This window comes from Astyanax mexicanus, chromosome 8, assembly GCF_023375975.1.
Source record: "Astyanax mexicanus isolate ESR-SI-001 chromosome 8, AstMex3_surface, whole genome shotgun sequence".
NCBI classification, from domain to species: domain Eukaryota; kingdom Metazoa; phylum Chordata; class Actinopteri; order Characiformes; family Acestrorhamphidae; genus Astyanax; species Astyanax mexicanus.
Genome location: NC_064415.1, coordinates 5,971,107 through 6,093,002, shown reverse-complemented (window position 1 = coordinate 6,093,002; position 121,896 = coordinate 5,971,107). Strand labels below are relative to the sequence as shown.

The 121,896-nt window shown below is 42.5% G+C and overlaps 3 protein-coding genes and 1 long non-coding RNA gene across 5 annotated transcripts in view; 2 read left to right on the top strand and 2 right to left on the bottom strand.

Moving 5' to 3' along the window:
• The first annotated feature begins 6,603 nt into the window (after window positions 1–6,603).
• LOC125803935 (uncharacterized) lies at window positions 6,604–20,704 on the top strand. Its single transcript, XR_007440423.1, has 3 exons — window positions 6,604–6,952; window positions 15,045–15,239; window positions 18,750–20,704. It is a non-coding gene; the product is annotated as an uncharacterized LOC125803935 (long non-coding RNA).
• On the bottom strand, window positions 12,634–39,666 carry LOC103047026 (phospholipid phosphatase 3). Its single transcript, XM_007236430.4, has 6 exons — window positions 39,342–39,666; window positions 26,437–26,594; window positions 16,929–17,209; window positions 15,681–15,738; window positions 15,069–15,245; window positions 12,634–13,921 (listed from the first exon to the last, which is right to left on the bottom strand). Exons 1-6 carry the CDS (start codon window positions 39,475–39,477, stop codon window positions 13,802–13,804), a joined length of 930 nt encoding a protein of 309 aa, XP_007236492.1. The 5' UTR covers window positions 39,478–39,666; the 3' UTR covers window positions 12,634–13,801.
• Window positions 39,667–42,065: 2,399 nt separating this feature from the next.
• Window positions 42,066–64,974, bottom strand: si:ch211-188c16.1 (uncharacterized protein LOC562677 homolog). 2 transcript variants are annotated; one of them, XM_049482729.1, is made up of 19 exons: window positions 64,832–64,974; window positions 62,163–63,048; window positions 60,858–61,058; window positions 58,719–59,436; window positions 55,098–55,228; window positions 54,784–54,806; window positions 54,641–54,681; window positions 53,865–53,997; window positions 52,275–52,434; window positions 50,655–50,778; window positions 49,818–49,852; window positions 49,660–49,723; window positions 49,516–49,550; window positions 47,829–47,892; window positions 47,642–47,737; window positions 46,562–46,575; window positions 45,974–46,007; window positions 45,158–45,237; window positions 42,066–42,498 (listed from the first exon to the last, which is right to left on the bottom strand). In XM_049482729.1, the coding sequence occupies exons 1-18, from the start codon at window positions 64,832–64,834 to the stop codon at window positions 45,165–45,167; spliced, it is 2,835 nt and encodes a 944-aa protein (XP_049338686.1). In that variant the 5' UTR covers window positions 64,835–64,974; the 3' UTR covers window positions 42,066–42,498; window positions 45,158–45,164. The 2 variants fall into 2 exon arrangements, with proteins under 2 accessions (XP_049338686.1, XP_022522418.2); XM_022666697.2 differs by having other exon boundaries at window positions 55,098–55,213.
• Window positions 64,975–115,909: 50,935 nt separating this feature from the next.
• c8a (complement component 8, alpha polypeptide) overlaps window positions 115,910–121,896 on the top strand; it is a 13,549-nt gene continuing 7,562 nt past the window's right edge. The window contains exons 1-6 of the mRNA XM_022666690.2: window positions 115,910–116,046; window positions 117,212–117,323; window positions 117,424–117,568; window positions 118,748–118,895; window positions 120,523–120,712; window positions 121,628–121,810. Of these exons, the coding sequence (XP_022522411.2) occupies window positions 115,943–116,046; window positions 117,212–117,323; window positions 117,424–117,568; window positions 118,748–118,895; window positions 120,523–120,712; window positions 121,628–121,810 (882 nt within the window). The 5' untranslated portion in view covers window positions 115,910–115,942. The remainder of the gene's footprint in view (window positions 116,047–117,211; window positions 117,324–117,423; window positions 117,569–118,747; window positions 118,896–120,522; window positions 120,713–121,627; window positions 121,811–121,896) is intronic.

Here is a 121,896-nt window from a genome sequence, read left to right as displayed (position 1 = left end):
GGGGCCCCCAAATGCCTTAAAACGGCCCTGTCTGTGGGAAAATATAAATAAAAATATAAATATACTGCAGGATGACATACAGAACCTGTACACCTCCATACCCAACCGTCTCAATCTCAACTTATATCCAGGATAGAGGATCCAACAGGGTCCTTACAGTACAGTTTCCCCCAATAAACTCTAATATCCCTTTACTCTAATACTGTAATCACTCTAATATATCATAATCACATTCACACTGTCAACTTCTTGCTGTGTTTTTTGTCACTGAGTGTATTTCTAAAGTTAATCAGGCCAGAAGTCAAGTCAGCTTTCCCCTGGAGAGGCTCTGAGAATTTCGGCTGTATTATAAACAGGTCTGTCAGGGTGTAAGAATACACCAGGCATGTGGAGGAGCCGGTGCTGAGGGACTGCTTCACCCCTGGGTTTCAGGATTGTTTAACAACAACTGCTCAAGTTTAAGAATAATAATCTGAGCACAGTGAAGATCATTGTGTATCTACTTTGCTGAAAAATCCAGTTTTAAGACCAGTTTTGCTAATAGCTTCACTGCTGGTAGCTTGCAGCTACACTGATTCTTAGTTCAGCTAACCAAAAACAAATTAGAATTGCACTGTAAACTGTAGCAAAGTAATAAATAAATTTATTTATAAATTTATTTACATTATTTGGTTCCTTGTTAAAAGTTGATCTGACTAAATATTATGTGTGAAGTGTACAGGGGTTGGACAATGAAACTGAAACACCTGTCACTTTAGTGTGGGAGGTTTCATGGCTAAATTGGAGCAGCCTGGTGATCAATCTTCATTAATTGCACATTGCAGCAGTAAGAGCAGAGTGTGAAGATTCAATTAGCAGGATAAGAGCACAGTTCTGCTCTAACTATTGCAATAAACACAACATTATGGGTGACCTACCAGAGTTTATAAGAGGACAAATTGTTGGTGCATGTCTTGCTGGAGCATCTGTGACCAAGACAGCAAGTCTTTGTGATGCATCAAGAGCCACGGTATCCAGGGTAATGTCAGCATACCACCAAGAAGGACCAACCACATCCAACAGGATTAACTGTGGACGCTGTAAGAGGAAGCTGTCTGAAAGGGATGTTCGGGTGCTAACCCGGATTGTATCCAAAAAACATAAAACCATGGCTGATCAAATCACGCAGAATTCAATGTGCACCTCAACTCTCCTGTTTCCACCAGAGCTGTCCGTCACCACAATAAATTATTGTGCTCTAAAACCAGGTGTTTCAGTTTCATTGTCCAACCACTGTTTATAGACTGTATGACTGACAATAATACAGATAATTCAGTTGCTAACATAAATACACAAACCAAAAAAAAAAACGTGTTTCTTCCACTACATGAGTTTGATTAATGTAAATGTTTAATGTTATTTACACGTTTTTAACATTGATCCTAAAGCAGGGGTGTCCAAACTACGGCCCGCAGGCCATTTGCAGCCCGTTTTCTTTTTTGGAGCGGCCCGCGAGGTATTTTAGAAATAGAATGAAAGTTGGCCCGCTGTTAAGCAGGTTTTTATAAAGTGAGATTCAAAGTTTGAACGCTACGTGTCAGAAACGGGCCAAAGAGTCGGCCTGTTTCTAGCGCAGAAAAACGGAGCAAAAAACACTAAAAGGGGAGAGAGTGTGCATTTTTAGCGCAGAAAAACGGGGCAAAAGAGTCTAAAAGCGGAGAGAGTGCGCATTTCTAGCGCATGAAAACAGAGTCTAAAAGTTGCCGTAATTAAGGAGTTTAATATTAAGAGACATCATGAAATTAAACATCAATTTGAAAAATCTTTGTTTACACAACACTGTCAAAGATAAAGATAGTAAGTCAAGTAAAATGGTGTGTAAATGAAATAATCAGGAAAAAAGTATTATTTAAAGTGGTATATTTCATTATTTGTTTTATTACAGAGTCTGTGGCCCGGGATTTCAAATATATTTCTCCTTCTGACCCCAAACAAAAAAAGTTTGGACACCCCTGTCCTAAAGGATTGTAAGCAGGGCTTAAATTAGGCCAAATAAAAACCTAACGTTTGTGTCACGTCTGGTGCTGTAGGCTCTCCTGATCCTTCCACACTGAGCTCCAACGGAGGTTTACAGCCTAACAACTACACTACCCAGAACGCACCACACGCTGACATCACGCACACACCTCACCTGCTTCCGAAAGGAAGCCCCGAGCATTGATTACCCCAGGGTATTTAAGGACGCTTCACGAATACCCAGGTGCCGCGTATTGCCTGGTTTCTACCACTTTACAAAGCGTTACTCTACTGTGTATGTTTTTCTGTGTATGACCTTGTTTTTGTTTTTCTCGACGCCGATTTTTGGATTATCTCTGATTGTGGATTTTTTTGTGTATTACCTGGACTGTTTCACATTTTTCGATTATTCGATTATCTCTGATGTTGGATTCCTCGTGTTTGAACTCTGGACTGTTTCTCACTCATGGTATGTTTTTTTCCTACGTTGCTTCTGTTTTTCGGTGCTCTGCTTGTTTCTGTGGACTACCCGTTTCTCTGCCCAGTGTTTTAATAAACAACCCATTTTACTGTATCCGCGAGTGTATGTATTCTGTGCACACCATGACAGTTTGTCAGACTGAATATTTAAAGTTTCTATACATATGAAAAATTAATTATCTGAACTAAAGATTTCTAGGTGGATAAAATGATCAAAAATATTTTCTTAGGTATATTTTCATAAAAATGATTCAAAAGGCACCTGCCTCAGAGAATCACCCATAAACTGTATCAGTGTTGAGAAAAAAGCTGTAGAGTTTTAACTCTTAAGCATGTTTAAAACTTAAGCGGGGGTGTCCAAACTGCGGCCCGTTTCCTTTTTTGGGGCGGCCCGTGAGGTATTTTAGAAATAGAATGAAAATTGGCCCGCTGTTAAGCAGGTTTTTATAAAGTGAGATTCAAAGTTTGAACGCTAGGTGTCAGAAACGGGCCAAAGAGTCTAAAAGTGGAGAGAGTGTGCATTTCTAGCGCAGAAAAACTGGGTAAAAGGGTCTAAAAGCGGAGAGTGTGCGCATTTTTAGCGCAGAAAAACGGGGCAAAAACACTAAAAGCGGAGAGTGTGTGCATTTCTAGCGCAGAAAAACAGTCTAAAAGTTGCCGTAATTAAGGATTTTAATATTAAGAGACATCATGAAATTAAACATCAATTTGAAAAATCTTAGTTTACACAACACTGTCAAAGATAAAGATAGTCAAGTAAAATCGTGTGTAAATGAAATAATCAGGAAAATGTATTATTTAAAGTGGTATATTTCATTATTTGTTTTATTACAGAGTCTGTGGCCCGTGACTTCAAATATATTTCTCCTTCTGGCCCCCAACAAAAAAGTTTGGACACCCCTGCTCTAGATTATTTTAAAACACAGAGTCTGTACTTTTCCTGTCCTGCTGTTCAGTGTAGTCCTGCTATCTTCTCTGTAAGCATGTTCTTACAGTACATCTGGTGCTGGTGACGGATGGAGATCCACGTGGAGCTCCACGCTGGATTCAGCTGCTTAGTCTGGAAGAACGTTGAGTTTGACTGAGTCATGAGTCTAATCACTGAAACAACTCCACGTCACACAGCGGTGGGATTATTACAGACAGTGTGGTGCTGATGCTGCTGTTTATCAGTGGAGCTTCTGCTGCACCCATCCACTGTGTGCATGCCAGACCTGTGTCTTCAGAAAACACATTTTTCTAAAAGCCATAATGACTATAATGTTATATTAAAATGTTAATATTGATAAATGTGGTGTTGATATATTATACATTGCCTGCCCATAGAAAAGGTTAGCATCTTGATTTAACTAAGCAACTATGTAAGAGCCTCCCATTGGATAATATGTCTGATAAATCCTCACAAAGAACTGCAAAGGTCATTTTTCTCTCAGTTTTCTCCAATTTAACACAGCAGATTAAATTAATTCCTTTTGTACCAGCTCACTCATGAGTTAAATTGGAGTTCGATTTTTTTGTGTTATTTAGGGTTTTTTGTGTTCTTTAAGGTTTTTTAGTGTTCTTTCTGTTTATTTAGTGTTTTGAGTGTTCTTTTGTGTTTTTTTTAGTGTTAGTGTTTTTAGTGTTCTTTAGGGTTCTTTAGTGTTTTTTTAGTGTTCTTTCTGTGTTTGTGTTTTTATTGATCTTTAGGGTTTTTTTAGTGTTCTTTATTGCTCTTTAAAGTTTATTTTTTGTTTTTCTAGTGTTTTTATTGTTATTTAGTGCTTATTAGTGTTCTTTAGAGCTCTTTAGTGTTTGTAGTGTTCTTGTATTTTTAGTGTTCTTTAGTGCTCTTTATAGTTCTTTAGTGCTCTTCAGAGTTCTTTAGAATTTGTTTTAGTGTTCTTTAGGATTTCTTTTAGTGTTTTTAGTGTCTTAGGGTTTTTTAGGGTTCTTTCGTGCTCTTCAGAGTTCTTTAGTATTCTATAGAGTTCTTTGTGTTATTTTGTGTTTTTATTGATCTTTAGTGTTCTTTAGTGCTCTTCAGAGTTCTTTTGTGTTTTTTAGTGTTCTTTAGGATTTGTTTTAATGTTTTTAGTGTCATTTAGGGTTTTTTAGGATTCTTTAGTGCTCTTTAGGGTTCTTTAGTGTTTTTTTAGTGTTCTTTATATGTTTGTGTTTTTAATGATCTTTAGGGTTTTTGTGTTTTTTTTAGTGTTCTTTATTGCTCTTTAGAGTTTTTATTTGTGTTTTTCTAGTGTTTTTATTGTTATTTAGTGCTTATTAGTGTTCTTTAGAGCTCTTTAGTGTTTGTAGTGTTCTCTAGTATTTTTAGTGTTCTTTAGTGCTCTTCAGAGTTCTTTAGGATTTGTTTTAGTGTTCTTTAGGATTTCTTTTAGTGTTTTTAGTGTCTTTTAGGGTTGTTTAGGGTTATTTCGTGCTCTTCAGAGTTCTTTAGTGTTCCATAGAGTTCTTTGTGTTTTTTTGGGTTTTTATTGCTCTTTAGAGTTTTTATTTGTGTTTTTCTAGTGTTTTTATTGTTATTTAGTGCTTATTAGTGTTCTTTAGAGTTCTTTAGAGTTCTGTAGTATTTTTTTGAGTTCTTTAGAGTTTTTTTGTGTTTTTTGTGTTCTGTAGTTTTCCGGCTGTGTAAATCTGGAAGTCTGTAGATTGTACTCGCCATCGTTTCTTCATAACACACATTCCTGATCACCACAGAGGGTCAGATCTGCGAGGGGAGTCTCCTGTGTTGTGAGTGATTCATGGTGGTGGAGTTGTGGTGCGGATGGAGTGGTTGCAGTTGGCTGAGGCGGGTCTGTCCACCCTCTCCTCCGGGACCGGGGCTGGAATGCAGGGTCTTGAAGAAGTAATGAGCCGCACAATGGCACTTAGCTACAGTAAACCGTATATAACTCTATATATAACTGAAAACAATGCAGCTGAGAGCATTCAGAGTCTAACACTCAGATATATATATACTCCTACAGCTCTGTTTACAGTGAAGTGCTATTCTGGCCTACAGATGTTACTGTAATGTGTTGTTCGTCTTGTTTTGCAGTATTCAGTATTCTGTACAACATAACTGAATTCCATAAGCCTCATCTTTACACACAATTACTGCAATTATTGTCCCATGACTTATAGGGGTCTAAGGCTGGTGTTTGGTGTTTAGGTGTAATTTTCACTATTTTAGTTGGTAAATTAATAATTTACTTCCTATTAGGCACAATAATAGTCAATCTACAATTAAAGCAACGTATAACCTAAAATAATATGGTATGTCACCCATAATGTTATAGTGTGCATTGCAATATTTTGAGTAAAACTGTGCTCTTACCCTGATAACTGAACCTTCACACTCTGCTCTTACTGGTGCAATAATGTTCAATTAATGAAGATTGGCCACCAGGCTGCTCCAATTTAGCCATGAAACCTCCCACACTAAAATAATGACCGGTGTTTCAGTTTTATTGTCCAACCCCTGTATAGTATTTCACAAAGAACAAGAAAAGGTGGATTTTAGCATGTGGAGACCTTTAAAAGATGTTTCTTCAGTGAAGAAAATCGTCAGCACATATTATTATTTGTTCATACTGTATGTTTTTAGTTTATTTGTAATGTTAAATAGAGGCGTAAAAGCTTAGGGTTTTCCAGTCTTTTTGTATCTCTTAGACCAGGGGTGTCCAAACTACGGCCCGCGGGCCATTTGCGGCCCGTTTCCTTTTTTGGAGCGGCCCGCGAGGAATTTTAGAAATAGAATGAAAGTTGGCCCGCTGTTAAGCAGGTTATTATAATGTGAGATTCAAAGTTTGAACGCTAGGTGTCAGAAACGGGCCAAAGAGTCTAAAAGCGGAGAGAGTGCGCATTTCTAGCGCAGAAAAACGGGGCAAAAAACACTAAAAGCGGAGAGGGGGTGCGCATTTTAGCGCAGAAAAACGGGGCAAAAGAGTCTAAAAACAGAGAGAGTGCGCATTTCTAGCGCAGAAAAACGGGGCAAAAACACTAAAAGCGGAGAGGGTGCGCATTTCTAGCGCAGGAAAACAGTCTAAAAGTTGCCGTAATTAAGGAGTTTAATATTAAGAGACATCATGAAATTAAACATCAATTTGAAAAATCTTAGTTTACACAACACTGTCAAAGGTAAAGATAGTAAGTCAAGTAAAATGGTGTGTAAATGAAATAATCAGGAAAAAGTATTATTTAAAGTGGTATATTTCATTATTTGTTTTATTACAGAGTCTGTGGCCCGTGACTTCAAATATATTCTACTTCTGGCCCCAACAAAAAAAGTTTGGACACCCCTGACTTAGACCATAAACGAGAACAGACGTTTGTTGGCTCTTGATCTGAACTGCAGTTTGCCGTCTGCAGGCGTTTGCCAGGTGGTGGTGTGGCGAGAGGCCGATGAGGCCGTCTGATGGAGAGGTCTGTGTTTGTGTTCAGTCAGCAGTATCACTCCCGACTGCTTCCCACGAGAGCTCCTCTGGAACATGTGGAGGTAATTTGTGTGAATTCCTCAACAGTAAAAAAAAAACAGCAGAAGGAAAACAGAGAGCGAGGAGTGTTGTGTTGGGATGAAGTGTCTCTGAGAGAGAGAGAGAGAGAGAGAGAGAGAGAGTGAGAGAGTGAGAGTGTGGTGGTCGGCAGAATAGTTTCCAAAAGTTTACCGAGTTTTACTGCAGTGCTGGATGTGTGTCTGGCGTGTAGGCTTCTGGGAGATGTTGTGCAATACTTTAAATGATTTTTCCAGCAGTTTCTCTCTGAGTTTAGTGTATAATAGCTGAATGCTGAACAGAAAGTCTGTAGACTCTACAGTCATGCATAACTAGAAGGCCCATATTATATACTTGGTTAATTCTTTAGTTGATTTGTTTTCTAAAGGTCTGCTAATGAAGCTCTGAGGTCCACTAAAAAGTGTACAAAAATACTGAACACTGAAATTATTTTTGAAGGACTATCAAGATTTAATTTCTATAAACAGTGTAAAATTAACAACATAAATAAACAGGCAAAATGTACATAAAAAAATGGAGAGGAAATTGTAGAAATTGGAGTGTGTGTGTGTATATATAGAGGGGGTATATTACATTTTGCATTGAATTTGATAAGAGACCACTTCAGTTTCTGAATCAGTTTCTCTGATTAAGTAAAATTGAGTAAAATGAACAATGATGTTTTATTCTACAAAACTACAACATTTCTCCCAAATTCCAAATAAAATGTTTTATCATTTAGAGCATTTATTTACAGAAAATGAGAAATGTCTGAAATAACAAAAAAAGATGCAGAGCTTTCAGACCTCAAACAATACAAAGAAAACAAGTTCATATTCATAAAGCTTTAAGAGTTCAGAAATCAATATTTGGTGGAATCTATCTATCTATCTATCTATCTATCTATCTATCTATCTATCTATCTATCTATCTATCTATCTATCTATCTATCTATCTATCTATCTATCTATCTATCTATCTATCTATCTATCTATCTATATGAGGTAGAGTCACCTGGAATTCAGGCTTTCAGTTAACAGCTGTGCTGAACTCATCAAGAGTTAATTACTTGAATTTCTTGCCTCTTAATGTTTAGTTTGAGAGCATCAGTTAAAGTAGTGAAGAGGTAGAGTTACAGGTATATAGTGAATATTTGAGTAATGTTTCCATAATCCAGATTATGAGAAGAGTAAAGTAAAGTGAAGTAAAATTTCTGTAAGAAATTAAGGCCAAAGACTATCAAAAATGTTATGATGAAACTGGCACTCATCAAGACCACCCCAGGAAAGGAAGCACAAGAGTTAAGAGTTTATGTTGTACAGGGTAAGTTAATCAGAGTTACCAGCCTCAGAAACATTATACTGTAAGTTAACAGAGTATTTTCGTTTGTTTAATGGTTTTAAGTTACTACATGATTCCTTATGTGTTCCTTCATAGTCTGGATCAATTCAGTATTTATTTAATTGGACTGGTGCTGTATTCCGTACTCCAGGTGTAATATAGTGTTTTTGAGTCTGTTTATTCTCTCGTAATGAAAATTCAAACCTTATCCATCATGAAATTCTGTAGTGCAGGGAGACTGAAGGGCCGAATTTACAAAAATAAACGTTTCTCACAAGAGAGACAGAAGAGAGATTCATGGACGTGAAAGATAATGTGTAATGTTTCATTGCCTCTTTGATCTTTAGGAAATCTGTCTGAAGAAAACAAGCCGAGTGTGGTGAGAATGTGGCGCAGTGTGTTTTATCTGAGTCTGAGTGTGTCAGGGGGATAAATTAGCCCTGGCCAGCCTGTGAGAAAGTGAGATGCCAGTTTGCCACATGAAGGGAATTCCAGGGTATGGGTCCAGTTAAAATACCACAGCTTAAAAGCCCCTCCGAATCGGCCCGCTATTTTCCTGAGGAACCAGCTTCCTCTGAGAATTCCTGCGCCCGCGCTGCCTTATATTAAAATGGAAATTTCAACAGGGTTAAATGCACAATCATGGCGGCGTTGTTTTTGCTGTGTAGACTTTAGAGCTTTGCTTTTTGAAGGTTTTTGGAGGTTAATGACCGTTAACCCATATAGTATTTTATATTTTAGGTAAATTGCACTCTAAAAAGTGATTTTGTGTTTTAGTCAGAAGAACTAATATTTTTAAATTGAGTGAACTTACCGGTCAGTACAAACTTAATAAAATGTTTTTTTTTCTCTCATTTATTTTTTATTTTTTTAATCAAAATTTTCTACAATCTGGTAGTGTGGAATATTTTTTACATTTCAACATCTGAAACAAGTCCAATATTTAATTGTTGAATAGGGCATTGGGCAACCTGTCACTGTTTTGCATCTGTTTTTTGTTTTTTTTCAATAATTCTATCTTTAGATTTTTGGTAATTTATTTTAGTTAAATCATAAGTCATTTTTCAAATTATATTGTTTGTGACACTGGAAAGGATTGTACCTTAATTTTGTTATACTTGGTATAATGATAAATAAAGACATTTAGAGAACTACAGCCTGAAAACTTAAAAATGCTACTTAAACCAACGAAAAAATGTGATTTGAACCAACTTTTAGTTACTACATGTGTCAACGCTCTTGCATATTTGCTATTGCTGGCCATGCCCCATGTATATGTTGAGCGCTTCCCACAAGTTAACCACAAGTGTTAGCTTGTGCTAAATGGGAAAACACAAACAAGCTAGTTTATTCTTAACTGTGACAAAACTCATTATTTCAAAGTTCTTACATCTCCCTTATCTTCTGACTTATTAGGTACAGATAGTAGGTACAGATCCCTCCCTCAGACGAAGTCTGTAGGATAATCCTGTTGTGTACTGTCTGAGGTACACAGAGGCATATGATTCTGCTTGGAGGGTTAATAGTAGCAGAGGAGCCTTTAGTGCACTACTTTATTACCTTACATAAGTAGAAATGTTAGTTATCTATGCTTTACCTGAATAAAACATTTTCAGATATATTTTTACTTCTACTCCTTATAATTTCACACAAGTATCAGAACTTTCTACTCCTTACAATTTAAAAATAGCCTCATTACTTTTTTTTAGCTTGTTTTCATTCAGCTTTTCATCGTTCAAAAAAAAACCCCTATCCAGATAAATCTCTCCATCCAGATAGAGTGAATCTGATTGTGATTGGATGTAGAGAATTATAAATATATACCATTCCGACTCCCTACTGGTTTATACTGTGATCCATCACACCTGCACTATAGGACTAAGCTTTTGTTCTTAATGGCTTTATTTTTTCTCCTTACATTACTTTTACTTTTATACTTTAAGTTGTTTTGAATCAATAAATTCAGATACTCTACAATCCAACCAAAACACCATAGGTCAGATGTACAGAAACAAAAATCACTAAATTAAAAAGAAATTTGACAAATACACAATTGTTAAAATGCACCTTTATTCATCAAGTGGTATCAGAGTACAGTTTTAAGATCCACAGTCTTTTGTTTTTCTCATTACACAAAAATATACTTCAAATACATTGTAGGTTCCCAGCCCTGAAATACTCACGTTTCAACTGAGACACATTTATAGTGGTCTCTCATATACATATACAATTTTATCATCCAGATTTCTCTCTCTCTCACACACACACACCATTTACACTGTCACACACTTTCACATTCAAAATCGAACTAGCTCAAGCCAAACTATAACCAGAGTTGTGTTTGTTTGTTGTGTCGGGACTCATCTTAAACCAGCAGATAGAGGTCCCTCTGCGTTCATACTGTGTTCACATCTCAGAGACCTTAATAAAAACTTAACTTAACAATCTAACATCTTAACTAACCCAAAATACCAGCACTGCTACTGAGAGCCAGCGGGCATGAAGCTTATGAAGATATAATAATAATAATTATATCTGCCAGTCCATTACTGTTAGCATTTTTTAAAAATTGGTATTTATTTTATAATAATCTGTGTGTAAATATGAATACTGGCCTGTATTACCCTTAATTACAACTAGGTGTGTTTTTATATTTTCAGCATTTTTGAATTTGTCATGTAGCTAAACGGCTAAAGCATGAAAAATGGTATTTATTAGCTTAATTTCACTGTTAGCCCTGTTAGCATTTATGGGTTTATCCCATAAATATATAAAAATATAAAAATATATAAAACTGGCAGTCTTAATAACAGTTAATATTTTTGGGTTTGGCTTTAATAATAACAAATAGCCACCAAATATAGAATTATTTCTATGCAAGATATGAAATCTGCCCTTTAGCAGCTCTGTTTACATTTAGCCGTGTTAGCATTTTTTAAAATGGTATTTATTATTTATGTTATAATAATGTATGTGTGAAATATGAAAACTAGCCTGTATTATCCTTAAATACAGGTAGATATGTTTTTTATTCAGCATTTTAGAGTTTGTCCTGTAGCTAAATGGCTAAAGTATGAAAAATGGTCTTTATTAGCTTTATTATTATTATTAGCCTTGTTAGCATTTTGTTAGCAAGGGTTTGTCCTTCATTTAAAAAAAGCAAGAGATTTAAGGTTTAATAACTGTTTATATTTTTGGGTTTGGCTTTAAAATGAACAAATAGCAACCAAATATAGAATTATTTCTGCAAAACATATAAAATCTGTCCCCTACCAGCTCTATTTACAGTTAGCCATGTTAGCATTTTTGGATTGTTCTTTAGCTAACAAGCTAAAGATATGAAAACTTGTCTTTACAAGCCTTTGTAGCTATATTTTTAGCCAAGTTTTATATCTAAACAAATATATATATATAAAAAATATATATAAAGACTGGCTTTTACATTTTGATTCAAGGTTAGCCATGTTGTATGTCTATTAGATAAAAAGCTAAATATTTGAAAACTGGTCTCTGTTAGCATCACTTAGCCATGTTTTTCAACACCATTTTGAGTTTGTTTAAAGCTAAATAGGTAAAGTTATAAAGAACTGGTCTTAACTTGTTGTTTAATGTTTAGGCAAGTTAGCATTTTTGGGTTTATTCTTTAGCTAAAGAGCTAAAGATATGAAAAATTGTCTCTACTAGCCTTTTTTATTGTTAGCCATGTTAGCATTTTTGGAATAGTTTTATAGCTGAACAGCTACAGATGTGAAAATATTAAGACTGGTTTTTACATTTTTATTTAAGGTTAGCTATGATGTAGGTCCATTAGATAAATATTTGAAAACTTGTCTTTCTTAGCCTTGTTTTTACACACATTTTGGATTTGTTTTTCAGCTAAAGAGCTGGAGATGTGGAAATATTAAGCTGCATTAGTAATTTTAAGTGTGTGTCCATTTAAGAAAAAGCTAAATATTTGAAACCTGGTCCATACTGGCCTGTTATTGTTAGCTATGCAGCTTGAGATGTAAAAAAATATATAAATATTAAGACTGGCTTTTACATTTTTATTTAAGGTTAGCCATGTTGTATGTCTATTAGATAAAAAGCTAAATATTTGAAAACTGGTCTCTGTTAGCCTCACTTAGCCATGTTTTTGAACACCATTTTGAGTTTGTTCTTGAGCTAAATAGCTCAAGCAGTTATAAAAACTGATCTTTACTTGTCTTTTTAATTATAAGCCATGTTAGCATTGTTGGATTTGTTTTTTAGCTAAACAGCTAAACAGATGTGACAATATTAAGACATTTATTTTTCGATAAGATAGTATTTGTGGGTTTGTCTTTAACTAAACAGCTGAAGATGTAAAAAAAAAAAAGTAAGACTGGCTTTTACAGTTATATTCAAGGTTAGCTATGTTGTAGGTCCATTAGATAAGAAGCTAAATATTTGAAAACTGGTCTCTGCTAACCTTACGTAGCTGTATTTTTACATATAATTTCTGGTTTGGTCTTGAGCTAAATAGCTAAAGTTCTTTAATTGAATACAGGTCTTTACTTGAAGTTTCATGTTTAGACATGTTAGCATTTTTGTGTTTGTTATTAAGCTAAAGACTTGACTCTACTAGCCTTATGTTTTGTTAGCCATGTTAGAACTGTCGGTTTTGTCTTTTAGCTACAAGAGCTAGAGATGTGAAAATATTAAGCTACATTGGTAAATTTAAGTATGTCCATTGGATAAAAAGCTATATATATATATATATATATATATATATATATATATATATATATATATATAAACTGGTCCATACTGGCCTGTCATTGTTAGCTAGCAGTCTTAGCATTTGCTGAGGTTGTCGTTTTCCATTATAAAAACTGTTCTCTATGTCCTTTAGCTGCGTTTTAACCTTTTCATAGTTAGCTGTCTTAGCATTTCTGGGTTTTTCCTTTATAACAATTATAAATGATTATAAATGATCACCCTATTTAAAACAAAGGGCATTGTACAAGTCTATACATTTATACCACTAATATATCATATTCTCAAGTTGTGTAAATCGTAAATTGTGCTATATCATCAAAAATAATCAGAATCTAACGTTTAAAATCCTTCCTCTGGTCTAGGAATTTGTAGTCTTTCATAAGAGAAAGTTACAGACGTATGATATACAGTATATCCACCACTTCCAAGAGCTCATCTGCTCTCTCAGTTAACAGGAATAGCTCTGCTGTCCATTTGAGGTGGTGGATTCAGGATTCAGGATTGTGTGGAAAAGATGCAGTCTGGGGGAAAATGCTTCTCCATCTGGTAGAGCTGGAACTCTTCACTGGTCTCTCGGGTTAAAATAAAAGTTCTTTCTGCAGGCCTGAAATCTCAGACGGCCCAGGTTTGGCACATTAAGCCCTGCATGTGGTTTATATTTGTCCAGTATAGGCTAGTCTGCTAGTCCTTAGCTAGCCCACTGACTGTTAAGCTGCCCAAGTCCACGTCAGCTGGACCCCTCATATTAGGCGAGGCTCCAGTTAGCATTAGCATCATGCTAGAGTGAGGTGGTTGTTCCGGTCTACAGTCGGTAGAAGCTCTTTCTTTAAGGGAGTCGATGTGATCGTAGAACCTCTGTCTTTTGACTTGAAGAGATCGGAGACATAGAAAACCTGGGGGATGAAAACTGAATGTTATTTACAGTCAATATAATCCACTGCAAAAAGTGTATTTTTCGCACTATAAAACGCACCAGATTATAAAACACAAACAGTAAATATCTATTTTCATACACAAGGCACACCAAATTATTAGCCGCATTGTGAAACTAGTAAGGAATAGAGGTGTCGCCATGTTTTCCTTATAATTCAGCCTGTAAAGCTGAGCTAAGTGAAGTATACAAAACCGTGATTCTTAATTTTTTTTTTTTTAAAGGTTATGAGCGCTGAATGTTAATATACACAAATTTCTCTCCTGAGAACTGTTTGTTAGGGTTTGTAAAGCGATTCTTCAGTTTATGTACAGTAAGATTAGATTTCCAGATTTCCAATAATATATCCCAGGTGAACCTCGATTGAAGGTATAACTGAAGAACCAGAGACAGGAGAGAAAACAATCAATAAAACCTGATTAGCTATCCGTTATATACAATAAGATAACATAGGTGCATAGCTGTGTTGTATGTCCATTAGATAGAAAGCTGTTTGTGTTTAAATAACTGCAAAGAATAATAAAGTGAATAGAGCATTTGATATATTTGATATATTTTTTTATGTTTTGAATTTAAAACATACACTTTTTAATATACACAAATTTCTCTCCTGAGAACTGTTTGTTAGGGTTTGTAAAGCGATTCTTCAGTTTATGTACAGTAAGATTAGATTTCGAGATTTCCAATAAGGCTGGGTGCAGCAGCATTAGCATAAGCAGCTAACCACAAGCGCAAGCCTTTACACACATACACTTTTTCCAATTTATTCTGACATTTTTGATTGATTTTTTTTGTGTAAAACCTTTGGCAGAAAATTAACTCCATAGATTTATAAATATTCTGGCCCCTTGATGGCTTCTAAAGCCATCCACTGCGGTAAAGTGTTTTATGAAACTCCTGTTTTTGAGACTGGTATTCTTTAAGGGGTTAAATAATTCTTTCAATAAGGAAATCACAAAAAGGAAATTTGTTGGTATATTAGAAAAAAATATTGTTGTAATTTTTTAAGTTGCATTTGTCTGTTATACAAGTTCTTATTTGATCTAATTGCGAACAAGATAACGTCTTGTTATAATTGTGAACAGGTGAACATCGGAACGTGCACTTACGATGCAGTATGCCACCAGGGCTCCCTGTGCAAACCCTGCCAGTACGTCAGTGGGGTGGTGCTTGTGGTCGGAGACACGGGATAGGCCGGTGTAGAAGGCCATCATCAGTAGAGTGAACTGAACCAGCGGCCGCAGGAGCCGCGCCCCCTCCCAGGTGAACCTCGATTGAAGGTATAACTGAAGAACCAGAGACAGGAGAGAAAACAATCAATAAAACCTGATTAGCTATCCGTTATATACAATAAGATAACATAGGTGCATAGCCGTGTTGTATGTCCATTAGATAGAAAGCTGATTGTGTTTAAATAATTGCAAAGAATAATAAAGTGAAAAGAACATACACTTTTTTCATTCAATTCTCACATTTTTGATGATAGATTTGGCACAAAATTAAGATTTTACACATTTTAAAGTTCCATTAAAGTGTTTGAACATGGGGAGACTAGTAAAATAATACTTGGTCCCTCTATGAATAGCAGCAGCAGTAGCTCCTTCATACTGAATTTACTTTTTACCATGAACTGTTTAATATGAACATACATGTGAAAGAAGCCTAATCCTAAAAGTGGGCATGGCAGAATAAGGTGGATAAACTGTAATGTGGATACTTACAGCCAGATAGAGCATGGTGTACATGGAGAAAGAGGCGTGGCCTGAGAAAAAGGACTTCCTGTAAAGAGAGACAAAGCAGATTTAATTATATATTCAGTCAAACACTAATATTTTTTTATCATAATTTGGTCAGTAAAATGTTTTTCTGCTTTTTTTAAAAGGACAGAGATGGTGCTACTGTATATACCACTGTGTGTGATGATCAGATCTGATCACAGCTTATGGTAATGAATGGAGACTGCAGATATAATCCTCACAGGTGCAGCGATGCACATCCATCAGTTTCCTCACGAGCATTAACCTACATAACACAGCCTCGCCCTAATATCCTTACATAACCACACCTGCAGCTCTGCCTGTACTAAACACACTGCTGTCAGTGGGTTGATTAGGCTGCCAACTTTAATTTATAACATTCAATATTCATAACATTCATGTTGATATTTTTGATTGTTTATTTTGTAAGTTTATTTTTACAGTAAGCAGTTTATTTTGTATTTATTTTGTTTTTAACTGTGAAGCTTTAAGGGTATTTTTGGTAAAATTGTTCAAATTTTTTTTTTTTTTGTGCAGGCACTTTAGTATTGTGACTATTTTTTGTTATTATTTATTTTGTCTTGGTAAGTTGCAGATATATTTATACTAAATAAAACCATATAACACTTTCTCATTCTATTTTTCTTTTTTTGTTTGTTTTCCTACATTGTAAATTAACACTAAAGTCATCCAGAATATGAAGAAACAAATAAAGAATCATGTAATAAATTTGTGTTAAACAAACCAAAATAAATCTTATTTTATCTGTAAACCTGCATTTTTTGAGGCTGGAAAACTCTTGCTCCTCCTTTCTTGGGACGGTCCTGATCAGAGCCAGTTTCATCATCATAAAATGTTTGATGGTCTTTGCTGTAATTGCACTTGAGCATACTTTCAAAGTTCTTGAAATTCCAGGTGACTCTACGTCATAAAGCTGACTGAGAAAATCTAAAGCCAAGATGTGCAAAACTGTCTAATCTAAGCAATAAGAGCAACTTTGAAGAATCTGAAATATAAAATGCATTCTGGCTTTACTAAATAATTCAATATATATTTTTCTGTATGTATAGTCTGCATGAGTTTAGTATTAATCTACAATGCGGAACATTTTGAATAATGAAATAACATTGAATATAAGGTGTGTCTTTAAACTGGAATATTATGATTATTAAGTTTAGGCCATATTGGCGTGTAACAGTGTTCAGGTCATACCGAGCCTCCTGCACCCTGCTGTCGTCTCCTGTGCACATGTAGTCGGTGATGTAGCCCAGCGAGCAGTTGATGGTGGAGAAGTCCGGCCTGCAGACGTCCAGGAAGTGAGGTCGCAGACGGCCCACCGAGACTTTGGCGATGTCGGTGAAGGACTGGCTGACTGCGCAGCCGAAGATGAACACGCCCACCTGCTTGTAGAGAGCGGACAGGTACGGGTTCCTCACGAACGCGTTGGAGCCCTCGTGCAGGTAGTGGATCCTGTAGCTCTCGCCTATCGTGATCTGTGGGGAAGAAGAGAAGAACGAGAGAGAACCAGAGTTAAACTGTAGTTTGGAATAAACTACAAATGGAAAAATGGGTCAATTGTACATATCTTCACTGTCCGATGAAAAAAACAGCAACTTTACAGGGGAGAGAAAAAACCTTGTAAACTTTTAATGGAAGTCAATGTAAAAAGAGTTTATTTCAGGTCATTTTGAAGAGTTTCTATTGGTCTGTTCATCAAGAAATTTTGGCACAGTGTAAGGGACAGTTTGCCTGTTCAAATTATGTCGTAAACTAAAAATCGACAAAAATGAAGATAGGTGTTTAAAGTGTCTAAAAACCCATGCTATCTGATTACTAATAGCTTAATGCATTTATTTATATATTTTTTTCCAAATTTGCACTGACCTAAGAATCAAATCCAATCAGATACATTTTTATTTTTAGTTGGGGGCGAGTGAGGCCAACTCCATCACGTCCTAATCAGCCTGAGTGACAGATCTGCACCATATGGTACTAAAAGCTGTTCTAAGGACAGCTTAGCAATATTTTTGTCAACGTCACAAGCCATTCAATGTACAGTATAGCTGCATCATCAGCACTTTGTGTAAAATATGTTGTAAAATTAGAAAACAGGACAGTCTTTAATGTTATGTAACTATAAAAGTTAATATCTATTTACTTTATAAAATGTAAGTACAGTACCAGTCTCTAAATTTTCCAGTGGCGCCAAGACATTTTAGATAATTTCACGCTCTTCACTTTGTGGGAACAGTTTGTTGACAGCCCCTATCTGTTCACACGTGACACATGATTACTGCAAAACAGTGCACAAAGCAAGGTTCATAAATAGGGATGTCCCCAATCCAATTGCGTGAACGGAAATCAGGGCCGCTCATGGATATCAGTGTCTGTCTTTACAAATGAGCTTCTGGGAAAATGGTCAAAACTGCCATAAACACACTCCTAAACCTTGTGGAAAGCCTTCCCAAAAGCAGGAAGAGCTGAAGCTGTTATAGTTAGAAAGGTTGGGCCGACAATATATTAAAAGTTATGGATTAGGAATGGTAATAGTTTTACCAAATTGAAAACCTCTGGAATATAATCAAGAGGAAGGTGGATGATCACAAACCATCAAACCAAACTGAACTGCTTGAATTTTTGCACCAGGAGTAAAGCAGCATAAAGTTATCCAAAAGCAGTGTGTAAGACTGGTGGAGAAGAAGAACATGATGCCAAGATGCATGAAAACTGTGATTAAAAACCAGGGTTATTCCACCAAATATTGATTTCTGAACTTGAATATGAATATGAATTTGTTTTCTTTGCATTATTTGAGGTCTGAAAGCTCTGCATCTTTTTGTTGTTTCAGACATTTCTCATTTTCTGCAAATAAATGCTGTAAATGACAATATTTTTATTTGGAATTTGGGAGAAATGTTGTCTGTAGTTTATAGAATAAAACAACAATGTTCATTTTACTCATTAATACACCTATAAATAGCAAAATCAGAGCAACTGATTCAGAAACTGAAGGGCTCTCTTTATTTTTTCCAGAGTGCGCCACGTTCCTGACTGACGTCTCCTCCTGCTGTTATTGTCCTCTGTCTGTTTGAGTGGCGTTTCTCTTCATCGCTAAACACACAGTCCTCAGCCTGGTCCTCCTCTCCACATCTGGACGTCACCTCTGGAATTTTAGCAGCTCAGATCTCAGAGCAGCTCAGAGCGGCGTGATGGAGGGCAGCGTTAATTCATCCCATGTGTTCAACCTCCACCTCCCCCCATCCTACACCCTCCTTACACTCCTCCCCCAGAAATGTGCGTGCAAGAGCTGTGGGGGGGTGGGGGATCTGAGGGGCAGAGGGGCTCATGGCTGGTACCAATAAAGAGAAGTGCTGAGCCAGCCGTCGGGGCTCATGCTGCTCGGCTGCTGTTTGGTTTAGAGCCTCAGGTTTGAAGTCTGGAGCTTCGCTGAGAGCTGAGGAGGTTGTGTATTACCCTCTGATCAAAGCTGCTGTGTGGATATAAGGGGGGTCTGATCCTGGATTCGGGGGGATTTTTAGTAAAGTGGACTTTTTCAGCCAGCTGGACAACTTTATTATCAATCTTCATTGAGTGTTCAATCTGTCAAGTTCTCTGGATGTTCTCAGAACATTGTATACAGCTCTGGGGAAAATATATAAGACCATTATTTGCTATTTAAATGTTTATGTTTGAGTAAAATGAACATGTTGTTTAATTCTATAAACTACGGACAACATTTCTTCCCAATTATAAATGAAAATATTGTTATTTAGAGCATTTATTTGCAGAAAATGAAAAATGTCTGAAACAACAAAATAATGCTCAAATAATGCAAAGAAAACAAGTTCATATTCATAAAGTTTTAAGAGTTCAGAAATCAATATTTGGTGGAATAAACCTGGTTTTTAATCACTGTTTTCATGCATCTTGGCCTTTTCTCCTCCACCAGTCTTACACACTGCTTTTGGATAACTTTATGCTGCTTTACTCCTGGTGCAAAAATTTAAGTAGTTCAGTTTGGTGGTTTGATGGCTTGTGATCATCCATCGTCCTCTTGATTATATTCCAGAGGTTTTCAATTTGATAAAATCAAAGAAACTCATAGAAGATGTATAGCTACCATCTTTTCTATAATACAGTTTTAGTGTTTAAGTATTTAGTATTGTAGTTTACTTGACTCAAGTGTCTACAATGCTGAGAAGCACCTTAGGGAGCGTAGAAAAATATTGAACAAAATGAATAATGTATAACAAATCTATTTAACTTTACCAAAATGTGACCTAGTAACATGTTCTAATGTTTAAACGATGATAAACAACAAACTATAGCTACTGTTATTTTTAGTATTTAAGCAATAGTATTTTAGTTTGACTAAAATTCACATTTATATGGTTTTATATAGCGTTACCAGCGCTGAGTGACATTTTACTATGGTCCCTAAAGTAAGGGACAAAATGAGTAATGAATAAATCTGTTTAACTTTACCAAAATGTGACTGAGTAACATATTCAAATGTTCAAACATTGATAAACAACAAACTATTGAAAACAGACTTTTTGATCTTTGCTAATATTTTAGTATTTAAGTATTAAAATATTCCACATTTATGTGATTTTATAAAGGTGTTTCCAGCACTGAGTACTGATACTTTAGGGACCGTAGAAAAATATGGAACAAAATGAATAATGAATAAATCAATTTAGGTTTCTCCAAATGTGACCTCTTGACGTGAAACTTGGTTTGAAATCACAAGGTCCCATTTTTATTCATTAAACTTTTTGTCTGGTATTTTTCTACAGCCCCTAAAGTGCTGCTCGATGCAGGGAAGAAACATAAGCATGGCAGAGGTGTTGAGTAATGAAGTACAAATACTTTGTCATCTTACTTAAGTAGAAATGTTGTTACTGGAGTAATTATTTTACATTTTGACACAATTATCTGAACTTTCTACTCCTTACATTTTAATAAAAATAGCCTTGTTACTCCTATTTCATTTCAGCTTGTTTTCATCTCGGCTTCTCATCGTTCAATAAAACCCCTATCCAGATAAATCTCTCCATCCCCCCCCCCCCCCCCCCCACTTAACTTCTTTAATATGTTTTCATTCTACTAGAGCTGGGCGATGGCCCAAAAAAAAAAATCTTAATTTTTTTTTTAAATCCGATTTTCGATTTAAATCGATTTTTTCGCCTACTAAAATCTCCTAAAAGACGCTAAATTATGTCATCGCCTACTTTGTATAATACATGTTTTTGAAGCTGTAAAGGATTAACATTGTGTGAGAGAAAAAAGTGAGTAAAAAACACCCTAAATATGTTAGAAATGTTACAAATGAACATCTGTTGCTTTTTAAATAGGCAGTCACGTCTCAAAAAACTTTATTTTTTACGTAAATTACATGAATCAGTTTTTTGTCGTATTGTTAAATGTTATTATAAGAGCAATTTTTTAAATTTTTTTTTTTTTTTTTTAGCTTTCTTAAGTTTTCTTTATTTTCAAACCTATTATAGACAAATTGTTGAATAGCTTTTTACAAAGAGGGAGACACTGTGGAGAAGGTGAGTGACAGGCTACGTGGTGAATGAGGTGACTGGCTGACTGCGCGGGAGAGAGGGGCGGGGCTAAGCTCAGGGGCGCATCTGTGGTGAAAATTAAAACTCAGAGAAAATCGATCGTCCTTAACTGTAAATTCGAATTAATCGATAAAATCAATTAATCGCCCAGCTCTACATTCTACTAAAATACATTAATTTACAATCAGCATATATTCAACAGTACAGTTTCTAACTCTTCCTTTTCCTCTGGGTATCTTCTGCTGAAATCCTGTCTGTGTGTTTTTGGTTTGTACGGGTTTCTGCCAGCAAAATCCTCCACCAGTAAACTCACCACCATCCAGCACACTCTCCCCCACCCCCCTATTCCCCCCCACTCCCCCCAGTTAAAGGAAATGAGAACGTCTGGTTTGGAAAAAAACAACTCTCTGAGAAAGAGTCCCAGATGAGACAGTGTTTATGACTCAGGGTCAATCCAACTCAACTACCAAAAGAAACATTAGAGAGAAACTAAAACATCTCTGCATTCCTCAGAGTTCTAATAGTGAAGACCAGATCTACAGAGCCATCTAAAAAAAAAATATCTCTGAAAAGTTACTTTGATTCAGTAATTTCAGTTCAAAATGTGAAACTCATATATTAAACACACAGAGTGATCTATTTTAAGCGTTTATTTATTTTATTGTTGATGATTATGAAGCTTGCAGCCAATAAAAACCCAAAAATCAGTGTCTCAGAAAATTAGAATATTATATAAGACCAAATGGTTCTTTTAGCAGTGTGGGCAGTGTGCCAAATCCTGCTGGAAAATGAAATCCACATCTCTATAAAAGTTATCAGTAGCAGAGGGAAGCATGAAGCGCTGTAAGATTTTGTGGGAAAACAAAACTGTACTGACTTTAGACTTGATAATAAAACACAGTGGATCAACACCAGCAGATGACAGACATGACTCACCACACTGTCAAAAGTACCAATTGCTTTTATATAATATTCAAATTTTCTGAGATACTGATTTTTGTTTTTTTTGGCTGTAAGCCATAATCTTTAACAATAAAATAAATAAACACTTAAAATAGATCACTCTGTGTGTTTAATACATCTATATAATATATGAGATTCACATTATGAACTGAATTACTGAAATAAAATAACTTTTCAAGGTTCTAACTTTTTGAGATGGCCCTGTAGTTTTATGATATTGTACCTAGCGATGGGACGATACACTTTTTTTTCAGCCCTGATTCCGATATAAAACTGATATAAAACTGCCCATACTGATACAAATACCGATATTTTTAGTACTATGATTATGGTTACATAATGAGGCTGAAACAGACCACACAGCCCTTTGAAGAGTATACACACCAGTGCATTTAATGTAAATGCATTTAAAAGTCATTTTTTTTCACACACTTTATATACAAACACACAATAGTTCCCTTTCAAATTAAATATTTTTATTTTTATTAAATTTTAAAAATACGTTAAATATTAAATACAGGGCTTTAGACTTTGTTTTGTGCACTGGTTGTGCAGGAGACTTTTATTTTGACAGGTAGCGTAGTGGATTAGCTGCAATGGCTAACGGCTAACTGGCGATGCTAACTGTATTTCCGAACTAAATTAATCGATGTTTTTTTAAAACAGATGGGTGTGTTTGTGCTGGTTAGTGTTTGTAGATCCTGTGGGTTTATAGAAAATGTGGATTATGACTATAGTTTACTATTATTTTATTATTTTAACTCCTAACCAAGGTCACAATACTCACTATTTATACCATAAAGAGCTTAAAATACTCTATAAATGCAGTCTTCAGCACCTTTAAAGCCTCTACAGAGCTCCTTATTCAGCATTCTGAGCATTTCAGATTAACTGTGTGTTTAATTGTGTGTTTGTGAGTAAACAGTAATTAAGCATTTCCTGCTGTCTGGTAAAGTGTGGGGCTACATGCTAACGAGCTTCACACCAGCAGCCGTTAGCATGTACTGAATAAAAACAGTGGAGAACAGAGGATTCAGCTACAACACTGAGGATTTACCTGCTGTTTTCACCTCTACTGAGACCCTTTTGGCTGCTTCTCCAACAAATGGCTAAAATGAGAAATGGCTGAAATAACAAGACCTCAAATAATGCAAAGAAAAAACAAGTTCATATTCATAAAGTTTTAAGAGTTCAGAAATCAATATTTGGTGGAATAACCCTGGTTGGTTTTTAATCACAGTTTTTTTTCATGCATCTTGGCATCATGTTCTCCTCCACCAGTCTTACACACTGCTTTTGGATAACTTTATGCTGCTTTACTCCTGGTGCAAAAAAATTCAAGCAGTTCAGTTTGGTTTCTATGGCTTGTGATCGTCCATCTTCCTCTTGATTATATTCCAGAGATTTTTAATTTGTTAAAATCACAGAAACTCATAATTTGTAAGTAATTGAACGTAATTCAGGTCAGAAAAAGTTAAGGGATTAACTGTGTGAATACAGTAGGGTCTATGTATTTATTGAAGTGTGGGCCTGTCTCGATAACTACTGTAGTTTGACTGATATATTGCTGCAGAAAAAATGAGGATAAACTATATTATTGTGATATTAAGACCATATTGTGCCTCTGAAAGAACAATATAGAAGAATAATAATGCAATAAATGGACCCGTCACATTTGCTATTTCTGTTTAGACAATATTTTGCTGCTGAAATAATTGTGATAAATGATATTATTTTAATAATAAGACCATATTATGAGTAAGATAAGATACAACAATTATAATAATATGTAAGCACAGCATAATAATGCAATTACTGGGCCTGTCACAATGCCTATTTTTGTTTGGACGATGCAATCTCTCAGAAATAACTGCGATAAATGATATTACTGTCATATTTAAGACTTAAAATTGTATACAATTAATAATAATAATAAAACAACAGTATAATAATGCCATTTTAAGCAACATTAAGATTCATTACTACTGAACCGTACAGTACACATCATTGTTTACTGTATGAACAATATAATTATATTCCATATCCCAGCATGCCCCTGCCCCAGAACTCCCGGACATTCCTGATGATCACGTGACACTTCGGCGTTATGGCTCACCGAGCTTCTTGATTGCTCACACCTGCTCTCACCTGTATATATACCCCCTGTCTTCTGTTATTCCTTGCCTGGTGTTTAATGTAGTTTCCTAGCTTTTCTACCTTCCTACGTTTCTTTTGTGTTTTGCTTCTTTGTTACCGACCCATTTTGTTGTTATTATTATTATTATTATTATTATTATTATTTTTGGATATCTTGCGTATGAACCCTTTTGTGCGCTTACAATCTGGTATGTTGCTATCCTTTTGACAAGCTGTCTTTAATCTTTCGTCTTTTATTTATAGTTTTTGTTTTTTTCTCTTCTTGTATTGTTTTTAGTTATTGCTTATCGTTATTATTATTTTACTGTTTTATAATCTTAGTTTTTATTTATTTATGTTGTTGTGTTCTTATATTTTTTGTTACCTTTGATTTCATACCCATGATTTTATGATTCCTTCAAATTCTTATTTTATCACATTTGTTTTATGTCTTATTTTAAAATATCTTGTATATATTATTAAAATGCTGAGTCTTTTTATTTACTTATACTTTCATTGACAATCCCTTTCCTGTGTATTGGCTTGGACAAATTTTAAATGTGGGCCACCCTTAATGTACTATGAGTTTAAATAAAGGTTGATTGATTGACTAAAGCAGGGGTGTCCAAACTACGTCCGGCGGGCCATTTGCGGCCCGTTTCCTTTTTTGGAGCGGCCCGTGAGGTATTTTAGAAATAGAATGAAAGTTGGCCCGGAGTTAAGCAGGTTTTTATAATGTGAGATTCAAAGTTTGAACGCTAGGTGTCAGAAACGGGCCAAAGAGTCTAAAAGCGGAGAGAGTGCGCATTTCTAGAGCAGAAAAACGGGGCAAAAGAGTCTAAAAGCGGAGAGAGTGTGCATTTCTAGCGCAGAAAACCGGGCCAAAGAGTCTAAAAGCGGAGAGAGTGTGCATTTCTAGCGCAGAAAAACGGGCCAAAGAGTCTAAAAGTGGAGAGAGTGAGCATTTCTAGCGCAGAAAAACGGGGCAAAAGAGTCTAAAAGCGGAGAGAGTGTGCATTTCTAGCGCAGAAAAACGGGCCAAAGAGTCTAAAAGTGGAGAGGGTGCGCAATTCTAGCGCAGAAAAACGGGCCAAAGAGTCTAAAAGAGGAGAGAGTGCGCATTTCTAGCGCAGAAAAACAGGCCAAAGAGTCTAAAAGTGGAGAGGGTGCGCAATTCTAGCGCAGAAAAACGAGCCAAAGAGTCTAAAAGTGGAGAGGGTGCGCATTTCTAGCACAGAAAAACGAGCCAAAGAGTCTAAAAGCGGAGAGGGTGCGCATTTCTAGAGCAGAAAAACGGGCCAAAGAGTCTAAAAGAGGAGAGAGTGAGCATTTCTAGCGCAGAAAAACGGGCCAAAGAGTCTAAAAGTGGAGAGGGTGCGCATTTCTAGCGCAGAAAAGCGAGCCAAAGAGTCTAAAAGTGGAGAGGGTGCGCATTTCTAGCGCAGAAAAACGAGCCAACGAGTCTAAAAGCGGAGAGGGTGCGCATTTCTAGCGCAGAAAAACGGGCCAAAGAGTCTAAAAGCGGAGAGAGTGCGCATTACTAGCGCAGAAAAACTGAGTCTAAAAGTTGCCGTAGTTAAGGAGTTTAATATTAGGAGACATCATGAAATGAAACATAAATTTGAAAAATCTTAGTTTACACAACACTGTCAAAGATAAAGATAGTAAGTCAAGTAAAATGGTGTGTAAATGAAATAATCAGGAAAATGTATTATTTAAAGTGGTATATTTCATTATTTGTTTTATTACAGAGTCTGTGGCCCGTGACTTCAAATATATTTCTCCTTCTGGCCCCCAACAAAAAAAAGTTTGGACACCCCTGGAATAAAGGACCAATGAACAGAACTTATGACATTAATATACATAATAAAATAGTTAAGTAATAATGAAGTCTCAACTTAATATTAATATAGGCACTAGTTAAGGCATTGTAAAGTTGTAAATACTGTTATTTAATAAATAGTTAAAATGTCGGTGTATACCATAACGTTTTGCATCTCATTGCATATTATTTCTATTTTTAGCATTAATATAAAGAATGAACTTACAGAGAGGACGACGATGAGAGTCCCTGCGGCAGACAGAACCCCGTCGCTGATGGTCTCTCTGTTTTTAGCCGGGTATTTTATGGACTCGTCGCTGCAGTAAAAGCCTCGGCGGTACGGCCGGACCGCGCTCGACTCGATGATCAGGAACGGAAGACCGGCTGCAGGACGGAGAGACAGGACACAGCTTCAGTATGAGTCTGAACCATGAATTCAGTAGATCATCTGTGTGCAATTACAGCTGACAGACTCAAATATAATCACAACAGATTATCACTGAGCTATTATAAATATTTACTCAATAATTAAAGCATTTTTATCATACTTATCTTAATGTGCATATTATTCATATGATCATTATTACAGATTACAATTTACTATAGAAAACATAGGGACAGTATGGCGACTATTACAGGCTATAGCAGTACAAAGCAGTACTTACCTAATTACTTTAATAACATTTTAAAACAATAACATTTGAGTGATTGCCAAGTTCAGACTAAGACTTATAGTAGACAAATACTTGCATTAACACAAGTGATATAAAGGACTACAAAACAAACAAAAAAAAACACCAAGATGAGTTATTGGGTCGTATCAGAAAAAATAGAATAAGTTAGACTCAAAATTAGACAGATAAACTACTGTATACATGGAACAGGTGTGTTACTTCCATTTTAAACAACTTTTCAGCACAGACATTTTACATATTTTGCTTATTTTTATAGTTTTTATCAAAAATACCTCCCACAGCTGACAAGCAATAAAATCCCATCATTTATTTTCACCTTATTCTCTCACCTGAACCTAAACATGATCCTTACTTTGGCTTTAACTGAATGTAATACACCAGTACCGGTCGCTTCAAATTAAAAGCCGTTTGCAGAATTTTATACATGCACTTTTATGGCATTTCATAAAATTGTAAAGCAGCACAATCAATAGCTTTTTTTGGCGGTGGGTAAAAACACTTTGTCTTTGTTTTTAACTAAAAGCTTAAAGCATCATTATACAAAACAAGTACAAGTGTAATTGTGCTTTGAACCGCACTTAAACATGCTGAAAACATGCATTTCTGGACAAGCTGAGAGATGCAGGACAAAACACTACTCAAAACTCATTATGGATTTTTCAGGGAATCTGCTCACACTGACCAAAAAAAATCCCATAATTTATTTTCACCTTATTCTCTCACCTGAACCTAAACATGATCCTTACTTTGGCTTTAACTGAATGTAATAAGCCAACCCATGTCGCTTCAAATTAAAAGCATTTTGCAGAATTGTATACAGGCACTTTTATGGCATTTCATAGAATTGTAAAGCAGCACAAACAATAGATTTTTTTAGCGGTTGGTAAAAACACTGTCTTTGTTTTTAACTAAAAACTTAAAGCATCATTATACAAAACAAGTACTAATACAAGTGTAATTGTGCTTTGAACCGCACTTACACATGCTGTACACATGCATTTCTGGACAAGCTGAGAGATGCAGAACAAAACACTAGGATGAAGGAATGGGTCATATCAGAAGAAACTGATTAATTAGACATTTTTATCAGAAATAGCCCCCACAGCTGTATGCTCCATTAGTTGGTCTAATTTAAATAGCTAAAAGAGGAAAGCTACCCAAAAATCAGTATGGATTATTCAGGGAATCTACTCACACTGAGCAAAAAAATCCCATCATTTATTTTCACCTTATTTTCTTACCTGAACTTGAACCTGATCTTTACTTTGGCTTTAATTGAATGTAATACACCAGTACCAGTCGTATCAAATTAAAAGCCTTTTGCAGAATTTTATATTTTTTTATATTTTATATACATTTCATAACATTGTAAAGCAGCACAAACCATAGATTTCTTTTAACGGTGGGTAAAAACACTTTGTCTTTGTTTTTAACTAAAGGCTTAAAGCTGCATTATACAAAACAAGTACAAATACAAGTGTAATTGTGCTTTGAATCGCACTTAAACATATATGCTACTTTAATTTTAATGCTGTACACATGCATTTCTGGACAAGCTGAAAGATACAAAAGCAGCATCTAAAAGTGAGAGAATCATGTGGACTGAGGTGGTAGAGTAATATTACAGGATTTTACACTAATATAACTCACAGGATGTACAGTTTCACCAAAGTTACATAGTGCAGTTACCAGCATATCGAGCTGGGGATGTACAGATATTAGGATATTTTTTTTTCTTTCTTTGTAAAGCTGCTTTGTGAGAACTTCAGTTGTAAAAAGCGCTATACAAATAGAATTTAATTTTAAAAAATTGAATTGAAATGTGGACTGATGTTAACATACAATATATTTAATGTATTTATTTGTCAATATCCATATGAACAATTTAGGGTTATGAATACAGTACAGTGAAAAAATATAGATATTTTAGTGTAGAAGTATTACCTAATCATGAAAGTACATATACTTCTTTTAATATTCTCCACTGTTAATTTTATTTTTCTGTTTGTTCCATGTGAGCAAACACAGGGTTATAAATAATCTCAGAGTGTTTACTGTACTGAGTTCTTGTAGGGTTTTTACTGAAACACTCTGAATATCAGTAATCTGTTCTGACTGGAGATAAAGAGCAGATCTTAAATAAACAGACTCTGAACGCTAAACTCTGTCCAGGATGATGGGAGATAACAGGATAAAGTTCCAGAGCAGAGAAACAGAACACTGACTCTCCCCGGGATGAGTTACTGTCTTTAGATAAATAAAAAAATACAGCTTTAAAGATGATTTCAGTCCCATTTATCACCTAAAACTCAGGATGTTTACAGGAACTGTAAACTGGAACATTGTGCAAGCGTCCTGTAACCTATTATATATTTACAAGAAAGATCATAGAAACGGAGCTTTGAACTTTAAATAATAAAAAAAAAAACAAGATAAAAGTTTCCTCATGATTAAAGTAAACAGTGTGATTATTTTCCTGAATCAAAGCAAAACTTGGTAATTTCCAACCAATTCACCAAGAGGCATGATGTACTGGAAAGACATGATATACAGGAAAATCCATCTAAAAGTAAAAGTGAAACTGTTTAGATTTAATTAATGCAACCATTCAAAGTCTAAAAACAGTTCTCTTTATTTATTTAGTCATTTATTTTAAGCCAAAGTTTTATTTTAACCCTCTTTTTTTGTTACGGGTGAAACTTAGCCGTTTTAAACTGTGATCTAGGAAAGATCTAGGAAAAATATTTAAAAGTATGTTTTAGTATGAAACTTCTTCTGTTTGCCTTAATTAGTTTAACCAACAATAATATAAAAACTAAAGCTAAAACAAAATTGCAATGTTATTATTCAATGTTATATAAAACTATTGTGCTTTATATGTTGGCCTGAACATGTCATTTTTTAATGATAAACGAGTGAATTATCCTAATTGATGCATTACCTGTTAATGAGGTAAGGAACGACATTGCACTACATATTGATAGAATAATTAGTAATGGAGTTTGTCATGGAAAGATGAAAGCAGTTAAAAATGGTTGTTCTAAAAATTAAAGATAGTTATGATAAAGAAATGATGGTTACTTTGAAAGTATCCTCAAGTGCAGTCACTGCAAAGACCCTCAAAAATGTGAAGGATGAAACTGGCACTCATCAGGGCCTTACCAGGAAAAGAAAGAGCAAGAGTTCCCTCTGTTGTACAGGATAAGTTAATTAGAGTTACCAGCCTCAGACACCGTAAAATGTGTAGTGATGTATTTACTGCATAATTGAAGAAAACAAAATTAAATTAAATTAAATTAAATTAGTTTTACATTTTTAGGGCGCCGAGTGGTCCAGCGGTCTAAAGCGCTGCCACTATGAGCAGGAGGTCGCAGGTTCGAACCCTTGCTTATGCAGCTTTGCCATCAAGCTGCCGGCGCTCAGAGGGAGCAAAATTGGCCCTGATCCCTCCGGGTGGGTACAGTAGATGGCGCTCTCTCCCCACATCACTCCTATGGTGATGTCTGCAGCACAGGGCATCTGTGAGCTGATGTATCAGAACCGAGTCGCTGCGCTTTCCTCCGAGCGTTAGCGCTGTGATGCTGATCGGCAATGCTGCATCAGCAGCAGCTCGAAAAGAAGTGGTGGCTGACTTCACATGTATCAGAGGAAGCGTGTGTTAGTCTTCACCCTCCTGGTGTGTTGGGGCATCACTAGTGATAGGGGGAGTCCTAATGAGTGGGTTGGATAATTGGCCGTGTAAATAATAATAATAATAAAAAAAAAAAATTTCAGTCAGTTCTTTTTTTTTTTTTTTTTTTTACTAATTTTGCAATAAACCAATAAACAACCTCAAAGCAGGCCCTCAGTTCTCTTTAATCCAGATTTTCACTACAGTCTGCTTTCTGGCTTTTCTCCCACCTCCCGGTATTACAGCCCTGCCTCTGGATTTAGCTTAGAAACATGCTGTGAATAAACACATATCGAACTTTGGACTCAAATCTCAGCTGTTCAGTCAGAAAGACTCAGAACCTGCTGAAACACGTTTTTATCAAAAGTTAAGAACACTTCAGTGCAGCGTTTCAGAAAAATGACAAATAAAAGCTTCTACTAAAACACTGTATAGCTCCTGCGATTTCGGCAAAAATGAACAAAGTAGTGAAAAGTATCTCTATTCATTACTCTGTAAGTAAAAGTATATTTTAGATACTAGTGTTTAATAAAATACTTCTGTAGAAGTTGTAGAAGAATCAACTAAAGCTTTTTACTGTTTAAGTAAAAGTGTTTTAAAAAAGTACTGCTTTCAAAACTTCTTAAAATATAAAAACACATTTTTCTAAAAGCCATGAATATAATGTTAAAAAATTAAAATGTTAATGTTGATAATATAATTTAGGATGCACTAGGCTGTTTCCTAGTGTTTCAGCTGCATATATGCTCATTGTAAATAGGCCTGTCACGATAACAAATGTTTTCAGAACGATATTTTGTCCCAGAAATGATTGCGATAAACGATATTGGTGACATTTTTAGACCACTAATTTGGCACTAATAAAATGATAACATAATAACATAACAAAGGAATTAACCCTTTTAAAGACAACAAACTTTCCATTTCTGTTTAGGCACCTAATTTTTTTTTTTTTACGAACCCCGGTCTGCCCAAGCTGGCCTGCGTTGAACCGGCATAAAGGCCTTCAATTGAGAGATACGCTGATGGTGAATAGAAGGCTGAGGCAACATGAACCTAAGACACTAAAGTTAAGCAACTAGAGCCACACTGGGCCGTTACTATGTTTGTATGGGTGTTGATTGAGGACATTTTTCCTAATAAAGGTAGGTTTTGGGTTAATTTACTACCTGTGTCTGTGTCTCTTAGTGCTTTCGCAGTGTGTGCAGGTGTGGATGGATCACAGTATAAACCAATAGGGAGTCAGATTGGTATGTGTTTATACTTCTCTACATCCAATCACAATCAGATTCACTCTATCTGGATGGAGAGATTTATCTGGATAGGGGTTTTATTGAACGATGAGAAGCTGGAATAAAAAAACGAGCTGAAATGAAATAGGAGTAACGAGGCTGTTTTTAAAAACCTCTGAGAATGAAACCGAAACTTTACGTGAAGCGTGAGAATGTCAGATATGGGTTAAGTTAAAGAGATAGTGTGAACAGACTATAATAAACATCAGATTTATTCAGAAGGTCAGGTTTGGGGCGTCGTTTCCTCTCCACCCGGGACTCAGAGGCTGCTGTTATACAGGTTGCTGGTCAGTAATTGACACACACAGATTTTCCAGTCCCCCTCGGCGGGAGGGATAAGTGTGTGTACATGTGTTGAGGGCTGTGTGTGCAGGACGAGGTGGTCTGGACGCTGCGGTCTGGGCTGAGCTTGTGTTCCTTCTGTCTAGACTGAAAATGGTCTGTAATGAAAGCTGTGTATCTCGGTTACTCTAAATAAAAAGCTGTAATTTAACACCTCGCTCTTCAGCCCCGGATCAGGATGTGATGGTTCTGTAAAGCCGGTCCGGACCCCCAGATGTTTAAGACCACCGATTCTCAGCCCTGCTGATGGAGAACTCCTGCCCTGCATATTTAGGAATTTCCTCTGCATAACACAGCTGGAACTGGGCGCGGTGGAACTGGGAAAACACTACAGCATGGAGAGAGCAGTGGTACTGTATGTACTGCAGCACCAGCACTGAGAATTCAGGGTTCTCCTTACTGGAGATCCATCTGCCTTCCTACAGGATTCACATCCAGACTAAACCATTAGAATTAACATGTTCTGAAAGCAGTAACTAAACAAACAGATGGGCTTAATCAAGGCTTGAGATAATAAAGCTTGCTTTAGGCCCAATCCACATGTATCTGGATAAAGTTTTTATCTGTGTTTTGGCCTCTCATCCACGTTAAATGGACTTTTGTTGTAGTAAAACATGATAAAAAGTTCTTACCTTTGATGAATAGCACACCTCTGTTCTCCCACAGCGTTCAGAGATACAGACATTTTAACAATTTGTCCCAAACACCCTTCAGACTGGGCGATACATTAGGTATAATTTACCCTGATAAATCACTTTTCCACCGTTATCCAGGTTCAAAGTAGTCTATGTAGACTACTACATAGTAATGCCAGCGCTCAGAGCTGAATGTAGCATTATAGGATGTAAACAGTGTTTTTTAATAAGCTTCTTGTGCACTTTTTAAGTTATTAATGCCTCGTTTTAAATGTCAGAGCTCTCCGGATTCTAGCAAGGAGGTGTGGAGCTACTTTGAGCTGGATAACGGTGGAAAAATCGATTTATCAGGGCAAATTATGCCACTTATCACCCAGTCCGAAGGGTGTTTAGACGAAGTTTTAAAATTTCTGGATCTCTGAACGCTGTGGGAGAACGGAGGTGTGCTGTTCATCAAACATAAGAACTTTTTATCATGTTTTACTACAACAAAAGAATATTTAACACCAGAGTTCTCCTTTAAGTTTCACTTTATCATGCTGTTAGTAGGCCTGTCACAAAACCATATCATCAGAGAGAAAACAGCATTCTCAGCTCTGTTTAACCACTGTAGATAATTCAGTCTGAAAGGGTTCATCTGTTTTAGAATGGTCAAATTATTGGCATTCATCAATAATGTCAATAATGAGATCCATATCTCAGTTTTAACAGTTACAGTTGAATTATCGCTGGCTACAGTTGGCTACAGAAGCTGTGGTTGGGTGGTATCTTCATCTCTACACTGTGTTTCACACTGATGAGCAGTTACAGTAGTGTAGAGTGGGCAGAGCAGCTCCGGTAATCTGCTGCAGAATAAGCAGTACTGCAGCAAGTGTGGCTACTAAGCTGATTATCAGCATTTAGACCTGCAGAGGTTTTAATTTTAAACACACCCCTCAGTAAACAGCTTCCAATTACACTATCAACACTTCTCTAATCAATACAGACTATATATATAAAACACTGCTGTCTAATTACTTTTACTGCAATTAACTGTGTCTGATGCTGGTAACTCTGAAAATTCTAATTCTGTGCAACACAGGGCACTTCTGCTCTTCTTTCCTGCTGTGGTCCTGATGAGGGCCAGTTCCATCATAATGTTTTGATGGTCTTTGCAAATACTGCACTTGAAGATTCTTTCAAATATTCACTGACTTTCATTACTTGACCAAGTCATTTTATTTTATCTAAGCGAAGAAGTGCTACTTTGAAAAACTGTATATAAAATATAAAACATGTATCATCTGGTTTGTTTAACACTTTTTTCGCTTATAAAATAACTCCTAAACTACTAAAATTAATATGATTCACTTCGTAGTTTGGATGACTTTAATCTACAATGCAGAACATTTAAAAACGGAGCTGCTCTACAGACAGACTCAGGAGATCCTTTGTCCCGAGGGCCATCAGACTCCCAGACTTCCTCTCTCTTCCCAGTGGAGCCGGAAGAGGGAGGAGGACATATCTATCTATCTGTGTTTCTGTCTGTCTATCAATCAACAGATAAATGGCTCCACAGAAGACCCCACACAAATGTCCCAAAGGTCAGTGCAGTGTTTTTTAGCTTTCACTGGATGTGGCAAAAGTCATGGGACATGACTATCAGTATTTTAGTCTATCAGTATTTTTAACATGTTTTCTCTGCACTGACCTCCCAGATTCCTTACTGTCCTTCTAATGATCAGGTTGTCTAATTAACCCTGGTGGGCGGCGGCCTGTTATTACTCTGAGACGCTGTGGGTGGTGAGATTATAACTCAGGCTCAGGATTATAGAAGGTGATAATTAAGTTGGTCTGGTCTTTTTAAAAATCTCTTTTTCCTAAAGCAGCTGCAGTGATTTTAATATTAAGTGTATTATATAACGCAGAGAAGATGAGTTATTTGAGTTATTTTCTTGTTTATAGTGTATGGTGTGTTCGTGGGCTAACCCTGCCCTGGCCGCAGTGTGTTTTAACCGGCCGCAGTGATCGCTCGGCTGCAGGCGGGCAGTGTGAGGCCGGCCGCTGATGTGGTGAGATGGGAGTGACCGCACGGCGGAAGTGGAGGAAGGACGGGAGTAATTACAGCCCTCCATCAGCCGAGCGTTTATACACAATCATTTCTACTCCGCTTCTCTTCTCCACGACAGCAGGGAACAGACTGAGCTGAGAATATTAAAGAAATATAAAATTCAGCTCTGGAAAAAAAACTAAGAAAACACTTAAAATTATGAGTTTCTTAGATTTTACTGAATTAAAAACCTCTGGAATATAATCAAGAGGATGATGGATGATCACAAGCCATCAAACCACCAAACTGAACTGCTTGATTTTTTGCACCAGGAGTAAAGCAGCATAAAGTTATCCAAAAGCAGTGTGTAAGACTGGTGGAGGAGAACATGATGCCAAGATGCATGAAAACTGTGATTAAAAACCACCAGGATTATTCCACCAAATGTTGATTTCTGAACTCTCCATAAAAAAGCCCTCCAATATTCAAATGGTCAAATTTGGTGTTAAGAAATTTTAATTTTAATTTAGTGTTCAAATAGTTGTGGTTAGTGTTTAAAAGCTGAACCCACTGTTTAAATGGTTGAATTCACCGTTGACATTTTTTCTTTAGTGTTTGAAGGTTTTATTAAAGTGTTTAAAAGATGAATTCACTGTTCAAAACTTTAAAAATGTAGTTTTAAACATTTTGATTCACAGTTTAGGCCGTGAAATCATCATGTAAAAGTTAAAATTTACAGCTCAAAAACTGGATTCACTTTTTAAATGTTTGGATGCAGTTTTTTCTTTATGAATATGAACTTGTTGTTGTTCTTTGCATCTTTTTTTTTGTTATTTCAGCCATTTCTCATTTTCTGCAAATAAATGCTCTAAATGACAATATTTTTATTTGGAATTTGGGAGAAATGTTCACTTTACTCAAATATACACCTATAAATAGCAAAAATTAGAAAAACTGATTCAGAAACTTGAGTGATCTCTTATTTTTTTCCAGACCTGTATATCATTTTAGGCTTTTTTTTTACTCAACCAATTAAATAAACCAAAGCCTAAAATAATATTAAGGAAAGCCTTTAAAAGTTTAGTATAAAATACTACTCAGGACATTAAAATGAATCTGCAATTGTCAAAATATGATGATAAAGTGACATAATTTAGATTTTATTGACTTTTTATCAAGTGAAGGGTTTGTGTCATTTTACTGCGGTTCATGTTATGTATTATCTACACTTACGACATTTTTAATGGGTTAAATATGATTAAAAACAATACAATCATTCAAGTGACACAATGTGTGCTAATGCTTCATTGGCATGGTCAGATATGTTTATGATTGATGTTATGTTCATATTATTAGATATTAGAATAAGCTCTTTGATTATTAAGTAAAAAAAAAAAAAAAAAAAAAAAAACAATTTTATATAAAAAAATTATTTTAAGAAAAAAGAAGTATCTGCTACAAATCAGTATGTCTGAAAGCACAAATCAATATTATTGTACAAACCCAGTATAACTAGTGTGCTTGAATACACAATGTATTATACCCAGCACTATTCAAAACATGCGTATTATATGAAAAAAAGCCTTTTTTGGACGCTTTTCTTCTCCTTTAAACAATAAAGTCAGCTGAGTTTCTGGTTGCGTCAGAGCGGGATCGGGAATGCAGCAAAATCCACTAAATCTCTCCTGGAACTCAGAACTGCACCCGAGTTTCAGATTAAACCGCCAGAAATACACAAATTACACCATCTGACGTGCTGCTGTTTATCCTCATAATCATAATTAATAACCTCTGTTCTCCTGCTGACCTCAGTACAGCAGGCCGTGCTAAGCCGCTATGCTAGCAGCGGTAAATCATCCTGCAGGCTGATTGGCTGATTGGATGTTTGTGTTGAAGGAATGCACTCATGCTTCCCGGGCTGAACCGGAGACGACAGACGTGACAAACAGAAATCAGGAATCAAGATTACAATTTGAGTAATTTGCCAGTTTTACAGTTTTGCTCATCAAAAAACATTAATTCATTGAACTGAATCTGATGATACTTCATAATAAATAACACATATTTTAACTTCAGCTGCTTTGTGCACTTACACTAGAAAAAGGCCTAAAGTACACTAGTGCTGTACAATAGGGCCATTTTATATCACAATATATATTATTTGACCATCGTAGAAGATATGATATGAAAATCTAAAAAAAAAACACAGAAATGCACAAAACTGCCAAGGATGCTACAAAGAATGACTGATGGATTTTATCATTTAAGTAATTTTGGAGTATTTCTATTGGCCCATTTATCATAGAAATCTGATACAATGTAAAGATATGCATTATGTCAAAAAGTGAAAAATGTCAAAAGTGGAGGGAGATACTAGGTTTTTGCAAGACAGTTAAATATGACATGACCCATGTTCTGCACAGCACAAAATAAACCACCTAAAAAAATCATTTTAAACTCAAGCTGCATTTCAACTGAACTCAATTGGATTTAGAATGTTTTAGCATAGAAAAGCAGAACAATTCAGTAGGAATGCACCCAAAAGTTGGGAGAGCCTCAAACCCAAAGAACCCACATAGTGTACCTGGGTATGAGCTTCCAGGACTGGTCCTGCAGCTCCTTCTCTACAGATACACCTAGTTATGTAATCCGTATGATTAGCTGTCACTCGCCATCATCTAATTCCTCTTATGACGAGGCTGAACGATAGCCAATAGGAAAGATGACCTCAGGAGAACTCCTGGACCCATGTGTTCAAAATCTAATCAGAACAAATATATCGGTCTGAATCTATTCGTATAAAAAATACAGCAACTACAAAGCTTTATATGATAGAAGGAAAAAAACTTCTACATTTTCAGTGGAAGTCAATGTAAAAGGATTTATTCCAAGTAATTTTGCAGAATTTCTATTGGCCCATTCATCATGGAAGTAGATCTCAAAAAGTGAAAAACTAAGATAAGATAAGATAACAAAAATAAGTTTTTTTTTTTTTGGTAAGATAATATGACCCATGGTCTAAAAAGACTAAAGGTAATGATTTTAAAAACAGTGAGGAAGCTCTGAATGAACACCATCAGTTCAGATAAAGGGAAGAGCTCCCGGCTCTTCAGGCTCCTTTTATATGCAAATTAAGAAGACAGAGCTTAATTCTCCTGTAGATTTACTGTGGATCTCCTCACAAAGGAGAAAATAATCTCTGAGAACTGAGAGGAGAGGTGTGAGCAACAGAACTGAGGAGCTAAACCAACACAAACAAATAAAAAATATAGAAAAATCTACTATATTTAATTTAAATACATTTAATTTCTAAATAAATATGAATTAATCCCTTTCCATGATTCACTTTCCAATCCTAAACCTTGAAGAAGAGGGGCAATCGCACTGACTATATAACACTAATAATCAAATAAAATACACATAATCAATCAGGAATTAAGAACAAAATAGCAATTGGAGAAATTTTCCAAAAAACAATATTAATTAATTAAACTGAATCTGATGATACTTCATAATAAATAAATATTTTAAATAATTCTGCTTTGTTCACTTACAAGAAAAAGCCTAATGTACACTAGGGCTGTACAATAGGACCATTTTATATCACATTATACTTTTGTCTATTTCAGAAGAAATTATATGACACTATAAAAATCAACAAAAATCCACAAAACTGCCAAGAACGCTTAAAAATGATGAGTTTCTTTGATTTTACAAAATAAAAAAAAAACTCTAGAATATAATCAAGAGGAAGATGGATGACCACAAGCCATCAAACCACCAAACTGAACTGCTTGAATTTTTGCACCAGGAGTAAAGCAGCATAAAGTTATCCAAAAGCAGTGTGTAAGACTGGTGGAGGAGAACATGATGCCAAGATGCACGAAAAAAACTGTGATTAATAACCAGGGTTATTCCTCCAATTTTTTTTTTATTTCAGCCATTTCTCATTTTCTGAAAATAAATGCTCTAAATGACAATATTTTTATTAGGAATTTGGGAGAAATGTTGTCTGTAGTTTATAGAATAAAACAACAATGTTCATTTTACTCAAACACAAACCTATAAATAGCAAAATCAGAGAAACTGATTAAGAAATTTAAGTGGTCTAATTTTTTCCCCAGAGCTTTATATATATATATATATACAGGTAACACACACACACCACCTTTAAAGTATATAAACGTTACGTAATGAAAGCTAATTTGCTGGACTCGATTAATCGTCAGGATTACTCGAGTATTATTAGCATAATAGACAGTAAAACAATCTTAGTTAATTGATTTCCATTTGAAAACCGCCATAAAAAATAATTATAGGGAATTGCACAAAAAAATGATTTTACTTTTGTTAAAATGCTTTAAAACTTTCTAAAAAAACGAATAAAAATCGAATAAAAGTTGATGAACAGCAGCCACGCAATTTTTGCATTTAATAAAGAGCAGAATAAGGACACAGAGAGACTCACCGAGGAAGAGGCAGAAGAGATCCAGGAAGATGAGCACCTTCCTCTGGCTGTTGTCTTTTCCCTCTGTGGGGGTGAGGGCTGAGCCTCCGTTCCTGGTGTCCACCGCCATCACCTTCTCCCCCAGTAAGCGCTGCATTTACCCGGCTGAGCTCCTGAAGCTGGAGGACCTGGGTAAGATCTGATTAGAGTAAATTCTGCAGTAAATCAGTGGAGGATCAGGGGATCAGATCTCCAAAACCCAACAGATCTCTTCAACAAAGACTCTACAACTCAACTAACTCAACTCTACTGCAGTCTGCAGCTGGTAGACCCCCAAACTCTGCTCTCCCCCACCAGAACCACCTCTACAGCACATTAAACCACGCCCCCATTCAGCCCTACACCTTAAACCACGCCCCCAGCCAGCCCCACACTTTAAACCATGCCCCCACCCGACCACATACCGTAAACCACGCCCCCAACACGGGTCCTAAACTTTAAGTCACGCCCCCGCCCACAGTCCTAAACCTTAAACCACACCCCCAACCCCACCAACTCATTCTCCAGCTGGAGTCCAGCAGTATCCTAGTCCAGCACTGCTGAGTTCTTTAGGTCTCAACACTAAACTTTAATTTCAAGGATTCAAGGAGACTTTATGGAGTCCAAATTGGGTTAAATGTTTAAAGAACCAAAAGAATATATATATAAAAAAAATAATAATAAATCGAGAGGACTATTATTGATACCAAGAATTTTAAAAATCATGTTTGTAAACTGAATATTTAATACTGAAAAGAGAGTTTAATATTCTGTTTTGTGTTTTACCTTCATGAAAAAATATGTTTTCGCTTTCAGTTTTTTTTTCCAGTTACGCTTCTTTCGGTCTCGCTTTCAGTTTTACCGGAACGAATATATGAGAGACTTAGACTGGAAGAGGATTTTGGATCTTACCTAATACATTTCTAGTGAATAATAAAGAAAGATAAATTACATTTAAAATATTACATAGATGCCGCCCAAACAAACCATGATTTAACCAAATTCAAAACAGATCTTAATTCAGATTGATTGTTCTGTGCTGTACACCCAGAAACCCTGTTACATCTGTTTTGGCATTGTGAGTTTATTAAAGTGTTGTGGAAAAACTTGATAAGCATTGTTTATGATCATATTGACACTGATTCTTCTTTGTACTTGAAACATGTTTTAGTTGGTTTGAATAATGTTAAACATAATAATAGATAATTATTATATCATTAATCTAATGATAATTTTAGCAAAATTCTATATTCATACATGTAAAGTTTAAAAGAGCATCCCACTGTTGATGATTTTTAAAATAGAAATCAAAATGTATATTGAAAAATTGTAAAAAATTGTTTTGCTCTTGATTGAATTGTTCATGTGAATTATTAGTTCAATAAAAAAAGCCTGTTTTTAAAGGTGGAAGGAAACTACTTGGTCATTGGCTGCTGGAAATAAACCCCGCCCATTAAGGTCATTTCACTCACTCACATAAACAAAATCCCACAACTTATTTCAGTAATTCATTCAAAATGTAAAACTCATATTATATAGATGTATTACACATAGAGTGATCTATTTTAAGCATTTATTTCTTTTATTGTTAATGATTATGGCTTACAGCAATAAAAACCTGAAAACCAGTATCTCAGAAAATTAGAATATTATATAAGCCTGATTGGAACTTTTGGTATCAGTGTGGGCAGTGTGCCAAATCCTGCTGGAAAATGAAATCCGGATCTTCATAAAAGTTGTCAGTAGCAGAGGGAAGCTTTAAGATATGAAGGGCTGTAAGATTTTGTGGGAAAACAAAACTGCACTGACTTTAGACTTGATAATAAAACACAGTGGATCAACAGCAGCAGATGACAGACATGTCTCTCTAAACCATCACTGATCATCAGTAAATTTCACATTTCATTTAAAGTAAATCAAGGGATCAGAGTCTGGAGGAAGAGTGGAGAGACAAACAGTCCAAACTGCTCGAGGTCTAGTGTGAAGTTTCCACCAATCAGTGATGGTTTGGAGAGACATGTCATCTGCTGGTGTTGATCCACTGTGTTTTATTATCAAGTCTTAAGTCAGTGCAGTGTTTTCCAGCTGAAAGGAACGGTACATTTTTTTGTAAGCTATTGATTACTGTAATTATTTGTTTACTTCCCTGTTACCCAAGACATTACGGCCAGTGCTTAGCGTTCAATAAGCGAGGCATCAACCGTGCAGCTTAATATAGGGCATATCAGTGGGTCTTTGCTATCCTAACGACAGGAAAAGTATGCCTTGCATTTTTGTGACCCAATAAAAACAAATGGGCTGTGTTTGCAACTAATTTTTTTTCACAACATATGAATTAGCGATGAAAAAATAAATTTTAAACTAATGTTCTTGTATTTAAACGTATTTCAGCCAGGCTGTTTAGGGAAGAAAATGTAAAAGTATTGGATTTTAAACATTTCCCCATGAGCCAAAAACCATCACAAAAACAAATGTACCTTTCTGAACCAGAGCTTTACTATTTTATTTTTAAATCATAAGACAAAACTACTGTGCATTATGTGGCAAAAGTTCCGTCTATTCTCCGGGTGCCCCAGAATTTAAGCAAATTATAAAGAATTGCAATTATAAGGGTAAAAACCTGAAGGATGGGCCTATATGTGGATAAATGTGGATGAGTTAAATACAGCACCCTCTAGTGGCCACAAAACTGAACTGCAAACAGCAGATTTTTATCTCTGTATATATTTATTTGTATGCATCCATTCACAGAAAACAGTGTTTTAATACAAACATAAAGCAAACAAAACAAAAGAAACTGAAGCTGCGTAACAGAAAAAAGTCAAATAAAGAGAAAATGATTCAGAAAAAGACAAAACTCAGAATGAAGGCTGATTGATGACGGTGAAAAGGACAAAAAACACACCATAATACCCCCATACCTCCCAACATTCACCAACATTTGTCTCTTTTTTTTTTTTTTTACTTAAGTCTTTATATTTTTTATAATGAAAATCATGTCATATTCAGTTCTGATAAAACATCAGTTCTCCTGTAGATCCTGTTGTTTCAGTAGAGCTCAGATTACACTTCTTCAGACTGCGTGTGCTCCTCATCACCTCAGCTTCAGCATCTCCATCCCAGCATTTAAAAGGTTCACCTGTAACAAAGAAAGAAAGATTCACCTGGATTCATGCAGTAACACCTGTGTGTTACAAATGCAATGAATTCAATTGTGAAAAACTGGTTATCTAACAATAAATCTAACCAGGAGTCAGGTCAGACAGTTTGTACCTGCAGCCCATATGAACTACAGCAGATTGTTTTGCTGTGACTCTTATACAAAATACAAAAAGGTAGAAATTGCTGTGATATTATAGCATTAAACTGCATGATTATGAGCTAGAAACACAGCTATGGGTATCAGCTAGTTTACTATCAGGAGAAATTATAAGTAAGCAATGAGTACTGTGTATTATTTATATTTCGGGAAAATTACATTAAATATATCAAAACAATTATATATATTTTTCCAACTGATGGGAGCGATCTGGGAAGCCCCAGTCCATGGATGTAATGCATTGTCATGCGTAATCAGCAGTGATGGTAAAGTTACTTTGAAAAAGTAATCCGATTACTGATTACTCCTTTAAAAAGTAACTTAGTAACTTTATGGATTACTTGATTTTAAAAGTAACTAAGTTACTTTACAAGTTACTTTATTAGTTACTTTCAGCAGCTGCAGACACCACCTCCCGCCGCCTTAACATAAACATTATAACCAGTTTTGCCAATACTCCTTTTACTGGAAAATGCATTTTTAACATCAACAATTTATCTCTATTAAGTTGAACTATTTCCTAAAATATATATATATTTTTAATAAAAATAAAAAAATTAACTTAAAATATTAAAATATATATATATGGTCTTTCTTGATTTTACTAAACATAAATACTTGTTTTTATAAAAAATATATAAAATATTGAAAGTCTTTCTTGACCTGACATATTTAACACTGTAAAACTGAACATTGAACCTGTTGTTCTCTGCAGGGCAGCAAGGAGTGGTTTTATAAAACAGAACCGTGTATATGGTCTAGACCAGGGATCACATATTTGCAGACTGGGGTCCGGGTCCGGACCCAGACGTTGTCCAATACGGACCCATACCGGACCCAACTACTGAGAAGGATTTAATTCTGACAGTGTTCATTTAAAGCACCGGAAATTTGTGGCAGACCGCTGCCCTGGCTAGTGAATTGGGACGCGGCCGCAAAAAAAAAAACGCCTTTATAAAGAGATACTGGCGAAACCCGAGAACTGGCGAAAAACGAAAACGGGCGGAAACTAAAGACACGCCGAGCGCGAGAGAGAGAGACAGGGGAGAAAGCACAAGAACATGTATCCTGGTAAAGTAGATTTACATGTAATTATTATTCGAGTATAATTGTTAATGCATAGACAGAAAAGTCAGACTTTTCCTGTAGCTCTCGAGATTGGAATACTTTACTTCTGACCATCTACAACATTTTTCCTGTAATACTTTTGTCTATTTTCTTACTTTTTGTCTGATTCATCTACTGGCGTGTCAATGATTTTCTTCAGTAAATTTTATTCTAAACTGGATATCCTGACTTCTGTTTTTTCTTGTCCGTCTGGCTCACATACATTTTTGCTGTGGTAAATTACCCTACACAACCTACCTGGCCTACTTAATATTTAAATGGTAGTATTTATTAATAGAAGTTTAAATTAATTTAGGTGTGCATTTACCTTTTCAAAACAACAATAACACCAACAACAACAACCAGGCAATAAAACAAGGTTTGAAATCGCTGTCAGTAACTATTAAAGTAAGAAATAAAGTAACTAACGTACTTTTTAAGAAGTAATCAGTAATCCTTTTTTTAAAGTAACTATGCCATCACTGATTATTAAATGATTCCACAATTTGTGTCTTTTTCATCCTTAAATGTGATATATATATTAAACAGTTTCTTTAAAGGTCACCTTCCGTCGTTTTTTCTTTCATTTTAAAATGTCTAGTTGTGGTCTCTAGTATGAATGAATGACATGTGAGCCGTTTTTGTAAAAAAAAAGTGCTCAGGTGTCTCTGTATAGCTCTTTTTTAATGGACTGTTTTAGGGGCGTGTCCAAAATGACCGGATTCCAGCTTTGCTCATGAATATTCATACATGCAAACACCATGCAAATATCTCTCCTCTGATTGGCTAGGAGCACTGCGACGCCCTTCCACCGCTCTGCCGCTCACTGCCTCCCACCTCCTAACTGATGAGCGGTGATGTTGCGTCGCTTCAGCTCCGCCTCTGGGAGTTTCTCGAGCCAAGGTGGGCTGGTCTGTGAGTTTCTGCCTACGTAGGCAGAAAGATAATTCAAAATTCACCCGTTTTTCGGAGGGGGGGAGGGGGGATTTCTTTGCTTAGCTCCTGCAGACAATGGGGGCTGCAAAACAGTTTAATGTGCAGGTGTACACATTCAACTCGGAGAGACCTACTGTATTCCACAAAAAACAAGAAAAATCGGATTTTCACGGAAGGTGAGCTTTAAGTTTTTTTTTTACTTTTACCTTAAAATTCTTTAAGTAATTTTGTTGTACACTGTGCAATGACAATAAATGTATCTTATCTTATCTGCAATATTTTTCAAATCAGGCTAAAGGCCTCAGAACACTTTTGTGCAGAGACGACATTCACATGGCTTCAGTGAACAAAGTGAGGTAATTACAGGGGGAAAAAAAACAGCCACAGACGTCGTGCAGAGAGGGTAGTTTTCAGTTCAGAATGTGGAAAAACTAACCTGGGTTTTAGACAGAATCAGCGTAGAGGTCAGGAGGAGGCAGCAGCTCCATGTCTGCAAAACTGCACTGTTCCTCCTCGCTGAGAAACCGGTGAAAAACAGCATCAGCATCATCAATCAGATACAGTTCCTGCTGCTATTAATTCATCATCCATTTTCTTATAAGCTTTTTGTAATGCGACCAACAGCACAGTTTACAATCTCACCACATGATCACCACTTAATAATATGATTAGGATTTCTTTGCTTAACCTGGCAACCTTAACCTTCTAGGACAACACTACATTTTGCTCTATAAGGGCCTGGTGTCCTCATATGAGGCCATTATACTGCCACCTACTGGTTTAACAGTTTCGATTTTGTTCAGAAGTCTACAGTTTAAATGAACAGTAAATACAGTAAAATTCTATGTTTTTTACTTTGTTTTTTATGTCTTCGTGCATCAAACGAGGCATTCAAATTCAAATATTGCTCAAAAGGGGCACAATTGTCGTTTCTACTTTTGTTTTGCACTCAGAAAAAAAATGCTGCTGTGTTCAGACACAAAATAAAAGTTTTGCACATCATTACTAAATAATAATTAAATAAAAAAATAAAAAAATTGCAACTTCATTGTGTTTTATCACAATATAAAACTAACGTCCTCATATGTGGACGTAATTTTTCTCAGAAACTACATCATGTAAAAATATAATTCTCTGTTTTTACACTAATCAGGTGCAAATTAGCCCAAACAGCAAAGAGAAATATAAAGAGTTCAGGTTTTAGGAGGTTAAATAAACACCTCATACCCAGTATTTATCCTTTAACACTCACCCATACTGAGGTTCCTCCACAGCGCTCAGCAGACCTGCCAGTAACAGACAGTAACATTAGTGTGGGCGGAGCTACAAGGCTTCAGCAGTGGACTAACAGGATGAGGAGGACAGTTGTGAACATATGGTGTCGACACTTTCACCCTCTAAACAGTGGTGATCCAGCACCTCAGGGCTGAGGAGCGTCACCGGTGGTGTCGGACTGGAGGAGATAAAGAGCTGCTGCAGCATGAAGCTCACGCCCAACCCTGCTAAACCTGAACCTGCTGCACCATTTCTAACACCAGCTGAGCATTGAGGGGTATGAAGACCCCAGTACTGAGCTGTAGAGCGGTGGAGGAACTGTGTTCTCTGGAATGATGGATGGAGCTCAAAACATCCTGATATCACGAATGCTCTTATCATTACTGAATACGACCCAAAATCAAGTAGCAATCCTTCACTGCACAGTAGAGACAGTTACTCCAACAAAAGCAGAATAAAGTATTTTTAATACCCTTGATTTCAGAAGATACAATACTTTTGTCCACATAGTGTATAAAATACAAACCAAAAACCCCAAGCAGAGAACAATAGAGAAGGGACTTACCTGGAGCGATGAAGCTGAAAAACAGAACGAACAATAACAACATTTAATTTACATATTATTTGGAGCATGTTTAAGGTCATGGGACAGCAATGTACTGTACCAGTCACTTAAATTCAGTATTTATTCATTTAGCAAAATCACTTGTTTTAATCCCGTTACTGTCCACTCCCGACCAAAAATAGCTCGTTTTTATCCCGTTACCGCCCGCTCCCGCAAAAAATGGCTCCTTTTAATCCCATTACCGCCCGCTCCCGCCAAAAATAGCTCGTTTTAATCCCGATACCACCTACTGTTTTAGTCCTGTTACTGCCGGCTCCTGCCAAAAATCACTTATTTTAATTCCGCTACCACTCGCTCCTGACAAAAATCCCTTGTTTTAGTTCCGTTACCGCCCGCTCCCGCCAAAAATGGCTCGTTTTAATCCTATTACCGCCCGCTCCCGCTAAAAATCACTTGTTTTAATCCCGTGAACGCCTTTTCTCGCCAAAAATCGCTTGTTTTATTCCAGTTACTGCCCGCTCCCGCCAAAAAACGCTTGTTTTAGTCCGGTTACTGCCGGCTCCTGCCAAAAATCACTTATTTTAATCCCGCTACCGCTCGCTCCTGCCAAAAATCGCTTGTTTTGATCTCGTTACCGCCCGCTCTCGCCAAAAATCGCTTGTTTTAGTTCCGTTACCAACGCTCTCGCCAAAAATTGCTTGTTTTAATCCCGTTATCGCCTGCTCTCGCCAAAAATCGTTCATTTTAATCCCATTATAGCCCGCACCCACTGAAAATCGCATGTTTTAGTCCCGTTATCGCCCGCTTCAGCTCCGCCCGCCACATACACATTACTGCCACTCATAACATTCACATAACATTCAGCTCATAACATGCAGAAGAACCCACACACATATCCCACAAATGCAGCATTCTTTAGTTTCAATGAAACATGACAAAATTCATGATGCACAATACTATTTGGTGTCAAATTACTTTTAGCAGGTTAGGGTATACTTGAAATTAAACCATACGTTACCACTTATTTAAACTGTCCGATTCTTAAACCCATGAAAAAACGAGTTAACTGGGGTACTGTACTTGGATTCGGAGTCGGTGCACTGGGTTACAGTGCGGAGATCTTCTCTGGAGTTCTGGAAGAAAACTGCAAGCTTCTGAAGAGCCACATGAGTTACTCTGGGGAACAAAAGCAGATGAACACTTTTATACTTCATTTCTCACGTATTTGTATTGATTTATATACAGTGTGTTTGTGTGATTAGCTTACTGAGATGGGATGTCCTCCATACTGCCAGCACTCAGCACATGTTCAGCACTGCCGTTACCACCAACTACAACAACAGCAAAACTGTTTAGAGCTTATTTTAACATAAATACTGTATTTTAGACAAAAAATGCAATACAAAATTGTAAACGATTTACCACAAAATGTCCAAAATCAGGGACGCCATTATAAAACAGTATCTTCCCAGAAATAATTGCCATCAGCAGGTATTTTTGTCATTTAAGACCATTTTGTGTCACTTATTATCTTCGCTGTCCAATGAAAAACACTGCTCTCCAAAACAGCAACTTTACAGGAGAGAGAGAAAACCTTGTAAACGTTCAATGGAAGTCAAAATCATTTGTTTCAGGTCATTTTGAAGAGTTTCTATTGGTCTGTTCATCAAGAAATTTTGACAGTGTAGGGGACAATCGACAAAAATGGAGATACGTGTTTTTCATTGGACAGCAACGCTATGCTAGTATTTTTGTGTTATTGTATCCTTTAAAAAAAAAAAAAAAAAAAAAAAACACAACAATAGACTAGTTAACCATTAATAATATTTTGAAAATCTAACTGAAATATATTAAAAAAATTAATAACGTGAATAAAAACATTTTAAGGGAAGTTTACATAATGGCTTATTTATATTAATAGTAAATGCAATGAGTAATACAGAGAAGAGCAACTATTTATGCAGCTACTGTATCTATTTACTCTAGATCAGGGGTGTCCAAACTACGGCCCGCGGGCCATTTGCGGCACGTTTCCTTTTTTGGAGCGGCCCGCGAGGTATTTTAGAAATAGAATGAAAGTTGGCCCGCTGTTAAGCAGGTTTTTATAATGTGAGATTCAAAGTTTGAACTCTAGGTGTCAGAAACGGGCAGTTGTAGCGCAGAAAAACGGGGCAAAAGAGTCTAAAAGCGGAGAGAGTGCGTATTTCGAGCGCAGAAAAACGGGCCAAAGAGTCTAAAAGCGGAGAGAGTGCGCAGTTGTAGCACAGAAAAACGGGGCAAAAGAGTCTAAAAGTGGAGAGAGTGCGCATTTCGAGCGCAGAAAAACGGGCCAAAGAGTCTAAAAGCGGAGAGAGTGCGCAGTTGTAGCACAGAAAAACGGGGCAAAAGAGTCTAAAAGTGGAGAGAGTGCGCATTTCGAGCGCAGAAAATCGGGCCAAAGAGTCTAAAAGCGGAGAGAGTGCGCATTTCTAGCGCAGAAAAACAGTCTAAAAGTTGCCGTAATTAAGGAGACATCATGAAATTAAACATCAATTTGAAAAATCTTAGTTTACACAACACTGTCAAAGATAAAGTCAGTCAAGTAAAATGGTGTGTAAATGAAATAATCAGGAAAAATTTATTTTTTTAAATGGTATAATTCATTATTTGTTTTATTATAGAGTGTGGCCCGTGACTTCAAATATATTTCTCCTTCTGGCCCCCAACAAATAAAGTTTGGACACCCCTGCTCTAGAGAATAACCAGATTAAGTAATTAATATTTACCAATGTTGTCAGATTTATTTTATTACTGCCTATCAGACATTTACATGGAATTATTCAGCTCCTTCCCCTCTAATATCTATATATTTAATTTCTAGTCTCACACGATTTAAACCCCACACAGATTTATTGAAAGACAAAATGTATAATAATCAGTTAGCATCAATAACAAAACAGCAGCTACACACTTACAGACGTCCGGCATGGAGACGGCCCTGTGAGGACCCCTGAGTGAACAGGAAACGGAAGCACAAATAAAACTATAATTTCAGAAATACTGTTTTTTAATCTATAAAAGCATATTTATTCATCCAACAGAACTCCTACATAACTCACATGTTTTCTGCTAAAGCGGACAGAGTCTCATCCTCCCCGCTCCACTCCTCACTGTCATCAGTGACTGAAACACAACATACAAACAGCAGTTTAACACATTTCCAATAATACACTGATCTCACACACCCACCCACCCACACACACACGGAGACACTTACAGCTGCTGGTCATAACCGGGTTGTGATGTGAAGACCTGCAAAAAGGTACAATCTCAGTCAGAGAGGCAATAATTCAGTTTTAACCAGTAGAAACATCTGTCTAAATTCTTTTCTTTTTCTATTTTTCTCCAAATTTAGCTAGACCCATTGTCCCACAAATTCAGCTGTATTTCCCCTATCACTAGTGATGCCTCAACACAACTAGGGGGTAGACTAGCACACGATACTTGTGAAGTCAGACTCCGCCTCTTTTTGAACTGATTGCAGAGTAGCATCACAGTGCTAACACTCGGAGGAAAGCGCAGCGACTCGGTTCTGATACATCAGCTCAAAGACGCAGCCTTGTGCTGGTCCACATCACCCCTAGTGATGAGTGATGAGGGGAAAGAAAGAGCGCCATCTACTGTACCCACCCAGAGAGAGCAAGTCCAATTGTGCTCTCTCAGGGCTCCGGCAACTGATGGCAAGCTGCATGACTAGGACTCAAACCAGTAATCTTCTGGTCATAGTCCTTATCTGTCTACGTTTTAGGGGTTTCATTTTTAAATTATATTTTAAAGGTTTTTTTTTTAATGATATCCTTTTAAACCATAATTACTGTCAATATTATATACAATATTGTCATACAAGTATATTGTTACTAATAATACAAATTCTATAAAAGTACAAGACTGAAAACACCACTTTACAGTACCTTTTAATGTTAATTTGTAAATATAATAAACAATTCCTTTTGAATAAAGGGGGACAAACAAAGTGAGCAAGCAGGAGTGAAATAATAATTGGGGAGAAACTTGTAAAATGTAATAATAATAATAAAAAAAAAAAACTGAGCACCTGCTGCTGAGGCTGAGTGTGTCCAGCTCTCCCGGTCCTCGTCCAGCAGCCTGCGACGCTCTCTTCCCCAACTCCAGCATCTCCTTCATATTCAGCTCCACATTCATCACCGAAATATAACCATCTGCACACAACAGCAGCATCACGCCAATCTCAACATTTAAATTCCATTACTTTAAGCAGGTTATTGTGTTTTTGGAAATGATGGCAGTGTGTAAATAGAGTAGCCACTCCCATTGCATTTGACAACTGAAATCAATATACCATTAGAACTGCATGTGTATTTCCATATTTGTCTCACACACTGATTTTAGTCCTGAATAACCAGATACCATATTTTTCGCACTATAAGGCTCACCGGATTATAAGACGCATTTTAACAGTTTGTCCAAACACCCTTCAGACTGGGTGACACAGGGTATAATTTGCCCCAATAAATCACTTTTTTCACCGTTATCCAGCTCAAAGCAGAATATGTAGACTCCGCATAGCATAGTAGCCGGCGGCAAGAGTAATGGTGGCGCTCAGAGATGAAGCTAGTGTTATAGGATTAAGCTTCTTCTGCACTTTTTAAGTTATTAATGCCTCGTTTTAAATGTCCGAGCTCTCCGGATTCTAGTAAGGAGGTGTGGAGCTACTTTGAGCTGGATAACGGTGTAAAAAACTATTTATCAGGGTAAATTATGCCCCGTGTCTCCCAGTCTGAAGGGTGTTTGGACAAACTGTTAAAATGTCTGGATCTCAGAACGCTGTGGGAGAACGGAGATGTGCTGTTCATCAAAGGTAAGAACTTTTTATTATGTTTTACTACAACAAAAATCCATTTTACACCAGAGTTCTCCTTTAAATTTTACGTTATCGTGTTGTTAGTAGGCCTGTCACAAACCATATCATCCCAGAAATTACTGTGATCAAAAAAGGCCAAAAAAAAAAAAAAAGGTCACTACCAGGATTTAACTAAGCAATTATATAAGAGCCTCCCATTCAATAATTACTCTAAGGGTGATTACTCTATTTTTTTGCACCATAAGGCGCACCGGAGTATAAGGCGCATTTTAAGCGACACTAGTAAGGAACAGGGGTGTCTCCATGTTTTCCTTCTAATTCAGCAGGAGGTGGGGGTAGCTACCTAAGTTAAAGGTAAGTGAGTAAGTGAGTAAAGCACTTCCGTTTATTTACAGTAAGCTTAGATTCCAAATTGTCACTAAGGCTGGGTGCAGCAGCATTAGCGTTAGTGGCTAACCACTAAGGCTAGCCCGGTAAATGCCGCCCGACAGCACTAGACTGAGGAACCCCGAGTGTTCCGGCAATATTAGGTAGCGGTTCGTCCCATGGAGCTCGTTTTAACGCTGTAAACTTGCGGGCAACAGTCCGATATACTCACCTCTGAACCACGGTTAGCGGCTAATGCTAATGCTGGTAGAGAAGTAACTGAAACTCCATGTATAACTCTGCACTAGTAAAACTCCTACATAAGCCATACTGATGATTTTTGGGAAAATAAAGAATTTTAAGTGCACCTTATAGTGTTTAAAATACCGTACTAATTTGACTATCATGTGATTAAAGTCTATTTAGGATACAGTACAGTGAGCTCGGGGTTTAGTGCACGCTGCTTACACTTGTGTTGGGCGTCTCTGGCCAGCCATTTGCCCTTGGGGCAGTTGGTGGTGCGGATGATGCTGACCGTGTCTCCGCTCGTCACCTGCAGGTCGTGTTTGCGGAGCTTGCTGGTCACCAGAACCCGGGCGTGGTACATCGGCTCCTCCTGTCCGGTGATCTACTGGGACAGAGGGGGGAGAAAGATCCAGATCACACAGTGGAAAAACACAGGTTATCTACATAAACTAAAGGACCAGGCTTTATACAGTCAAACTTATATTGGACTGGGGATCAATTCATTAATCAATGAATAAATGACGCATCTGAAATTATGGGAGCAGGTGTGAGTTCTGATAGTGGATTCTATTTCTGAAGTTGTACAGTGTTTATTTAAAGGTTAACTGAACCCCCTGATTTTAACTGACTCCTAGTTTAGAATGTTTAGAACTGGGTGATGTATGGGTTTAGGGGCGGGGCAGCAGGGAGAGCTGATTAGACTGAGCACAGGGAGGGTATTATTGATTGATTTAGGACGTTTTCACACCTGTAGTTTGTTTCTCTGGTCCATATCAGTCGATGAGTTTGTTTACTTGGAGCGTTTTCTCCCTCTGTTTAGTCTGGTTTCACATAGGCATAAATGTAAACGCACCAAAATGCGCATCAATAAACCACGCGAGCAGGCTGTGTCCTGTGATTGGTCAGTGCGTGGTCTGGCGTGGAAGTAAATATACATATACAAAAAAAGTAAATACAGCGAGAAGATTCTGTGTTCCAGCGCATATATGTGTTTTTACACTGAACGCTGAAACGCTGCGCTTTTAAACACAGTGTTTCTGCATGCAGCGCAGATTTATACATAATAAACAGAGTCACGCGGCTGTGAGCAGTGAGTGATTGCAGCGCAGACGGCGCGTGCATGGACACAGTGTTTGTTCACAGCTGTGGTAATTAGCGTTATCTGGCTAATATATCAGTTTAAACTGTGCTTGCTTTATCAGCAGTTTAGCTCAAATAAATGGCTTATATTTAATAGCTGGATCCGATCGAGACCGGATCACGTTCTCACCAAAGTGAACAGCTCCAGAGTTCGTTTGGTACCGGACCGAGACCACCTCCTCTAGCTGGTCTCGGTCCGGTTCTTTTGATCCGCACCCGAGTGTGATTACTGTTTTCACACCTGCTCAATCAAACCGCACTGAAGTTACAAACGGACCAGAGTTCGTTTTAACCGGACCAAACAGTGCTGGTGTGAAAACGCCCCTAAATTGTGTGCCAAAGTACAAAGAAAACTTTGAGGGCGCTGCAGAGGAGGAAAAATCACAATAAAAGCGTTTTCTTTTTTTGGACAGAATCAGATATAGTTTAGTTTGTGTTGTGTCTGGGATCATCATTGCCATTTTAGTTCTAGCCAACACCTAGATAAGCATAGTTTTTGTTGTTTGTGAATATAAATAAACCCCTAATAAACCACAAATGAATTACAAGCAGATTCTCATACTCTTATAAAACTGCATGTTTCATAATGAGTTTTCATTGCCTTCACTGTTTGCAAGTGAACAAAAAACATTTTAAATTAACTAAACTACAAAACTCTAACAGGAGACTCACTTTAAACTTCTTTTTCATCAGGTTTTCCTTTTTCTCCCTCTCCTTCTGTTCTTTCTTCTCTCGCTCCAGACGCTGTTTCTCTCTCTTCCGCTGCTCTTTCTCATCCTGGTGTTCCGGACTCAAGCGCTCCTTCCTGACGGACTCAGATATACAGTTACGTATACAGACAGAAGAATACAACACTTGTATTCTGGCAAAGCAACAATATTCCCTTCTTTCTGTTACATCACAATCATAATAAAGGGGCACAATACTGTATGTAAAAGCCTCTTGGTGGATAATTATTACTACAAGTGATTTATATGTCAGCTGCAACAAGTTATTTAACCCTAACTGATGCAGGGAGTAGCTTCTCACTTGTTAAACAACCATGTGGAAAGACTCCACTCCTGTGGTCGTGGAAAAGCTGTTGATCTGTTTCAGAAGGGTGAAATTATTTACATGCATCAACAATGCAAAGGAAACATCTAAAGATATTTCTGAAACTACTAAAATCAGGTTAAGATGGAGGAAGAAGGCTCGCTGTGGCAACCGCTGCAAAAGGAAAAGCCGAAAAAAAAAGAAGAAGACGACTAAAATTGGGTTAAGAACTGTCCAACCCATTACTAAATAATTGTGAGGAACTTGTGGAAAGTTCTATTTAGATGTTTCAACAGTATTCTCAATAAAAGAGTAAAAAAAGCCTAAAGTTCTAGTAAAGACACTTCAGACTATAATCAGAACAAGAAAGAGAGAGAGAGCATTAGCACCCTTCATCTAAAGCAGGTCCTACGTACCATTGTGAGACGTGCCGTATGCTTTTGTAGGTTTCCTCTCTCTAAACAAGACAAAAGATGAAAAACATATATATTCATTTCCACCACCTCTGATTAGATTTTTATGTCTGAAAAGGATTTATCATTAAATCAGCTTTACTCACCGCTGGAGACTCAGCATAGGGATCTAAAAACACAAACCCAGTAAAAGAGTTAAAGTTTATTAGCCACATTTTTACACACTGGCTGTTTATGTGGAAAAAGTTTAAATGCTTCAAATAGTAAGATTTTTCCAGTTCTTTCTATTTAACTGTAGAAGATAACTTTTTGTGTTTGAAATAATACAAAAATAAACAAACAAAACTCCAAGTTTCTCATTATGAAATTTATGCAAGACGAATTTATCTTGTTATTAAATGTATAGTTTAAGTGTTTATAGAGGGGCTTTATTACTGAACAGTTGGTAAAGTAAACTCACTCTTGGGAGGATCTTTGCGTTTGCGGGAGTTTTCTCTGATCTGCAGTTTGGTGATGGTCTCCACCTCTTCATACACGTTATCACACACTTCATACTGATCCCCCTGCTGACTGAGACTGAAACAACAACCTCTTCATTCACACAATAAACGTTAATTAACGTTGCAAAGGCCTGTAACTGACATCATCAGGTAGACCTCAACTATAAGAGACAAAATTTAAAATAACATTCTGATTTTTAAAGAATTTGTTTAATCTTTTATTTCTGATTTTTCCCCATTTTCTCCCAATTTGGATATCCAATTGTCCCACCCCTTTGTGCGTCCCCATCACCGGTGACGCCCGTGACCCTTGGAGGATGCGCACGAGCACACGCCTCCTCCGACACGTGTGAAGTCAATCACCCCTTTTTTTGAGCTGCTGCGGATGAATCATTGCCTGAGCGGTTAGCGCGCTCGGAGGAAAGCACAGCGGCTAGGTTCCGATTCATCCGCTCACAGACGCCTCGTGCCGCCCAGCGCCACCTCAAGTGTGATGGGGAGAGAGCGCCATCTACCCACCCCAGAGGGAGCAGAGCCAATTTTGCTCCCTCTGAGCGCCGGCAGCTGATGAGTGGGGGTTCGAACCTGCGACCTCCCGCTCATAGTGGCAGCGCTTTAGACCGCTAGACCACTCGGCACCCCCTGATTTCTTAAGAATTTATTTGAAAATAATGGTGGAAAATAAGTATTTGGTCACCTATAAACAAGCAAGATTTCTGTCTGTCACAGACCTTTTTAACGTCTTTAAGAGGCTCCTCTGTCCTCCACTCTTTACCTCTATTAATAGCACCTGTTTGACCTCGTTATCTGTATAACAGACACCTGCCCACAACCTCAAACTGTCACACTCCAAACTCCACTATGGTAAAACCCAAAGAGCTGTGGAAGGACACCAGAAACAAAATTGTAGACCTGTTGCACCAGGCTGGGAAGAGACTGAATCTGCAATAGGCAGCAGCTTGGTGTGAAGATCTATTGTGGAAGCAATAATCAGAAAATTGAAGACCTACAAGACCACTGCTAATCTTCCTCCATCAGGGGCTCCACGCATGATTTCAGCACGTGGAGTCAAAATGATCACAAGAACCGTGAGCAAAAATCCCAGAACCACACGGGGGACCTAGTGAATGACCTGCAGAAAGCTGGGACCACTGTTACAAAGGCTACGGTCAGAAACACACTACGCCACCAGGGACTCTCGCAGATCTCCCAGTGCCAGACGCGTCCCCCTGCTTAAGCCAGTACATTTCCGGGCGCGTCTGAAGTTTGCTAGAGCATTTGGATGTTCTGACAGAGTATTGGGAGAACGTCATATGGTCAGATAAAACCAAAGTAGAACTGTTTACTACTAGAGTGAAAGCTGCTGAGTTGCATCCAAAGAACACCATACCAACTGTGAAGCATGGGGGTGGCAGCATCATGCCTTCAATCAATGTTTCTCTGCAAAGGGACCAGCACGACTGGTCCGTGTACATGAAAGAATGAATGGGGCGGTGTATTGTGAGATTTTGAGTGCAAACCTCCTTCCATCAGCAAGGGCTTTGAAGATGAAATGTGGCTGGGTCTTTCAGCATGACAATGATCCCAAGCATGCTGCTATGACTTCAAGGTCCTGGAGAGGCCTAACCAGTCTCCAGATGTCAACCTCATAGAAAACCTTTGGAAGGAGTTCAAAGTCTGTGTTGCCTCCCGACAGCCCCAAAGCATCACTGATCTAGAGGAGATCTGCATGGAGGAATGGGCCAACACATAGACTGTATATAGCTGGACAGAGCATCGTCTCTTAAAAGTGAAGCCACCACAGGTCGGGCGCCCCCTGCTGTTCGGCTGCAGAAAGCTGTGTAACTCCACCCATCCCCATAGGTTTCAATGGCAAAACAGACAACTTTCAATCACGTTTTTTTCTAATATACTGTAATTCTACCTCCATTATTTAAATGCAACAGCTAGTGTAACCTCTGTTTATATTGTCAAATTTTTATATCCCCACAGAATTCGGTTTTTAAAACGTTATTCGGCTCTATTCAAAAAAGGTGTGGTTATGGTAAAAGGGCTGCTTATGGGCGGGACCAATAACAGACCGTCAGCTCCGCTCCGCCCCGCTCTGCAGTCTGTGACCGCGAGGCAGCCCTCAGGGGCGGGGTTATTCAAATGAGTAGGCGGTCTCTCCACAGTCTTTCTCCCTCCTCTGGTCTCTACTGCGCAGACTCTGGTCTCTGAATCGCCAAAATGGCGGAAGATTTTGGCTTCATTTTCATTGAATGAATGGGAACGGCGACACGGCGTCCATCTTTATATACAGTCTATGGGCCAACATACCAGCAATGGTGTGTGCCAACCCTGTAAAGACCTGACCTCTGTCATTGCCAACAAAGGATATATAACAAAGTGTTGAGATCAGAGACTGTAAAAAAAGATGGACGCCGTGTCTCTGTTCCCATTCATTCAATGAAAATGAAGCCAAAATCTTCCGCCATGTTGGCGATCCTGATACCCGAGTCTGTAGAGCGCAGTAGAGTCCAGAGGAGGGACAAAGACTGTGGAGAGCTCCTACTCATTTAAATAACCCCGCCCCTGAGGGCTGCCTCGAGGTCACAGGCTGCAGAGCGGAGCGGAGCTGACGGTCTGTTATTGGTCCCGGCCATAACCAGCCCTTTTACCACAACCACACCTTTTTTGAATAGAGCTGAATAACATGTTTAAAAACGAATTCTGTGGGGATATAAAAATTTGACAATTTAATCAGAGGTTACACTAGCTGTTGCATTTACATAATGGAAGTAGAATTACAGTTTATTAAAAAAACGCGATTGAAAGTTGTTCTGTTTTGCCGTTGAAACCTATGGGGATGGGTGGGGTTACACAGCTTTCTGCAACCGAACAGCAGGGGGCGCCCGACCTGTGGTGGCTTCACTTTTGAGAGACGATGCTCTGTCCAGCTATATACAGTCCATGGTTGATATGAACTTTTGTTATTGACCAAATACTTATTTCCCACCATTATTTGCAAATAAATTCTGTAAAAATCAGACGAATGCGATTTTCTGATTTTCATTTTGTCTTTCATAGTTGAGGTCTACCTATGATGTCAATTAAAGGCCTCTATCATCTTTTTAAGTGGGAGAACTTGCAAAATTAGTGACTGACTAAATATTTGTTTCCCCACTGTAGCTCTATTTGAGTAATGTTCTAATCCATATTATGAAAAAAAAACTAATCAACTAAGTAAAGAAAAAATACTTTAAGAAATGAAGGTCAATAAGAAAGATTCCATGAACTTTAAAAGCATCCTCAAGTGCAGTCAACGCAAAGACCATCAAAAACATTATGAAGATGAAAGTGGCTCTCATCAGGACCGCCCCAGGAAATGAAGAACAAGAGTTAACAGCTCCCCAGATAGAAGTATTTTGTTTTTTTTCAACACTTAAGTTACTACATGATTCCTTATGTGTTCCTTCATAGTCTAGATCACTTCACTATTCATTTACTATGTAGGAAAAAATAAGAAGAATTGAATTGGCTGGTACTGTAATTCTATTCATATAAATATATATATATTTAACTAACAATTCTTATTTTACCTTGGCTCTGAAGGAAGTTCACAGTTAATCAGGTCAGGTGGTACATTATGATGAGCTCCATTCAGGATGATCTCAGACGTGGCTTCAGGGTTGGGTATCTCTACAGTCGCCTCAGGCTGAAGCGCTACATCAGGCCAGGAGTCGGCCCACTGCTCTGGAGTGCTATAGCACTGCTGAGGAGCGTTATAGCTCTGCTCTGGAGCGTTATAGCTCTGCTCTGGAGCGTTATAGCTCTGCTCTGGAGCGTTATAGCTCTGCTGAGGAGCGTTATAGCTCTGCTCTGGAGCGTTATAGCTCTGCTGAGGAGCGTTATAGCTCTGCTCTGGAGCATTATAGCTCTGCTGAGGAGCGTTATAGCTCTGCTGAGGAGCGCTATAGCTCTGCTGAGGAGCGCTATAGCTCTGCTCTGGACCAGTGAGATCCACTGCAGGGTATATAGAGGGATTCAGGACCACCTCAGCACCTCTCTCAGGGTCCTGCAGGTGGGCCCCAGGCTCCTGCTCTGGTCTGGGTGGGGGCAGCGGGACTCTGAACTCGGTGGATTCCAGATCCAGAGCCGCCAGGTTTATCAGACTATCGTTTAGAGCTTCCAGCACAGACGCCTCAAAATCCGGGAACTCAGGAGCTTCAAACTCAGGAGGAGGAGGAGGAGGAGGAACTGCTGAACTCTCAGCATCCAGAACATCTACTGATACGGATTCAGGAATATCGGCCAGATCTGAAACATAAGAGAAACATTCAAAGTTTCCTCCCCACAAATATCAAACACAATATACTGTACTGTAAAGCCTGTCCCAATAATTACATTATTAATGTATCTTATGAACCTGAATGATCCAGCACTTTTTTATATATATATAAAACGAGAGAAACGAGGCAAAAGAGTCTAAAAGCGGAGAGAGTGCGCATTTCTAGCGCAGAAAAACGGGCCAAAGAGTCTAAAAGCGGAGAGAGTGCGCATTTCTAGCGCAGAAAAACGGGCCAAAGAGTCTAAAAGCAGAGAGAGTGCGCATTTCTAGCGCAGAAAAACGGGCCAAAGAGTCTAAAAGTTGCCGTAATTAAGGAGTTTAATATTAAGAGAAATCATGAAATTAAACATCAATTTGAAAAATCTTAGTTTACACAACACTGTCAAAGATAAAGATAGTAAGTCAAGTAAAATGGTGTGTAAATGAAAGTAATCAGGAAAAAAGTATTATTTAAAGTGGTATTTTTCATTATTTGTTTTATTACAGAGTCTGTGGCCCGTGACTTCAAATATATTTCTCCTTCTGGCCCCCAACAAAAAAAGTTTGGACACCCCTGATTTAGAGCATGTCAGTGTGTCTTTGCTATCGTAACAACAAGAAAAGTACAGCTTGCCCTCCTCAAAACACTCATAAGGCTTGTACTAATTTTCTTTATTAATCATGGGTGTGGTTAATTTTGGGCATAATGGGAAACAAACCAATAAATCAGAGTGTCTCTTGCTCATCATTCCCTTCAAGAGCCAGGTGAGCTCTGACTTTGGCGGCTTGCTATTTTATCGGTGCAGCTACCTGGACGTGTCCAACAAACGCTTCTCAGCAGAGGAAACTGACCTGCTTGTTCACACTGTGAAGGAGCTCCAGCAGCTCATTTACGGGAACAGCAATGTTATTTTATTCTTAATTCTGTTTATTGTTGATGTGAAAGTTGGGCCAGTGCACTGCAAGTGTGCTCTCTCGAGGCTCCGGCAGCTGATGGCAAGCTGCATGACCGGGATTCAAACCAGCAATCTCCCGATCATAGTGGCAGCGTTTTAGACCGCTGGACCACTTGGTGCCCCGCTGCCAGGAATATTGGAATACTGTCAGGGTTTTAATCAGTCACTGGTGCACCCGTGTTATCTGTTGCCAAGATAGCAATACTCCAGAAACTTACCTCAACAGAGTCTACTTCCAGATCACCACATCCATTGGTGTAGATATATTTACAATATGGCTTATTTTTTACCGCATACATTTTTTTTTTCATTGTAGCAATTGACAATACTTTGCTCTAGCAGATTTTGGTAAAAAGTCAGAATTGTATAGGATTTCAGACGATTACATTTGACTTTGGCTTCTGGTAATAAACCTTATATGAATGTAGAATTCACTAAAACAGCAGTTTACTCACTTAAAGAACACACGTCGTTCCTGGTTTCAGGAGACAGCCCGCAGGTGTATGAGCTGAGGTCTACCTGTGGAGGTCTGTGTGGTTTTACAGGTAAAGCTCCCAGAGATCCCAGGTCAGGAAGTGGTCTTCGGGCTGGAGGAGGACCAGCGCTGTGTACTCTTGACCTCACATCTCCATTTAGATTCAAAACGGCTCTGGTCACTAAAAAAAAAACAAATAAACGCTTTTAAACAGTAAGAATTAATCAAATCTTACATTAACAGTATTTTTGGAATTGGTTTCTACATTCATTGTCCATTTTACCAACTGATCCTACAGGACTCTTTATAGTTCTATAGTAATTATTATACTATATTAGGGCTGCACAATATTGGCAAAAATTGACATTGCAAATGTTCTTTTTTGGACGATATATATCGCAATATTAAACAATGCAGGGCCCATAAGGCCACCAGCCCCGCCCCCACCCGTGCGCTGTCTCGCGTCCGGACCAATCAAAAGCTGAGTCAGCGCCGAGCTCTCAAAACCCGAGGAAAAGAGCAAAACAACAGTAATCGGCCCTTTAATCAAGCATTTAAATCAGGATTTTTAAAAGGTAAATAAGAGCGTTTGTTTTTCTGGGATTAAAAGCGTGAAATATCTGCGCTGCAAAAACTGTGCTGGACTGAGGTGCACAGCTTTCCACACGTGCTCACATTTACAAGCACGTGCCCAACCATGTGAATGGAGGCCATGCGGTAACCTTGTGTTTACTCCTCCCCCTCCCCCTTGCGCTTCTCAGGCAGCAGCAGCCTGTCACTCACACAGACACAGAGACAGCGCTGTGCATCTACAAAACATTCCAACCTGACGTATTTGATTTAATTCCCTTAAGTGACATTGCACGTCTGGCCATTTGACAATTGCACATGCGCACATCGCAATGGCGATGCTTAAACGATATATCATGCAGCCCTAGGTAGAAGTATAGATATTAGAGTTTAAAATACTTCTGTAGAAGTTGAAGTATCAACTCAAGCTTTTTACTCTTTAAGTAAAAGTGTTTAAAAAAAAGTACTGGTTTCAAAATGGCTTATGGTATAAAAGCAAAAATAAAGTAAGGGGTGATGTGCAGGTGTGATGGATCACAGTTTAAACCAATAGGGAGTCAGAATGGTATATGTTTACACTTCTCTACATCCAAGCACAGTTAATTAATTCTGAAGACATACAATAAAGCCCTATGGTTTGCTAGTTAACCAGCAGCAGTTAGGTTGCTGAACTTTATCTATATCAGGTTTTTGAAGGGTTGGGATTGGATCTTACTGTGGGTAAATGCACTGGTCTGCAGTACAGGCAGGGAGGTGTAGGTGGCTGAAGCAGTGGAAACCCAAGAGTTCGCCTCACGGTGAACATTCTCGTAATCTCCAGAAGGCGGTGAACTCTGACCTTTACTGGCGTAGAAACTCTTGGGTCGGGCATAAACCAGCAGATTCTTTGGCGAGAACTTCTTTTTGGCTTTCTCTAGAGTGCTCAGGACATGGCCCACTGAGGAGGAGCTTTCTGTCGACGGTTTTGGGGGTGTACCTGGTTGTTCTGGGCTAGATCCAGAGCTTGACCCCTGACTGTGGTGGTTGTGGTGATGATGGTGGCTGAATCCGTTGGGTACACTTTCCCCCGTTGGGGTGGACTCTACAGAGTGTGGTTTGTGGCCATTTTCAGCACGTTCTCCAGCAGCTTCCAGAATATCCTTGATGCATTTGGAAAACTTGGTGGGCTTGAAGGGGGCGGGCATGGCTTTCTTCCCGCATTTGATTGGTGACGTTACCAGTTTAGCAGACGGAGTGACCTGGTCGTGCTTTGACTCGTGATTGGACGAGAGCTGGGCTGGAAGAACCAACGGAAACTGGCGATCCTTCATGGAAAGCCTTCCAACACCGGTTCCACCGTCGTTCCCATGGTGGAAGAAGCTGGTAGGGACTGAAACAGGGCGTTTCACTGTTCCCGCCCTCCGCTCGTCTCTGAGAACAACTTGAGGCGTGATGTGGTTCCTGTCTGCTGTAGAAGAAGGGGTGCTGTAGACTGCAGAGGTGGCGCCCCCTGGTGGAAGTGGTGGTAAGCGCTTGGGTCGGTGAGGAACCGCCGGCCTCTCCTTCGACTGGAACTCCTCCTGAAACTTGGCGCGAAGAGATTTGAAGTCAATGGCGGTATCCTACAGTCAGAGAACAATGATAAAAAGCAGTTAGAACAGTTCATATAATACGGTTTTATTATTTTAACAATGTGGAGAACATGGACTGAATAACAGAACTGAGGAATAAAAGCAAACTTTATATATCAACACAAATAAAAATTCATAGTAATCTGCATTTCAAAAATTTAGTTATTTTTAGTATTTGTATATATTAGGTTTCAGAATATTTTTAGTATTACATATATTAAGGGTGTGCCATATTGTATCATATGTAATAATACCGCCAACACATCAAGGTACTACTATTTTTATTTATTTTTTAGCAAAAGAAAATTCACACTGTTCTCATTTCCCATTATATATCTACTAGAGACAGATTATATCTGTCCAGTATCATTTATTTTACTTTAATTCTGGATATATGGAGATATTTGGAGTGCATTATTAGTATAATAAGTATCATGATATTCTGGATCATTGACTTCTGTTACAAATCTGATAAAATTCTTGTATTTTTTTGTATATTGTATTTTTTAATCTCTCAGTTAGGGGTGTACCATATCATATTGTATGCAATAATAAAAAATAATTTTCATTTTGTTGCACTTGTAATGATGTCTAAAAATGTACTGCATATTGTTTTTTTTTTCTTTTAATAATATTTAGTGTATATCACCACAAGGATTTCCTCACCCATCCAAATCACTAAACACAGGTGTTCCAATCAATACCATGTCCACATGTGTATAAAAGCAGCAGTTAGTCATTGCAGATGATCAATTTAAAGAATAAATGAAATCAAGCAGGAAACTGCAGGTAAATGCTGAAATATTATGTTTGCATCAATCTAAGAAAGCCTTTAGAATGTAAAATATAAAACATTATAGTTTGTTTAACACTCTTCTGTTTACTAAATAATTTCATTTATTTTTTTCTTGATGGGGTGGATGACTTAAGTATTAACCTACAATTCAGAAAATAATTTAAAAACGTTGACAAACACTGAATTTATGGTGTGCAATTTGTGTTTTATTGTTTATTTAGTTATTATCTATTTGCAATGTTAGTAACAATAATAAGATCACTATCTACAATAAAAAAGTGTGCTAAATATGAAACATCAACTGGAAAAACAATAATGGAAAGCTATGAAGAAAGTATAAAATAATTAATATATAAAAAATAAAATAAATTATATATTTAACAAAAAAAAGGTTGTGAAGATAGATAAATCAGTGGTATGGGTGAATGGGAGAAAATGAGTAAAAAAAAAACAAAAAAACAAAAGGTGGATAGATATTAAATGGATTCAAATTAATTGATTTATTGATTGATTGGTGGGAATTAAAGGCTGCAAAGTATTGATATATATATATATATATATATATATATATATATATATATATATATATAATATTAAAAAAAAATACTACTGCAACAATATAAACTTGAATGTAATTAAATATAATAAAGAGAATCATACATAACAAAACGTTTTAAAAGTTGTGTTAGCATCTCATAAACAGTAACTTTCTGTAAAATAAAAAAATACAACAAACATCTACCACAAACCTAAAGTATAGCATTTTAGTGCATGCACTAAAATATTTAACATACATAAATTTAACCTTAACCAACAAGACATAAGAACAGCTAAATGAAATGGAGAACAAACTTCCACTGATCTTCTCTTAGCTCACCTAGCTCCACCATCTATCCCTCCTTCTCAGCTCTCCTCACCTGAGCTTTTCCTCTCTTTAGCTCTCCTCACCTGAGCTCAGGTGTGTTAATGAACTCTTACCATGCTGGGCTCGAGTCCTCATCAGTGAGCGAGGCTCATCTCCGCGAGGAAAGGAATTAGAATAATCCGGTTTAAGTAAATCAGTGTGAACGCTCTGGAACTCTCCGCCTCCAAACTAAACAAACCGCACGAGCCGCGGGAGCGCGCCTTTTTCATCGCTATTTGCGCGCGTTCTGCGCAGGAACCGGGAGCGCGCACGTGTTTGTGCGCAGGCGCGTTCCAATCAGAGGAGTAGTTCCCTAAGAAATGTGCACTACACAGTACATTCAGACACTTCCGCACTCCAAACTACTTTAACCAGTCAATAGTTTGGAAGTTTGGAAACACCTCTCCACAGTTAATGTGTTTCTTTCTTTTTATGATTTTTTTTTACATTGTAAATTTAATATGTAGACTATATTAAAGCTATACAGGAACACATGCTGAATTATTCTGTAAATAAAAAGTGTTAAACAAATTAGAATATTAAAATAAATGCATCACATTATTATTATTAATAATAATAACAATAATAACAACAACAACAACAACAACAACTAGATTGCAGTTCCTGCAGAAACTGCGAGTGTGATTGCAGCGCTGGCTGGTATCTGCTAAGGTGTTGCTAGGTGGTTGCTAAGGTGTTGCTAGGTGGTTGCTAAGGTGTTGCTATGGTATCCGGGGTGGTTGCTAAGATGTTGCTAGGTGGTTGCTAGGTGGTTGCTAAGGTATTGCTAGGCGGTTGCTAAGGTGTTGCTATGGTATCCGGGATGGTTGCTAAGGTGTTGCTAGGTGGTTGCTAGGGTGTTGCTAGGCAGTTGCTATGGTATCCAGGGTGGTTGCTAAGGTGTTGCTAGGTGGTTGCTAGGCGGTTGCTAAGGTGTTGCTATGGTATCCGGGGTGGTTGCTAAGGTGTTGCTAAGTGGTTGCTAAGGTGTTGCTAGGCGGTTGCTAAGGTGTTGCTATGGTATCCAGGGTGGTTGCTAAGGTGTTGCTAGGTGGTTGCTAGGCAGTTGCTAAGGTGTTGCTATGGTATCCGGGGTGGTTGCTAAGGTGTTGCTAGGTGGTTGCTAGGTGGTTGCTAGGGTGTTGCTAGGCGGTTGCTAAGGTGTTGCTATGGTATCCGGGGTGGTTGCTAAGGTGTTGCTAGGTGGTTGCTAGGTGGTTGCTAGAGTGTTGCTAGGCGGTTGCTAAGGTGTTGCTATGGTATCCGGGGTGGTTGCTAAGGTGTTGCTAGGTGGTTGCTAGGGTGTTGCTAGGCGGTTGCTAAGGTGTTGCTATGGTATCCGGGGTGGTTGCTAAGGTGTTGCTAGGTGGTTGCTAGGTTGTTGCTAGGGTGTTGCTAGGCGGTTGCTAAGGTGTTGCTATGGTATCCGGGGTGGTTGCTAAGGTGTTGCTAGGTGGTTGCTAGGTGGTTGCTAAGGTGTTGCTAGGCGGTTGCTAAGGTGTTGCTATGGTATCCGGGGTGGTTGCTAAGGTGTTGCTAGGTGGTTGCTAGGTGGTTGCTAGGGTGTTGCTAGGCGGTTGCTAAGGTGTTGCTATGGTATCCGGGGTGGTTGCTAAGGTGTTGCTAGGTGGTTGCTAAGGTGTTGCTAGGCGGTTGCTAAGGTGTTGCTATGGTATCCGGGGTGGTTGCTAAGGTGTTGCTAGGTGGTTGCTAGGCGGTTGCTAGGGTGTTGCTAGGCGGTTGCTAAGGTGTTGCTATGGTATCCGGGGTGGTTGCTAAGGTGTTGCTAGGTGGTTGCTAGGCGGTTGCTAAGGTGTTGCTAGGCGGTTGCTAAGGTGTTGCTATGGTATCCGGGGAGGTTGCTAAGGTGTTGCTAGGTGGTTGCTAGGTGGTTGCTACGGTGTTGCTAGGCGGTTGCTAAGGTGTTGCTATGGTATCTGTGGTGGTTGCTATAGTGTTTCTAGGTGGTTGCTAGGTGATTTATATGCATAAATTAGATTAAATGGTGTTTGCACGTTGCTACGCAACGTGCAAATACACCAATCAGCTATGCACGCTAGGTTGCTCTGGCCGTTCGGGGGTGTCCAAACTTTTGACCCGTGGCTCCATTACACACAGTACTGGGGGGCCGGGGTGTCCAAACTTTTGACCCATGGCTCCATTACACACAGTACTGGGGGGGGGGCCGGGGTGTCCAAACTTTTGACCTAACGCTGTTTTATCCCATAGCTGCTCCATACACTCACAGTACTGGAGTTCTAGCTACCTGTCCTTCGATCTAGCTGCCGTCCTCCGATTGGCCCCATTCATTCCAATGGGGCCACTTCGTACGACATTCGTACGAAATCCGTACGTCGTAACTTTTCGTAACGCATATTTTCGGAAAGAGCTCAATAAGTTCTACAGGTCCTCAATTGGTTTCATCTTAGTATTTCAAAAATTGCGACGTCCACGGGCGTGCAAAGTTCTGCCCATTCATTTTCAATGGGCAAAAAAACGCGTACTTACGAAGTTTTTACGAAAAACGTAAGTCCGATCGGAAAGCTGTATACAAGCCCACCATTCCCGATATGGACGCACGTTTTCTCTTTTGAACGAAGTCGATATTTCGAAAACTGCGGCACTAGTTAACCGGACAAAAAACAGGTGGAATAATAATAATAACTAGATTGCAGTTCCTACAGAAACTGCGAGTGTGATTGCAGTGCTGGCTGGTATCTGCTATGGTGTTGCTAAGGTGTTGCTAAGTGGTTGCTAGGTGGTTGCTAAGGTGTTGCTAGGTGGTTGCTAAGCTGTTGCAATGGTATCCGGGGTGGTTGCTAAGGTGTTGCTAGTTGGTTGCTAGGCGGTTGCTAAGGTGTTGCTATGGTATCCGGGGTGGTTGCTAAGGTGTTGCTAGGTGGTTTCTAAGGTGTTGCTATGGTATCCGGGGTGGTTGCTAAGGTGTTGCTAGTTGGTTGCTAGGCGGTTGCTAAGGTGTTGCTATGGTATCCGGGGTGGTTGCTAAGGTGTTGCTAGGTGGTTGCTAGGGTGTTGCTAGGCGGTTGCTAAGGTGTTGCTATGGTATCCGGGGTGGTTGCTAAGGTGTTGCTAGGTGGTTGCTAGGGTGTTGCTATGGTATCCGGGGTGGTTGCTAAGGTGTTGCTAGGTGGTTGCTAAGGTGTTGCTAGGCGGTTGCTAAGGTGTTGCTATGGTATCCGGGGTGGTTGCTAAGGTGTTGCTAGGTGGTTGCTAGGTGGTTGCTAGGGTGTTGCTAGGCGGTTGCTAAGGTGTTGCTATGGTATCCAGGGTGGTTGCTAAGGTGTTGCTAGGTGGTTGCTAGGTGGTTGCTAAGGTGTTGCTAGGCGGTTGCTAAGGTGTTGCTATGGTATCCGGGGTGGTTGCTAAGGTGTTGCTAGGTGGTTGCTAGGTGGTTGCTAAGGTGTTGCTAGGCGGTTGCTAAGGTGTTGCTAGGCAGTTGCTAAGGTGTTGCTATGGTATTTGGGGTGGTTGCTAAGGTGTTGCTAGGTGGTTGCTAAGGTGTTGCTAGGCGGTTGCTAAGGTGTTGCTATGGTATCCAGGGTGGTTGTTAAGGTGCTGGTAGGTGGTTGCTAGGTGGTTGCTAGGGTGTTGCTAGGTGGTTGCTAAGGTGTTGCTATGGTATCTTGGGTGGTTGCTAAGGTGTTGCTAGGTGGTTGCTAGGGTGTTGCTAGGCGGTTGCTAAGGTGTTGCTATGGTATCCGGGGTGGTTGCTAAGGTGTTGCTAGGTGGTTGCTAGGTGGTTGCTAGGGTGTTGCTAGGCGGTTGCTAAGGTGTTGCTATGGTATCCGGGGTGGTTGCTAAGGTGTTGCTAGGTGGTTGCTAGGTGGTTGCTAGGGTGTTGCTAGGCGGTTGCTAAGGTGTTGCTATGGTATCCGGGGTGGTTGCTAAGGTGTTGCTAGGTGGTTGCTAGGTGGTTGCTAGGGTGTTGCTAGGCGGTTGCTAAGGTGTTGCTATGGTATCCGGGGTGGTTGCTAAGGTGTTGCTAGGTGGTTGCTAGGTGGTTGCTAAGGTGTTGCTAGGCGGTTGCTAAGGTGTTGCTATGGTATCCGGGATGGTTGCTAAGGTGTTGCTAGGTGTTTGCTAGGTGGTTGCTAAGGTGTTGCTAGGCGGTTGCTACGGTGTTGCTATGGTATCCGGGGTGGTTGCTAAGGTGTTGCTAGGTGGTTGCTAGGTGGTTGCTAAGGTGTTGCTAGGCGGTTGCTAAGGTGTTGCTATGGTATCCGGGATGGTTGCTAAGGTGTTGCTAGGTGGTTGCTAGGTGGTTGCTAAGGTGTTGCTAGGCGGTTGCTAAGGTGTTGCTATGGTATCCGGGGTTGTTGCTAAGGTGTTGCTAGGTGTTTGCTAGGTGGTTGCTAAGGTGTTGCTAGGCGGTTGCTAAGGTGTTGCTATGGTATCCGGGGTGGTTGCTAAGGTGTTGCTAGGTGGTTGCTAGGTGGTTGCTAAGGTGTTGCTAGGTGGTTGCTAGGTGATGTGTATGCATAAATTTGATTAAATGGTGTTTGCACGTTGCTACGCAACGTGCAAATACATCAATCAGCTATGCACGCTAGGTTGCTCTGGCCGTTCGGGGGTGTCCAAACTTTTGACCTGTGGCTCCATTACACACAGTACTGGGGGGCCGGGGTGTCCAAACTTTTGACCCATGGCTCCATTACACACAGTACTGGGGGGGGGCCGGGGTGTCCAAACTTTTGACCTAATGCTCTTTTATCCCATAGCTGCTCCATTACACACAGTACGTTCTAGCTACCTGTCCTTCGATCTAGCTGCCGTCCTCCGATTGGCCCCATTCATTCCAATGGGGCCACTTCGTACGACAATCGTACGAAATCCGTACGACGTAACTTTTCGTAACGCATATTTTCGGAAAGAGCTCAATAAGTTCTACAGGTCCTCAATTGGTTTCATCTTCGTATTTCAAAAATTGCGACGTCCACGGGCGTGCAAAGTTCTGCCCATTCATTTTCAATGGTCAAAAAAACGCGTACTTACGAAGTTTTTACGAAAAACGTAAGTCCGATCGGAAAGCTGTATACAAGCCCACCATTCCCGATATGGACGCACGTTTTCTCTTTTGAACGAAGTCGATATTTCGAAAACTGCGGCACTAGTTAACCGGACAAAAAACAGGTGGAATAATAATAATAACTAGATTGCAGTTCCTACAGAAACTGCGAGTGTGATTGCAGTGCTGGCTGGTATCTGCTATGGTGTTGCTAGGTGGTTGCTAAGGTGTTGCTAGGTGGTTGCTAAGGTGTTGCTATGGTATCCGGAGTGGTTGCTAAGGTGTTGCTAGGTGGTTGCTAGGCGGTTGCTAAGGTGTTGCTATGGTATCTGGGGTGGTTGCTAAGGTGTTGCTAGGTGGTTGCTAGGTGGTTGCTAAGGTGTTGCTAGGCGGTTGCTAAGGTGTTGCTAGGCGGTTGCTAAGGTGTTGCTATGGTATTTGGGGTGGTTGCTAAGGTGTTGTTAGGTGGTTGCTAGGTGGTTGCTAAGGTGTTGCTAGGCGGTTGCTAAGGTGTTGCTATGGTATCCGGGGTGGTTGCTAAGGTGTTGCTATGGTATCCGGGGTGGTTGCTAAGGTGTTGCTAGGTGGTTGCTAGGGTGTTGCTAGGCGGTTGCTAAGGTGTTGCTATGGTATCTTGGGTGGTTGCTAAGGTGTTGCTAGGTGGTTGCTAGGTGGTTGCTAGGGTGTTGCTAGGCGGTTGCTAAGGTGTTGCTATGGTATCTGTGGTGGTTGCTAAGGTGTTGCTAGGTGGTTGCTAGGTGGTTGCTAGGGTGTTGCTAGGCGGTTGCTAAGGTGTTGCTATGGTATCCGGGATGGTTGCTAAGGTGTTGCTAGGTGGTTGCTAGGTGGTTGCTAGGGTGTTGCTAGGTGGTTGCTAGGTGGTTGCTAAGGTGTTGCTAGGCGGTTGCTAAGGTGTTGCTATGGTATCCGGGGTGGTTGCTAAGGTGTTGCTATGGTATCCGGGGTGGTTGCTAAGGTGTTGCTAGGTGGTTGCTAGGTGGTTGCTAGAGTGTTGCTAGGCGGTTGCTAAGGTGTTGCTATGGTATCCGGGGTGGTTGCTAAGGTGTTGCTAGGTGGTTGCTAGGTGGTTGCTAGGGTGTTGCTAGGCGGTTGCTAAGGTGTTGCTATGGTATCCAGGGTGGTTGCTAAGGTGTTGCTAGGTGGTTGCTAGGGTGTTGCTAGGCGGTTGCTAAGGTGTTGCTATGGTATCCGGGGTGGTTGCTAAGGTGTTGCTAGGTGGTTGCTAGGCGGTTGCTAAGGTGTTGCTATGGTATCCGGGGTGGTTGCTAAGGTGTTGCTAGGTGGTTGCTAGGCGGTTGCTATGGTATCCGGGGTGGTTGCTAAGGTGTTGCTAGGTGGTTGCTAGGTGGTTGCTAGGGTGTTGCTAGGCGGTTGCTAAGGTGTTGCTATGGTATCCGGGGTGGTTGCTAAGGTGTTGCTAGGTGGTTGCTAAGGTGTTGCTAGGCGGTTGCTAAGGTGTTGCTATGGTATCCGGGGTGGTTGCTAAGGTGTTGCTAGGTGGTTGCTAAGGTGTTGCTAGGCGGTTGCTAAGGTGTTGCTATGGTATCCGGGGTGGTTGCTAAGGTGTTGCTAGGTGGTTGCTAGGGTGTTGCTAGGCGGTTGCTAAGGTGTTGCTATGGTATCCGGGGTGGTTGCTAAGGTGTTGCTAGGTGGTTGCTAGGGTGTTGCTAGGCGGTTGCTAAGGTGTTGCTATGGTATCCGGGGTGGTTGCTAAGGTGTTGCTAGGTGGTTGCTAGGTGGTTGCTAGGGTGTTGCTAGGCGGTTGCTAAGGTGTTGCTATGGTATCCGTGGTGGTTGCTAAGGTGTTGCTAGGTGGTTGCTAGGTGGTTGCTAGGGTGTTGCTAGGCGGTTGCTAAGGTGTTGCTATGGTATCCGGGGTGGTTGCTAAGGTGTTGCTAGGTGGTTGCTAGGTGGTTGCTAGGGTGTTGCTAGGCGGTTGCTAAGGTGTTGCTATGGTATCCGGGGTGGTTGCTAAGGTGTTGCTAGGTGGTTGCTAGGTGGTTGCTAGGGTGTTGCTAGGCGGTTGCTAAGGTGTTGCTATGGTATCCGGGGTGTTTGCTAAGGTGTTGCTAGGTGGTTGCTAGGTGGTTGCTAGGGTGTTGCTAGGCGGTTGCTAAGGTGTTGCTATGGTATCCGGGGTGGTTGCTAAGGTGTTGCTAGGTGGTTGCTAGGTGGTTGCTAGGGTGTTGCTAGGCGGTTGCTAAGGTGTTGCTATGGTATCTGGGGTGGTTGCTAAGGTGTTGCTAGATGGTTGCTAGGTGGTTGCTATGGTGTTGCTAGGCGGTTGCTAAGGTGTTGCTATGGTATCCGGGGTGGTTGCTAAGGTGTTGCTAGGTGGTTGCTAGGTGGTTGCTAGGGTGTTGCTATGGGGTTGCTAAGGTGTTGCTATGGTATCCGGGGTGGTTGCTAAGGTGTTGCTAGGTGGTTGCTAGGTGGTTGCTAGGGTGTTGCTAGGCGGTTGCTAAGGTGTTGCTATGGTATCCGGGGTGGTTGCTAAGGTGTTGCTAGGTGGTTGCTAGGTGGTTGCTAGGGTGTTGCTAGGCGGTTGCTAAGGTGTTGCTATGGTATCCGTGGTGGTTGCTAAGGTGTTGCTAAGTGGTTGCTAGGTGGTTGCTAAGGTGTTGCTAGGCGGTTGCTAAGGTGTTGCTATGGTATCCGGGGTGGTTGCTAAGGTGTTGCTAGGTGGTTGCTAGGTGGTTGCTAGAGTGTTGCTAGGCGGTTGCTAAGGTGTTGCTATGGTATCCAGGGTGGTTGCTAGGTGGTTGCTAGGTGGTTGCTAGGTGGTTGCTAGGGTGTTGCTAGGCGGTTGCTAAGGTGTTGCTACGGTATCCGGGGTGGTTGCTAAGGTGTTGCTAGGTGGTTGCTAGGTGGTTGCTAGGGTGTTGCTAGGCGGTTGCTAAGGTGTTGCTATGGTATCCAGGGTGGTTGCTAAGGTGTTGCTATGGTATCCGGGGTGGTTGCTAAGGTGTTGCTAGGTGGTTGCTAGGTGGTTGCTAAGGTGTTGCTAGGCGGTTGCTAAGGTGTTGCTATGGTATCCGGGGTGGTTGCTAAGGTGTTGCTAGGTGGTTGCTAGGTGGTTGCTAGGTGGTTGCTAGGCGGTTGCTAAGGTGTTGCTATGGTATCCGGGGTGGTTGCTAAGGTGTTGCTAAGTGGTTGCTATGCGGTTGCTAAGGTGTTGCTAGGCGGTTGCTAAGGTGTTGCTATGGTATCCGGGGAGGTTGCTAAGGTGTTGCTAGGTGGTTGCTAGGTGGTTGCTAAGGTGTTGCTAGGCGGTTGCTAAGGTGTTGCTATGGTATCTGTGGGTGTTGCTAAGTGGTTGGTAGGTCACTCCTAAGCAGTTGCTAGGTGGTTGCTAAGGTGTTGCTATGGTATCCGGGGTGGTTGCTATGGTGTTTCTAGGTGGTTGCTAGGTGATGTATATGCATAAATTTGATTAAATGGTGTTTGCACGTTGCTACGCAACGTGCAAATACATCAATCAGCTATGCACGCTAGGTTGCTCTGGCCGTTCGGGGGTGTCCAAACTTTTGACCCGTGGCTCCATTGCACACAGTACTGGGGGGCCGGGGTGTCCAAACTTTTGACCCATGGCTCCATTACACACAGTACTGGGGGGGGCCGGGGTGTCCAAACTTTTGACCTAACGCTGATTTATCCCATAGCTGCTCCATACACTCACAGTACTGGAGTTCTAGCTACCTGTCCTTCGATCTAGCTGCCGTCCTCCGATTGGCCCCATTCATTCCAATGGGGCCACTTCGTACGACATTCGTACGAAATCCGTACGTCGTAACTTTTCGTAACGCATATTTTCGGAAAGAGCTCAATAAGTTCTACAGGTCCTCAATTGGTTTCATCTTAGTATTTAAAAAATTGCGACGTCCACGGGCGTGCAAAGTTCTGCCCATTCATTTTCAATGGGCAAAAAAACGCGTACTTACGAAGTTTTTACGAAAAACGTAAGTCCGATCGGAAAGCTGTATACAAGCCCACCATTCCCGATATGGACGAACGTTTTCTCTTTTGAACGAAGTCGATATTTCGAAAACTGCGGCACTAGTTAACCGGACAAAAAACAGGTGGAATAATAAGAAGAAGAAGAAGAAGAAGAAGAAGAAGAAGAAGAAGAATAAGACTTAAGAAGAACAATACTGTGATTGCATTACTGCAATCACACTAATAACTAGATTGCAGTTCCTACAGAAACTGCGAGTGTGATTGCAGTGCTGGCTGGTATCTGCTATGGTGTTGCTAAGGTGTTGCTATGGTATCCGGGGTGGTTGCTAAGGTGTTGCTAGGTGGTTGCTAAGGTGTTGCTAGGCGGTTGCTAAGGTGTTGCTATGGTATCCGGGGTGGTTGCTAAGGTGTTGCTAGGTGGTTGCTAGGGTGTTGCTAGGCGGTTGCTAAGGTGTTGCTATGGTATCCGGGGTGGTTGCTAAGGTGTTGCTAGGTGGTTGCTAGGGTGTTGCTAGGCGGCTGCTAAGGTGTTGCTATTGTATCTTGGGTGGTTGCTAAGGTGTTGCTAGGTGGTTGCTAGGGTGTTGCTAGGCGGTTGCTAAGGTGTTGCTATGGTATCCGGGGTGGTTGCTAAGGTGTTGCTAGGTGGTTGCTAGGTGGTTGCTAAGGTGTTGCTAGGTGGTTGCTAAGGCGTTGCTAGGCGGTTGCTAAGGTGTTGCTATGGTATCCGGGGTGGTTGCTAAGGTGTTGCTAGGTGGTTGCTAGGCGGTTGCTAAGGTGTTGCTATGGTATCCGGGGTGGTTGCTAAGGTGTTGCCAGGTGGTTGCTAGGTGGTTGCTAGGCGGTTGCTAAGGTGTTGCTATGGTATCCGGGGTGGTTGCTAGGGTGTTGCTAGGGTGTTGCTAGGCGTTTGCTAAGGTGTTGCTATGGTATCCGGGGTGGTTGCTAAGGTGTTGCTAGGTGGTTGCTAGGTGGTTGCTAGGGTGTTGCTAGGCGGTTGCTAAGGTGTTGCTATGGTATCCAGGGTGGTTGCTAAGGTGTTGCTAGGTGGTTGCTAGGTGGTTGCTAGGGTGTTGCTAGGCGGTTGCTAAGGTGTTGCTATGGTATCCGGGGTGGTTGCTAAGGTGTTGCTAGGTGGTTGCTAAGGTGTTGCTAGGCGGTTGCTAAGGTGTTGCTATGGTATCCGGGGTGGTTGCTAAGGTGTTGCTAGGTGGTTGCTAGGCGGTTGCTAAGGTGTTGCTATGGTATCCGGGGTGGTTGCTAAGGTGTTGCTAAGTGGTTGCTATGCGGTTGCTAAGGTGTTGCTAGGCGGTTGCTAAGGTGTTGCTATGGTATCCGGGGAGGTTGCTAAGGTGTTGCTAGGTGGTTGCTAGGTGGTTGCTAAGGTGTTGCTAGGTGGTTGCTAGGGTGTTGCTAGGCGGTTGCTATGGTATCCGGGGTGGTTGCTAAGGTGTTGCTAAGTGGTTGGTAGGTGGTTGCTAAGGTGTTGCTAGGCGGTTGCTAAGGTGTTGCTATGGTTTCCGGGGTGGTTGCTAAGGTGTTGCTAGGTGGTTGCTAGGTGGTTGCTAAGGTGTTGCCAGGCGGTTGCTTAGGTGTTGCTATGGTATCCGGGGTGGTTGCTAAGGTGTTGCTAGGTGGTTGCTAGGGTGTTGCTAGGGTGTTGCTAGGCGGTTGCTAAGGTGTTGCTATGGTATCCAGGGTGGTTGCTATGGTGTTTCTAGGTGGTTGCTAGGTGATGTATATGCATAAATTTGTTTAAATGGTGTTTGCACGTTGCTACGCAACGTGCAAATACATCAATCAGCTATGCACGCTAGGTTGCTCTGGCCGTTCGGGGGTGTCCAAACTTTTGACCCGTGGCTCCATTACACACAGTACTGGGGGGCCGGGGTGTCCAAACTTTTGACCCATGGCTCCATTACACACAGTACTGGGGGGGGCCGGGGTGTCCAAACTTTTGACCTAACGCTGATTTATCCCATAGCTGCTCCATTACACACAGTACTGGAGTTCTAGCTACCTGTCCTTCGATCTAGCTGCCGTCCTCCGATTGGCCCCATTCATTCCAATGGGGCCACTTCGTACGACATTCGTACGAAATCCGTACGTCGTAACTTTTCGTAACGCATATTTTCGGAAAGAGCTCAATAAGTTCTACAGGTCCTCAATTGGTTTCATCTTCGTATTTCAAAAATTGCGACGTCCACGGGCGTGCAAAGTTCTGCCCATTCATTTTCAATGGTCAAAAAAACGCGTACTTACGAAGTTTTTACGAAAAACGTAAGTCCGATCGGAAAGCTGTATACAAGCCCACCATTCCCGATATGGACGCACGTTTTCTCTTTTGAACGAAGTCGATATTTCGAAAACTGCGGCACTAGTTAACCGGACAAAAAACAGGTGGAATAATAATAATAATAACTAGATTGCAGTTCCTACAGAAACTGCGAGTGTGATTGCAGTGCTGGCTGGTATCTGCTATGTTGTTGCTAAGGTGTTGCTAGGTGGTTGCTAAGGTGTTGCTAGGTGGTTGCTAAGGTGTTGCTATGGTATCCGGGATGGTTGCTAAGATGTTGCTAGGTGGTTGCTAGGTGGTTGCTAAGGTATTGCTAGGCGGTTGCTAAGGTGTTGCTATGGTATCTGGGGTGGTTGCTAAGGTGTTGCTAAGGTGTTGCTAGGTGGTTGCTAGGTGGTTGCTAGGCGGTTGCTAAGGTGTTGCTAAGGTATCCGGGGTGGTTGCTAAGGTGTTGCTAGGTGGTTGCTAGGTGGTTGCTAGGCGGTTGCTAAGGTGTTGCTATGGTATCCGGGGTGGTTGCTAAGGTGTTGCTAAGTGGTTGCTAGGTGGTTGCTAAGGTGTTGCTAGGCGGTTGCTAAGGTGTTGCTATGGTATCCAGGGTGGTTGCTAAGGTGTTGCTAGGTGGTTGCTAGGGTGTTGCTAGGCGGTTGCTAATGTGTTGCTATGGTATCCGGGGTGGTTGCTAAGGTGTTGCTAGGTGGTTGCTAGGGTGTTGCTAGGCAGTTGCTAAGGTGTTGCTATGGTGTCCGGGGTGGTTGCTAAGGTGTTGCTAGGTGGTTGCTAGGTGGTTGCTAGGGTGTTGCTAGGCGGTTGCTAAGGTGTTGCTATGGTATCCGGGGTGGTTGCTAAGGTGTTGCTAGGTGGTTGCTAAGGTGTTGCTAGGCGGTCGCTAAGGTGTTGCTATGGTATCCGGGGTGGTTGCTAAGGTGTTGCTAGGTGGTTGCTAGGTTGTTGCTAGGGTGTTGCTAGGCGGTTGCTAAGGTGTTGCTATGGTATCCGGGGAGGTTGCTAAGGTGTTGCTAGGTGGTTGCTAAGGTGTTGCTAGGCGGTTGCTAAGGTGTTGCTATGGTATCCAGGGTGGTTGCTAAGGTGTTGCTAGGTGGTTGCTAGGTGGTTGCTAAGGTGTTGCTAGGCGGTTGCTAAGGTGTTGCTATGGTATCCGGGGTGGTTGCTAAGGTGTTGCTAGGTGGTTGCTAGGTGGTTGCTAAGGTGTTGCTAGGCGGTTGCTAAGGTGTTGCTATGGTATCCGGGGTGGTTGCTAAGGTGTTGCTAGGTGGTTGCTAGGGTGTTGCTATGGTATCCGGGGTGGTTGCTAAGGTGTTGCTAGGTGGTTGCTAGGTGGTTGCTAGGGTGTTGCTAGGCGTTTGCTAAGGTGTTGCTATGGTATCCGGGGTGGTTGCTAAGGTGTTGCTAGGTGGTTGCTAAGGTGTTGCTAGGCGGTTGCTAAGGTGTTGCTATGGTATCCGGGGTGGTTGCTAAGGTGTTGCTAGGTGGTTGCTAAGGTGTTGCTAGGCGGTTGCTAAGGTGTTGCTATGGTATCTGGGGTGGTTGCTAAGGTGTTGCTAGGTGGTTGCTAGGGTGTTGCTAGGCGGTTGCTAAGGTGTTGCTATGGTATCCGGGGTGGTTGCTAAGGTGTTGCTAGGTGGTTGCTAGGGTGTTGCTAGGCGGTTGCTAAGGTGTTGCTATGGTATCCGGGGTGGTTGCTAAGGTGTTGCTAGGTGGTTGCTAAGGTATTGCTAGGCAGTTGCTAAGGTGTTGCTATGGTATCCAGGATGGTTGCTAAGGTGTTGCTAGGTGGTTGCTAGGGTGTTGCTAGGCGGTTGCTAAGGTGTTGCTATGGTATCCGGGGTGGTTGCTAAGGTGTTGCTAGGTGGTTGCTAGGGTGTTGCTAGGCGGTTGCTAAGGTGTTGCTATGGTATCCGGGTGGTTGCTAAGGTGTTGCTAGGTGGTTGCTAGGGTGTTGCTAGGCGGTTGCTAAGGTGTTGCTATGGTATCCGGGGTGGTTGCTAAGGTGTTGCTATGGTATCCGGGGTGGTTGCTAAGGTGTTGCTAGGTGGTTGCTAAGGTGTTGCTAGGCGGTTGCTAAGGTGTTGCTATGGTATCTGGGGTGGTTGCTAAGGTGTTGCTAGGTGGTTGCTAGGTGGTTGCTAGGGTGTTGCTAGGCGGTTGCTAAGGTGTTGCTATGGTATCCGGGGTGGTTGCTAAGGTGTTGCTAGGTGGTTGCTAGGTGGTTGCTAGGGTGTTGCTAGGCGGTTACTAAGGTGTTGCTATGGTATCCGGGGTGGTTGCTAAGGTGTTGCTAGGTGGTTGCTAGGTGGTTGCTAGGGTGTTGCTAGGCGGTTGTTAGGTGGTTGCTAAGGTGTTGCTATGGTATCCGGGGTGGTTGCTAAGGTGTTGCTAGGTGGTTGCTAGGTGGTTGCTAGGGTGTTGCTAGGCGGTTGCTAAGGTGTTGCTATGGTATCCGGGGTGGTTGCTAAGGTGTTGCTAAGTGGTTGGTAGGTGGTTGCTAAGGTGTTGCTAGGCGGTTGCTAAGGTGTTGCTATGGTATCCGGGGTGGTTGCTAAGGTGTTGCTAGGTGGTTGCTAGGGTGTTGCTAGGCGGTTGCTAAGGTGTTGCTATGGTATCTGGGGTGGTTGCTAAGGTGTTGCTATGGTATCCGGGGTGGTTGCTAAGGTGTTGCTAGGTGGTTGCTAGGTGGTTGCTAAGGTGTTGCCAGGCGGTTGCTAAGGTGTTGCTATGGTATCTGGGGTGGTTGCTAAGGTGTTGCTAGGTGGTTGCTAGGTGGTTGCTAGGGTGTTGCTAGGCGGTTGCTAAGGTGTTGCTATGGTATCCGGGATGGTTGCCAAGGTGTTGCTAGGTGGTTGCTAGGTGGTTGCTAGGGTGTTGCTAGGCGGTTGCTAAGGTGTTGCTATGGTATCCGGGGTGGTTGCTATGGTGTTTCTAGGTGGTTGCTAGGTGATGTATATGCATCAATTAGATTAAATGGTGTTTGCACGTTGCTACGCAACGTGCAAATACATCAATCAGCTATGCACGCTAGGTTGCTCTGGCCGTTCGGGGGTGTCCAAACTTTTGACCCGTGGCTCCATTACACACAGTACTGGGGGGCCGGGGTGTCCAAACTTTTGACCCATGGCTCCATTACACACAGTACTGGGGGGGGGGCCGGGGTGTCCAAACTTTTGACCTAACGCTGATTTATCCCATAGCTGCTCCATACACTCACAGTACTGGAGTTCTAGCTACCTGTCCTTCGATCTAGCTGCCGTCCTCCGATTGGCCCCATTCATTCCAATGGGGCCACTTCGTACGACATTCGTACGAAATCCGTACGTCGTAACTTTTCGTAACGCATATTTTCGGAAAGAGCTCAATAAGTTCTACAGGTCCTCAATTGGTTTCATCTTCGTATTTCAAAAATTGCGACGTCCACGGGCGTGCAAAGTTCTGCCCATTCATTTTCAATGGTCAAAAAAACGCGTACTTACGAAGTTTTTACGAAAAACGTAAGTCCGATCGGAAAGCTGTATACAAGCCCACCATTCCCGATATGGACGCACGTTTTCTCTTTTGAACGAAGTCGATATTTCGAAAACTGCGGCACTAGTTAACCGGACAAAAAACAGGTGGAATAATAATAATAATAATAATAATAATAATAACTAGATTGCAGTTCCTACAGAAACTGCGAGTGTGATTGCAGTGCTGGCTGGTATCTGCTATGGTGTTGCTAAGGTGTTGCTATGGTATCCGGGGTGGTTGCTAAGGTGTTGCTAGGTGGTTGCTAGGGTGTTGCTAGGCGGTTGCTAAGGTGTTGCTATGGTATCCGGGGTGGTTGCTAAGGTGTTGCTAGGTGGTTGCTAGGTGGTTGCTAAGGTGTTGCTAGGCGGTTGCTAAGGTGTTGCTATGGTATCCGGGGTGGTTGCTAAGGTGTTGCTAGGTGGTTGCTAGGTGGTTGCTAGGGTGTTGCTAGGCGGTTGCTAAGGTGTTGCTAGGTGGTTGCTAGGTGGTTGCTAGGGTGTTGCTAGGTGGTTGCTAAGGTGTTGCTATGGTATCCGGGGTGGTTGCTAAGCTGTTGCTAGGTGGTTGCTAGGTGGTTGCTAGGGTGTTGCTAGGCGGTTGCTAAGGTGTTGCTATGGTATCCGGGGTGGTTGCTAAGGTGTTGCTAGGTGGTTGCTAGGTGGTTGCTAAGGTGTTGCTAGCCGGTTGCTAAGGTGTTGCTATGGTATCCGGGGTGGTTGCTAAGGTGTTGCTAGGTGGTTGCTAGGGTGTTGCTAGGCGGTTGCTAAGGTGTTGCTATGGTATCTGGGGTGGTTGCTAAGGTGTTGCTAGGTGGTTGCTAGGTGGTTGCTAGGGTGTTGCTAGGCGGTTGCTAAGGTGTTGCTATGGTATCCGGGGTGGTTGCTAAGGTGTTGCTAGGTGGTTGCTAGGTGGTTGCTAGGGTGTTGCTAGGCGGTTGCTAAGGTGTTGCTATGGTATCCGTGGTGGTTGCTAAGGTGTTGCTAAGTGGTTGCTAGGTGGTTGCTAAGGTGTTGCTAGGCGGTTGCTAAGGTGTTGCTATGGTATCCGGGGTGGTTGCTAAGGTGTTGCTAGGTGGTTGCTAGGTGGTTGCTAGAGTGTTGCTAGGCGGTTGCTAAGGTGTTGCTATGGTATCCGGGGTGGTTGCTAAGGTGTTGCTAGGTGGTTGCTAGGTGGTTGCTAGGGTGTTGCTAGGCGGTTGCTAAGGTGTTGCTATGGTATCCGGGGTGGTTGCTAAGGTGTTGCTAGGTGGTTGCTAGGTGGTTGCTAGGTGGTTGCTAGGCGGTTGCTAAGGTGTTGCTATGGTATCCGGGGTGGTTGCTAAGGTGTTGCTAAGTGGTTGCTATGCGGTTGCTAAGGTGTTGCTAGGCGGTTGCTAAGGTGTTGCTATGGTATCCGGGGAGGTTGCTAAGGTGTTGCTAGGTGGTTGCTAGGTGGTTGCTAAGGTGTTGCTAGGCGGTTGCTAAGGTGTTGCTATGGTATCTGTGGTGGTTGCTATGGTGTTTCTAGGTGGTTGCTAGGTGATTTATATGCATAAATTAGATTAAATGGTGTTTGCACGTTGCTACGCAACGTGCAAATACATCAATTAGCTATGCACGCTAGGTTGCTCTGGCCGTTCGGGGGTGTCCAAACTTTTGACCCGTGGCTCCATTACACACAGTACTGGGGGGCCGGGGTGTCCAAACTTTTGACCCATGGCTCCATTACACACAGTACTGGGGGGCCGGGGTGTCCAAACTTTTGACCTAATGCTGTTTTATCCCATAGCTGCTCCATACACTCACAGTACTGGAGTTCTAGCTACCTGTCCTTCGATCTAGCTGCCGTCCTCCGATTGGCCCCATTCATTCCAATGGGGCCACTTCGTACGACATTCGTACGAAATCCGTACGTCGTAACTTTTCGTAACGCATATTTTCGGAAAGAGCTCAATAAGTTCTACAGGTCCTCAATTGGTTTCATCTTCGTATTTCAAAAATTGCGACGTCCACGGGCGTGCAAAGTTCTGCCCATTCATTTTCAATGGGCAAAAAAACGCGTACTTACGAAGTTTTTACGAAAAACGTAAGTCCGATCGGAAAGCTGTATACAAGCCCACCATTCCCGATATGGACGCACGTTTTCTCTTTTGAACGAAGTCGATATTTCGAAAACTGCGGCACTAGTTAACCGGACAAAAAACAGGTGGAATAATAATAATAATAATAATAACTAGATTGCAGTTCCTACAGAAACTGCGAGTGTGATTGCAGTGCTGGCTGGTATCTGCTATGGTGTTGCTAAGGTGTTGCTATGGTATCCGGGGTGGTTGCTAAGGTGTTGCTAGGTGGTTGCTAGGGTGTTGCTAGGCGGTTGCTAAGGTGTTGCTATGGTATCAGGGGTGGTTGCTAAGGTGTTGCTAGGTGGTTGCTAGGTGGTTGCTAAGGTGTTGCTAGGCGGTTGCTAAGGTGTTGCTATGGTATCCGGGGTGGTTGCTAAGGTGTTGCTAGGTGGTTGCTAGGTGGTTGCTAGGGTGTTGCTAGGCGGTTGCTAAGGTGTTGCTAGGTGGTTGCTAGGTGGTTGCTAGGGTGTTGCTAGGCGGTTGCTAAGGTGTTGCTATGGTATCCGGGGTAGTTGCTAAGCTGTTGCTAGGTGGTTGCTAGGTGGTTGCTAGGGTGTTGCTAGGCGGTTGCTAAGGTGTTGCTATGGTATCCGGGGTGGTTGCTAAGGTGTTGCTAGGTGGTTGCTAGGTGGTTGCTAAGGTGTTGCTAGCCGGTTGCTAAGGTGTTGCTATGGTATCCGGGGTGGTTGCTAAGGTGTTGCTAGGTGGTTGCTAGGGTGTTGCTAGGCAGTTGCTAAGGTGTTGCTATGGTATCTGGGGTGGTTGCTAAGGTGTTGCTAGGTGGTTGCTAGGTGGTTGCTAGGGTGTTGCTAGGCGGTTGCTAAGGTGTTGCTATGGTATCCGGGGTGGTTGCTAAGGTGTTGCTAGGTGGTTGCTAGGGTGTTGCTAGGCGGTTGCTAAGGTGTTGCTATGGTATCAGGGGTGGTTGCTAAGGTGTTGCTAGGTGGTTGCTAGGTGGTTGCTAAGGTGTTGCTAGGCGGTTGCTAAGGTGTTGCTATGGTATCCGGGGTGGTTGCTAAGGTGTTGCTAGGTGGTTGCTAGGTGGTTGCTAGGGTGTTGCTAGGCGGTTGCTAAGGTGTTGCTAGGTGGTTGCTAGGGTGTTGCTAGGCGGTTGCTAAGGTGTTGCTATGGTATCCGGGGTAGTTGCTAAGCTGTTGCTAGGTGGTTGCTAGGTGGTTGCTAGGGTGTTGCTAGGCGGTTGCTAAGGTGTTGCTATGGTATCCGGGGTGGTTGCTAAGGTGTTGCTAGGTGGTTGCTAGGTGGTTGCTAAGGTGTTGCTAGCCGGTTGCTAAGGTGTTGCTATGGTATCCGGGGTGGTTGCTAAGGTGTTGCTAGGTGGTTGCTAGGGTGTTGCTAGGCAGTTGCTAAGGTGTTGGTATGGTATCTGGGGTGGTTGCTAAGGTGTTGTTAGGTGGTTGCTAGGTGGTTGCTAGGGTGTTGCTAGGCGGTTGCTAAGGTGTTGCTATGGTATCCGGGGTGGTTGCTAAGGTGTTGCTAGGTGGTTGCTAGGTGGTTGCTAGGGTGTTGCTAGGCGGTTGCTAAGGTGTTGCTATGGTATCCGTGGTGGTTGCTAAGGTGTTGCTAAGTGGTTGCTAGGTGGTTGCTAAGGTGTTGCTAGGCGGTTGCTAAGGTGTTGCTATGGTATCCGGGGTGGTTGCTAAGGTGTTGCTAGGTGGTTGCTAGGTGGTTGCTAGAGTGTTGCTAGGCGGTTGCTAAGGTGTTGCTATGGTATCCAGGGTGGTTGCTAGGTGGTTGCTAGGTGGTTGCTAGGTGGTTGCTAGGGTGTTGCTAGGCGGTTGCTAAGGTGTTGCTACGGTATCCGGGGTGGTTGCTAAGGTGTTGCTAGGTGGTTGCTAGGTGGTTGCTAGGGTGTTGCTAGGCGGTTGCTAAGGTGTTGCTATGGTATCCAGGGTGGTTGCTAAGGTGTTGCTAGGTGGTTGCTAGGTTGTTGCTAGGGTGTTGCTAGGCGGTTGCTAAGGTGTTGCTATGGTATCCGGGGTGGTTGCTAAGGTGTTGCTAGGTGGTTGCTAGGTGGTTGCTAGGGTGTTGCTAGGCGGTTGCTAAGGTGTTGCTATGGTATCCGGGGTGGTTGCTAAGGTGTTGCTAGGTGGTTGCTAGGTGGTTGCTAGGGTGTTGCTAGGCGGTTGCTAAGGTGTTGCTATGGTATCTGGGGTGGTTGCTAAGGTGTTGCTAGATGGTTGCTAGGTGGTTGCTATGGTGTTGCTAGGCGGTTGCTAAGGTGTTGCTATGGTATCCAGGGTGGTTGCTATGGTGTTTCTAGGTGGTTGCTAGGTGATGTATATGCATAAATTTGATTAAATGGTGTTTGCACGTTGCTACGCAACGTGCAAATACATCAATCAGCTATGCACGCTAGGTTGCTCTGGCCGTTCGGGGGTGTCCAAACTTTTGACCCGTGGCTCCATTACACACAGTACTGGGGGGCCGGGGTGTCCAAACTTTTGACCCGTGGCTCCATTACACACAGTACTGGGGGGCCGGGGTGTCCAAACTTTTGACCTAATGCTGTTTTATCCCATAGCTGCTCCATACACTCACAGTACTGGAGTTCTAGCTACCTGTCCTTCGATCTAGCTGCCGTCCTCCGATTGGCCCCATTCATTCCAATGGGGCCACTTCGTACGACAATCGTACGAAATCCGTACGACGTAACTTTTCGTAACGCATATTTTCGGAAAGAGCTCAATAAGTTCTACAGGTCCTCAATTGGTTTCATCTTCGTATTTCAAAAATTGAGACGTCCACGGGCGTGCAAAGTTCTGCCCATTCATTTTCAATGGTCAAAAAAACGCGTACTTACGAAGTTTTTACGAAAAACGTAAGTCCGATCGGAAAGCTGTATACAAGCCCACCATTCCCGATATGGACGCACGTTTTCTCTTTTGAACGAAGTCGATATTTCGAAAACTGCGGCACTAGTTAACCGGACAAAAAACAGGTGGAATAATAATAATAACTAGATTGCAGTTCCTACAGAAACTGCGAGTGTGATTGCAGTGCTGGCTGGTATCTGCTATGGTGTTGCTAAGGTGTTGCTATGGTATCCGGGGTGGTTGCTAAGGTGTTGCTAGGTGGTTGCTAGGGTGTTGCTAGGCGGTTGCTAAGGTGTTGCTATGGTATCCGGGGTGGTTGCTAAGGTGTTGCTAGGTGGTTGCTAGGTGGTTGCTAAGGTGTTGCTAGGCGGTTGCTAAGGTGTTGCTATGGTATCCGGGGTGGTTGCTAAGGTGTTGCTAGGTGGTTGCTAGGTGGTTGCTAGGGTGTTGCTAGGCGGTTGCTAAGGTGTTGCTAGGTGGTTGCTAGGTGGTTGCTAGGGTGTTGCTAGGTGGTTGCTAAGGTGTTGCTATGGTATCCGGGGTGGTTGCTAAGCTGTTGCTAGGTGGTTGCTAGGTGGTTGCTAGGGTGTTGCTAGGCGGTTGCTAAGGTGTTGCTATGGTATCCGGGGTGGTTGCTAAGGTGTTGCTAGGTGGTTGCTAGGTGGTTGCTAAGGTGTTGCTAGCCGGTTGCTAAGGTGTTGCTATGGTATCCGGGGTGGTTGCTAAGGTGTTGCTAGGTGGTTGCTAGGGTGTTGCTAGGCGGTTGCTAAGGTGTTGCTATGGTATCTGGGGTGGTTGCTAAGGTGTTGCTAGGTGGTTGCTAGGTGGTTGCTAGGGTGTTGCTAGGCGGTTGCTAAGGTGTTGCTATGGTATCCGGGGTGGTTGCTAAGGTGTTGCTAGGTGGTTGCTAGGTGGTTGCTAGGGTGTTGCTAGGCGGTTGCTAAGGTGTTGCTATGGTATCCGTGGTGGTTGCTAAGGTGTTGCTAAGTGGTTGCTAGGTGGTTGCTAAGGTGTTGCTAGGCGGTTGCTAAGGTGTTGCTATGGTATCCGGGGTGGTTGCTAAGGTGTTGCTAGGTGGTTGCTAGGTGGTTGCTAGAGTGTTGCTAGGCGGTTGCTAAGGTGTTGCTATGGTATCCGGGGTGGTTGCTAAGGTGTTGCTAGGTGGTTGCTAGGTGGTTGCTAGGGTGTTGCTAGGCGGTTGCTAAGGTGTTGCTATGGTATCCGGGGTGGTTGCTAAGGTGTTGCTAGGTGGTTGCTAGGTGGTTGCTAGGTGGTTGCTAGGCGGTTGCTAAGGTGTTGCTATGGTATCCGGGGTGGTTGCTAAGGTGTTGCTAAGTGGTTGCTATGCGGTTGCTAAGGTGTTGCTAGGCGGTTGCTAAGGTGTTGCTATGGTATCCGGGGAGGTTGCTAAGGTGTTGCTAGGTGGTTGCTAGGTGGTTGCTAAGGTGTTGCTAGGCGGTTGCTAAGGTGTTGCTATGGTATCTGTGGTGGTTGCTATGGTGTTTCTAGGTGGTTGCTAGGTGATTTATATGCATAAATTAGATTAAATGGTGTTTGCACGTTGCTACGCAACGTGCAAATACATCAATTAGCTATGCACGCTAGGTTGCTCTGGCCGTTCGGGGGTGTCCAAACTTTTGACCCGTGGCTCCATTACACACAGTACTGGGGGGCCGGGGTGTCCAAACTTTTGACCCATGGCTCCATTACACACAGTACTGGGGGGCCGGGGTGTCCAAACTTTTGACCTAATGCTGTTTTATCCCATAGCTGCTCCATACACTCACAGTACTGGAGTTCTAGCTACCTGTCCTTCGATCTAGCTGCCGTCCTCCGATTGGCCCCATTCATTCCAATGGGGCCACTTCGTACGACATTCGTACGAAATCCGTACGTCGTAACTTTTCGTAACGCATATTTTCGGAAAGAGCTCAATAAGTTCTACAGGTCCTCAATTGGTTTCATCTTCGTATTTCAAAAATTGCGACGTCCACGGGCGTGCAAAGTTCTGCCCATTCATTTTCAATGGGCAAAAAAACGCGTACTTACGAAGTTTTTACGAAAAACGTAAGTCCGATCGGAAAGCTGTATACAAGCCCACCATTCCCGATATGGACGCACGTTTTCTCTTTTGAACGAAGTCGATATTTCGAAAACTGCGGCACTAGTTAACCGGACAAAAAACAGGTGGAATAATAATAATAATAATAATAACTAGATTGCAGTTCCTACAGAAACTGCGAGTGTGATTGCAGTGCTGGCTGGTATCTGCTATGGTGTTGCTAAGGTGTTGCTATGGTATCCGGGGTGGTTGCTAAGGTGTTGCTAGGTGGTTGCTAGGGTGTTGCTAGGCGGTTGCTAAGGTGTTGCTATGGTATCAGGGGTGGTTGCTAAGGTGTTGCTAGGTGGTTGCTAGGTGGTTGCTAAGGTGTTGCTAGGCGGTTGCTAAGGTGTTGCTATGGTATCCGGGGTGGTTGCTAAGGTGTTGCTAGGTGGTTGCTAGGTGGTTGCTAGGGTGTTGCTAGGCGGTTGCTAAGGTGTTGCTAGGTGGTTGCTAGGTGGTTGCTAGGGTGTTGCTAGGCGGTTGCTAAGGTGTTGCTATGGTATCCGGGGTAGTTGCTAAGCTGTTGCTAGGTGGTTGCTAGGTGGTTGCTAGGGTGTTGCTAGGCGGTTGCTAAGGTGTTGCTATGGTATCCGGGGTGGTTGCTAAGGTGTTGCTAGGTGGTTGCTAGGTGGTTGCTAAGGTGTTGCTAGCCGGTTGCTAAGGTGTTGCTATGGTATCCGGGGTGGTTGCTAAGGTGTTGCTAGGTGGTTGCTAGGGTGTTGCTAGGCAGTTGCTAAGGTGTTGCTATGGTATCTGGGGTGGTTGCTAAGGTGTTGCTAGGTGGTTGCTAGGTGGTTGCTAGGGTGTTGCTAGGCGGTTGCTAAGGTGTTGCTATGGTATCCGGGGTGGTTGCTAAGGTGTTGCTAGGTGGTTGCTAGGGTGTTGCTAGGCGGTTGCTAAGGTGTTGCTATGGTATCAGGGGTGGTTGCTAAGGTGTTGCTAGGTGGTTGCTAGGTGGTTGCTAAGGTGTTGCTAGGCGGTTGCTAAGGTGTTGCTATGGTATCCGGGGTGGTTGCTAAGGTGTTGCTAGGTGGTTGCTAGGTGGTTGCTAGGGTGTTGCTAGGCGGTTGCTAAGGTGTTGCTAGGTGGTTGCTAGGGTGTTGCTAGGCGGTTGCTAAGGTGTTGCTATGGTATCCGGGGTAGTTGCTAAGCTGTTGCTAGGTGGTTGCTAGGTGGTTGCTAGGGTGTTGCTAGGCGGTTGCTAAGGTGTTGCTATGGTATCCGGGGTGGTTGCTAAGGTGTTGCTAGGTGGTTGCTAGGTGGTTGCTAAGGTGTTGCTAGCCGGTTGCTAAGGTGTTGCTATGGTATCCGGGGTGGTTGCTAAGGTGTTGCTAGGTGGTTGCTAGGGTGTTGCTAGGCAGTTGCTAAGGTGTTGGTATGGTATCTGGGGTGGTTGCTAAGGTGTTGTTAGGTGGTTGCTAGGTGGTTGCTAGGGTGTTGCTAGGCGGTTGCTAAGGTGTTGCTATGGTATCCGGGGTGGTTGCTAAGGTGTTGCTAGGTGGTTGCTAGGTGGTTGCTAGGGTGTTGCTAGGCGGTTGCTAAGGTGTTGCTATGGTATCCGTGGTGGTTGCTAAGGTGTTGCTAAGTGGTTGCTAGGTGGTTGCTAAGGTGTTGCTAGGCGGTTGCTAAGGTGTTGCTATGGTATCCGGGGTGGTTGCTAAGGTGTTGCTAGGTGGTTGCTAGGTGGTTGCTAGAGTGTTGCTAGGCGGTTGCTAAGGTGTTGCTATGGTATCCAGGGTGGTTGCTAGGTGGTTGCTAGGTGGTTGCTAGGTGGTTGCTAGGGTGTTGCTAGGCGGTTGCTAAGGTGTTGCTACGGTATCCGGGGTGGTTGCTAAGGTGTTGCTAGGTGGTTGCTAGGTGGTTGCTAGGGTGTTGCTAGGCGGTTGCTAAGGTGTTGCTATGGTATCCAGGGTGGTTGCTAAGGTGTTGCTAGGTGGTTGCTAGGTTGTTGCTAGGGTGTTGCTAGGCGGTTGCTAAGGTGTTGCTATGGTATCCGGGGTGGTTGCTAAGGTGTTGCTAGGTGGTTGCTAGGTGGTTGCTAGGGTGTTGCTAGGCGGTTGCTAAGGTGTTGCTATGGTATCCGGGGTGGTTGCTAAGGTGTTGCTAGGTGGTTGCTAGGTGGTTGCTAGGGTGTTGCTAGGCGGTTGCTAAGGTGTTGCTATGGTATCTGGGGTGGTTGCTAAGGTGTTGCTAGATGGTTGCTAGGTGGTTGCTATGGTGTTGCTAGGCGGTTGCTAAGGTGTTGCTATGGTATCCAGGGTGGTTGCTATGGTGTTTCTAGGTGGTTGCTAGGTGATGTATATGCATAAATTTGATTAAATGGTGTTTGCACGTTGCTACGCAACGTGCAAATACATCAATCAGCTATGCACGCTAGGTTGCTCTGGCCGTTCGGGGGTGTCCAAACTTTTGACCCGTGGCTCCATTACACACAGTACTGGGGGGCCGGGGTGTCCAAACTTTTGACCCGTGGCTCCATTACACACAGTACTGGGGGGCCGGGGTGTCCAAACTTTTGACCTAATGCTGTTTTATCCCATAGCTGCTCCATACACTCACAGTACTGGAGTTCTAGCTACCTGTCCTTCGATCTAGCTGCCGTCCTCCGATTGGCCCCATTCATTCCAATGGGGCCACTTCGTACGACAATCGTACGAAATCCGTACGACGTAACTTTTCGTAACGCATATTTTCGGAAAGAGCTCAATAAGTTCTACAGGTCCTCAATTGGTTTCATCTTCGTATTTCAAAAATTGAGACGTCCACGGGCGTGCAAAGTTCTGCCCATTCATTTTCAATGGTCAAAAAAACGCGTACTTACGAAGTTTTTACGAAAAACGTAAGTCCGATCGGAAAGCTGTATACAAGCCCACCATTCCCGATATGGACGCACGTTTTCTCTTTTGAACGAAGTCGATATTTCGAAAACTGCGGCACTAGTTAACCGGACAAAAAACAGGTGGAATAATAATAATAATAATAATAATAATAATAAGAAGAATAAGACTTAAGAAGAACAATACTGTGATTGCATTACTGCAATCACACTAATAATAATAATAATAATAAGAAGAATAAGACTTAAGAAGAACAATACTGTGATTGCATTACTGCAATCACACTAATAATAACTAGATTGCAGTTCCTACAGAAACTGCGAGTGTGATTGCAGTGCTGGCTGGTATCTGCTATGGTGTTGCTAAGGTGTTGCTATGGTATCCGGGGTGGTTGCTAAGGTGTTGCTAGGTGGTTGCTAAGGTGTTGCTAGGCGGTTGCTAAGGTGTTGCTATGGTATCCGGGGTGGTTGCTAAGGTGTTGCTAGGTGGTTGCTAGGTGGTTGCTATGGTGTTGCTAGGCGGTTGCTAAGGTGTTGCTATGGTATCCGGGGTGGTTGCTAAGGTGTTGCTAGGTGGTTGCTAGGTGGTTGCTAGGGTGTTGCTAGGCGGTTGCTAAGGTGTTGCTATGGTATCTGGGGTGGTTGCTAAGGTGTTGCTAGGTGGTTGCTAAGGTGTTGCTAGGCGGTTGCTAAGGTGTTGCTATGGTATCCAGGGTGGTTGCTAAGGTGTTGCTAGGTGGTTGCTAGGTGGTTGCTAAGGTGTTGCTAGGCGGTTGCTAAGGTGTTGCTATGGTATCCGGGGTGGTTGCTAAGGTGTTGCTAGGTGGTTGCTAGGTGGTTGCTAAGGTGTTGCTAGGCGGTTGCTAAGGTGTTGCTATGGTATCCGGGGTGGTTGCTAAGGTGTTGCTAGGTGGTTGCTAGGGTGTTGCTATGGTATCCGGGGTGGTTGCTAAGGTGTTGCTAGGTGGTTGCTAGGTGGTTGCTAGGGTGTTGCTAGGCGGTTGCTAAGGTGTTGCTATGGTATCCGGGGTGGTTGCTAAGGTGTTGCTAGGCGGTTGCTAAGGTGTTGCTATGGTATCCGGGGTGGTTGCTAAGGTGTTGCTAGGTGGTTGCTAAGGTGTTGCTAGGCGGTTGCTAAGGTGTTGCTATGGTATCCGGGGTGGTTGCTAAGGTGTTGCTAGGTGGTTGCTAGGGTGTTGCTAGGCGGTTGCTAAGGTGTTGCTATGGTATCCGGGGTGGTTGCTAAGGTGTTGCTAGGTGGTTGCTAGGGTGTTGCTAGGTGGTTGCTAAGGTGTTGCTATGGTATCCGGGGTGGTTGCTAAGGTGTTGCTAGGTGGTTGCTAGGTGGTTGCTAGGGTGTTGCTAGGCGGTTGCTAAGGTGTTGCTATGGTATCCGGGGTGGTTGCTAAGGTGTTGCTAGGTGGTTGCTAGGTGGTTGCTAGGGTGTTGCTAGGCGGTTGCTAAGGTGTTGCTATGGTATCCGGGGTGTTTGCTAAGGTGTTGCTAGGTGGTTGCTAGGGTGTTGCTAGGGGGTTGCTAAGGTGTTGCTATGGTATCTGGGGTGGTTGCTAAGGTGTTGCTAGATGGTTGCTAGGTGGTTGCTATGGTGTTGCTAGGCGGTTGCTAAGGTGTTGCTATGGTATCCGGGGTGGTTGCTATGGTGTTTCTAGGTGGTTGCTAGGTGGTTGCTAAGGTGTTGCTAGGTGGTTGCTAGGTGGTTGCTAAGGTGTTGCTAGGTGGTTGCTAAGGTGTTGCTATGGTATCTGTGGTGGTTGCTATGGTGTTTCTAGGTGGTTGCTAGGTGATTTATATGCATAAATTAGATTAAATGGTGTTTGCACGTTGCTACGCAACGTGCAAATACATCAATCAGCTATGCACGCTAGGTTGCTCTGGCCGTTCGGGGGTGTCCAAACTTTTGACCCGTGGCTCCATTACACACAGTACTGGGGGGCCGGGGTGTCCAAACTTTTGACCCATGGCTCCATTACACACAGTACTGGGGGGGGGCCGGGGTGTCCAAACTTTTGACCTAATGCTGTTTTATCCCATAGCTGCTCCATTACACACAGTACTGGAGTTCTAGCTACCTGTCCTTCGATCTAGCTGCCGTCCTCCGATTGGCCCCATTCATTCCAATGGGGCCATTTCGTACGACATTCTTACGAAATCCGTACGACGTAACTTTTCGTAACGCATATTTTCGGAAAGAGCTCAATAAGTTCTACAGGTCCTCAATTGGTTTCATCTTCGTATTTCAAAAATTGCGACGTCCACGGGCGTGCAAAGTTCTGCCCATTCATTTTCAATGGTCAAAAAAACGCGTACTTACGAAGTTTTTACGAAAAACGTAAGTCCGATCGGAAAGCTGTATACAAGCCCACCATTCCCGATATGGACGCACGTTTTCTCTTTTGAACGAAGTTGATATTTCGAAAACTGCGGCACTAGTTAACCGGACAAAAAACAGGTGGAATAATAATAATAACTAGATTGCAGTTCCTACAGAAACTGCGAGTGTGATTGCAGAGCTGACCGGGGTACCCAAACTTTTGACCAGTTGCTCCATTACACACAGTACTGGGGCTCTGGGGTGTCCAAACTTTTGACCCGTGGCTCCATTACACACAGTACTGGGGCTCTGGGGTGTCCAAACTTTTGACCCGTGGCTCCATTACACACAGTGCTGGGGCTCTGGGGTGTCCAAACTTTTGACCCGTGGCTCCATTACACACAGTACTGGGGCTCTGGGGTGTCCAAACTTTTGACCCGTGGCTCCATTACACACAGTACTGGGGCTCTGGGGTGTCCAAACTTTTGACCCGTGGCTCCATTACACACAGTGCTGGGGCTCTGGGGTGTCCAAACTTTTGACCCGTGGCTCCATTACACACAGTACTGGGGCTCTGGGGTGTCCAAACTTTTGACCCGTGGCTCCATTACACACAGTACTGGGGCTCTGGGGTGTCCAAACTTTTGACCCGTGGCTCCATTACACACAGTACTGGGGCTCTGGGGTGTCCAAACTTTTGACCTAATGCTGTTTTATCCCATAGCTGCTCCATACACTCACAGTACTGGAGTTCTAGCTACCTGTCCTTCGATCTAGCTGCCGTCCTCCGATTGGCCCCATTCATTCCAATGGGGCCACTTCGTACGACATTCGTACGAAATCCGTACGTCGTAACTTTTCGTAACGCATATTTTCGGAAAGAGCTCAATAAGTTCTACAGGTCCTCAATTGGTTTCATCTTAGTATTTAAAAAATTGCGACGTCCACGGGCGTGCAAAGTTCTGCCCATTCATTTTCAATGGGCAAAAAAACGCGTACTTACGAAGTTTTTACGAAAAACGTAAGTCCGATCGGAAAGCTGTATACAAGCCCACCATTCCCGATATGGACGAACGTTTTCTCTTTTGAACGAAGTCGATATTTCGAAAACTGCGGCACTAGTTAACCGGACAAAAAACAGGTGGAATAATAAGAAGAAGAAGAAGAAGAAGAAGAAGAAGAAGAAGAAGAATAAGACTTAAGAAGAACAATACTGTGATTGCATTACTGCAATCACACTAATAATAATAAGAATAAGACTTAAGAAGATCAATACTGTGATTGCATTACTGCAATCACACTAATAACTAGATTGCAGTTCCTACAGAAACTGCGAGTGTGATTGCAGTGCTGGCTGGTATCTGCTATGGTGTTGCTAAGGTGTTGCTATGGTATCCGGGGTGGTTGCTAAGGTGTTGCTAGGTGGTTGCTAAGGTGTTGCTAGGCGGTTGCTAAGGTGTTGCTATGGTATCCGGGGTGGTTGCTAAGGTGTTGCTAGGTGGTTGCTAGGGTGTTGCTAGGCGGTTGCTAAGGTGTTGCTATGGTATCCGGGGTGGTTGCTAAGGTGTTGCTAGGTGGTTGCTAGGGTGTTGCTAGGCGGCTGCTAAGGTGTTGCTATTGTATCTTGGGTGGTTGCTAAGGTGTTGCTAGGTGGTTGCTAGGGTGTTGCTAGGCGGTTGCTAAGGTGTTGCTATGGTATCCGGGGTGGTTGCTAAGGTGTTGCTAGGTGGTTGCTAGGTGGTTGCTAAGGTGTTGCTAGGTGGTTGCTAAGGCGTTGCTAGGCGGTTGCTAAGGTGTTGCTATGGTATCCGGGGTGGTTGCTAAGGTGTTGCTAGGTGGTTGCTAGGCGGTTGCTAAGGTGTTGCTATGGTATCCGGGGTGGTTGCTAAGGTGTTGCCAGGTGGTTGCTAGGTGGTTGCTAGGCGGTTGCTAAGGTGTTGCTATGGTATCCGGGGTGGTTGCTAGGGTGTTGCTAGGGTGTTGCTAGGCGTTTGCTAAGGTGTTGCTATGGTATCCGGGGTGGTTGCTAAGGTGTTGCTAGGTGGTTGCTAGGTGGTTGCTAGGGTGTTGCTAGGCGGTTGCTAAGGTGTTGCTATGGTATCCAGGGTGGTTGCTAAGGTGTTGCTAGGTGGTTGCTAGGTGGTTGCTAGGGTGTTGCTAGGCGGTTGCTAAGGTGTTGCTATGGTATCCGGGGTGGTTGCTAAGGTGTTGCTAGGTGGTTGCTAAGGTGTTGCTAGGCGGTTGCTAAGGTGTTGCTATGGTATCCGGGGTGGTTGCTAAGGTGTTGCTAGGTGGTTGCTAGGCGGTTGCTAAGGTGTTGCTATGGTATCCGGGGTGGTTGCTAAGGTGTTGCTAAGTGGTTGCTATGCGGTTGCTAAGGTGTTGCTAGGCGGTTGCTAAGGTGTTGCTATGGTATCCGGGGAGGTTGCTAAGGTGTTGCTAGGTGGTTGCTAGGTGGTTGCTAAGGTGTTGCTAGGTGGTTGCTAGGGTGTTGCTAGGCGGTTGCTATGGTATCCGGGGTGGTTGCTAAGGTGTTGCTAAGTGGTTGGTAGGTGGTTGCTAAGGTGTTGCTAGGCGGTTGCTAAGGTGTTGCTATGGTTTCCGGGGTGGTTGCTAAGGTGTTGCTAGGTGGTTGCTAGGTGGTTGCTAAGGTGTTGCCAGGCGGTTGCTTAGGTGTTGCTATGGTATCCGGGGTGGTTGCTAAGGTGTTGCTAGGTGGTTGCTAGGGTGTTGCTAGGGTGTTGCTAGGCGGTTGCTAAGGTGTTGCTATGGTATCCAGGGTGGTTGCTATGGTGTTTCTAGGTGGTTGCTAGGTGATGTATATGCATAAATTTGTTTAAATGGTGTTTGCACGTTGCTACGCAACGTGCAAATACATCAATCAGCTATGCACGCTAGGTTGCTCTGGCCGTTCGGGGGTGTCCAAACTTTTGACCCGTGGCTCCATTACACACAGTACTGGGGGGCCGGGGTGTCCAAACTTTTGACCCATGGCTCCATTACACACAGTACTGGGGGGGGCCGGGGTGTCCAAACTTTTGACCTAACGCTGATTTATCCCATAGCTGCTCCATTACACACAGTACTGGAGTTCTAGCTACCTGTCCTTCGATCTAGCTGCCGTCCTCCGATTGGCCCCATTCATTCCAATGGGGCCACTTCGTACGACATTCGTACGAAATCCGTACGTCGTAACTTTTCGTAACGCATATTTTCGGAAAGAGCTCAATAAGTTCTACAGGTCCTCAATTGGTTTCATCTTCGTATTTCAAAAATTGCGACGTCCACGGGCGTGCAAAGTTCTGCCCATTCATTTTCAATGGTCAAAAAAACGCGTACTTACGAAGTTTTTACGAAAAACGTAAGTCCGATCGGAAAGCTGTATACAAGCCCACCATTCCCGATATGGACGCACGTTTTCTCTTTTGAACGAAGTCGATATTTCGAAAACTGCGGCACTAGTTAACCGGACAAAAAACAGGTGGAATAATAATAATAATAACTAGATTGCAGTTCCTACAGAAACTGCGAGTGTGATTGCAGTGCTGGCTGGTATCTGCTATGTTGTTGCTAAGGTGTTGCTAGGTGGTTGCTAAGGTGTTGCTAGGTGGTTGCTAAGGTGTTGCTATGGTATCCGGGATGGTTGCTAAGATGTTGCTAGGTGGTTGCTAGGTGGTTGCTAAGGTATTGCTAGGCGGTTGCTAAGGTGTTGCTATGGTATCTGGGGTGGTTGCTAAGGTGTTGCTAAGGTGTTGCTAGGTGGTTGCTAGGTGGTTGCTAGGCGGTTGCTAAGGTGTTGCTAAGGTATCCGGGGTGGTTGCTAAGGTGTTGCTAGGTGGTTGCTAGGTGGTTGCTAGGCGGTTGCTAAGGTGTTGCTATGGTATCCGGGGTGGTTGCTAAGGTGTTGCTAAGTGGTTGCTAGGTGGTTGCTAAGGTGTTGCTAGGCGGTTGCTAAGGTGTTGCTATGGTATCCAGGGTGGTTGCTAAGGTGTTGCTAGGTGGTTGCTAGGGTGTTGCTAGGCGGTTGCTAATGTGTTGCTATGGTATCCGGGGTGGTTGCTAAGGTGTTGCTAGGTGGTTGCTAGGGTGTTGCTAGGCAGTTGCTAAGGTGTTGCTATGGTGTCCGGGGTGGTTGCTAAGGTGTTGCTAGGTGGTTGCTAGGTGGTTGCTAGGGTGTTGCTAGGCGGTTGCTAAGGTGTTGCTATGGTATCCGGGGTGGTTGCTAAGGTGTTGCTAGGTGGTTGCTAAGGTGTTGCTAGGCGGTCGCTAAGGTGTTGCTATGGTATCCGGGGTGGTTGCTAAGGTGTTGCTAGGTGGTTGCTAGGTTGTTGCTAGGGTGTTGCTAGGCGGTTGCTAAGGTGTTGCTATGGTATCCGGGGAGGTTGCTAAGGTGTTGCTAGGTGGTTGCTAAGGTGTTGCTAGGCGGTTGCTAAGGTGTTGCTATGGTATCCAGGGTGGTTGCTAAGGTGTTGCTAGGTGGTTGCTAGGTGGTTGCTAAGGTGTTGCTAGGCGGTTGCTAAGGTGTTGCTATGGTATCCGGGGTGGTTGCTAAGGTGTTGCTAGGTGGTTGCTAGGTGGTTGCTAAGGTGTTGCTAGGCGGTTGCTAAGGTGTTGCTATGGTATCCGGGGTGGTTGCTAAGGTGTTGCTAGGTGGTTGCTAGGGTGTTGCTATGGTATCCGGGGTGGTTGCTAAGGTGTTGCTAGGTGGTTGCTAGGTGGTTGCTAGGGTGTTGCTAGGCGTTTGCTAAGGTGTTGCTATGGTATCCGGGGTGGTTGCTAAGGTGTTGCTAGGTGGTTGCTAAGGTGTTGCTAGGCGGTTGCTAAGGTGTTGCTATGGTATCCGGGGTGGTTGCTAAGGTGTTGCTAGGTGGTTGCTAAGGTGTTGCTAGGCGGTTGCTAAGGTGTTGCTATGGTATCTGGGGTGGTTGCTAAGGTGTTGCTAGGTGGTTGCTAGGGTGTTGCTAGGCGGTTGCTAAGGTGTTGCTATGGTATCCGGGGTGGTTGCTAAGGTGTTGCTAGGTGGTTGCTAGGGTGTTGCTAGGCGGTTGCTAAGGTGTTGCTATGGTATCCGGGGTGGTTGCTAAGGTGTTGCTAGGTGGTTGCTAAGGTATTGCTAGGCAGTTGCTAAGGTGTTGCTATGGTATCCAGGATGGTTGCTAAGGTGTTGCTAGGTGGTTGCTAGGGTGTTGCTAGGCGGTTGCTAAGGTGTTGCTATGGTATCCGGGGTGGTTGCTAAGGTGTTGCTAGGTGGTTGCTAGGGTGTTGCTAGGCGGTTGCTAAGGTGTTGCTATGGTATCCGGGTGGTTGCTAAGGTGTTGCTAGGTGGTTGCTAGGGTGTTGCTAGGCGGTTGCTAAGGTGTTGCTATGGTATCCGGGGTGGTTGCTAAGGTGTTGCTATGGTATCCGGGGTGGTTGCTAAGGTGTTGCTAGGTGGTTGCTAAGGTGTTGCTAGGCGGTTGCTAAGGTGTTGCTATGGTATCTGGGGTGGTTGCTAAGGTGTTGCTAGGTGGTTGCTAGGTGGTTGCTAGGGTGTTGCTAGGCGGTTGCTAAGGTGTTGCTATGGTATCCGGGGTGGTTGCTAAGGTGTTGCTAGGTGGTTGCTAGGTGGTTGCTAGGGTGTTGCTAGGCGGTTACTAAGGTGTTGCTATGGTATCCGGGGTGGTTGCTAAGGTGTTGCTAGGTGGTTGCTAGGTGGTTGCTAGGGTGTTGCTAGGCGGTTGTTAGGTGGTTGCTAAGGTGTTGCTATGGTATCCGGGGTGGTTGCTAAGGTGTTGCTAGGTGGTTGCTAGGTGGTTGCTAGGGTGTTGCTAGGCGGTTGCTAAGGTGTTGCTATGGTATCCGGGGTGGTTGCTAAGGTGTTGCTAAGTGGTTGGTAGGTGGTTGCTAAGGTGTTGCTAGGCGGTTGCTAAGGTGTTGCTATGGTATCCGGGGTGGTTGCTAAGGTGTTGCTAGGTGGTTGCTAGGGTGTTGCTAGGCGGTTGCTAAGGTGTTGCTATGGTATCTGGGGTGGTTGCTAAGGTGTTGCTATGGTATCCGGGGTGGTTGCTAAGGTGTTGCTAGGTGGTTGCTAGGTGGTTGCTAAGGTGTTGCCAGGCGGTTGCTAAGGTGTTGCTATGGTATCTGGGGTGGTTGCTAAGGTGTTGCTAGGTGGTTGCTAGGTGGTTGCTAGGGTGTTGCTAGGCGGTTGCTAAGGTGTTGCTATGGTATCCGGGATGGTTGCCAAGGTGTTGCTAGGTGGTTGCTAGGTGGTTGCTAGGGTGTTGCTAGGCGGTTGCTAAGGTGTTGCTATGGTATCCGGGGTGGTTGCTATGGTGTTTCTAGGTGGTTGCTAGGTGATGTATATGCATCAATTAGATTAAATGGTGTTTGCACGTTGCTACGCAACGTGCAAATACATCAATCAGCTATGCACGCTAGGTTGCTCTGGCCGTTCGGGGGTGTCCAAACTTTTGACCCGTGGCTCCATTACACACAGTACTGGGGGGCCGGGGTGTCCAAACTTTTGACCCATGGCTCCATTACACACAGTACTGGGGGGGGGGCCGGGGTGTCCAAACTTTTGACCTAACGCTGATTTATCCCATAGCTGCTCCATACACTCACAGTACTGGAGTTCTAGCTACCTGTCCTTCGATCTAGCTGCCGTCCTCCGATTGGCCCCATTCATTCCAATGGGGCCACTTCGTACGACATTCGTACGAAATCCGTACGTCGTAACTTTTCGTAACGCATATTTTCGGAAAGAGCTCAATAAGTTCTACAGGTCCTCAATTGGTTTCATCTTCGTATTTCAAAAATTGCGACGTCCACGGGCGTGCAAAGTTCTGCCCATTCATTTTCAATGGTCAAAAAAACGCGTACTTACGAAGTTTTTACGAAAAACGTAAGTCCGATCGGAAAGCTGTATACAAGCCCACCATTCCCGATATGGACGCACGTTTTCTCTTTTGAACGAAGTCGATATTTCGAAAACTGCGGCACTAGTTAACCGGACAAAAAACAGGTGGAATAATAATAATAATAATAATAATAATAATAACTAGATTGCAGTTCCTACAGAAACTGCGAGTGTGATTGCAGTGCTGGCTGGTATCTGCTATGGTGTTGCTAAGGTGTTGCTATGGTATCCGGGGTGGTTGCTAAGGTGTTGCTAGGTGGTTGCTAGGGTGTTGCTAGGCGGTTGCTAAGGTGTTGCTATGGTATCCGGGGTGGTTGCTAAGGTGTTGCTAGGTGGTTGCTAGGTGGTTGCTAAGGTGTTGCTAGGCGGTTGCTAAGGTGTTGCTATGGTATCCGGGGTGGTTGCTAAGGTGTTGCTAGGTGGTTGCTAGGTGGTTGCTAGGGTGTTGCTAGGCGGTTGCTAAGGTGTTGCTAGGTGGTTGCTAGGTGGTTGCTAGGGTGTTGCTAGGTGGTTGCTAAGGTGTTGCTATGGTATCCGGGGTGGTTGCTAAGCTGTTGCTAGGTGGTTGCTAGGTGGTTGCTAGGGTGTTGCTAGGCGGTTGCTAAGGTGTTGCTATGGTATCCGGGGTGGTTGCTAAGGTGTTGCTAGGTGGTTGCTAGGTGGTTGCTAAGGTGTTGCTAGCCGGTTGCTAAGGTGTTGCTATGGTATCCGGGGTGGTTGCTAAGGTGTTGCTAGGTGGTTGCTAGGGTGTTGCTAGGCGGTTGCTAAGGTGTTGCTATGGTATCTGGGGTGGTTGCTAAGGTGTTGCTAGGTGGTTGCTAGGTGGTTGCTAGGGTGTTGCTAGGCGGTTGCTAAGGTGTTGCTATGGTATCCGGGGTGGTTGCTAAGGTGTTGCTAGGTGGTTGCTAGGTGGTTGCTAGGGTGTTGCTAGGCGGTTGCTAAGGTGTTGCTATGGTATCCGTGGTGGTTGCTAAGGTGTTGCTAAGTGGTTGCTAGGTGGTTGCTAAGGTGTTGCTAGGCGGTTGCTAAGGTGTTGCTATGGTATCCGGGGTGGTTGCTAAGGTGTTGCTAGGTGGTTGCTAGGTGGTTGCTAGAGTGTTGCTAGGCGGTTGCTAAGGTGTTGCTATGGTATCCGGGGTGGTTGCTAAGGTGTTGCTAGGTGGTTGCTAGGTGGTTGCTAGGGTGTTGCTAGGCGGTTGCTAAGGTGTTGCTATGGTATCCGGGGTGGTTGCTAAGGTGTTGCTAGGTGGTTGCTAGGTGGTTGCTAGGTGGTTGCTAGGCGGTTGCTAAGGTGTTGCTATGGTATCCGGGGTGGTTGCTAAGGTGTTGCTAAGTGGTTGCTATGCGGTTGCTAAGGTGTTGCTAGGCGGTTGCTAAGGTGTTGCTATGGTATCCGGGGAGGTTGCTAAGGTGTTGCTAGGTGGTTGCTAGGTGGTTGCTAAGGTGTTGCTAGGCGGTTGCTAAGGTGTTGCTATGGTATCTGTGGTGGTTGCTATGGTGTTTCTAGGTGGTTGCTAGGTGATTTATATGCATAAATTAGATTAAATGGTGTTTGCACGTTGCTACGCAACGTGCAAATACATCAATTAGCTATGCACGCTAGGTTGCTCTGGCCGTTCGGGGGTGTCCAAACTTTTGACCCGTGGCTCCATTACACACAGTACTGGGGGGCCGGGGTGTCCAAACTTTTGACCCATGGCTCCATTACACACAGTACTGGGGGGCCGGGGTGTCCAAACTTTTGACCTAATGCTGTTTTATCCCATAGCTGCTCCATACACTCACAGTACTGGAGTTCTAGCTACCTGTCCTTCGATCTAGCTGCCGTCCTCCGATTGGCCCCATTCATTCCAATGGGGCCACTTCGTACGACATTCGTACGAAATCCGTACGTCGTAACTTTTCGTAACGCATATTTTCGGAAAGAGCTCAATAAGTTCTACAGGTCCTCAATTGGTTTCATCTTCGTATTTCAAAAATTGCGACGTCCACGGGCGTGCAAAGTTCTGCCCATTCATTTTCAATGGGCAAAAAAACGCGTACTTACGAAGTTTTTACGAAAAACGTAAGTCCGATCGGAAAGCTGTATACAAGCCCACCATTCCCGATATGGACGCACGTTTTCTCTTTTGAACGAAGTCGATATTTCGAAAACTGCGGCACTAGTTAACCGGACAAAAAACAGGTGGAATAATAATAATAATAATAATAACTAGATTGCAGTTCCTACAGAAACTGCGAGTGTGATTGCAGTGCTGGCTGGTATCTGCTATGGTGTTGCTAAGGTGTTGCTATGGTATCCGGGGTGGTTGCTAAGGTGTTGCTAGGTGGTTGCTAGGGTGTTGCTAGGCGGTTGCTAAGGTGTTGCTATGGTATCAGGGGTGGTTGCTAAGGTGTTGCTAGGTGGTTGCTAGGTGGTTGCTAAGGTGTTGCTAGGCGGTTGCTAAGGTGTTGCTATGGTATCCGGGGTGGTTGCTAAGGTGTTGCTAGGTGGTTGCTAGGTGGTTGCTAGGGTGTTGCTAGGCGGTTGCTAAGGTGTTGCTAGGTGGTTGCTAGGTGGTTGCTAGGGTGTTGCTAGGCGGTTGCTAAGGTGTTGCTATGGTATCCGGGGTAGTTGCTAAGCTGTTGCTAGGTGGTTGCTAGGTGGTTGCTAGGGTGTTGCTAGGCGGTTGCTAAGGTGTTGCTATGGTATCCGGGGTGGTTGCTAAGGTGTTGCTAGGTGGTTGCTAGGTGGTTGCTAAGGTGTTGCTAGCCGGTTGCTAAGGTGTTGCTATGGTATCCGGGGTGGTTGCTAAGGTGTTGCTAGGTGGTTGCTAGGGTGTTGCTAGGCAGTTGCTAAGGTGTTGCTATGGTATCTGGGGTGGTTGCTAAGGTGTTGCTAGGTGGTTGCTAGGTGGTTGCTAGGGTGTTGCTAGGCGGTTGCTAAGGTGTTGCTATGGTATCCGGGGTGGTTGCTAAGGTGTTGCTAGGTGGTTGCTAGGGTGTTGCTAGGCGGTTGCTAAGGTGTTGCTATGGTATCAGGGGTGGTTGCTAAGGTGTTGCTAGGTGGTTGCTAGGTGGTTGCTAAGGTGTTGCTAGGCGGTTGCTAAGGTGTTGCTATGGTATCCGGGGTGGTTGCTAAGGTGTTGCTAGGTGGTTGCTAGGTGGTTGCTAGGGTGTTGCTAGGCGGTTGCTAAGGTGTTGCTAGGTGGTTGCTAGGGTGTTGCTAGGCGGTTGCTAAGGTGTTGCTATGGTATCCGGGGTAGTTGCTAAGCTGTTGCTAGGTGGTTGCTAGGTGGTTGCTAGGGTGTTGCTAGGCGGTTGCTAAGGTGTTGCTATGGTATCCGGGGTGGTTGCTAAGGTGTTGCTAGGTGGTTGCTAGGTGGTTGCTAAGGTGTTGCTAGCCGGTTGCTAAGGTGTTGCTATGGTATCCGGGGTGGTTGCTAAGGTGTTGCTAGGTGGTTGCTAGGGTGTTGCTAGGCAGTTGCTAAGGTGTTGGTATGGTATCTGGGGTGGTTGCTAAGGTGTTGTTAGGTGGTTGCTAGGTGGTTGCTAGGGTGTTGCTAGGCGGTTGCTAAGGTGTTGCTATGGTATCCGGGGTGGTTGCTAAGGTGTTGCTAGGTGGTTGCTAGGTGGTTGCTAGGGTGTTGCTAGGCGGTTGCTAAGGTGTTGCTATGGTATCCGTGGTGGTTGCTAAGGTGTTGCTAAGTGGTTGCTAGGTGGTTGCTAAGGTGTTGCTAGGCGGTTGCTAAGGTGTTGCTATGGTATCCGGGGTGGTTGCTAAGGTGTTGCTAGGTGGTTGCTAGGTGGTTGCTAGAGTGTTGCTAGGCGGTTGCTAAGGTGTTGCTATGGTATCCAGGGTGGTTGCTAGGTGGTTGCTAGGTGGTTGCTAGGTGGTTGCTAGGGTGTTGCTAGGCGGTTGCTAAGGTGTTGCTACGGTATCCGGGGTGGTTGCTAAGGTGTTGCTAGGTGGTTGCTAGGTGGTTGCTAGGGTGTTGCTAGGCGGTTGCTAAGGTGTTGCTATGGTATCCAGGGTGGTTGCTAAGGTGTTGCTAGGTGGTTGCTAGGTTGTTGCTAGGGTGTTGCTAGGCGGTTGCTAAGGTGTTGCTATGGTATCCGGGGTGGTTGCTAAGGTGTTGCTAGGTGGTTGCTAGGTGGTTGCTAGGGTGTTGCTAGGCGGTTGCTAAGGTGTTGCTATGGTATCCGGGGTGGTTGCTAAGGTGTTGCTAGGTGGTTGCTAGGTGGTTGCTAGGGTGTTGCTAGGCGGTTGCTAAGGTGTTGCTATGGTATCTGGGGTGGTTGCTAAGGTGTTGCTAGATGGTTGCTAGGTGGTTGCTATGGTGTTGCTAGGCGGTTGCTAAGGTGTTGCTATGGTATCCAGGGTGGTTGCTATGGTGTTTCTAGGTGGTTGCTAGGTGATGTATATGCATAAATTTGATTAAATGGTGTTTGCACGTTGCTACGCAACGTGCAAATACATCAATCAGCTATGCACGCTAGGTTGCTCTGGCCGTTCGGGGGTGTCCAAACTTTTGACCCGTGGCTCCATTACACACAGTACTGGGGGGCCGGGGTGTCCAAACTTTTGACCCGTGGCTCCATTACACACAGTACTGGGGGGCCGGGGTGTCCAAACTTTTGACCTAATGCTGTTTTATCCCATAGCTGCTCCATACACTCACAGTACTGGAGTTCTAGCTACCTGTCCTTCGATCTAGCTGCCGTCCTCCGATTGGCCCCATTCATTCCAATGGGGCCACTTCGTACGACAATCGTACGAAATCCGTACGACGTAACTTTTCGTAACGCATATTTTCGGAAAGAGCTCAATAAGTTCTACAGGTCCTCAATTGGTTTCATCTTCGTATTTCAAAAATTGAGACGTCCACGGGCGTGCAAAGTTCTGCCCATTCATTTTCAATGGTCAAAAAAACGCGTACTTACGAAGTTTTTACGAAAAACGTAAGTCCGATCGGAAAGCTGTATACAAGCCCACCATTCCCGATATGGACGCACGTTTTCTCTTTTGAACGAAGTCGATATTTCGAAAACTGCGGCACTAGTTAACCGGACAAAAAACAGGTGGAATAATAATAATAACTAGATTGCAGTTCCTACAGAAACTGCGAGTGTGATTGCAGTGCTGGCTGGTATCTGCTATGGTGTTGCTAAGGTGTTGCTATGGTATCCGGGGTGGTTGCTAAGGTGTTGCTAGGTGGTTGCTAGGGTGTTGCTAGGCGGTTGCTAAGGTGTTGCTATGGTATCCGGGGTGGTTGCTAAGGTGTTGCTAGGTGGTTGCTAGGTGGTTGCTAAGGTGTTGCTAGGCGGTTGCTAAGGTGTTGCTATGGTATCCGGGGTGGTTGCTAAGGTGTTGCTAGGTGGTTGCTAGGTGGTTGCTAGGGTGTTGCTAGGCGGTTGCTAAGGTGTTGCTAGGTGGTTGCTAGGTGGTTGCTAGGGTGTTGCTAGGTGGTTGCTAAGGTGTTGCTATGGTATCCGGGGTGGTTGCTAAGCTGTTGCTAGGTGGTTGCTAGGTGGTTGCTAGGGTGTTGCTAGGCGGTTGCTAAGGTGTTGCTATGGTATCCGGGGTGGTTGCTAAGGTGTTGCTAGGTGGTTGCTAGGTGGTTGCTAAGGTGTTGCTAGCCGGTTGCTAAGGTGTTGCTATGGTATCCGGGGTGGTTGCTAAGGTGTTGCTAGGTGGTTGCTAGGGTGTTGCTAGGCGGTTGCTAAGGTGTTGCTATGGTATCTGGGGTGGTTGCTAAGGTGTTGCTAGGTGGTTGCTAGGTGGTTGCTAGGGTGTTGCTAGGCGGTTGCTAAGGTGTTGCTATGGTATCCGGGGTGGTTGCTAAGGTGTTGCTAGGTGGTTGCTAGGTGGTTGCTAGGGTGTTGCTAGGCGGTTGCTAAGGTGTTGCTATGGTATCCGTGGTGGTTGCTAAGGTGTTGCTAAGTGGTTGCTAGGTGGTTGCTAAGGTGTTGCTAGGCGGTTGCTAAGGTGTTGCTATGGTATCCGGGGTGGTTGCTAAGGTGTTGCTAGGTGGTTGCTAGGTGGTTGCTAGAGTGTTGCTAGGCGGTTGCTAAGGTGTTGCTATGGTATCCGGGGTGGTTGCTAAGGTGTTGCTAGGTGGTTGCTAGGTGGTTGCTAGGGTGTTGCTAGGCGGTTGCTAAGGTGTTGCTATGGTATCCGGGGTGGTTGCTAAGGTGTTGCTAGGTGGTTGCTAGGTGGTTGCTAGGTGGTTGCTAGGCGGTTGCTAAGGTGTTGCTATGGTATCCGGGGTGGTTGCTAAGGTGTTGCTAAGTGGTTGCTATGCGGTTGCTAAGGTGTTGCTAGGCGGTTGCTAAGGTGTTGCTATGGTATCCGGGGAGGTTGCTAAGGTGTTGCTAGGTGGTTGCTAGGTGGTTGCTAAGGTGTTGCTAGGCGGTTGCTAAGGTGTTGCTATGGTATCTGTGGTGGTTGCTATGGTGTTTCTAGGTGGTTGCTAGGTGATTTATATGCATAAATTAGATTAAATGGTGTTTGCACGTTGCTACGCAACGTGCAAATACATCAATTAGCTATGCACGCTAGGTTGCTCTGGCCGTTCGGGGGTGTCCAAACTTTTGACCCGTGGCTCCATTACACACAGTACTGGGGGGCCGGGGTGTCCAAACTTTTGACCCATGGCTCCATTACACACAGTACTGGGGGGCCGGGGTGTCCAAACTTTTGACCTAATGCTGTTTTATCCCATAGCTGCTCCATACACTCACAGTACTGGAGTTCTAGCTACCTGTCCTTCGATCTAGCTGCCGTCCTCCGATTGGCCCCATTCATTCCAATGGGGCCACTTCGTACGACATTCGTACGAAATCCGTACGTCGTAACTTTTCGTAACGCATATTTTCGGAAAGAGCTCAATAAGTTCTACAGGTCCTCAATTGGTTTCATCTTCGTATTTCAAAAATTGCGACGTCCACGGGCGTGCAAAGTTCTGCCCATTCATTTTCAATGGGCAAAAAAACGCGTACTTACGAAGTTTTTACGAAAAACGTAAGTCCGATCGGAAAGCTGTATACAAGCCCACCATTCCCGATATGGACGCACGTTTTCTCTTTTGAACGAAGTCGATATTTCGAAAACTGCGGCACTAGTTAACCGGACAAAAAACAGGTGGAATAATAATAATAATAATAATAACTAGATTGCAGTTCCTACAGAAACTGCGAGTGTGATTGCAGTGCTGGCTGGTATCTGCTATGGTGTTGCTAAGGTGTTGCTATGGTATCCGGGGTGGTTGCTAAGGTGTTGCTAGGTGGTTGCTAGGGTGTTGCTAGGCGGTTGCTAAGGTGTTGCTATGGTATCAGGGGTGGTTGCTAAGGTGTTGCTAGGTGGTTGCTAGGTGGTTGCTAAGGTGTTGCTAGGCGGTTGCTAAGGTGTTGCTATGGTATCCGGGGTGGTTGCTAAGGTGTTGCTAGGTGGTTGCTAGGTGGTTGCTAGGGTGTTGCTAGGCGGTTGCTAAGGTGTTGCTAGGTGGTTGCTAGGTGGTTGCTAGGGTGTTGCTAGGCGGTTGCTAAGGTGTTGCTATGGTATCCGGGGTAGTTGCTAAGCTGTTGCTAGGTGGTTGCTAGGTGGTTGCTAGGGTGTTGCTAGGCGGTTGCTAAGGTGTTGCTATGGTATCCGGGGTGGTTGCTAAGGTGTTGCTAGGTGGTTGCTAGGTGGTTGCTAAGGTGTTGCTAGCCGGTTGCTAAGGTGTTGCTATGGTATCCGGGGTGGTTGCTAAGGTGTTGCTAGGTGGTTGCTAGGGTGTTGCTAGGCAGTTGCTAAGGTGTTGCTATGGTATCTGGGGTGGTTGCTAAGGTGTTGCTAGGTGGTTGCTAGGTGGTTGCTAGGGTGTTGCTAGGCGGTTGCTAAGGTGTTGCTATGGTATCCGGGGTGGTTGCTAAGGTGTTGCTAGGTGGTTGCTAGGGTGTTGCTAGGCGGTTGCTAAGGTGTTGCTATGGTATCAGGGGTGGTTGCTAAGGTGTTGCTAGGTGGTTGCTAGGTGGTTGCTAAGGTGTTGCTAGGCGGTTGCTAAGGTGTTGCTATGGTATCCGGGGTGGTTGCTAAGGTGTTGCTAGGTGGTTGCTAGGTGGTTGCTAGGGTGTTGCTAGGCGGTTGCTAAGGTGTTGCTAGGTGGTTGCTAGGGTGTTGCTAGGCGGTTGCTAAGGTGTTGCTATGGTATCCGGGGTAGTTGCTAAGCTGTTGCTAGGTGGTTGCTAGGTGGTTGCTAGGGTGTTGCTAGGCGGTTGCTAAGGTGTTGCTATGGTATCCGGGGTGGTTGCTAAGGTGTTGCTAGGTGGTTGCTAGGTGGTTGCTAAGGTGTTGCTAGCCGGTTGCTAAGGTGTTGCTATGGTATCCGGGGTGGTTGCTAAGGTGTTGCTAGGTGGTTGCTAGGGTGTTGCTAGGCAGTTGCTAAGGTGTTGGTATGGTATCTGGGGTGGTTGCTAAGGTGTTGTTAGGTGGTTGCTAGGTGGTTGCTAGGGTGTTGCTAGGCGGTTGCTAAGGTGTTGCTATGGTATCCGGGGTGGTTGCTAAGGTGTTGCTAGGTGGTTGCTAGGTGGTTGCTAGGGTGTTGCTAGGCGGTTGCTAAGGTGTTGCTATGGTATCCGTGGTGGTTGCTAAGGTGTTGCTAAGTGGTTGCTAGGTGGTTGCTAAGGTGTTGCTAGGCGGTTGCTAAGGTGTTGCTATGGTATCCGGGGTGGTTGCTAAGGTGTTGCTAGGTGGTTGCTAGGTGGTTGCTAGAGTGTTGCTAGGCGGTTGCTAAGGTGTTGCTATGGTATCCAGGGTGGTTGCTAGGTGGTTGCTAGGTGGTTGCTAGGTGGTTGCTAGGGTGTTGCTAGGCGGTTGCTAAGGTGTTGCTACGGTATCCGGGGTGGTTGCTAAGGTGTTGCTAGGTGGTTGCTAGGTGGTTGCTAGGGTGTTGCTAGGCGGTTGCTAAGGTGTTGCTATGGTATCCAGGGTGGTTGCTAAGGTGTTGCTAGGTGGTTGCTAGGTTGTTGCTAGGGTGTTGCTAGGCGGTTGCTAAGGTGTTGCTATGGTATCCGGGGTGGTTGCTAAGGTGTTGCTAGGTGGTTGCTAGGTGGTTGCTAGGGTGTTGCTAGGCGGTTGCTAAGGTGTTGCTATGGTATCCGGGGTGGTTGCTAAGGTGTTGCTAGGTGGTTGCTAGGTGGTTGCTAGGGTGTTGCTAGGCGGTTGCTAAGGTGTTGCTATGGTATCTGGGGTGGTTGCTAAGGTGTTGCTAGATGGTTGCTAGGTGGTTGCTATGGTGTTGCTAGGCGGTTGCTAAGGTGTTGCTATGGTATCCAGGGTGGTTGCTATGGTGTTTCTAGGTGGTTGCTAGGTGATGTATATGCATAAATTTGATTAAATGGTGTTTGCACGTTGCTACGCAACGTGCAAATACATCAATCAGCTATGCACGCTAGGTTGCTCTGGCCGTTCGGGGGTGTCCAAACTTTTGACCCGTGGCTCCATTACACACAGTACTGGGGGGCCGGGGTGTCCAAACTTTTGACCCGTGGCTCCATTACACACAGTACTGGGGGGCCGGGGTGTCCAAACTTTTGACCTAATGCTGTTTTATCCCATAGCTGCTCCATACACTCACAGTACTGGAGTTCTAGCTACCTGTCCTTCGATCTAGCTGCCGTCCTCCGATTGGCCCCATTCATTCCAATGGGGCCACTTCGTACGACAATCGTACGAAATCCGTACGACGTAACTTTTCGTAACGCATATTTTCGGAAAGAGCTCAATAAGTTCTACAGGTCCTCAATTGGTTTCATCTTCGTATTTCAAAAATTGAGACGTCCACGGGCGTGCAAAGTTCTGCCCATTCATTTTCAATGGTCAAAAAAACGCGTACTTACGAAGTTTTTACGAAAAACGTAAGTCCGATCGGAAAGCTGTATACAAGCCCACCATTCCCGATATGGACGCACGTTTTCTCTTTTGAACGAAGTCGATATTTCGAAAACTGCGGCACTAGTTAACCGGACAAAAAACAGGTGGAATAATAATAATAATAATAATAATAATAATAAGAAGAATAAGACTTAAGAAGAACAATACTGTGATTGCATTACTGCAATCACACTAATAATAATAATAATAATAAGAAGAATAAGACTTAAGAAGAACAATACTGTGATTGCATTACTGCAATCACACTAATAATAACTAGATTGCAGTTCCTACAGAAACTGCGAGTGTGATTGCAGTGCTGGCTGGTATCTGCTATGGTGTTGCTAAGGTGTTGCTATGGTATCCGGGGTGGTTGCTAAGGTGTTGCTAGGTGGTTGCTAAGGTGTTGCTAGGCGGTTGCTAAGGTGTTGCTATGGTATCCGGGGTGGTTGCTAAGGTGTTGCTAGGTGGTTGCTAGGTGGTTGCTATGGTGTTGCTAGGCGGTTGCTAAGGTGTTGCTATGGTATCCGGGGTGGTTGCTAAGGTGTTGCTAGGTGGTTGCTAGGTGGTTGCTAGGGTGTTGCTAGGCGGTTGCTAAGGTGTTGCTATGGTATCTGGGGTGGTTGCTAAGGTGTTGCTAGGTGGTTGCTAAGGTGTTGCTAGGCGGTTGCTAAGGTGTTGCTATGGTATCCAGGGTGGTTGCTAAGGTGTTGCTAGGTGGTTGCTAGGTGGTTGCTAAGGTGTTGCTAGGCGGTTGCTAAGGTGTTGCTATGGTATCCGGGGTGGTTGCTAAGGTGTTGCTAGGTGGTTGCTAGGTGGTTGCTAAGGTGTTGCTAGGCGGTTGCTAAGGTGTTGCTATGGTATCCGGGGTGGTTGCTAAGGTGTTGCTAGGTGGTTGCTAGGGTGTTGCTATGGTATCCGGGGTGGTTGCTAAGGTGTTGCTAGGTGGTTGCTAGGTGGTTGCTAGGGTGTTGCTAGGCGGTTGCTAAGGTGTTGCTATGGTATCCGGGGTGGTTGCTAAGGTGTTGCTAGGCGGTTGCTAAGGTGTTGCTATGGTATCCGGGGTGGTTGCTAAGGTGTTGCTAGGTGGTTGCTAAGGTGTTGCTAGGCGGTTGCTAAGGTGTTGCTATGGTATCCGGGGTGGTTGCTAAGGTGTTGCTAGGTGGTTGCTAGGGTGTTGCTAGGCGGTTGCTAAGGTGTTGCTATGGTATCCGGGGTGGTTGCTAAGGTGTTGCTAGGTGGTTGCTAGGGTGTTGCTAGGTGGTTGCTAAGGTGTTGCTATGGTATCCGGGGTGGTTGCTAAGGTGTTGCTAGGTGGTTGCTAGGTGGTTGCTAGGGTGTTGCTAGGCGGTTGCTAAGGTGTTGCTATGGTATCCGGGGTGGTTGCTAAGGTGTTGCTAGGTGGTTGCTAGGTGGTTGCTAGGGTGTTGCTAGGCGGTTGCTAAGGTGTTGCTATGGTATCCGGGGTGTTTGCTAAGGTGTTGCTAGGTGGTTGCTAGGGTGTTGCTAGGGGGTTGCTAAGGTGTTGCTATGGTATCTGGGGTGGTTGCTAAGGTGTTGCTAGATGGTTGCTAGGTGGTTGCTATGGTGTTGCTAGGCGGTTGCTAAGGTGTTGCTATGGTATCCGGGGTGGTTGCTATGGTGTTTCTAGGTGGTTGCTAGGTGGTTGCTAAGGTGTTGCTAGGTGGTTGCTAGGTGGTTGCTAAGGTGTTGCTAGGTGGTTGCTAAGGTGTTGCTATGGTATCTGTGGTGGTTGCTATGGTGTTTCTAGGTGGTTGCTAGGTGATTTATATGCATAAATTAGATTAAATGGTGTTTGCACGTTGCTACGCAACGTGCAAATACATCAATCAGCTATGCACGCTAGGTTGCTCTGGCCGTTCGGGGGTGTCCAAACTTTTGACCCGTGGCTCCATTACACACAGTACTGGGGGGCCGGGGTGTCCAAACTTTTGACCCATGGCTCCATTACACACAGTACTGGGGGGGGGCCGGGGTGTCCAAACTTTTGACCTAATGCTGTTTTATCCCATAGCTGCTCCATTACACACAGTACTGGAGTTCTAGCTACCTGTCCTTCGATCTAGCTGCCGTCCTCCGATTGGCCCCATTCATTCCAATGGGGCCATTTCGTACGACATTCTTACGAAATCCGTACGACGTAACTTTTCGTAACGCATATTTTCGGAAAGAGCTCAATAAGTTCTACAGGTCCTCAATTGGTTTCATCTTCGTATTTCAAAAATTGCGACGTCCACGGGCGTGCAAAGTTCTGCCCATTCATTTTCAATGGTCAAAAAAACGCGTACTTACGAAGTTTTTACGAAAAACGTAAGTCCGATCGGAAAGCTGTATACAAGCCCACCATTCCCGATATGGACGCACGTTTTCTCTTTTGAACGAAGTTGATATTTCGAAAACTGCGGCACTAGTTAACCGGACAAAAAACAGGTGGAATAATAATAATAACTAGATTGCAGTTCCTACAGAAACTGCGAGTGTGATTGCAGAGCTGACCGGGGTACCCAAACTTTTGACCAGTTGCTCCATTACACACAGTACTGGGGCTCTGGGGTGTCCAAACTTTTGACCCGTGGCTCCATTACACACAGTACTGGGGCTCTGGGGTGTCCAAACTTTTGACCCGTGGCTCCATTACACACAGTGCTGGGGCTCTGGGGTGTCCAAACTTTTGACCCGTGGCTCCATTACACACAGTACTGGGGCTCTGGGGTGTCCAAACTTTTGACCCGTGGCTCCATTACACACAGTACTGGGGCTCTGGGGTGTCCAAACTTTTGACCCGTGGCTCCATTACACACAGTGCTGGGGCTCTGGGGTGTCCAAACTTTTGACCCGTGGCTCCATTACACACAGTACTGGGGCTCTGGGGTGTCCAAACTTTTGACCCGTGGCTCCATTACACACAGTACTGGGGCTCTGGGGTGTCCAAACTTTTGACCCGTGGCTCCATTACACACAGTACTGGGGCTCTGGGGTGTCCAAACTTTTGACCTAATGCTGTTTTATCCCATAGCTGCTCCATACACTCACAGTACTGGAGTTCTAGCTACCTGTCCTTCGATCTAGCTGCCGTCCTCCGATTGGCCCCATTCATTCCAATGGGGCCACTTCGTACGACAATCGTACGAAATCCGTACGTCGTAACTTTTCGTAACGCATATTTTCGGAAAGAGCTCAATAAGTTCTACAGGTCCTCAATTGGTTTCATCTTCGTATTTCAAAAATTGCGACGTCCACGGGCGTGCAAAGTTCTGCCCATTCATTTTCAATGGGCAAAAAAACGCGTACTTACGAAGTTTTTACGAAAAACGTAAGTCCGATCTGAAAGCTGTATACAAGCCCACCATTCCCGATATGGACGCACGTTTTCTCTTTTGAACGAAGTCGATATTTCGAAAACTGCGGCACTAGTTAACCGGACAAAAAACAGGTGGAATAATAATAATAACTAGATTGCAGTTCCTACAGAAACTGCGAGTGTGATTGCAGTGCTGGCTGGTATCTGCTGTGGTGTTGCTAAGGTGTTGCTAAGTGGTTGCTAAGGTGTGGCTATGGTATCCGGGGTGGTTGCTAAGGTGTTGCTAAGTGGTTGCTAGGTGGTTGCTAAGGTGTTGCTAGGCGGTTGCTAAGGTGTTGCTATGGTATCCGGGGTGGTTGCTAAGGTGTTGCTAGGTGGTTGCTAGGTGGTTGCTAAGGTGTTGCTAGGCGGTTGCTAAGGTGTTGCTATGGTATCCGGGGTGGTTGCTAAGGTGTTGCTAGGTGGTTGCTAAGGTGTTGCTAGGCGGTTGCTAAGGTGTTGCTATGGTATCCGGGGTGGTTGCTAAGGTGTTGCTAGGTGGTTGCTAAGGTGTTGCTAGGCGGTTGCTAAGGTGTTGCTATGGTATCCGGGGTGGTTGCTAAGGTGTTGCTAGGTGGTTGCTAGGGTGTTGCTAGGCGGTTGCTAAGGTGTTGCTATGGTATCTGGGGTGGTTGCTAAGGTGTTGCTAGGTGGTTGCTAGGTGGTTGCTAAGGTGTTGCTAGGCGGTTGCTAAGGTGTTGCTAGGTGGTTGCTAAGGTGTTGCTATGGTATTTGGGGTGGTTGCTAAGGTGTTGCTAGGTGGTTGCTAGGTGTTTGCTAAGGTGTTGCTAGGCAGTTGCTAAGGTGTTGCTATGGTATCCGGGGTGGTTGCTAAGGTGTTGCTAGGTGGTTGCTAGGTGGTTGCTAGGGTGTTGCTAGGCGGTTGCTAAGGTGTTGCTATGGTATCTTGGGTGGTTGCTAAGGTGTTGCTAGGTGGTTGCTAGGTGGTTGCTAGGGTGTTGCTAGGCGGTTGCTAAGGTGTTACTATGGTATCCGGGGTGGTTGCTAAGGTGTTGCTAGGTGGTTGCTAGGTGGTTGCTAGGGTGTTCCTAGGCGGTTGCTAAGGTGTTGCTATGGTATCCGGGGTGGTTGCTAAGGTGTTGCTAGGTGGTTGCTAGGTGGTTGCTAAGGTGTTGCTAGGCGGTTGCTAAGGTGTTGCTATGGTATCCGGGGTGGTTGCTAAGTTGTTGCTAGGTGGTTGCTAGGTGGTTGCTAGGGTGTTGCTAGGCGGTTGCTAAGGTGTTGCTATGGTATCCGGGGTGGTTGCTAAGGTGTTGCTAGGTGGTTGCTAGGTGGTTGCTAAGGTGTTGCTAGGCGGTTGCTAAGGTGTTGCTATGGTATCCGGGGTGGTTGCTAAGGTGTTGCTAGGTGGTTGCTAGGTGGTTGCTAAGGTGTTGCCAGGCGGTTGCTAAGGTGTTGCTATGGTATCCGGGGTGGTTGCTAAGGTGTTGCTAGGTGGTTGCTAGGTGGTTGCTAGGGTGTTGCTAGGCGGTTGCTAAGGTGTTGCTATGGTATCCGGGATGGTTGCTAAGGTGTTGCTAGGTGGTTGCTAGGTGGTTGCTAGGGTGTTGCTAGGCGGTTGCTAAGGTGTTGCTATGGTATCTGTGGTGGTTGCTATGGTGTTTTTAGGTGGTTGCTAGGTGATTTATATGCATAAATTAGATTAAATGGTGTTTGCACGTTGCTACGCAACGTGCAAATACATCAATCAGCTATGCACGCTAGGTTGCTCTGGCCGTTCGGGGGTGTCCAAACTTTTGACCCGTGGCTCCATTACACACAGTACTGGGGGGCCGGGGTGTCCAAACTTTTGACCCGTGGCTCCATTACACACAGTACTGGGGGGCCGGGGTGTCCAAACTTTTGACCTAATGCTGTTTTATCCCATAGCTGCTCCATACACTCACAGTACTGGAGTTCTAGCTACCTGTCCTTCGATCTAGCTGCCGTCCTCCGATTGGCCCCATTCATTCCAATGGGGCCACTTCGTACGACAATCGTACGAAATCCGTACGTCGTAACTTTTCGTAACGCATATTTTCGGAAAGAGCTCAATAAGTTCTACAGGTCCTCAATTGGTTTCATCTTCGTATTTCAAAAATTGCGACGTCCACGGGCGTGCAAAGTTCTGGCCATTCATTTTCAATGGGCAAAAAAACGCGTACTTACGAAGTTTTTACGAAAAACGTAAGTCCGATCGGAAAGCTGTATACAAGCCCACCATTCCCGATATGGACGCACGTTTTCTCTTTTGAACGAAGTCGATATTTCGAAAACTGCGGCACTAGTTAACCGGACAAAAAACAGGTGGAATAATAATAATAATAATAAGAATAAGACTTAAGAAGAACAATACTGTGATTGCATTACTGCAATCACACTAATAATAAGAATAAGACTTAAGAAGAACAATACTGTGATTGCATTACTGCAATCACACTAATAATAAGAAGAAGAAGAAGAATAAGACTTAAGAAGAACAATACTGTGATTGCATTACTGCAATCACACTAATAATAAGAATAAGACTTAAGAAGAACAATACTGTGATTGCATTACTGCAATCACACTAATAATAAGAATAAGACTTAAGAAGAACAATACTGTGATTGCATTACTGCAATCACACTAATAAGAATAAGACTTAAGAATAACAATACTGTGATTGCATTACTGCAATCACACTAATAATAACAACAACAACAACAACAACAACAACAACAATAATAATAATAATAATAATAATAATAATAATAATAATAATAATAATAATAATAACACTATGTACAACACGAACTAAGAAACCAAGCTCTTACTAATATATAATCATAAAAATATAATATATAATAATACTTATAATAATAAAAAAACACTAATGGAAGACTATGTACAACACGAACTAAGAAACCAAGCTCTTACTAATATATAATCATAAAAATCTAATATATAATAATACTTATAATAATAAAAAAACACTAATGGAAGACTATGTACAATGCACTTTAATTAAAAGAAGCATTTGATTCACAGGCTAAATTAAAAGAATTTGGGCATATGTACATTTTTAGCTAATTTTAAAGACTAGACTATGGTAAATTGATGGGTTAATGGGGAAAATTGGTAAAAAAAAATAAAAATAACAGATATATATTGGATAAATATAAAAAAAAATGAGAATTATTATTTGCATCCATTTATTTATTTACTTATTCATTCATTCATTCAGTTAGTAACTTAGTTAGTTAGTTATTATAAGTTAGTTAGTTGTTTATATATTTATTTATTTAGTTAGTTATTATAAATTAGTTTTTTATTTATTTATTCATTTAGTTAGTTAGTACGTTGTTTATTTAGTTATTTTTAGTCAGTTATTTTTAGTTAGTTATTATAAGTTAGTTGTTTATTTATTTATTCATTTATTTAGTTATTATTCATTTAGTTAGTTAGTTAGTTAGTTAATTAGTTAGATAATTAGTTAATTAGTTAGTTAGTTAGTTAGTTAGTTAGTTCGTTTTTAGTAAGTTAGTTAGTTGTTTATATATTTATTTATTTAGTTATTTTTAGTTAGTTTTTATAAGTTAGTTTTTTATTTATTTATTCATTTAGTTAGTTAGTAAGTTATTTGTTTATTTATTTATTTAGTTAGTTTTTGTTATAATAATTATTTCTAACATTAACTTACAACATGGAAAAAATATTTAAACCAATAATAATGTGTGTTGCTGTATGTAATTTCTAATTGATTTTGATATTCAGTATCAGGTGTAATTGATCAGTGTGTGTTTGTGTATTTCTCCACACTGATGTCTAAGCTGGTAGTTTTAAAGCAGTGGGTCAGATCTGTGGGTTTGGGGGAGGAGTTTTACAGGAAAGTGATCTGACCCCCTGCACCTAAAATCCCACACAGACACCAGTGTTTACCTGCTGTCAATCATTTACCCTCAGACTGATAGCAGCAGCTCATCAGGCTTCAGGCTCATCTTCCCATCAGCTGCTGCAGCTATGAGCGGGTCTACAGCGTCTCTCAGACTCTCTCTTATTCTGTCTGTTTATTATCTCAGCTCTTTATCTCAGTCTGGAGCTGCCTGGAGCTTCCAGCAGAACAGGTAAACAATAATGTTCTAAATTTATTTATTTTATTTTGGCAATTCTCTTTAGTTTTGAACAATATTTAAGATTACTAAACTAATCAGAGTATAGTTTTCTGTGCTGGCTCACTGTCCAGTCTGTCAATCATGCTTAAATCTTATATTAACTATATGAACATTTATTAGAAAAAAAAACTATTGTACTGTATTTCAATCCAACTCAATTAAAAGAGCAGAAACTGTACTATAGGGAAATTAAGGCATAGTATTCCAATCTAACCCAATTACAATAACAGAAACTGTACTTTACTGAAAATATGGGGGCTGTGTCAATATATTACTCAATTATAAGAGCTGAAACTATACTATAGTGAAAGTATCTTTACTGCATCACAATATAACTCAATTAAAAGGGCAGAAACTATTCTACAGGGAAAGTTTGGACACTATATTACACTCTAACTGAATTACAAGAGGAGAAATAAAGTGTAAATAAGTATACTGTATCAATATGTAACTCAACTAAAAGATCAGTAACTATATTATTGTGATATCATAGGTACTGTATTACAATATAGCTCAATTAAAAAAGTGGGAACTGTGCTATAGTGTAATTATAAGCATGGCATCCCAATTTAAATCCATAAAAAGGTAGAAAATGGTGTGTGTGCAATTTTTTTTTTTTTTTTGTGGGTGGTGGTAGGGTAACCTCCCTGAAATCAACTTTTGCAACTTGGGATGTCTGTAATAGAAATATTGGTACTGTATCAATATTTAACTCAACTAAAAGAGCAGGAACTGTTCTATAGTAAAAGTATCTGTACTGCATCACAATGTAACTCAATTAAAAGAGCAGGAATTGTGCTACAGTGTAATTATAAGCATGGTATCCCAATTGAACTCAATTGAAAAGGTAAAAACTGTACTATAGTGATTATATGGTACCGTTTTTTAAATCCAACTCAATTAAAAGAGCTGGAACTGTACTTTATTGAAAATATGGATACTGCAGCTCAACTAAAAGAGCTAAAACTATAGTACAGTGAAAGTACTTATTATAAGTGTAATTATAAGCAATGATATCCCAATCTAACTCAAATGCAAAGGTAGAACATGTACTATATTAAAAGTATGGGCAATATATTTCATTATAACTCAATTAAAAGAGAGTTTTTCTCTGAAGGACTCATGGTTTGCTCAGGAAGTCTCGTCAGGCTGAATCGCTGACTCCTATAGACTGTAAGCTGAAGAGCTGGACAGCCTGGACTCCCTGTAACTCCTGTACTGAGAAATCGGTAAGAAGTCGGTTTGTGATCACATATAATAATACATAATATATTTCCTAATAATGTGTGATCATGTGATTAATGCATTAATGCTGCTGTACTTCTGCAGCTGCGCTTCCAGTACCTGGAGCGTCCCTCCCAGTACGGTGGTACTGAGTGTGTGCACAGTCAGTGGGATGAGAAACTGTGTCCCCTGGCGGGCGAGTGTGAGCTACCGGACGACTGTGGAGATATGTACACCTGTCCTGAATCAGGCATGTTGTGATGCTCATTGCTATCTTATACCCCGTCAACAGTCTATTTTCATGCTTCGTGCCTGTGCTGTTAAAATAGTATCAGAGTTATAAGTTATGGGAATAAATCTACACTGATGGTTTGGCGTGGTGTTCTGGAAGTGAGGTGTGTTCAGCTAAATTTCTGCAATGTTTCTATATATTTTGGTGGTGGAAAACACAGGAGCTCCACTGACTGATTAAAACCCTGACAACAGTCAATCATCAGAGTTCATTCCTATAATAGCTCCCTATAGGAAACACACACACGATCGCACTGCAGAGCACAAACCCGACTTTTAACTCAACAATCAAACTGAATAAAGAATACAATAACATTACTATTCCCTTAAATGAGCTGCTGGTGTATCTTCACAGTGTGAGCATGGAGGTTAGTATGCTCTGCTGAGACGCACAAATATGCCACACTGTTAAGATACGAACGCTGCAATTGACCAGCGCATTATAGATTGCTATAACAGTGCCCTAACTCTCTAATGGATACTTTTGGGATGAGTTAGAATAATGAATCTCCATTGGACACTTTTGGGAAGAGTTAGAGAGGTTTATCTCGGTTGGGATTATTTATCTTAGGATCGGGTGAGTTCTGTTGTGCTATGTTTTAGTTTGGGTGGATGGATTTATAAAGCTTCATTTAATTTTTTTTAAAGTGTTCTGAATTTATGGTTGTCTTTTATATAATTGCAGAATGAGTTGGAGCAATGAAGTTTCCTTGAACAATTTTGGGATGAGTTGGAATTGGGAATACTTTTGGGATACTTTGGAAACCTCTGGGATGAAGCTTTTGTGTGAAGAGTTTGTGTGTTTGTTGAGAGAATTTGGAGACATTATTCTCATTGGATATTTTTGGGAAACATTAAAAATGTTTTGTTAGGGTTAAATTTGTGTTATTAAGCTCTTGTGGGCAATTTTGGAATAGTTGGAGTGATGAAGTTCCAATATACAAATGATACACAACTTTTTTGGGATGAGTTGAAGTAATGAAAGTCCAGAGATGGAGAGATATAGCTCTGTTTAACACTTTTGGGATGAGTTCGAATAAAGGCTGGATACTTGTGGGTATACAGTGTTACTACCAGTTATTTGGATTTGTCTGTTGATGCAGGAATCTATATATATATGTATGTTTTTTGTTTACAGGACGATGTATCGGTCAGCACCTTCGCTGTAATGGTGAGTTTGATTGTGGGTCTGGTAGTGATGAAGAAAGCTGTGAGGAAATCAAAAGCCGAGAAACCAAATGTAACGGCATGCTTCGCATTCCTGGAGCTGAGAAGGCCATTCAGGGGTATACAGGAACCTCACACACTCAACACAATACACAACACACTCAACACAACACACACAACTAAACACAACTCAACACGACTCACTTAACACAATACAATACATACTCAACTCAACACAACACACAACTCAACACAACTCAGTATACACTCAACTCAACACACACTTAACACAACACAACACACACAACTAAAGACAACTCTGTATACACTCAACACGACTCACTTAACACAACACAATACACACTCAACACAACACACAATATAACACGACTCACTTAACACAACACAATACACACTCAACTCAACACAACACACAACACAACACACACAACTCAGCACGACTCACTTAACACAACACACTCAACACAACACACACTCAACTCAGTAAACACTCAACACAACATACACAACTCAACACGACTCACTTAACACAATACAATACATACTCAACTCAACACAACACACAACTCAACACAACTCAGTATACACTCAACTCAACACACACTTAACACAACACAACACACACAACTAAAGACAACTCTGTATACACTCAACACGACTCACTTAACACAACACAATACACACTCAACTCAACACAACACACAACACAACACACACAACTCAGCACGACTCACTTAACACAACACACTCAACACAACACACACTCAACTCAGTAAACACTCAACACAACATACACAACTCAACACAACTCAGTATACGCTCGCCACAACACACACACACACACTTAACACAATACACACTTACCTCAATACACACTCAACACAACACACACACTCACTTAACACAACACACTCTACTCAATACAACACACACTCAACACAACAGACACTCAACACAACACATCCTCCACTCAATACACACTCAACACAATACACACTCAACTCAACACAACACACCCTTAACTCAACACAACACACATACAGCTCAACACACATTCAACTCAACACATCATCGAACCCCGTCACCAGCCCCGCCCACACCCGCGAGCTGTCTCATGTCCGGACCAATCAAGAGCTGAGTCAGCACAGAGCTCTCAAAACTCAAGAAAAACAGCTAAACAACAGTAATCGGCCCTTTAATCAGGCATTTAAATGGCTTTTTAAAAGGTAAATGAGAGTGTTTTTTTAAAAGTGTGAATTCAGCTGTAACTGGAAATATCTGCACTGCAAAACTGTGCTGGACTGAGGTGCACAGCTTTCAACACGTGCTCACGTTTACAAGCATGTGCCCAACCATGTGGATGGAGGCCATGCGGTTATCTTGTGTTTACTCCTTATGTCCACCTCCCCTCGCGCCCCCCCTCGCCCTCGTGCTTCTCAGGCAGCAGCAGCCTGTCACTCACACAGACACAGAGACAGCGCTGTGCATCTACTGTAATTCTTGTGTCAAGAATCATAAAACATTGCAACATGACATGTTTGATTGATTTAATTGCTTTAAGTGACACATCGCACGTCCTGTCATCTGACTATTGCGCATGTGCACATCTCGATCACGATGACGATGCTTAAATGATATATCGTGCAGCCCAAATACAGACACAGCTTTACTTGTGAGTGAAAAGTTGTAAATTGTATTTATTGTGTTTATTTCCACTCTTTCCAGCTATAACGCTTTAGCCGACACTTTCGTCAGTCCAGTTCTGGATCACAGGTATTTCGGAGGTCTGTGTGAATATATCTACAACGGAGAGTGGAGGCAGCTCACCTACGACGCCTTCTGTGAAAACCTTCACTATAACGACGCTGAGAAATACTTCAGAAAGCCCTACAACTTCCTGTCCTACCGCCTGCTGGTATGTTGACCTAGTGGAGGGATCATTTCACAGTTTATAGGAGTTTGTAGTTTATATACTGTGTTGACTAAAAATAAAACTGTAAGTACTTCAGTTTGATTGGTTTAGCTGGTTGATCAGTTTGGTTGAGCTGGTTGTACTGATGGCTGCATTTCTATTATATAATATATATATATATATATATATATATACATATACAGGAGTTGGACAATGAAACTAGTGTGGGAGGTTTCATGGCTAAATTGGAGCAGCCTGGTGGTCAATCTTCATTAATTGCACATTGCACCAGTAAGAGCAGAGTGTGAAGGTTCAATTAGCAGGGTAAGAGCACAGTTCTGCTCTAAATATTGCAATAAACACAACATTATGGGTGACATACCAGAGTTCAAAAGAGGACAAATTGTTGGTGCACGTCTTGCTGGAGCATCTGTGACCAAGACAGCAAGTCTTTGTGATGCATCAAGAGCCACGGTATCCAGGGTAACGTCAGCATACCACCAAGAAGGACCAACCACATCCAACAGGATTAACTGTGGACGCTATAAGAGGAAGTTGTCTGAAAGGGATGTTCGGGTGCTAACCCGGATTGTATCCAAAAAACATAAAACCACGGCTGATCAAATCACGGCAGAATTCAATGTGCACCTCAACTCTCCTGTTTCCACCAGAACTGTATAGTGCTTAGTTTTTAGTTTTTCTATGTCTCATTTGTGTCTAATGCTATTTCTCCCAAGCCATTTTTGGAGAAACATTTTTGACATAGTTGATCTCTGAATGAAACCTCAGTGAGAATCACAAATGTGTCTCTTGAGACATTAAATTTGACAAATTTGAGCAAAAGATTTTTCCTATGGATAATGATTTAAATTCCAGCTGCATGGTTTATATATTTAATACTCTAATAATGAATTTCAGGCACATTCCAGGACTGAAGGATCGTCTGAATACTACAGTGATGCTGCCAGTCTTCTGGAAGCCAGGAAAAGGGATGTTTCTGTTAAGGTTGGCCGGTCAATGGGAGTCATGGGTGTGGAAATAGGAAACTCTATAAGTGTCGAAACATCGTTCCTCACAAATATATCTCAGTATAACACTAAGGTAAATACAATACGTGTATATTTTATTGTACAGTACTTAAAGGTGTCCTTTTTCTTGTTCTTTGTGAAATTCTATACATAAATTCT

Excerpts from the sequence above, each read along its gene's own strand:
- LOC103047026 (XM_007236430.4), bottom strand. The coding sequence starts at position 39,477 with ATGCAGCGCTTACTGGGGGAGAAGGTGATGGCGGTGGACACCAGGAAC. Across the intron at positions 17,210-26,436 it reads CTCTCATCGTCGTCCTCTCT|ATCACGATAGGCGAGAGCTA; the intron begins GTAAGTTCATTC and ends TCTTCCCCACAG. Across the intron at positions 13,922-15,068 it reads CCCTGGTGGCATACTGCATC|GTTTTCTATGTCTCCGATCT; the intron begins GTAAGTGCACGT and ends TTCATCCCCCAG.
- si:ch211-188c16.1 (XM_049482729.1), bottom strand. Across the intron at positions 59,437-60,857 it reads GAACGACGTGTGTTCTTTAA|ATCTGGCCGATATTCCTGAA; the intron begins GTGAGTAAACTG and ends CTTATGTTTCAG. Across the intron at positions 47,893-49,515 it reads CGTCTCCATGCCGGACGTCT|TTGGTGGTAACGGCAGTGCT; the intron begins GTAAGTGTGTAG and ends CTGTTGTTGTAG.